Source organism: Tachyglossus aculeatus, chromosome 19, assembly GCF_015852505.1.
Source record: "Tachyglossus aculeatus isolate mTacAcu1 chromosome 19, mTacAcu1.pri, whole genome shotgun sequence".
Classification (NCBI taxonomy): Eukaryota; Metazoa; Chordata; class Mammalia; order Monotremata; family Tachyglossidae; genus Tachyglossus; species Tachyglossus aculeatus.
In genome coordinates, this window is record NC_052084.1 from 13,382,121 (window position 1) to 13,526,299 (window position 144,179).

Sequence of the window (144,179 nt, forward strand, 5' to 3'; positions counted from 1 at the left end):
CTGTAGAGGTAGAGGGACTGGTTAGCAATAGACATGACATTGATAGAAATTGTAGTGGTATTAGGGGGTAATAGCAGAGTGGGGTCAGCAGCTGAAGTAGTAGTTAAGGTAGTAGGGGTGGCAGAGTAATGGCAGTTAGAAGGAGTCCTGTACTCTCTGGATTATATAAAATGACACCGGAGGGGAAAACAGCGAATTGGTGGCAACATGGTTTTAATCTGCTAGACTGCTCCCAAATGTTCTTGCTGGCTAAAGGCAGCAGAGCCAAAGTTACTTCAGAGGCCTGGAAGGAATGATTGACTTATAGATCCACCCTTAATTCTTAATTAATTCTTAATTCTTAATTAATTAATTAATTCTTAATTCTGCCATCAGGCAGAAACTCCTCACCCTGGGCTTCAAGGCTCTCCATCACCTCGCCCCCTCCTACCTCACCTCCCTTCTCTCCTTCTACAGCCCAGCCCGCACCCTCCGCTCCTCCACCGCGAATCTCCTCACTGTACCTCGCTCTCGCCTGTCCCACCATCGACCCCTGGCCCACGTCATCCCCCGGGCCTGGAATGCCCTCCCTCTGCCCATCCGCCAAGCTAGCTCTCTTCCTCCCTTCAAGGCCCTGCTGAGAGCTCACCTCCTCCAGGAGGCCTTCCCAGACTGAGCCCCTTCCTTCCTCTCCCCCTCGTCCCCTTCTCCATCCCCCCATCTTACCTCCTTCCCTTCCCCACAGCACCTGTATATATGTATATATGGTTGTACATATTTATTACTCTATTTATTTATTTATTTATTTATTTATTTATTTATTTATTTATTTATTTATTTTGCTTGTACATTTCTATCCTATTTATTTTATTTTGTTGGCATGTTTGGTTCTGTTCTCTGTCTCCCCCTTTTAGACTGTGAGCCCACTGTTGGGTAGGGACTGTCTCTATGTGTTGCCAATTTGTACTTCCCAAGCGCTTAGTACAGTGCTCTGCACATAGTAAGTGCTCAATAAATACGATTGATTGATTGATTGATTGATTGATTAATGTGGGAAGATTAAGAGATGGGATTTGTAGGTGGTGTTAATCTTTGGAAGAAATTAGCATTAATGCAACAAAGTGCTTGATTGCATTTGCTAGTCAAGTATTACACAAAATCATGGGATTAGGTCCTGCCCTAGGATTCTCTGCCTTGATGTTTGTGGAATTGCCCTATCTCTGATTAGGTCAGCATTCCACTCTTCCTTCAGAGAGATTGCCAAATCCAGGGACATTTCTGGATAGATCTGGTTAGGGTAAGAAGCAGATACCCCAGATTTAGTTTTATGTTCTCTCCACTTCAATCCATACTTCATGCTGCTGCCCGGATTATCTTTGTCCAGAAACGCTCTGGACATATCACTCCCCTCCTCAAAAACCTCCAATGGCTACCGATCAATCTGCGCATCAGGCAGAAACTCCTCACCCTGGGCTTCAAGGCTCTCCATCACCTCGCCCCCTCCTACCTCACCTCCCTTCTCTCCTTCTACTGCCCAGCCCGCACCCTCCGCTCCTCCACCACTAATCTCCTCACTGTACCTCGCTCTCGCCTGTCCCGCCATCGACCCCCGGCCCACGTCATCCCCCGGGCCTGGAATGCCCTCCCTCTGCCCATCCGCCAAGCTAGCTCTCTTCCTCCCTTCAAGGCCCTGCTGAGAGCTCACCTCCTCCAGGAGGCCTTCCCAGACTGAGCCCCTTCTTTCCTCTCCCCCTCGTCCCCTTCTCCATCCCCCGTCTTACCTCCTTCCCTTCCCCACAGCACCTGTATATATGTATATATGGTTGTACATATTTATTACTCTATTGATTTATTTATTTATTTATTTATTTTACTTGTACATTTCTATCCTACTTATTTTATTTTGTTGGTATGTTTGGTTCTGTTCTCTGTCTCCCCCTTTTAGACTGTGAGCCCACTGTTGGGTAGGGACTGTCTCTATGTGATGCCAATTTGTACTTCCCAAGCGCTTAGTACAGTGCTCTGCACATAGTAAGCGCTCAATAAATACGATTGATTGATTGATTGATTGATTTTATGTTGAAATCAGATTTAAAGGTCTGATTTTTGAGGAGAAAAATGAGAACATTATTTCTCCCTGTCACCAGGCTCTCCCTCTCTATCAATGCAAATTACATCTATGGAATGGGAATAATGATTTCTAAACTGTGCTTTTTAATATTCAAGCCTAAGAAAAATTACATTTTGAACATCATTTCATTATTGTAACTGAACACTTCTTGAAAGACAGCATGACAAAAATCTATCAAAGCCCTTGGGAGAGAATTTGTGATGTAAATAAACAGATCTAGGGGATGCTGTACAACAGAAGATTGAGACTGCATTTAAGGGAGAGTTACTGAACAGACAGAAAACGTTACAGTAGGTTTTTGTTGTCGGTTGTTTTGTGGGAGAACTATGATGTTTCTGGGAAGGTTTCAAAGAATGAGTAAACTTTAAGGAAGCTATCTCTTCTGAATATTAAGGTTTACATACTCTTTGCTTATCCATTTTTCCTTTCTAATAATAATTCATTCAGTCAGTCATATTTATTGAGTGCTTACTGTGTGCAGAGCACTGTACTAAGCGCTTGGGAAGTACAAATTGCATTTTACTTGTTTCTCTGTATTGGATGCCCATTATTTCCACCACTTAAAATCAGTTCTACTACAGGGATACTCTGGGATCCAGCCACCCCACAATATGGGCAGCCTGAGGATACATCCTGTCAATTTACCCTGGTAGACGTATGGCATGTCCTAAAGCTCCTTCCAATCATCAGTTTCTTCTGTGCCTTCTTCAATCAACCATGCTCCCTTCTCTTTCTCCTGTCTCACCCACCTCCTGCACCACTCCCCCCCCCCCCCCCCCCCCCCCCGACCCCCAGCTCCAGCTGTGTAATTGTGGTATTTAAGTGTTTACTTAATGACAGGTACTGTGTGATGCACCGGAATAGCTGTATTACAATCAGATCAGACACAGCCCCTGGTTCACAAGGGCTCACAGTCTAAGGGGAAGGGGGATCAGATATTTAATCCTCCATTTTACAGATGGGGAAATGTGAGGCACAAATAAATTGTGACTTGCCTAAAGTCACACAGCAGGTACCTGGCAGAGCCTGGATTAGAACCCAGGATTAGAACTCCTGATTCCCACATTTCTTCTTCTCAGTTTTCTCAATTGTCAGGGGTTAGAACATATCACCTTGGAACTAAAGAGGAATAATTCACACTCTCCTCATTGAGCTCTCGAGACTCAATCTGAGAGATGGAAGAATTGAGAAATACATACCATGCATCCTAGCAAAACTGAATTGGGCGGAATAATATGTGATCAAACTCTCCTGAGCTAATAATCAGTTCTCCCCTACTTACCCATAACTATCTGTAAAAAGGAGTGTGTGGGAAGCAATCACCTCTACCCAAGTCTGGCTCCAGCTCTGCTTGGTTAGCAAGGTGCATCTGAGGGCCCACTGAGCAGACATTCAGCAATGGAAAATTGGGCAAACTCCTTAAAGGAAAAGACAGTTTGAAAAAAAGAATCATAAAAATCCTAGGTGTAGAAAAAATTGCCAACTCAGGAGTCTGGCAAAGTCAAAAGCCTTCATTCTATTCTAAGGAAATTACGGATGAATCAAATAATGTTATATTAGTGACTACAGGAGCCCCAAATTGGCAAAATTATACCCAGTTTCTGAATGAAATAACTTTAATGGGAAACTTCCTGGACAAACATCCATCATTTTCCCCCTGATCATTTTTTCTTTTGACCAATCCTTGCTTTATGTACTTAGTTCCCTGAATTATTTGATCTTTAAACAGAAACTTAACCAACCCTCTCAACCCACAAAATGATGGATAAATAAACACCCAAGCAGAGTCTGTGTTGGAGGTGGCAGAAATTGGCCAAAAACTCAAATGACTAGTATAGGCAAGTGAGAGCAGGCTTGGGGGGCGGGGGCGGGGGTGGGGGGGGACGACAAGGTGGCACACTTCAACCCAGGTAAGTACGAAGTAATACATCCTGGAAAGAACAGTTTAAACCCTTGTTCCCACTTGTCGGTACAGAATGACTTGTAATGGCTGAGTGGAGAGTAAGGTTGATAGGAGGACAGGCAAAGGGAGAAATGAGGCATGAAGAAGTAGAGAAAGTAAATAGGTGAAGAGTTCTCTTGAAATAGTGTTCTAAGTGCTGAGCCCCTCATTTTAAAAAGAAAATCAAAGAGAAAACAGAACGGAAAAGAAATGATTGGAGAGGTGGTAATCTTTCCATTTAAAGAAAAATCAAATATTTGATAGACGTATAATGCCTTCCCAAGGAAGAATTTTTTTTAAAAAAATGAGAAGATAATTTTAAGTATGGAAAACTCTAACATTATAAAACTCAAAACAAGGGACAAGTTCAAGAAGGCAAAACAAGAGTGGTAGTACAGGGTTAGGAGGTGGTAGGAAGAGTCTAGACCAGCCCATTCAAACTCCAAACCCTTGAGATTTCCTAAGAATCTCAGGGGTATACTGACATGTGTTGAGGGGGTCAATGGGCCAGGGCTACATGATAGGTACTAGACAGGAATACAGTTTAGCTTGGCTAAATAATCTGCAAGGAAAATTAAGGGCCAGGAATTTTTAATATTCCTTCTTGTCTGCATGACTGGCTTTGCGAATGTGGGCAAGTAACTTAATCCCATGCCTCAGTTTCCCATCTAAAATATAGGGGTAACAATAACGGACTAAAGCAATTTGTCACTGGCACGTTCAGTAGAACAGCAAGTACCAGCTATAGGCAAAACCTACAAAAGCATGTATCACATGAGTCATTTCAGTGTAAGCATAATATAGGGCTTTGCCAAGTTGCCCTGTGAGCTTAGAACAGTGCTTGGCACATAGTAAGCGCTTAACAAATACCATTATTATTATTATTATTATTATGAGCTGCTTGGTGGCTGAGATAGCATGCAGTGAAACAAAAGACAACCCCACATCGTTCTTCCTGGCAATCCAAATTCCAGCATTTCACATACACCTGGTTCGCATTTCTTTGTGAAAGCAATCTGAGAGCTCTCAAGCGTCATCCATTGGGCTGCCTGGGCCCGTGTGTTTGTGAGTTTCTGCCTTCAGATATTCCCGGGGCCTGAGGAGCCCTTAGGTGCTTCAAACTCCCGTCTACCAAAGTCTGTGCTTATATGCACCACATGGACTTGATTTGAGACTTGTTCAGGAGGAAAGGTGAAGGTCAAAAGAAAACATAGCAGGAATTAGGGCCCAACAAACCATTAAGATAGTACTGTGATATATTTCAAAGTAGATTATTTTGCATAGAAAATGATTTCCCTGGAAGAACTCTTAGCCTTGGGGCCTTATGCATACTAGAAAGATTGAAATAAAGGGTTGGGGGGCAAGGGGAGAAGGGAGATAAAGGAAGTAAGGCCTGTTGGGATTCGCAGTCTAAATGAACTGCTCACTGAGACTGATAGTGAAGAAGAGAAATAGGACAATGGAGAAAGGAAGGACAGTGTTCAGAAGTCCCTGGTTTGCAATCTTGGCTCCACTACTTGTCTGCTCTGTGACCTTGGGCAAGTCACTTAACTTCTCTGTAGACTGTAGGCTCATTGTGGGCATGGAATGTGTCTGTCAACTCTATTACTTTGTACTCTTCCAAGCACTTAGTACAGTACTCTGCAGACAGTAAGCACTCAATACATATGACTGAATGATTGATTGATTCATTGATTGGCCTGTGATATCTGTTCTTCTTACTCAAAGAAAGCATTGCTAATGGTGAAAGGCCAGTGAGGGAACCACAGTCTCTGCCTCACTATGCAGGCACAAAAACTGTCCTTGGTTGTGCTGTTGTGTTCGTTTGCACCACCTGGAGCTGTTTTCAGGTTTGCCTCCTTATCTCATGATCCTTTCAAAGCTTCCGCTCACAAAAAGCTGTTCCTTTCTTGATGCTACAATTGTCTTTCAGTTCTTCCCTGAGGTGCAGAGTTGTCTGAGGCTTTGTTTTACTGAATCCTTAAAATGTTTCTTCTGTCCTCCTTTCAGTTTCAGCTCACTATACAGCAGCTGTTTGGATAGCCTATTGTCATTCATTTTCCTCAGATAACCCATCCCTTGAAGCTGATTTGTGATGAGCATAGAGTCAGTGCTAGGAGACTGACTTGGCTTCAGGACTTCATTGTCTGTGATCCTTGCAATTTGATATCGAGTAGAGCCTGTAAATGACGCCAGTACAGCTTGGGGAGGCAGATTCATTCGTTCAGTCACATTTATTGAGAGTTTACTGTGTGCAGAGCACCGTATTAAGTGCTTGGGAGAGTACAATACAACAATAAACAGACACATTCCCTGCCCACAGCAAGCTTACAGTTTAGAAAGGGCGAGACATAGATCAATACAGATTAATTATGAAGTCCAAGTCTCAGAAATTTAATAATAATAATAATAATGTTGGTATTTGTTAAGCCATGTGCCAAGCACTGTTCTAAGCTCTGGCGGGGGGCGGGGGGGGGGGGGGGGGGGAGATACAAGGTAATCAAGGTTGTCGCACATGGGGCTCACAGTCTTAATCCCCATTTTACAGATGAGGGGAACTGAGGCACAGAGAAGTTAAGTGATTTGCCCAAAGTCACACAGCTGACAAGTGGCAGAGCTGGGATTAAAACCCACCACTTCTGACTCCCAAGCCTGGGCTCTTGCATTCATTCATTCATTCAATCGTATTTATTGAGCGCTTACTATGTACAGAGCACTGTACTAAGCGCTTGGGATGTACAAGTTGGCAACATATAGAGACGGTCCCTACCCAACAGCAGGCTCACAGTCTAGAAGGGCTCTTTCCAATGAGCCTCGCTGCTTCTCACTGAGCCACGCTGCTTCTCAAAGTACTTCCGCTGCTGCTTCTTAAAGTACCCCTAGTTCTCCTAAATGCAGGGCTGTGTTCTTTTATGCAACACCTTACCTTAAGGAAAATTGCACATTTAATATTCATTCACCTGTTTCAACCTCATGTCCAGATGTCCAACTGTTTCTTCTGACACCATGTTACCATCTGCCCAAATGACTTCATATTGTTGGGCAGATGTTCCCTAACAACAATCTAGTCGAAACGTATAGTGAGAACAAAGTTTAGAGCAAAACTGAGTGTATGTCACACTAAGAACATAATCATGTTGAAGGAGTGTGGCCTAATTCATTCATTCATTCAATCAATCGTATTTATTGAGCATTTACTGTGTGCAGAGCACTGTACTAAGCACTTGGGATGTACAGGTCGGCAACATATAGAGACGGGTCCCTACCCAACAACGGGAAGGTACACGGGCCTGGGAACCAAAGGATCTGTGCTCTAATCTTGGCACCACTTGTCTGCTGCGTGACCTTGGGCAAGTCACTTACCTTCTCTGTGCCTCAGCTACCTCATCTGTAAAATGGGGATTAAATCTTCCTCCCTCCAATTTAGACTTAAGCCACATATGAGACAGGGACTGTGTCCAACCTGATTATCTTGTATCTATCCCATTGCTTAGTACGGTACTTGGCACACAGTGAGTGCTTAACAAGTACCATTAGAAAAAAAAAGACCTTACATTCTTCAAAAAACAAAAATCCAAACAAGTATAGCCTAAACCGGGGCTTTTCCTGCCTTCCCTGTACCACCATTAGAAGGAACAAAATTAGGGCCATTAGGAATAGCCATCATCTCTACTAACCTTCAACTAGCCCTGTCTGCCCTTTGTTTCCCCACCCAAATAACTCCACAGCACCACAGGCTGCAGGGCATCAACCCCTCCTCGTGCTCTGTGTTCCCAGCCTGCCTACAAAATTTCCACACATGCATTAAGCTGAATTTCTAAGGCGTTATTTTGAAATCATGCCAGAAGACAAGATAGTGTTGGAAGCATTGGAAAGGCATGCTGAGCCCACAAAAGCACGGCATGAGATTAGGCAGCACCCTTCCATTACCTCCGGCCAAAGAAAGTAAGCAAAATGAACCCACATAACATCAAAATCCATTGACGTTTTATTGTATGATGGTATGCACATGTATATGTTACTCCCCAAAGCAGAAAAAACAAACTAGATTATCCTGCTTCTTGCAGTCTTTTGCGGGTGCTTTGATAATGTGATTCTTGCTTCTGATCCCAAACTACAGCCTCAGTTCTGGCTCTCATCTCTGGTTCTGGGTGAGAAAGATGAGAAGGGAGCTGGGAAAAACAGCATGTGGCTGCCGGAGATGAGGCAGCCACTTACCCACAGAGGTAAATGCATTTCGGGTAATGAAGAAGGTTTAGGGTGTTTCTAAATACATAAGGATGGTGTTTCTAAATACATAAGGATGCTGTTTCTCCAGGGTGAAATTCAATAGGCATCTACTGTGTCCACCTTCCAGATGGAAATAATAAAGCTAAAGGATGGGGCACACTAAAGATTAGGTAGGGGTCAAATAAAACCTTCTAACTCAAAAGCACAATGAAAATACAGTGGGACGTTGCCACATTTATTAAACAATACCTTTCATTCTCAAGACGAGCATTATTAGTATTACATTCTTGTTTGCAAAATGATATGCAATCATTTTTACTAGCTGTTTCTTATCTCAACGATGTGAGGTAAGCCAACAATGTTCTGCTCATCTTATAGATAAGAAAACAGAGGTACGGAACATAATGCATGAGTGGGCAGGTGCTTATGATTACTCAGTTTTTGGTTGGTTTTTTTTTTCAGTTTGTGGGTTATCCAGATCCCTTGCTTCTCTTCTTTCTTTTTTCTGCACGCTACTTTTCAGTATAACTTTTAGCAGTAGGTGGACTGGAGAAAGAAGAGGAGGAGGTGGAACTCAAATCCACCAAATTTGCCACTTGTAAGTAACTGTGGTATAAGGGTGGGGTGAGGGACTGGTGGGACTGATAATGCAGCAAATATACTTGAAAAGAGTGGTGATTTTTGTGGTGGAAGGGAGAACAGTAAAAGTCTATAATAATTCCCCTTCGAGATTAAATGTGGTCTGACAGTTTTATACTATGTACTGATTGTGATTCAATCGTTAACAATTTATAACGATGTAATTCTGCAGAATTCTTATGGTGACAGAAGAACAGGGAAAAGGAAATGAGGTGGGTCAACACAGACATTGTGAACCCAGTTAACAAAACATGTAAGGTCAGTCTTGTTTTGTGGGGGACAAAGAGAGATGGGGAGAAGTTTGAAGTGGACTTTGGGAATTTTCTGTGGGCCTAATTTATATATGCTCGTCCCTTTCCCCATAAGCACAGCTAATCAAGAGATGGTTGTTTTCTCAGTTTGGGTAAAATTGGTTTACACTAGATTTTAAGAATATTAGTATAAAAATCAACAGATATGAATAATTATGAGGGCTGATCGTTTTTACACTTATGAACATAAATTTATAATGAGTTGTGGTCAAGAAGAGATTTTCCACTTTTCTCTTGAAGCTGTATCTCCCACCTTACGTTAAAAGGAACTTGGAATCCCTACAACTTGGAATCCCTACAAACATTTGTTTATGAAATTCTAATAGGGATATTGGTTTTGCTCTGTTGTAAAATAATGATGGCATTTGTTAAGTGCTTACTCTATGCAAAGCACTGTTAAAATGCCAGAGTTAGGGTGAGCACAGCATGTAAAGTAAGATGCCCTCTCTTCCATGCACTCTGGAGAGGCCCTGTCTCCCTTCAGATCTCTTCTCTTCCTGAATGCCTTCTCTCCTACTCTGGGCAAAGCAGGGGTAATTCCATTAGTTACAAGCCGATTCCAATTACGATCCTGCATTGTTTTGGGGAATCAATTTCTAGTGAGTTACTGTTTGTTAATCATATGTGACTTACTGAAGCTCACCTCCTGAACCGCTGATCAGATCACCAGCCAGAGAGACAGTAAAACTGTGGAGTTACTTTACTGCTGCAGGCAGAAAGGATATAGATGCCAAACTAGTGTGTGAAAACTGGTTTTTAATTGCCATTAGGAAAAAAGAGAGTCCTGAAGGACTTCTCTGCGCTGGGGAACTAATCCCTCGTTGTAACCTAATTGGTAGTACGTATGCGTACCAGATGGGTAAAATTAAAACTTCTCAGGGGCTCTGCTATTGCTGCCTTCAAGTAACTGGATGCCTAGAGGAAGAGATTCAAGGTTTCACCCTGCTCCATTTAAGGAAAATTATCTCGCAGCTTAAGGGAGAAAGGTCTTGGATTTGGGAGTTGAAGTTTCCGAGGCCTCATGGAGGGAGGAAGGGAGAGGGGCTTCATGCAGGTGTATCCAAATCTAACAGATAATATTCCTAATGATAAAACAGGAGAGAATATTTACAATAACCACTTTAATAGCAAAAGTCCTGTAGTATAACAATGAACAAGATTCTCCTAATACAGTAATAATATTGGTAAAATATCCCAGATCTAAACCCAACTGTAAAATATTTTATCACACATTTTCTAAAAGTAAAACAAAACAAAAAACACCTCACCATAGTGGTGCTAGAACCCCTGTCGGGAATAACAGTTGATCCTTGGTCCTGATATTCAGGACCAAGAATCTGTTTAGGGTGATTGATTACAGTGATCATGGCTTGTGCAGCTGTCAATCAATCAATCAATCTGTCGTATTTATTGAGAACTTACTGTGTGCAAAGCACTGCACTAAGTGCTCAGGGGAGTACAACACGGAGTTGGTGGACATGTTCCCTGCCCACGATGACTAGCCCTTTCACTCTCTTGCCTCTGTCAGTTAGGTTCCTGCGGGGCCACAGAGTGTCATGAGTAAGTGGGTGGGCAGGGGTGCAGATGCCATGTTTGCCTACCACTGTTCACTTCCAGCAGAACCGGGACTAGATCCCAAGTCTCCTGATTCCCTGAGCAGTGTTCTTTTCTCTGGATCAATGGCAAGGCTTCACCTAATGGGAAGCCACTGGAAGACTGACCAGATCTCCCTGCTTTGGAACAGGCAGAGGGCACAAGGTTGTCTTTGTTAGATGACTTCTCTCTTCCCCCTCAGTACCTTGGGATTTTCCTTCAAAGAAAAAGGAGGTATGATTCTTCATATACCTTAAAAGATGCAAACTTAATTAATTTGGCCATCGTTTTTTAACATCAGTAGGTCAGGTAGGGTTTGTGCTTCCACCCTAACAGGAAAGCTCCACATTCCCTTCTCCTGTTTCTAAACGAGGTATTATCCCATAAGAAACAGCCTAACTTTTCAAAATAAAACATGTCATCAATCAAATTTTCAAAATGCCAAGTGTATGCAGAGCACTATACTAAGTGCTTGAGCGAATATACTAATAATATAATTATAATTGTGGTATTAAGTGCTAGCTATGTGCCAGGCACTGTACTAAGCGCCGGAGTGGGTACAAGCAAATCGGGCTGGACACGGTTCCTGTTCCATGTGGGGCTCACAGTCTCAATCCCCATTTTACAGATGAGGTAACTGAGTTATAGAGAAGTTGAAGTGACTTGCCCAAGGCCACCCAGCAGACATGTGGTGGAGCCGGGATTAGAACCCATGACCGTCTGACTCCCAGGCCTGTTTTCTATCCATTTCGCCATATAGACATGATCTCTGCCCTCAGGACTAGTAGGGTAGATTCTCATTAAAATAATGTACAGACAGAAGAAGGAAGGAAAAGGGGAATGTGTATAAGAGTAAGTGATATGGTACTCCATAAGTGCAATGGAAGCCCTGAGTCCGCCAGAAGGCAGGTAGCAGAGAAGTGCTGAAGTGTCTGTTGCCAGGGTTATAATCTGGGGAGAATGGAGTAATGTGAAGAATCCCTTTCTCTTGCAGAAGAGGGGAAGGTGGGAAGATGAGAACATATATTATGGCTCCAAACCTTTGGAGAGCCAAGGTTGGAATAAGTATTCTAAATATCTATGAAGGTGGAGGAAAGCCAGATGAAAACTACCTAGTAGGCTTTTGATTTAATTCTTTAATTAGGGAGGTGGCAAGGTTCCTGAAAATGGTTCTGGAGAGTGGCTCTCCTTGGCATAATTTGTTGACTGGAGGTGGCAGGTAAGTGGCAATGCTTAATGAAAGAGTAGCAGGCCAGGTAGTTGTCCTGCAAATCTCTTCTTGAGAGATATTCCTAAGAGAAGTTGTTACGATTGCTCTTCCTCCAGTAGTATGAGACAAAATGGGACCCTGAGGAATAATTCCCATTCACTCAAAGCAGAAGTGTAAAGACACTAGTCTTGGCTATCGAGTAAACAACACTTTCTAGGAGAGAGTCAAGAGAGACAAATGGTTGCTTGGCTGTTCCAACTTCCTTGAAGTTGAGTGAGTTTGAGATAGGGACTGTGTCCGATCTGATTACCCTGAATATGCCCCAGCCCTTAGCAGAATGCCTGGAATGGAGCAAGCAAGGGCTTAATGAATACAAAGTCCATCATTAGTATTCAGCCCTACTGAAATTCACATATGGAAACCAACTACAGAAAGTGAGGGTTATGGGAAAATGGAGGAATTAGTGTCCTGATATAGATGAAGTTGGTGGGATGAATAATTCTGTCCTTAGAAAACATTGTGAACAGGGGATCAGATACCTCACCTTGTAACTCTGCACTGTGCAGAGGTCACTGGTACATCAAGTGAGGAATTTCAAATTACACGTAAACACAAGGTTCAACTGGTAGTGCACTAAACTGAGAACACATTATCATCCCATAGTGGGAGGGGATTCCTCACTGAAGGATTAAGTATAATTCTCTGAGGAAATTAGTTATTGAACATATCAGTAAAGAGGGGCTTGGATAAGTTCATGGAAGACATTTAAAATATGGAAGCAAGTTAGCGGTGGGGAGGGAAGTTAGAGTAGAGTAGAGCAGCGTGGCTCAGTGGAAAGAGCACAGGCTTTGGAGTCAGAGGTCAGGGGTTCAAATCCTGGCTCCACCAATTGTCAGCTGTGTGACTTCGGGCAAGTCACTTCTCTGGGCCTCAGTTACCTCATCTGTAAAATGGGGATTAAGACTGTGAGCCCCCCATGGAACAACCTGATCACCTTGTAACCTCCCCAGCTCTTAGAACAGTGCCTTGCACATAGTAAGTGCTTAATAAATGCCATTATTATTATTATAATTATTACATGGATGGATGTCAAGAAGAGCTATCACCACAGCTCCTTCAAATATCCTCTAAATATCTTCCAGATGTCTCCTAAAATGTAGTGCTCATCTGTATGAACCTTTGTTCTGATCCAGTTTTGTATGTTGAGGCCTACCCACTGACTTATCTAGATAGGAAGGATGGAAGAAGGCTTGAAAGAGATAGGAAAACGGACAACAGAAGGGGTAGTGTGATGATATAGCAAAACAGAATTTCCCAGTTAAATGTCAACACATTCAATACCACTGCTTTTCATTCTCCCAGCTACGTTCTAGAACAGAGCCATCCAGTTCTCTGACTGTGAGCTCGTTGTTGGGTAGGGACTGTCTCTATATGTTGCTGACTTGTACTTCCCGAGCGCTCAGTACAGTGTTCTGCACACAGTAAGTGCTCAATAAATATGATTGAATGAATGAATGAGTGGTCAAATAGTTCTCCCTATAATTTTCCTCATTTGTTGAATATCTTCTTGATCATCTGCTGCTTTGTTGTCTATTCACAGGAATCTATATTCTTGTGATAGACTGTCAGTTTAGGCTTTCTTTTTCTGAGAGATACATAGATCCAAGATCTGTTCTGTACTAGTTCCAGAACAATAAATCATCTTTGCATAGATCTGGGGAATGAATCCTATGTATTAGAGAAGAATCAACTTAGGTTTCAGGATGACATGTATGTGAAAAGATTCTCCTGGGGACAAGGCCCCTTGGGCTCTCCAATTTTGTAGGTGCATGTCCTCACCTTAGGACAAACCTGCCATCATCACCATCTAGTCAAGAGGTCATGAATGAACAGCTCCTCCTCAAGTTGTCTTTTATGGATCACCACTGGAAGACACCTCAGGTTTTTTAATTTACTCATTTTCACAGGCACAAGGCCTGTTGCCACCCATCCTGGAATACTGTCTGTAATAGGCATTTTCAGAGACTGACTAGTGAAACCCATCTAGGATGGCATTTGAGAATACCGGACATTAAGACACGTGACTTCACACGCTTAACACTGGGGACCCAGCACACTGTGATAGCATCGTATGAACCATTTTGCCAAAGTACCTAGTTTGCCCAAACCTAGAGTTTTTCTCCAGGGGAATCCCTGGCACCCCCTTCCCCCTCATGCCCCCCGCCCCAACTTGTTCCAAGATCTTTTCAGTCTGCCTCAGAATTTAAAAAAGTGCCAGACATAAAGGCATCTGGTGCCATAGTCACACTGGATAGGAGATTGACGAGCCGAAACCTGGACTATCCAGTATGAGATTGGACAGCTGGCCAGCCTAAAGCATACCAACTGTCTTCACTATTAATCACGGGACATATGATCCTGTGAGGAAACACCTGAAATGGAGGGCACAGCGGGGTGGGGGAAGGGGCCCTAGCTTGGGGAGGACTAGTGGCTCAGTGGAAAGAGCCTGGGCTTTGGAGTCAGAGGTCATGGGTTCAAATCCCAGCTCCGCCAATTGTCAGCTGTGTGACTTTGGGTAAGTCACTTCACTTCTCTGGGCCTCAGTTCCCTCATCTGTAAAATGGGGATTAAGACTGTGAGCCCCATGTGGGACAACCTGATCACTTTGTATCCCCCCAGCCCTTGGAACAGTGCTCTGCACATAGTAAGTGCTTAACAAATACCATCATCATCATCATCATCATCATCATTTCCAAACTAGACGTAGCATGGCCTCATGGAAAGAGTGAGGCCTGGGAGCCAGAGGACCTGAGTTCTAACCCCTGTCTGCCGGGTGACCTTGGGCAAGTCACTTAACTTCTCTGTGCCTCTGTTACCTCATCTGTAAGATGGGGATTAAGGCTATGAGCCCCCCCGTGGGATAGCCTAATTACCTCGTATCTACCCCAGCGTTTAGGACAGTGCTTGGCACATAGTGAGTGCTTAAATACCATTATTCCCTCCTACTTAGACTGTGAGCCCCACTGGGGGCACGGACCCTGTCCAGCGTGATTAATGTGTATCTGTCCCAGCGTTTGAAACGGTGTTTGGCGCATAGTAAGCGCGGAATCAATCAATCAATCATTCGTATGTTTTGAGCAATTACTGTGTGCAGAGCACTGTACTAAGCGCTTGGGAAGTACAAGTTGGCAACACATAGAGACAGTCCCTACCCAACAGTGGGTTCACAGTCTAAAAGGGGAACAAGTACCATCATTATCCTGTGCTGAAAAGAGCCCTGGATTGAGAAAGATTGGGGGTTGGGGGTGGGGGGGCGGGGGCGAGGAGGGGGTCCCAGCCTGGGAGAAGCGTGCCTCTTGGCGGGGAGGCTCCCCTTCTGGTGAGGGTTTAGGGAGGGGGCTGGCAGGTGCCAAGCTGGCTCTCTTCCTCCCTTCAAGGCCCTACTGAGAGCTCACCTCCTCCCGGAGGCCTTCCCAGACTGAGCCCCCTCCTTCCTCTCCCCCTCGTCCCCCTCTCCACCCCCCATCTTACCTCCTTCCCTTCCCCTCAATCAATCAATCATATTTATTGAGCGCTTACCGTGTGCAGAGCACTGTACTAAGCGCTTGGGAACTACAAGTTGGCAACATAGAGAGCCGGTCCCTACCCAACAAACACGTGGACACGCGTCAAGTCGTCGGAACAAATAGAATTAAAGCTAAATGCACATCATTAACACAATAAATAAATAAATAGCACCTGTAGCACCCACAGCACCTGTATATATGTTTGTACGTGATTATTACTCTATTTTACTTGTACATATCTATTCTATTTATTTTATTTGGTTAATACGTTCGGTTTTGTTCTCTGTCTCCCCCTTCTAGACTGTGAGCCCGCTGTTATGTTTGTACGTATTTATTACTCTATTTATTTAATTTACCTGTACCTATCTATTCTATTTATTTTATTTGGTTAATACGTTCGGTTTTGTTCTCTGTCTCCCCCTTCTAGACTGTGAGCCCGCTGTTATGTTTGTACGTATTTATTACTCTATTTATTTAATTTACCTGTACCTATCTATTCTATTTATTTTATTTGGTTAATACGTTTGGTTTTGTTCTCTGTCGCCCCCTTCTAGACTGTGAGCCCGCTGTTATGTTTGTACGTATCTATTACTCTATTTAATTTACCTGTACCTATCTATTCTATTTATTTTATTTGGTTAATACGTTCGGTTTTGTTCTCTGTCTCCCCCTTCCAGACTGTGAGCCCGCTGTTATGTTTGTACGTATTTATTACTCTATTTAATTTACCTGTACCTATCTATTCTATTTTATTTGGTTAACACGTTTGGTTTTGTTCTCCGTCTCCCCCTTCTAGACTGTGAGCCCGCTGTGGGGCGGGGCCCGTCTCTCGATGTTGCCGACTTGGACTTCCCAAGCAAGCTTAGTCCGGTGCTCCGCACACAGTCAGCGCTCAATAAAGACGATCGATTGATTGATTGGGCTTCAAGGCTGTCCATCCCCTCGCCCCCTCCTACCTCACCTCCCTTCTCTCCTTCTACTGCCCAGCCCGCAACCTCCGCTCGTCCACCGCGAATCTCCTCACCGTACCTCGTTCTCGCCTGTCCCGCCGTCGACCCCCGGGCCTGGCATGCCCCCAATCCCTCTGCCCCTCCGCCAAGCTGGCTCTCTTCCTCCCTTCAAGGCCCTGCTGAGAGCTCACCTCCTCCAGGAGGCCTTCCCAGACTGAGCCCCTTCCTCCCTCTCCCCCTCGTCCCCCTCTCCATCCCCCCATCTTACCTCCTTCCCTTCCCCACAGCACCTGCATATATGTATATATGGTTGTACATATTTATTACTCTATTTATTCATTTATTTATTTTACTTGTACATTTCTATCCTATTTATTTCATCTTGTTGGTACGTTTGGTTCTGTTCTCTGTCTCCCCCTTTTAGACTGTGAGCCCAATCAATCAATCAATCAATCGTATTTCTTGAGCGCTTACTATGTGCAGAGCACTGTACTAAGCGCTTGGGAAGTACAAATTGGCATCACATAGAGACAGTCCCTACCCAACAGCGGGCTCACAGTCTAAAAGGGGGAGACAGAGAACAGAACCAAACACACCAACAAAATAAAATAAATAGGATAGAAATGTACAAGTAAAATAAATAAATAAATAAATAGAGCCCCCTGTTGAGCCCACTGTTGGGTAGGGACCGTCTCGGTGTGTTGCCAGTTTGTACTTCCCAAGCGCTTAGTACAGTGCTCGGCACATAGTAAGCGCTCAATAAATACGATTGATTGATTGATTGAGGGGAGGAGGAAAAGAAGGAGCGAGGTTGAGGCCGAGGAGGCGTCGTCGTCCCCGCTGCCCATTAGAGGGCGCTGTGGGGGCGTCGGTCGCCGCAGTCGGGCCGGCGCGCGCGCGCGCGCCCCCGCGCCCCCCCCACTCCGCCGCCGCCGCCGCCGCCGGCTGCAGCGTGTCTCGGGCGCGAGCGGCCGGGCCCCCGGACCGCGCCCGCCGCCCTCTCTCCGCTCTCCGCCGGGGACCAGCCGCCGGCCATGAATTCTTCCGGCTCTTCCCGCGGCCCGGCGAGGGGCCCGGCCGGCCGGAGGTACAGCTCCTCGGGCCCTCCTCCTCCTCCCCCACCCCGGGCCCCCCCCCCCCCCACTCCGCCACGGGGGGAGGAGGAGGAGGAGGAGGCCCGGGCCCAGCCTGAGGCCAACCGTTTTCTCCGTTCCCCGGCGGGCCCCCGAAACCCCGCGTGCGCCGGGAAGGGGGGGGGGGGGCGGGAGGAGGTGTCCCCGAGGGCGTCTGCCCGCCCACCTCGTGCGAGTGCGGGCACCCCACCCCGCTGACAGGTCTCTGCGCTCCGCTCCCCGTCCGTCCGTCCGTCCGTCCGTCTGCAGGCAGCTGCTGGGGGACTAGAGCCAGAGGGAGCCCGACCGACAGACCGCCCGCCTCCACGTCCATGACCCCGCGCCCGCCCGCCCGCCTGCCTGCCTCCCCGACCCCGACCTCGTGCCCGCCCGCCCGCCTGCCTCCCCGACCTCGACCTCGTGCCCGCCCGCCCGCCTGCCTCCCCGACCTCGACCCCGCCGCCAGGGCCCCCCGCCTCGGCCTGAGCCGCCTCCTCCTCCGCCGCCGGCTCCAGTCCTCTGCGCCGGAGAAGGTGAGCGGGGACGCCCCACGGCCTCTTTCATCATCATCAATCGTATTTATTGAGCGCTTACTATGTGCAGAGCACTGGACTAAGCGCTTGGGAAGGACAGATTGGCAACATAGAGAGACAGTCCCTACCCAACAGTGGGTTCATTTTCCTCTCACATTTCTCTCCGCTTCCTTTCTTGCTCCCCCCCCCCCCCCCCCCTTTCTGTGAACCTCACCCCCCCAGGCCTCGCCTTTCTCTTACTTCTCCCTTTGGGGTTCCTTTCTCCTCACCCTCTCTCTCTCTCTCTCTCTCTCTCTCTCTCTCTCTTTGCATTTTCCATTTTTGTCTTTAATTTCACCCCTCCCTCCGCACTTTCTCTTTTTCTCATAATCATCATCATCATCATCAATCGTATTTATTGAGCACTTACTATGTGCAGAGCACTGGACTAAGCACTTGGGAAGGACAGATTGGCAACATAGAGAGACAGTCCCTACCCAACAGTGGGTTCACTTTCCTCTCACATTTCTCTCCGCTTCCTTTCTTGCTTTCTCCCCCCCCTTCCTCTCCCTCTTCTGTGAACCTCACCCCCCCAGGCCTCGCCTTTCTCTTACTTCTCCCTTTGGGGTTCCTTTCTCCTCACCCTCTCTCTCTCTCTCTCTCTCTCTCTGCATTTTCCATTTTTGTCTTTCATTTCAGCCCTCCCTCCGCACTTTCTCTTTTTCTCATAATCATCATCATCATCATCAATCGTATTTGTTGAGCGCTTACTGTGTGCGGAGCACTGGACTAAGCGCTTGGGAAGGACAGATTGGCAACATAGAGAGACAGTCCCTACCCAACAGTGGGTTCATTTTCCTCTCACATTTCTCTCCGCTTCCTTTCTTGCTTTCTCCCCCCCCTTCCTCTCCCTCTTCTGTGAACCTCACCCCCCCCAGGCCTCGCCTTTCTCTTACTTCTCCCTTTGGGGTTCCTTTCTCCTCACCCTCTCTCTCTCTCTCTCTCTCTCTCTCTCTCTCTTTGCATTTTCCATTTTTGTCTTTAATTTCACCCCTCCCTCCGCACTTTCTCTTTTTCTCATAATCATCATCATCATCATCAATCGTATTTATTGAGCGCTTACTGTGTGCGGAGCACTGGACTAAGCGCTTGGGAAGGACAGATTGGCAACATATAGACACAGTCCCTACCCAACAGTGGGTTCATTTTCCTCTCACATTTCTCTCCGCTTCCTTTCTTGCTTCCCCCCCGACCCTTCCTCTCCCTCTTCTGTGAACCTCACCCCCCCAGGCCTCGCCTTTCTCCTACTTCTCCCTTTGGGGTTCCTTCCTCCTCACCCTCTCTCTCTCTCTCTCTCTCTCTCTCTCTCTCTCTCTCTCTCTCTCTTTGCATTTTCCATTTTTGTCTTTCATTTCACCCCTCCCTCCGCACTTTCTCTTTTTCTCATAATCATCATCATCATCAATCGTATTTATTGAGCACTTACTGTGTGCAGAGCACTGTACTAAGCGCTTGGGAAGTACAAGCTGGCAACATATAGAGACAGTCCCTACCCAACAGTGGGTTCACTTTCCTCTCACATTTCTCTCCGCTTCCTTTCTTGCTTTCTCCCCCCTTCTTCTCCCTCATCTGTGAACCTAACCCTCCCAGGCCTCGCCTTTCTCTTACTTCTCCCTTTGGGGTTCCTTCCTCCTCACCCTCTCTCTCTCTCTCTCTCTTTTTGCGTTTTCCATTTTTGTCTTTCATTTCACTCCTCCCTCCGCACTTTCTCTCTTTCTCATAATCATCATCATCAATCGTATTTACTGAGCGCTTACTGTGTGCAGAGCACTGGACTAAGTGCTTGGGAAGTACAGGATGGCAACATCTAGAGACAGTCCCTACCCAACAGTGGGCTCACAGTCTAAAAGGGGGAAACAGAGAATAATCACCTTAAGCACAGCTCTCTTTCTTCTCTGGGAACCGATGTGAGGCTAAATTCACAAGCGGAAATGCTGGTTATAATTCGACCCTCAATAGCTGGAAAAATCGGAATATATATATCATATATAAGATGTGTGTGGATACATATCTTATGATCATATATCATAAGATGTGTGTATACACACATATATATATCTCCCCCCCCATCCCCCTCTCCATCCCCCATCTTACCTCCTTCCCTTCCCCACAACACCTGTATATATGTATTTATGTTTGTACACATTTATTACTCTATTTATTTTACTTGTTCATATCTATTCTATTTTATTTTGTTAGTATGTTTGGTTTTGTTTTCTGTCTCCCCCTTTTAGACTGTGAGCCCACTGCTGGGTAGGGACTGTATATGTTGCCAACTTGTACTTCCCAAGCGCTTAGTACAGTGCTCTGCACACAGCGCTCAATAAATACGATTGATGATGATATATATATATATCTATATATATACATACACGCATATATATGTGTGTATACACACATACACATATCTTATTCTCCATCAGTCTGGGTGGAAATACCTGGGAAGGAGGAAGGTGCAAATCCAGAACATCGAGGTTACAGTAAGAAGCATTCCAGGGAAAGTCATGTATTTGTAATATGTGTGCCGGGGGGAGAGGTTGTATTATCGTTTGCTAAATATATGATGACACACTACCTCAGTTGGCAGCTCCGTGACCTTGTCCGACTCTTCTTTCCAGTCCCTGCCCTCCTCAGGAATTTCCCGAGTAAATCACTAAGAATTTTACTTCTCGTAATCTTAAACCCGTGGGGGTTGATTTTTTTTCCCATTTGTACGCTTAGAGTTATGGCTAGAGTAGATGTTCTTAAAATTCATTTAGATCTGTAAACGGGTTTTTCCTTTTCTCTAGGAAGAGCCTAAGGACTCCAGTAGAGAAGAATGGCAGTGACTTTAGAAGACGCTCCATGGATGGGCTTTATGTTTCTGAAAGCTATCCTGAGATTTGCCTTCATGGTCCTCAATAACCTGGCTGCTATTCCATCGTATGTCTTCTATATGATACTACTGCAGCCTCTCCGGGCAGTAGACAGGAAACGTTTCTGGTATATCGAAGGAGTCATGTATAAATGGCTTTTGGCAATGGTGGCTTCCTGGGGATGGTGTGCTGGATATACAGGTAAGTGTCAGAGCCCCTGCTCTTTTATTACTCACGGTTATAAACAATTGTAAAATAAATTGGGAACCGGCATCTTATATATGATATGCATTTTAAATTTCAGCTATTTTTTGCATTTTTGGAATATGTTTCCAGTGAACAGAATAGGTTGAAACCCCTGTTGCAAATCCAATTTATTGGAAAATAACGATTGTTAAAAAACATTTGACTTGGGGATGCGGTGCTGCTTCATTCATTCATTTATTGAAGGTACAAATCGTAGTCATTTGAAAGAAGCATTTTCCACCTGTGGCCAAGCATAGCTCCCGAGAGAGCAGCAGGGCGAGGGTTTGTAGTGGCCCAACAGAATGAAGAGTTCGGAACCCGGTGCATGATAACACAAGCGCTAATGAAGCTTAGAAGAAATATTGGTAATACAGTTGAAAAATGTACGATTTATATGACACCGTGGTAGGGAGACAGCATATGAACCTGTTCTACTTAGCCATCTTTTAAACTGCTTTATTAACCCTGTTATGCATATGTAGAGGTACTATTAGTTTATAAATTGCTGTGAAGATTATCGCAAAGGGATAAATTTGTTTTCTATACCAGCTTGAAAAAAGCAGGGGGAAGGTTTCTGAATTAGACATTTAGTGGAATAAATGAAAATTAGGAATACACTTCTCTGTTGGTAAATCCTAATATACCTTTAGGTTATGCCTTGACGCGAGAATTCTGTATTGTGTGTCATGTAATTAAACTCTTTATCTTGGTAAAGTTTGGAGTTTTTAGAATTGGGAAGATAATCTTTCCATTTTTATTTTTTTTTTGCATGTAGTCTTTGTAGATGCTCAGGCAGGGTGTCAGTGAAGATGCTGCTGTCTTAAAAAGTCAAGATTGGGGAAAATATAATCCTATGTGCTGTCAGCAAATCCAGCAGGGGGAAGCAGAGAAGTATTAAGATTAAGATGTCAAACTAAAACAAACAAAACAGTTAAGCAAAAGATGCAAATCACAGGTAAAAGCTGAGAGCCTTAGGACAACCAGTGCTTTTGTTTGCTGGGCTAAATCAACATTTGTTAAGTGCTTCATTTATCTTGAAGTGATCAAATGGGTAGGGCAGACCCTGCAGAAACCTTTTTAGGTTTTCTGTTTTATTTTTTCCTGCTCAGGCTGCATCTGCAGATTTTACCCATATAGACAAGAAGTAGGATTGACAGTGCACAACCTTTTAATGGAGTCTGACTGGACTCCTGCTCTCTCTCAGCTCTGTGTTGCCCCAGGTGGAAGTTTTTCCAGCAAAGGCAGTGATTATACTGCAAGAGATGAAGGCCCTTGGCTAGTATGTCTGTTGGCTCCTTGTATATGCCTTACCAAGATGCCCATGATCTTTGGACACATTAGGTGAGCTTCTAGTTGCTTTCAAAGCAGGTGATGGTGGTGATTAAAAAAAAAAAAAACTTTAAAAAAAATGAAGCTGCAATCCGTGGGGCTGAATGCCCATACAAACTGCACTGCTTCCGAATTGCTTTGCCTAGTGTAGTTTGAGCTATTCTGGGTGTGCTGCTAGTAGTTTTAATGTTTGTTCAGAATGCCTAAGAAAGTGGTTCACATAATTCTACAGTTTTAAGATTTTAAAGGCACCAGTGTCATTAAAAATGAAGTTGCAGTACTCTTTTGTGTATTTTAGATGAAAGATGTAGCATGATGGTAATGCCAAAAAAATGAATTTGGGATTGACTTGACTATGGCAGTTTATGGTGCCCTCTAGACTGTAGGCTCATTGTGGGCAGAGAACATGCCTGCCAATTCTGTTGTGCTCTCCTAAGTGCTTAGTACAGTGCTCTGCACATGGTAAGTGCTCAATAAATATGATTGATCTAAAGTTCAAGTCAAAACTGGCATAGCTACTAGTATATTTTTAACATACTTTCTTTTAGTCTTTTTTCTCCTTAAGGAAGACCTGTGTGGTTTCTTTTGACACCTACTTAGAAAGTATTTACATATTTTTGTCTACCATAACCATCTGCTGAGTACTGTGCTACTGCATTTTAACCGCTTGATCACTTTAAATACAGAGGTACCCCATGATATGACCAAGTTATGTTCCTTGAAAATATGATTGTATCATGGGCATGCTTTCCTGTATAATTTACACGTTACAAATTAGGATCCATCTCCAGAACCTCTAGAAAAGTCATATGAAATTATAATAATAATAATTTTGGTATTTGTTAAGCGCTTATTATGTGCCAAGCACTGTTCTAAGCGCTAGGGGAGATACAAGGTAATCAGGTTGTCCCACGTGGGGCTCACAGTCATAATCCCCATTTTCCAGGTGAGGTAACTGAGGTACAGAGAAGTTAAGTGACTTGCCCAAAGTCACACAGCTGACAATTGGCAGAGCCGGGATTTGAACCCATGACCTCTGACTCCAAAGCCTGGGCTCTTTCCACTGAGCCACGCTCTGTGCTGAATATTTTAATGGTAAATATCACTAAACAATTATTTTTGAGGTTATTCAAGCATAGCCTCACAGGAACTGAAGAGTCGTAATATGATTAAAACTCTTTGCAGGAGGGGACAGAGGCAGAAGAAACTTGTTTTGCTAACTCTGATAGTGGTTTGCCAATTTTGTGAAAAATTTGGCCAATTCAGCTGGAATAAAAACTGTGTGCTCTGCTTGAAACACATTGTAGTAGACTGCACACATTTGAATGCGTCTCCTCATCATTTATAAATTTATCCTCTTTCTTGAGAACTGGTGCCTAATTTTTAAAAAATTATCTAGTTTAGCTGGTGGTAGAGAAACCATAACTCCTTCATCTGTCTTGGCATTTGGCAACAAGGCAGCTGAAGCTCAGAGGTCCTTGTTGGACTATTCCTGTGAATGAGGTTAACTAAGCAACACCTGCATCGTCCATTTCTAATTAAGTTCTTGCCCCAGTTTAACAACTTCTTTGATAATCTGTTCAGGGGTCTCACCCATGCCTTGAAAATCTGACAGACAGTGGACAGAGCCTCCTCCAAGATTTCTCCATTTCAGCCCAGGTAGGAAGGAGGCATTAGTTATAGTGCTTTTGCCTGTTGTAAGGCCTCAAACAGTATAGGCTGCATTCCCGGAGAAGTTATGGAATGGTTGAAACTCAGGATATGCCTCCATTTAAATGTAGAACTCTTTATTATATGTGAACTGTTTGATTTTTTGGGGGAGGTGGAGAGGATTGGCTTCCCTAATGATAATTTATACATTTGGTTGTTTGGACCCTGTTCCTGGGTTTAATCAAATCAGAAACAAGTATAGAAACTGTGCCTTAGTTGCCTCATCTGTAAAATGGGGATTAAGACTGTGAGCCCCTCGTGGGACAACCTGATCATCTTGTAACCTCCCCAGCACTTAGAACAGTGCTTTGCACATAGTAAGCGCTGAATAAATGCCATTATTATTATCATTATTATTATTAAAAGTTCCAATACCTGCTTTACCGAAAAAAGAAATGAGAAATGTACTTAAACAGAAGTTAATGTGCAGATGAGAGAAGCAGCATGGTGTAGTGGCTAGAGCCCAGGACTGGGAGTCAGAAGGTCATGGCTTCTAATCCCGGCTCCACCACTTGTCTGCTGTGTGACCTTGGGCCAGTCACTTCATTTCTTTGAGCTTCAGTTCCCTCTTCTGTAAAATGGGGGATTATTATTATTTACTCCCAAAAGAGGAAATGCATGTAAAAAGAGGTTGATTGACATAATCCTTTGGATTATGTCCTCAACTTCCCCTTTGTTTTTAATGGCATTTGTTAAGCACTTACTATGTGCCCGGCACTGTAATAAGCGCTGTGGGAGATAAAAGTTAGTCAGGTTGGACACAGTCGATGTCCCACATGGGTCTCACATTCTTAATCCCCATTTTACAGCTGAAGTAACAGAGGCACAGATACCAAGGTCACATTGCAAACAAGTGGTGGATATGGGATTAGAACCCAGGTCCTTCTGACTTCCAGTCCTGTGCTCTAACCATGAGGCCGCACTACTTCTACCTTATTGCCAAGAAGATGGGATTTTGCTGGGAGCAGAGCTGAATTTTTCCCTGATATGTGTTAAGACATGTAGATCCCATAAAAGCAAAATTTTACCATGCATATTGGAGTTCTTTTCATCAGCTATAATATATGCTTACTTTTTAAAGCAAAATAAATTGCTTTTATTGTGGACCCATGTCTAAAGAGACTGATTAGAATTAATTAGTAAGATGAGAATGAGGTATTGCTATAGAATACTTCTATTTTTTTAACAAATATCTAACATAACCAGTGTTTGGTAGTTTAAATTTGCCACTTTTTGATATGATAAACTATTTTACTGCTGTATGTTTGGCTATATGTTAGATATGTAAACATTAGGAGTGTGGCTTTTTTTCCTTGTGAAAATTCACAATTTTGGCAGAGTTTCTGAATGTTTTTGTTGTAAAAAAAAAAACTTTTCTTCCCTGCTCCTTCCAACTCATTTTTCTTCAAGGGTGTCTCAATTTGAAGCATATAAAGAGATACTGCTTGCTGTCTAATTTCATTATGCTCTTCTTATACTCAAGTTTGTCCATGTAGCTCTTGTATTTTTTTTATTGCAGTAGGGGAAGGTGGAATATCCTGAGGTGGCTCCACTGGGATTTTTGGTGGACAGTCAATTTGCAATTATCTGAAAGTTCATAGTTCATTCTGTGAGTTACCTGCCGCAAGTTTTTCAGACTTTCACCAGCTGTAAGCCCATCCTTCTTCTGACCTTTGGTCAGACTGCCACATATGAGTCCACAACAGTTAATCAGCCCAAATTCCACTGAGACAAGACTGCCTCTCTTACCGTGAGACAAGCCTAGGGGCTCCTTCTTCTCACTATGCTGGAAGGTCCAGGGTCCACTTTCCCTAGCCACCTCAGCTAGCCTGAGCCATTGCTCTCATTTTATTGTTTGTGTGGTTTATTGCCTAATCTACATTACTTGTCTCTGTTTTGATTTTCTTGTTGATAATCAAGAAATAGCTGCATACCTGATACTGTGTCATGGCCAGTTTTCTAAGCAGGAGTAATCCAGATAGACCAAAAATCCAGTCTTACACAGTGCCCTTCCTTTTCACCCAAACGGTCACTGTATTGTACTCTCCCAAGTGCTTAGTACAGTTCTCTGCATAGAGTAAGGGCTCAGTAAATACCATTGATTAGTTCTTGCTCTTGCCATCTCCCATCTATATTACTGAATGAGCTTTCTCACTGGTCTTGTCTTCAGCCTCTCTCCTCTAGTCCGTACTGTACTGTTCTGCTTGGATCATTATTTTAAAATGTCTTTAGGCACACATCTTTCCACTCCTCAAAAACCGTCACTAGATACCCCCTTCCCTCACATCAATCAATGAATGGTATTTATTGAGGGCTTACTGTATGCAGATGACTGTTGTGCAAGGTGATTTTTTTTTCCCCACATTTACATTTTTTTGTCCATTATATATTGTATTTGGGAATGTAAGTTCCAAGAATGAGATGAGAAAATAGAATATAGGGGCCAAATTTTGGGAATTAAAAAAAAGGAATTATTTGGAAGGTTTCCAAGACTGAAAATATGGGGAGGGTGGGCTGATAGCATGGTTTTAAAATCTAGTAAAAAGAGCACTGGATTGGGAATCAGGAGAGCTAGATTCAAGTTGAAGTCATGCCATGAGATTCACTGTTTGATTTAGGGCAGGCCATATAACTTCAGTGCTATGGTTTTTCCACCTGTCAATTTGTAATAAATCCTTCGTTTTCCTACCCCAAAGGAATAGTATGAAAACGTTTCAAGTACTTAGGAAGAAAGGTGTTTTGAAATCCAAAGTAGTGGTAACAGTACTTTTTCTCATGTTGCAAAGAAAAATATATTTAGAGTTGAATAGACTGAATATTGCTAAAGGGGAAGGAATTTATGAATAGCTGTATAAATAGTCCTCACTTTCATGAGTTGACTGTACAACACATTGCGCTCAGATGTTTTTTTTTTTTTTTTACACCACAGCATGTAGTTGCGGTATATGCATTTGAAGTGGAGTAGTTTGTAAGGGAATAAATGGAAGGAGAGATTTTTTTGTGTGTATGTGTGGTTGCCCGATTCTTCGCTTTTCTTTATGAACAACACTTTTGGAGCAAACTCAAAAATTATTAGGCAGTGTTTCTGTAAGTAATAAAGTAAGAAATGAGTGCCAAAAATTTGCAAAGAGAGGCAGATTTTCAGGAACATAGTTTGGAAAAAGCTTGGGAGGGAAAGAAGAAAGCTTTATTAGACTACTTTTTCTGTTTTTATGGCAACCCTGGTGAAAATCAATGAGTAGTTTATATGTAAATATAAATTAAAATAATGTCTCCAAGCAGTTAGGAAGACGGGGAATTTAAAAGCTAGAAGAAACTGGCCAAGTTGGAAATCTGTGACTTGGCTTGGTCCAGCCCAAGCCATGCCCAGCCTAGCCTACCACAGCTGCCTTTTGGTGGCATCTAACTGAACCAGAATTGAGTCAAACTGGCCGTGGATCTGATCTCACTACTGTGGTCACTCACACATGGGTGTTGTCTTGAGGCTACTAAGACCTGTAATTAGTTTCAGAAGCCTTTGCTTCTGTGTGCTGGACCCAATCTGTTCAGACCTCTAGCAGTCATTGGCTCAGGGGTGCGCAGTGCTCTGCTCACAGTAAACATTCAATAAATGCCATTGATGATGCTGTAGTGATTAAGGAGGATAATGACCCAGAGCTATACTCCTGGAATTTTATTTCTGCAGTAGCAGTAAAAGTAATGGTGTTTATTAAGCGCCTAATGTGTGCAAAGCACTGAATTAGTGCTGGGGAACAAATACATGGGAGAGAATTTCATATGGCCCCAAGGGGTTGGGATAAGGGAGGAGGAGGGGTTTGGTGACAGACACATAAGAAAAGATGAAAAAGTCAAAGTTAAGGCCCAGAGTCCAGCAGATACGGAGGGAAGTGGGGATGGATGAGGCCTCACTATGCTGTTGCCCTAGTTGTGCAAAGTCCAAAGTCTTCCTAACAATTTACATTTTATGGAAGCCTCACACTGCCACTGCTTAAAACCCTTTCTGTCCCCACAGGCACAGGGCAGGTTGGGAGCAAAGGCACACTGCAATTAAATGGCTCGATGGGGGTGGCAGGGAGTCTGGAGGCATTTCACTTGGCAGTCTGGTGGGGTGGGAAGTCAAAGGGTGCGCTGCTGCAGCTTGATGCCTTTGGAAATTGGCAAAGCAGGAGATTGGAAGTCCAGGGGAGCGGTGAAGAGGGTTGATTCCAAATCCATGCCCTGGTGCCCAGACTGTGGGTCCCACCTCCCCTTAGACTTTCTCTGACATCTAGGAAATAGCAACTCAGAATTGGTAAACATCGCTATTATGGGTCATATAATTCCTCATTATAGAGGAATATTCTTTTTCTCTAACATACCCATTTGCAATTTGGATGTCCAGGTTTTTCTTTTATAGCTTTATTTTCTTTTTGGTATTTTTTATTTTTAGTAGATGCCAGCTTAAAATATTGACTGCATGGTAGACAAAATGAGTGCGTTTCTGGATTGTTATCCCCCTTTCCCCTAATCACTGCACCCCTCTCACCACGTTTCAAATACCTCTTAGTTTGCACTAATTTAAAATCATTCTTAAAAATCTACTTAAAAAAAAAAAACAGGATGGAACTTTAATATTACGACTCATACCTCACTGTTTTTAATTTTGGTTATGCAAAATCATTGTGTGTATGAGATTGGCTGGAAGTTGGAACCTTGACAAGGCTGTAGGTCTTGGCATTCCCATTCATGGCCTTAAGCAGAGAACAGACACCTCAACCAACTCCAACAGCTTTACTTCTGTGTCACCACCTTCCCATATGTGTGAGGGGCGTGGGGAGGAGGGGGAGGTATGTATGTGTTCATCTCCCTAGCCCCGGGGGTGTTGTCCAGTTTCTACAAAAAAAGATGGAAAAGCCCAGAATTAGTGTAAAGTATAATTATGTGTCTTTTTAAAGAAAAATGCTTAGATCATTGTTCTGAGCTGTCACTTCAGAGCCACTGCTCATCTAGGGACAGGTTCAGAATTTCATTTTCTGATTGCTTAGCAGGCTGTTGTCCTTTTGTGTATGGTGGATGGGGTTGGAAGGGGGAAAACTTGAACATTGTGAAGCGTTTTCTAAAGTGTAAGCAACATTAAACCTGACTCAGAGCTATTACTGTCATCTGTGTATGTCTAGTGTAGGAATCTCAACCAGACAGGAGAGAGATCAAAAGCGGTAAATTGTCTGTTTGAGTGATGTCTGGAGTTTGTGATGCCTTGAGTCTACAGTAATCCCTGATTTGATTCCAAAGAAACTATATGCATTCATTTAAAACATTTTGGAAGATGTCATCAGTGTGTTGCATCTGTTGAAAAACTAAAAACAAGCATGAAAATATAGAGAAAGCTTATGCCAGGTCCCAAATTCTTTGGGCTGTGATTGAATGCAAAAGATTTAGGTAAGATTACATAATACCAGCAGAAATACCTGGTCTTTACCTGGGTTAGACACTCTGTTTCTCCTTCCCACTTCCTTTCCTTTCCTTCCCTCCTATAGTTTTCTTTATCTTTACCCTACCTCTCCCAATTTTTTATGGTGTTTAAGTGCTTACTATGTGCCAGGCACTGTTCTAAGCACTGGGGTAGATTCATGCATTCATTCAATCGTATTTATTGAGCACTTCCAGTGTGCAGAGCACTGTACTAAGCGCTTGGGAAGTACAAGTCGGCAACATATAGAAACGGTCCCTACCCAACAACGGGGTAGATAGAAGGTAATTAGGTTGGACACAGTCCCTGTCCCACATAGGACTCTCAGTCTTAATCTCCATTTTCCAGGTGAGGTAACTGAGTCACAGGGAAGTGAAGTGACCTGCCCAAGGTCACATAGCGGACACATGATGAAGCCAGGACTAGAGCCCAGGTCCTTCTGACGCCCGGGCACAGGCTCTATCCACCAGGCAACGCTGCTTCTTCTTTCCCAGTGTTCTTTACTCTGCTGTTGTCCATTTCTCTCTTCTTCCTTCATCCTTATGTGAGAATTGGTGAATAACAATTTAGTTCTCTCCCTATTTAGACCATTTCTGATTTTGGAAACTTCAGTCGGGTGTCCCTTCTCAGTTTTTTTTTTCCTGTTTATCCTCTCTGTCTAGCCGCATAAGGAAGCTGCTTGTTCCCCATGAGTATTTTAGTTGTCTGTCTCTATCTTTTCCAGTTCTTGCTAAAACACAGCAAGTGATGTCACTTTCATCGGATGTGGCACATAATTGCAAACCCCTTTTTGTTTTGTTTTTTAATGAAATCCACCATTTTGTTGGCCTTCTGCTGCCACTGCATATTGTAACAATGATTTAAGGGAATGGTGGGCCATGACTCCAAGATCTCTTTTCTTGTTACTTCCTTTTTGAATTATTTCAGACTTTTTTTTTATGGGGTTTATTAAGCCCTTACCAGCAATTAGCATGGGATGTAATCTCCAGATTTTACACACTGTGGTCATTTAGAAATGGGGCTATGCCTGTATTTTAAAAAGTCTATTTGAGTGAAGGATTGGGGACGTAAAAGCACTGATAAAGGCTGCATCCAATCTTTGAAGACTCTAAGTCTGGGCAATGCTGAAATATGGCAAATATTTTAGGTCCATTATTAGTTAAGGAAATACATTATATTAGCAGAAACAATGTATAATGTATTAAATGGGTATAATACCATCATAGTTGAATCGGTTTTTTGCCATCATTTTCTTTCCAGACTTAAAATTGAAGTTGGTGTAAACTGTGAAGCCAAAAATAAGCTTCTAAAATACATCGCAACAAACCTAGTTTGTGTCTTCACCAATAGATCAATCACTGCAAGTTTAATAAAACAAGAAAACACTGAACACTATGTGAACCTCTTACCTGTTTGATGCAATTGTTGATATTCCAGTACGGATGTTTAATGAAGGAATTTGTAAACCATTGCATATTTCTTAAATTCAGGGCCACTAAATAATGACAATTGATTTAAGTGCTCACTGTGTGACAAGTACTGTACTAATTACTGGGACAGGTACAATGTAATTAAGTACAAGATGCACAATTTCTGTCCCATGTAGGGCACACAGTCTGACAAATAAGCTTAATTCCAATCATTACACTTAAAATTTTAGGGCTATTTAGTATTATGGCTTATGGAAAGGTTGAATAGTAATTAATAATTGACCCATTTTTCCCATCCTAGAATTCTACTTTTGCCAAGGTCACAATCATTGCTAATTTATTATGGTAATTTATTATTATTGGCATTTATTTAATAAATTAAATTTATGTGAATTTTTTTGACATGAAATAAGACTTCTGATTTTCTCTATATGACTATTTGCAGCCAGTGCCTAACATATCTTGCTCTTCTGCTGTATTTCTCCATATACTCAGGTTACTTTCAGGAATTCATGGTAACTTGTCTAATCTCCACATAGAAGGTACTACTACCCAAATATCTGTGAAAAATACCCCTTCTCATTTTCCTATTTTACGATAAAGTCTCCAGTAGAGAACAAAATCATCTTTGGTACATCCCAACTGAGTATAATTTATCGTTTTATTCACTGTTATCTTGATTTATGCCTTGAAAAATATTTCACATTTTGTGTCTTCACTATATATTTACATGTATCCAGTTCAGATTCTAAATTTGCGTATTATTTATCAGGTGCGCTAAATAGTGTGTTTGTAATTAGTGTGCTCCCTGGAGCATTTCACGATTTCATGTCATATGACTAGATGAAAAAATACCCTTTTTGCTTTGCTGAAATCTCAATTTTTTAATTAAAATAGAAATACCTTAGTGCTAGACACTTCAGACTATAAACTCCTGGTGGGCAGGGAATCAATGTTTTGTTTCTGCTGTGCTTTTCCTATCCCCGATATAGTACTTTGTATTCACAAGGCTCTCAGTACTAATATTGTCAGTCAGTCAATCATATATCAAGCGCTTACTGTGTGCTGAGCACTGTACCAAGCACTTGGGAGGGTACAATATAACAGACACATTTCCTGCCCACAGGGAGCTTACAATATAGAAGGGGAGACATAAATATAAATAACTAAAATTACGGATATTCCCGTAAGTGCTGTGGGGCTGGGAGGGGGGATGAATATAGGGAGCAAGTCAGGGCGATGCAGAGGAAGGAAAAGGAAAAGAGGGCTTAGTCAAGGAAGGCCTCTTGGAAGAGATGTGCCTTCAATTAGATTTTGAAGTGGGAAAGTGAAGTGTCGGATATGAAGAGGGAGGGAGTTGCAGGCCAGAGGCAGGACTTGGGTAAGAGGTTGGCAGCACAATCAGAAGATTAGCATTAGAGGAGTGAAGTGTGTGGGCCGGGTTGTAGTAGGAGAGTAGCGAAGTGAGATAGGTTTTTGAGTGCTTTAAAGCCAATGGTAAGAAGTTTCTGTTTGATACAGAGGTGGATGGGCACCCACTGGAGGTTCTTGAAGAATGGGGAGACATGGTCTGAACATTTTTGTCAAAAAATGATCCGGGCAGCAGAGTGAAGTATGGACCGGGATGGGGAGAGATAGGAGGCAGGGAGTTCAGCTAGGAGGCTGATTTGAGTAATCAAGGCAGGATAGGATAAGAGATTGGATTAACACGGTAACAGTTTGGATGGAGAGGAAAGGGCAGATTTTGGCTATGTTGTGAAGGTCAAACCGACGGGATGTAGTGATGGTTTGAATATTTGGGTTGAATTAGAGAGGGGAGTGAAGGATAATGCCAAAGTTATGGGCTTGTGAGACAGGAAAGATGGTGGTACCGTGTAAAGTGATGGGAAAGTCAGGGGAAGGACACGATTTGGGTTGGAAGATAAGGAGTTCTGTTTAAGACATGTTAAATTTGAGGTGACAGCGGGATATAGATCATCATCAATCGTATTTATTGAGCGCTTACTGTGTGCAGAGCACTGTACTAAGCGCTTGGGAAGTACAAGTTGGTAACATATAGAGACAGTCCCTACCCAGCAGTGGGCTCACAGTCTAAAAGCGGGAGACAGAGAACAAAACCAAATATACTAACAAAATAAAATAGATGTGTTGAAGGCAGGAGGAAATGCAAGACTGCAGAGAGGGAGAGAGATCATGGTTGGTCATGTAGATTTGGGAATCGTTCGCAAAGACGTGGTAGTTGATGGTTCTCTTATTGAGTAGTTTCTAGTTGATATGCTGTCTTATAATCAATGACACTGAGTTCTTTTCTTCAGTTTACATAATAATAATTATGGTATTTGTTAAGCACTTTACAATGTGCCAGGCACTGTTCTGAGCGCTGGGGTAGACACAAGGTAATTGGGTTGGACACAGTCACTGTCCTACATAGGGCTCACAGTCTAAATCCCCATTTTACAGATGAGGGAACTGAGGCCCAGAGAAGTGAAGTGATTTGCCCAAGGTCTCACAGCAGACAAGTGGCAGAGCTGGGATTAAAACCTTCTGACCTTCTGACTCTTAGGCCCGTGCTCTTTCCACTAGGCCACGCTGATCTTAAACATTTTGTTGGGCTATATTTGGAATTCACTTTCCAGCGAAGTAAAACACGCCCAGTGTCTTTTGGTGACCACCTCTGTTTTGGAAGTGATGTTTATTATTGTTTGAATTCCGTTTGTTTAAGTTTCTACACATTGACCAGCAAATTCCTCTATGAGTATGAAATCCCTTCAGTTCAACTTCACCTCTACTTGTGTTCAGTTTCAAGTATCCCTAGAAATTAGTTTCTTCAAGTCTCTTCATGTCTTTCCAGTGATGGATCCCAAATCAATGTCATCAATGTACACTTTTGTACTTTCCAACTTCTAGTATTTGTGGTACTCTTTTTCTTTTAATGGAAAATTTTAAGATCCTGACACCATCCATGTATATAGCATTATCTTCTAAATGACGTATTGACTGTACACATCACTTTACTATATTCTTCCAATAATATCTGCCAAGATATTGAAGATATATTTTACCAGAAATATATTCTTTCCTAGGAAGAGTATTCTCAATATATTCAGTTGTCTTGGACCCAAACTCGACCTAATTGATCTATTCTTTTCCTTTTTTCACTGAGGAATTAACCTAATCCTTAGAGCAGTCTACTTTATTATTCTTTGCATTTCTACTATATTAACAAAGTCTTTTTACTTTTCCTTTGAACTTAGTGGTACATTTCTGTGAGCATTTTTTGATGGTTGTATTCTTTTTTGAGTTCAGTTTTATAATTGGAGCTATAAATATCCGCAGCTTTTAAATACCTTTTGATATCTAGCTTCATTATTTTCACTACTATCCTGAGAAGTTATTTACTCTTTTAATTAACTCAAGCATGGAACATATTTGTGCCCCCAGATTACCATTCCCTTTATTTACAAGTGGCACAGTGTCCTTATTACCTTTGAATTGTATTTATATATTACAAGCATTCAAGATTGAAATATTTTTCCAGTATAGAAAGTTACTTATATTAATTCTATTGACATTTTTGGTTTAATTTTAAATCTGCAGAGGTATATTTATTGGACACCTCACCCAGACATCCTGTCTTGAGCAGAATACATGTGATATTCCCAGCTAAACAAAAATGAATGGGACACAGGAAACTAAAATGCCTAAAAGTTGCCCTCCTTTTTCTTAAAACAGATTCCTGTGATTCCTTTCCCTGGAACCAGTTGGACTTGAGTATGGAGGGGAAAAAATACAGTTCCCAATCTTTTATTTAAGGAAATGCGGTAAATATAGGGATTACTGCTAGAAAGAAGAGGATAAGAAAAACCCAGAAATTTAGGTGGTGTTTTGGAACAGAAAAAAAAAGGTTTGGGGTTGAAGATGAAAGCCAGTTTATTTTTCTTAAACTTGATCTTTTTGAGACATCGTATCGGGGTATGTTCAATAAGGGTAATAGTTGCTTTCATTATGCTGGCCTCCAGTGTATCCGAGCTTTGGCAACTACTATAGAAGTTTGACTATCGTGAGAAATTTATCAAATTCCTACAAATACTCCATAATGATATGGCAGACCATGCCAGAATTGTAGGAACCTTGTCTTAATCTTTTCCCATCACTAATGAAGTAAAACAGGACTGTGTACTAGGCCCAATACTGTTCAACCTATTCCACAGAGTCACGCTTGAGGTTGCAACAAGGAATCTGGAAGCTGGTGCCAGAACATGCTCTCTAAGCCTCAGGAAGGCTCTTCTAACTGAACGGGTAGAGTGCATCATCAAAAATTTTTGAAGCATTCAAACAGTAGCTCTTATACTTGCCTAAGACGACATATAGATGGTTATGGCTCACTTCTTTCCAAAGCAGCAAAATGCTATGGATTGACAGGAAGTTTGTAGAAGACTAAGCTTCTGTGCAAGTTCAGGCCTAACAAACTCCTATTTATAGCCAAGCGTCTCCATCGCTGAATCCTGTTATTTCACACTGTTCATGAGATGCAAGGACAGAATTCACTGAATTCTGTAATTTCACATTGTTCATGAGATGCAAGGATATAATTATTTTTTGGGTTTTTTTTTTTTTTTACTCAGCACTGTCTCTTGACCTCTTGCTGCTCCTGTATTCTAATCCAGAGAGGATCTCACTCCTACCCAAAATCCAGGAGTGTAGGAGGGTCCTAAAGGAATGCTTAGGCTCATTTTCTGATCAAGAGGACTAGAAAGTCTATTTAGAAACTGACAGGGTTTGGTGACAGATTGAATATGTGGGTTGAATAATAGAGATGAATGAAGATGATGCCAAGGTTATGGGCTTGTGAGACCGAGGATGGGGTGCTGTTTACAGTGATGAGAAAGTCATTATCAATCACCATGAATGATATTTATTGAGTGCTTACTATGTGCCAAGCACTGTACTAAATGCTTGATAGCTGAGTTCTATTTAGGGCTTTTGTTGACAAAGCACCTTACATTAGTCATTTCAGTTTGCTCAGGAAATCAGGGAGAGGGCAGGGTTTGGGTGGGAAGATAAGCAGTTCTGATTTGGACATGTTAAGTTTGAGGTGTCAATCCTATTTATTGAGCGCTTACTGTGTGCAAAATTTATCTTAATATCTGTCTTCCCCTCTAGACTCTAAGCTCCTTGTGGGCAAGGTTCATATCCACCAATTCCACTGAATTGTACTCTCCCTTCCCAAGTGCTTAGTACAGTGCTCTGCAGACAGTAAGTGCTCAGTAAATACCACTGATTGGTAGTAGGTTACCAGCTATTACCCTAAGAGGGACATGGACTCCCAAAGGCCTGAAGATAAATGTCCCCTGTAGACTGTGAGCCCACTGTTGGGTAGGGACTGTCTCTATATGTTGCCAATCTGTACTTCCCAAGCGCTTAGTACAGTGCTCTGCACATAGTAAGCACTCAATAAATACGATTGATGATGATGATTCCCTAGTCTTTAGGCAGCCACCTAAACTTAGAGTCCAGAGCTGCTAAGGGAGACACAGAATGAGTGATCACTATAGTTCTAATTGTAGGTGGAAAATCACTAAAATATTTAAGTCTATGAAGTGATAGACCTCTCCACAGTTCATTTTTTAAATAATTTTGTTTTATTACAATTAGACAAAACTATACTTAAGGGAGTTTCATCCACAGAATCAAAACATTCTCCCCCATTGTATTTTTTCTTAATTATATGTTCTTCTCAGTCAATAATTAGGGACAGGAGAGATACCCTAATAGTGTTTAATTACCAAAAGATTTACAATAGGAGTAATGAAATTGGTTTATGGCCTACTTAAACAAGATACTAATGAACTTCATATAGCTAACCCCACAAAATTTACTTACATCTGCTTTCTTTTTAATATACAGTCCGCAAACTACAAATAGCTCCAGCAATGTCAAAAGTTATTGTTGTCTGCAAAAATAGCTTTATAGAGTATATCTTCCTTGGTCCAATCCATATTTTTTCAGTCAGTTTGATCAAAAAAAGCTTTTAAAACAAATAACAATCTCTCAGGTATCACGCAACAGGCAGAGAAAGTAACCAGCTAGGGTACCAGTTCCACATGGTCAGCATTTACACCAATAATATTAGCAGTTACAACAAAAGTCAGGCCAAATTTTGGCATGGACAGACAATTCACTCAAAAATAATTTGTTTTTTCACCCTGGACTGCAGCATCTGAACATCTCCACACCTATTGCATATACAACTTTAAGTAGGCCTGGTGTGTTTAGGCAATCCCATTCTTACCCGTCTTGACTGTATATACATGAAAATTTTGATAATTTTCCATTGCATAAAAGCAGCTGAATTCATCAAGCTACTTCTCTGAGACCTTTAAATTATGTTTAAATTTCACTCCTCATTGAGGTTAAAACCCTGAAAATAAGAAAATCGAAGTGGGGAAAACATTTTATTTTCCTTTCCTTATATGGTTTGTGCAGTGAGCACTTCCAAAAACTAAAATCTCTAATTTTACATTATTTCCATGTTCTCTCCAACGCAACCAAAAATTCTTAGCCGTTTAAGATACTTTCCCTTCGTTACCTGTTTAAAGCAATAAGCATTCCAAGTTGAATATAAATTACATTGTTCTTTAATATAAATGCCTACTAGTCAGAACTATACACACAATTCTCCAGTCGTTTAGTTTTAAAACAAGTTAGTCAACTACCAAACATTTTGATTGTCACACTGCTAAAAGCCTAGACAAATAAACTTAACCAACAGAAACAAGCTAAATCATTTATCCCTTCTTTTGATAAACCTGATTGGAAGATTCCTGATATTAAAAAAAAAAATCTAGCCTATGTTAATTCAGCCCTGTGGCAACTTAAAACTAGACTAGGTGCAACTCTGGTTTGTTTCTAATTCAACAGAATATGGAACACATTTTATACAGTTCACATCTCTCAACTTTCCCATCTCCAGCCCACTGTTCATCCTTTACCTTGAGTAAGGGCTCCTTCACTTTCCCTTTCAAATTGTGTAGATCAGATTCCTTCCTATCTTCAAGCCCTTCTGAATACATACCACCTCCAAGAGACATGTCCCTATTAATGACCACCTCCCATGGTCATGCCACACCCACAGCCACTTAAACACTAATTGTATTAACTATTCTGTTTTGTCATTTGTTTTCATATTAATGTCTCCAGCTTTTGCTGTGGATCGATTTCCTGTGAATATATGCTATGTGACCAACTGCTGAGGGTAAACAGTGAGGGCTTGTTTATTGTCCAGGCAATAGAGCCAACTGGGGATGCAACCTTTATTGCTTAACTCCGTGACACTTTAATGCAGTATGGCACAGTGCCAAAAGAGAGAAGCAGTTATGTCCACCACCAGTTAACGGTTCACCACCAGTTAAAATTTTGGGATTAAGAAGCCTCACAAGAGTTCTAAAGAAAGCATATAATTCATTAAAATGTTGATGACTTATGTAAAAAAGTTCAAAAATGAAATGTTCGGAAGACGTTGGCTTGCTATCATAGGGTATTTTGTGAAGCAAGAAGGCAGCTGATGCTGAATATGCTGAATATGCTTCTGCTGTTTTTTCTTTCCAGTCTGACTAGTTCTGATGAAGGATGACTACCTATTTTTTATTGCTGTAGATTCAGGGTCTTCTTTTTCATTACTTGTTTCTGCTTTTCTCCTCAGTTTTGCAAATGGAAAAGCCCCTTACTAAGCCAGTCTGAGTGCGAACTCAAAGATGACTTACAAAGTTGGGGAGGGTGCCTTGGTGGCTGCTTCATGTATTTTCTTCTGTGACCATAGATACCTCTATATTTGTGTACTAAATTGTCTCCTTTGGTTATCGTGCCTGTTTATGGGTGCAATTTAACTATCACTTATGCCCCCTGCAGCTTTATAAATGGCATCTTGGGTGGAATTGCTAGAACCAAACTTTTTTTTTCATCCATTTAAATGACTGGGATTGATCCTGATTTATGAGTACTTAGCGAAATAGCCTTGAATTCAGCCCAGGGAGGACCTAAATCCTGCCGTGGATTTTATCACCTCTGCCTGGAACTCCCTCCTTCCCGCTACATATCTATCGGACCACAGTGCTCCTCATCTAAACAGCAGTTGCAAAATCAAACCTCCTCCAGGAGGTCTTCCCCAACTCATTTCTAATCTGACTGAAGCAACGTGGCGTAATGAAAAGAATATGATTCCGGGAGTAAGGGTACCTGGGTTCTAAATCCAGCTCTGCCACTTGCCTGCTGTGTCACCTTGGCCAGATCACTTAATTTATCTGCCACAGTTTCCTCACCTGTAAAAAGGGGATGAAATGACTATTATCCCTCCCTTTTAGCCTGTGAGCCCCACACAGTAAGAGTTTAACAAGTACCACTGTTATTATTATCATCATTGCTATTATTTCTCCAACATCTCTTCTACTGCCACTTCAGAACTTCTGCACACTAAGAACCTGAGTATTTACCTCAGCTATTGCCTGTATCACTTATGTATATATCTTTACACTCCCATTATTTCTTCCTAGCTGTAATTTGGGTTAGAGTCTGTCTCCCCCAACAATCTTCTCTTCTTATCTTCCCCCCTCCCCGCCACACACAGATCATAAGCTCCTTGAGGTCAAGGATCATGTGTACAAACTTTTGTACTCTCCCAAAGGGGTAGAACAATGTTCTACACACAATAGGTGTGCAATAAATACTTTGGATTGAATGGAGTGTAATTATGGCAGGTATTCCATTAGAGCTTATCATCAGCTCACAATTATTGAGCATACACTGAGGGCTTGACACTTTATTACATGCTGTTGCTTCTGCTGTTTAATGATTGAAAGGGGGGAAACATCAACATCTGTGAGGTTCTGAATTTTAAAGCCCCAATTCATTGGAAGCCAGTGTCCATTGTGAATTTCTAGCATCAGCTGGAGGAAAAACCTAGCTTTTAGCTACTGAGAGCATCTCCTAATGCCATAGTAGGGATTTTACTTGAATGCCTGGGATTTGTGATGGCTGTCTTTAGCTTTGCATTAGCTTTGAGTCTCCTAAACCAGACATGTGTCATTTCCATCACCAGGATAACAGTTATCCCTAACCTAGGATGCTGTCTGACTAATGCATGATTCCCCATCCCTGGTATTGTATTTTAAATTGGTAGTTAAAACATTTATTGCTTTGATGTTAAAACTAATTTTTTTAAATTGCAGGATTTGACTCATGATCATTGTTCTTAAATTGCTGGACATTAAAGCTTATCACAAACTAAGGAGTTATTTATAATAGTCTAGGAGACAGAGCAATGGGTTGGAATGTCCCTAAAGGCTGTGGAGCTCATGGAGGAGCATGGATATCAAATGTTTAAGGCATTCAGATCCCATTGTATAGGCACGCAGAGGAGAGGAAGGGGAGGGGAAATGAGGACTTTAGGGAAGGTCTTCTGGAGGAGATGTGGTTTTAGAAGGCAGTTCTAGGTTCCCTGTATTCACGACCCCTACCCTCAGTCCCACAGGATTTATGTACATATCTGTAATTTATTTATATTAATGTCTGTTTCCCCCTCTGGAATGTAAGTTTGCTGTGGGCAGGGGATTGTCTGTTGTATTGTGTTGTACTCCCCCAGGCACTTACTTAGTTACAGTGTCCTGTACACAGTAAACACCCAAACACTCAAATCAAATGATTGATTGATTGACCACGAGCTCTTTGTGGGCAGGGACCATGTCTACCAACTCTGCACACAGTAAGCACTCAAATACCATTGATTGATTGACCGGAGGATTTTGAAGGTAGGGAGAGTGTTGGACTATCTATCAGATATGAAGGGGAAGTACCATGCCTGAAGTAACGTGTGGGCAAGGGGTCGGTGGAAGGACAGATGAAATCGAGGTAAGGAGAGTAGGATGGCATAGGAGGAATGAAGTGTGTGGGTTGGATTGTTTTAGGAAATCAGCTAGGTAAAATAGGAGAGAGAGGGCTGATTAAGTGCATTAAAGCCATTGGTAGGGAGTTTCTGTTTGATGTGGAAGGGAATTGGGCACCATTGGAGGTTTTTGAGGAGCGGGGAGCTGTGCACTGTGATATTCTTTTTTTCTGGTGGGGCGGAGGGGTGAGGGGGCAGAATGATCCTGGTATTAGAGTGAAGTACAGATTGGCTTGGGGGAGAGGCAGGGACATCAGTGAGGAGGCTGATGCAGCAGTCAAGGTGGGATATAAGTAATAATAATAATAATAATGGCATTTGTTAAGCGCTTACTATGTGCGAAGCACTGTTCTAAGCGCTGGGGGGGGGATACAAGGTGATCAGGTTGTCCCAAAGGGGCTCACATTTTTAATCCCCATTTTACAGATGAGGTAACTGAGGCCCAGAGAAGTGAAGTGACTTTTGCCCAAAGTCACACAGCAGAAAAGTGGCAGAGCCGGGATTAGAACCCATGACCTCTGGTTCCCAAGCCCGGGCTCTTTCCACTGAGCCACGCTGCTTCTTGGAAGTAAGTTTGGACGGAGAGGAAGAGTGGATTCTAGAGTTGCTGTGACGGGATAATGAACTTGAATAGCCTTCCATCAGTGCTTTGGTTAAGTGGTAAAATTGGTTTTCAGATTTGTGGAGAATTTCATTCTGGTTTTAGATCCTAGAATTCTTTTCATCCATGCAAATTAACCCAAGGCAGAGTTTATATCAGGGTATGAATTTATGGACAATTGAATCCTGCAAGCTGTTGATCAAAGTTTTGCATGAGGGATAAAATCCAACTTCAGGAGAAAATTGGTAGCATATTATTTTACAAGAGAGGTTTTCTATTTCTTTTCTTGAGACAGAAAATAGCCCAGATCTCTTCATTTGTAAATATTACCTCCCAATATTGGCATAGTGATCATGAGTTCTGATCCTGACTCCACCACTTGTCTGCTGTGTGGCCTTGGGCAAGTACCTTCATTTTTCTGGGCCCCATTTACCCCACCTGTAAAATGGGGATTAAGATTGTGAGCCTCAAGAGGGACAGGGACTGTGTCCAACCCGATTTGTTTGTATCCACTCCTGTGATTAGTACAGTACTTGGCACGCAGTTAAGCGCTTAACAAATACCACAATTATTACTGTTATTTATTTCAACAATAAAGAAGTTGATTAAGGCTCTGAAATTTTTTTTAAAAAAGATACTTTCAGAGACTAATATGATTATTTTAAATTAGTCATGCAAATCAGGCATGCTTTACCCTTTCCTGTGAAAGACTTCATGTTTTTATGTTCACAAGCACTTTTAAAGAGTTGAAAATTACTAGTAAATGCCTTATACAATTATTAGCACTGGATTAAGTTATTAGAGGGAACCAGATGGGTGAATGGAACTGTTTTCTTACAAATGCAGTGTTGAGTACAATTTCATTTTGAATGTGGGGTGAACTTGAAATAGGGTTTTGAGGGGGTGGGGCATTGTGGGAGAGGAATATTTTGGAAGTGGAGTTTTATGGAGGGACAGAGAAAGGAGGAGAAAAGGGAAGGAGGGAAAGAAAAGGGAGGAAGGGAAGAGGAAAAGAGTAAAGAGGAGAGAGAAAGAAGGGAAAAGGGCACTTACTCTCCTGCTGCTGATGGGGTTTTTCTTGCTAGGGCCAAGCAAGGGATTCTTCTCACATCGCCTCCCAGAGATCCTTGAGAAGAGACACACCCCCGCCTAGCTCCATGTTTGCCCAAGTTTGCAGCTGGAGGGATCATTAGCATCCACTTTGATGTTTTTGAGGATCAGTGTAGGTGGCAGGACTGAGGACAGAAGAGCAGAAAGGGGTCAAATTCATTCAGAAACGCTGGGGGGGGATACAAGGTGATCAGGTTGTCCCACATGGGGCTCACATTTTTAATCCCCATTTTACAGATGAGGTAACTGAGGCCCAGAGAAGTGAAGTGACTTGCCCAAAGTCACACAGCAGAAAAGTGTGGAGGAAGGGGATACTTGTGCACAGTTTCCTCATGTTCCCAGCAGCATTCCAGTTCTTGGAGCAACTGCTGTGTGCCATAGTATCAACCCCCCCACACCCCAAAAAAAACATGGAGCTAATTTCAGGCTACTCCCAATGTGGCCTTGCCCATTCTCTTTAAGCTGTACAAGTACAGCCAAGTTTGGCTTCGTGCCCATTTACCCTGGACCGGGGGCCTCAGGTCTCATGGAATTTGGAGGCCGTCCTAAGCCCACAGGAGTCAAAAAGTGATCCTTTCCCTTAAGTAGCTTACATCTAAGGAAAGAAGCCAGTACACAAAAACGAAGAATTAAATGGCAAAAATAAAAAGATTCGACCCAAACTTCCTGAGCAGCTCAGAAAAGATCTACCATGGCTCTAACAGAAGTTCCTCTCAGGTCTGTGGCTTCGAGTTCAGATTGACTTCAGTCAGTGAATATGGTTTAGTGTTTCTGCCCTTTGCCTGCAGTTTCAGGCTTTGGCACTGATTGGGCTTTGGGTCACTGGGTCCCCTCGGTCAAAACCGGAAAGTTCTTCACTTGCTAAATATTGTGCGGGCAGACATCTGCTCGGACTTTGCCCTGGCCAGAGTCGGTGGAGCTTACTGGACCTTTCCCCTTGTGTTCTGGTCCAGCAGAAGGGGGTTGGGCTAGAGAAGGGGTGAGAGGGAACCCTGAAGAAAAGGTCCCTTACTATGCTGCACAGTCCTGAATCCAAACAGAGGGAGGGAGGGACGGTTCTCTCAGGGCAGTGTCACCCTGTACTCCCTCAGGGGCATCAGGGTTTCCCATCACGGAAGGAAGAGGGAAAAGAGGAAGCCGTAGTGATAAGTATCAATCAGTCAATCAATCAATCGTATTTATTGAGCGCTTACTATGTGCAGAGCACTGTACTAAGCGCTTGGGAAGTACAAACTGGCAACCTATAGAGACAGTCCCTACCCAACAGTGGGCTCACAGTCTAAAAGGGGGAGACAGAGAACAAAACCAACCATACTAACAAAATAAAATAAATAGAATAGATATGTACAAGTAAAATAAATAAATAGAGTAATAAATATGTACAAACATATATACATATATACAGGTAATACAGGTATAAGTAATACCTGTGAAGCCCTGAAAATGCCAATCCCATGTAATAACATATTCTCCAGGTAGTTACAAATATCCTTTTTGTTAGTTGGCTCACAAAGGACTGTTTAAAAAACGTGGGTTCTGCAAAAATATTTTCCAATCTGATGTGGTATGCCCCATACAGACATTAAGTTATTGTTTTGGAGGTCAGGGAGTCTTGTCTGCCAACTTTATTGTACTCAGGGCTTGGTACAGTGCTCTGTACATAGCCCTCCATAAATACCATTATTGATTGAATCCTTCATTTCAGCGACATTACAAAAGGCTGTCTTTTAAATACAGTAGGATTAACATTCTAAACAATTGGGTTTTCATAGTTATTTATTATTAGCTTACTTTATTTTTTACAGACACCATTTTCAGGCTTTTAAACCACTTCACATTTTTAACATTTGAAAAACAAATGGTAGAGGAGGAACTTCCTTGTGTTTTTGCAGCAAGCTATTTATACACATTTTTATTGGGTGAAAGGTTAGTGCCACCCCAGGCCTTGTAAACTTCATTTGTCCAACTGGTATCATTTTCACTCCAGATGTAAGCCCTCCGTTGGACAGAGATTATGTTGGAACTGATTGTCTTGCTTCTACCCCAGCACTTAGCACAGTGTTTGACCCATAGAATACACTTCACAAATTCCAATATTATTAGTAGTAGTAGTAAAATTTAGGTCACTAGATTAATGTTTTGGGAAATAAAACCCAGTAAATAAGTTCTTGTAATTAGATATTGGCTGCTATATATATAAATACATATTTACTCTAGCTTAATCTAGGATGAAAATCCTTCCATTAATAACAGTTGATTATTTTTTCTTCCAGTAATGGAGTGGGGCGAAGATGTAAAGGCAATTTTAGATGATGAAGCTGTGATGCTGGTGAACCATCAATCAACGGGAGACGTGTGCACGTTAATGATGTGCCTACAAGACAAAGGCATGGTAAGTAATTGGAAGGGAAACAAGTGCAAAAGAAATGTCATATTACTTCTATATTGTAAAGATGACTCCTTTTCCTTGTATTTCCTTGAGGAAAATAAAATTGAATGAGAATTACTGAGTGAAAGAAATAGGAATTTGGGGTAGATATAGTGAATTAAAACAAAGTGAAGTGAAAGAAAAATCTATGATGGTTTAACCAAGATAGTTGTTGGCATGGGTATTTAGGAGAAGTGTTTGGAAAGCTCTTCTGAAATGTATCTGTCTGTCTGTCCGTCCGTCTGTCCATCCATCCCCCTTATTCCCAAAGATCTATGATTGGCTCCCTGACTGTCTAGATAGTGATTAGCTTGGAGGGTTGAGAAGGTTGAGTGGGGAGAGCAAATACAAAATTATTTCAAATTAGCCTCTGTGTCACTTGTTCCTCTTCTTCCCTTCCCCTTCGATAACCCCTTACTGTAGAGAACAAAGGCTTGTGGCTGTCTGGTGGCAAATAATTAGAATAAATAATTGACCGTGTAGGTTTGTTGATTATACTCAATCAGTCATATTTACTGAGTTCTTATTATGTGCACAGCACTGTACTAAGCACTTGGGAGAGTACGACTCTGCACTCGTTCACCCCTCACATCCAGTCCGTCACCAAAACCTGCTGGTCTCACCTCCGCAACATCGCCAAGATCCGCCCTTTCCTCTCCATCCAAACCGCTACCCTGCTGGTTCAAACTCTCATCCTATCCCGACTGGATTACTGCATCAGCCTCCTCTCTGATCTCCCGTCCTCCTGTCTCTCCCCACTTCACTCTATACTTCAGGCTGCTGCCCGGAACATCTTTGTGCAGAAACGCTCTGGGCATGTTACTCCCCTCCTCAAAAATCTCCAGTGGCTACCAGTCAACCTACGCATCAGGCAAAAACTCCTCACCCTGGGCTTCCAGGATGTCCATCCCGTCGCCCCCTCCTACCTCACCTCCCTTCTGTCCTTCTCCAGCCCAGTCCGCACCCTCCGCTCCTCCGCCGCTCATCTCCTCACCGTACCTCGTTCTCGCCTGTCCCGCCATCGACCCCCAGCCCACGTCCTCCCCCTGGCCTGGAATGCCCTCCCTCTGTACATCCGCCAAGCTAGCTCTCTTCCTCCCTTCAAAGCCCTACTGAGAGCTCACCTCCTCCAGGAGGCCTTCCCACACTGAGCCCCTTCTTTCCTCTCCCCCACCCCATCCCCCCTGCCCTACCTCCTTCCCCTCCCCACAGCACCTGTATATATGTTTGTACAGATTTATTACTCTATTTTACTTGTACATATTTACTATTCTATTTATTTTGTTAATGATGTGCATCAAGCTTTACTTCTATTTATTCTGATGACTTGACACCTGTCCACGTGTTCTGTTTTGTTGTCTGTCTCCCCCCTCTAGACTGTGAGCCCATTGTTGGGTAGGGACCGTCTCTATATGTTACCAACTTGGACTTCCCAAGTGCTTAGTACAGTGCTCTGCACACAGTAAGCGCTCAATAAATATGACTGAATGAATGAATACAACACAACAGAATTGGCGGGCACGTTCCGTGCCCATAACGAGTTTACAGTCTAGGGGGGATAACATATTAATATGAGCCCACTGTTGGGTAGGGACTGTCTCTATATGTTGCCAATTTGTACTTCCCAAGTGCTTAGTACAGTGCTCTGCACATAGTAAGCGCTCAATAAATACGATTGATGATGATGATGATAAATAAGTAATTTATAATTTAAAGCTATGTACTGGAGCAGAGTTTCTTCTTACAGTGGTGGGTTCAGGCATATTTACCTTGAAGTGGTGACCTGTGGAGATTATTTTAGCTCAGTGGTTCAAATGGCTCTTACCAGGGAAGGCAAGTGTTTAAAAACAAATCCACATTTGCTGAGGCTTGATTAATAGAAATAGATGTTCTCTTCATTCAGAATGGATAGCATAAAAGGTCTAAATTACTTCAATGGTCATGTTTACACACTAGACTTAATTTTTGGTTAAATATCACAATGAAGATTTCATTACCGTTTCCTGGGTTAGCTAATGTGGAATGCTTAAAGACATTATTTGCATTTACATTTGATTGTAGGGATCAGGTACACTAATTTTTGTTGTACTTTCCCAAGTACTTAGTACCAATGTTCTGCACACAGTAGGAGCTCCATAAATGCTATTGATTGAAGATTGAGGTAGGAAGTGTCATAATTGTTATTTTATATCTTGTTACCTATTTGGAATTCAAGGTGCATTGTAGTTTTATTTAAAAACCCGCATTGTTTTCACTTTGTGGCGTATGGCAAGGCAGGAAAAAGTGAATGGAAATCTGGTACAGTGGATAGATAGAGCATCGGCCTGCAAGTCAGAAGGTCATGGGTTCTAATGTCGGCTCCGCCACTTGTCTGCTGTGTGACCTTGGGCTGGTCACTTCTCTTTTCTCATACATAGACCTGTCAGAAAAACAAGGTTAAGTTCATGCCAGTGCCTACCTTTCAAGTTTTAGTTTATTGCTTCCTTTTTAGTTTATCCATTCCCTACTGTGTGGTGAAGAAACCAGGGTCTAGCTTATTTCCAAAACTCTGTTGCCTACATATTTTTATCAGTTGTATTGATGCCCTTCTTCCTATTTTATGTTTAAAATCTACTTCTTCCTAACGCCTCCATTACACTGTAAATTCTAGGAGTGTGCACATCCTGTCTTCTGTTGTACATTGCCAAGGGCCTATCACTGTACAGTGACACTTAAATATTGGTGGTGATCCCCATTTTCCATTAACTACAATTTGTTTCCTGTTTTGTAAATGTTTCAGGTTGTTGCTCAAATGATGTGGGTGATGGATCATATCTTTAAGTACACAAATTTTGGTGTTGTTTCTCTAATTCACGGAGACTTCTTTATAAGACAGGTAAGCAGTAGGCATCGATAAAACGGCGGCTCCTTTCTCAGTCTGGGAATTGATCAAAAATAACAAATATGTTGTTTTCTGATACTTCAGAGGTGAAAACATTAATGGGTTGTTAGAGGATTCATTTATAGTATATACATTATTAGAAATGCAGTGTCAAATAGACTGTAAAGTCCTTGTGAGCAAGGATCACATCTACCAACTCTTGTATTGTACTTTCCCAAGTACTTAGAACAGTGTGCTACACACAGTAACTGCTCAATAAATACCATTGATTGAACGATTAAAGACTTAAAAGCAGAGGGGTAATGTTAAAATAATTGTCTTGGCATCTTAAATACTGTAAATGTCGTCAATATTAATAAGTGAATAGCAGTTAAATTTTTAAAATTTACAGCTTTTCCAACTAGAGTTACATAATACACAATAGGCAAATATATTCTCTGTGTACATATTTTCTCACATATGTACACTGACTACATCACTTTGGAAGTGTTTATGCCATTTGAAAAAAATATAGAGAAGTTTCTCTCCATTAGTGGATTAGAACAGTAATCGCCAATCATGTGGATGAAGCTCACCTCTTGCTGTTTAGCTCTTGCTTATGTGCACACACCCCTGCCTGTTTGTCTCCTTACCCCTCGGTCATGGGCACTGTTTTGCAATTTGGGGGAAAATCTTTAATCTGATGAGTACTGAAATCATAAAAATTAATTTGAAAGTTTATGTAAATGTAATTACTTCAATGGTCATGTTTACACACTGGAATCAATTTCTGGTTAAGCGGTATATTTCAAGAAGTCTGATCAAGTATTTGTTTATAATTGAAATGATCTGAAATATATATTTGATTTTTATTTTGTGAATCCTTCAATTTAATAAACTGGATCTCCTTCGCAGGTTTTCCTGGGGGAAGGATATATAGAAGTGATATTGCTTGAAAGGATTTGAGAGACCAACGTGCATTAAGTAATCTGCTTGCATATATGTGTTTTTTGTACAACCCACTCCAGGGTAAGTCTCACCGTGATCAACAGCTGCTTCTTCTCAAGAATCACCTAGAAAAATTTTACAGGAGCAGAGATCGAAAGTGGATCGTACTGTTTCCGGAAGGTGGCTTTCTCAGAAAGAGGAGGGAAACAAGTCAGGCGTTTGCCAAGAAAAATAATTTGCCATTCCTTACACATGTCACTCTGCCAAGGCTTGGAGCAACACAAATGATTCTGAAAACGCTCACTGCTCAACAGGAAAATGGAACCCCTGCAGCTGGAGATGCTAGGGTGCCAGGTATGGTAGTTTATTTATATATATAAATGTGTATGTGTGTGTATATATATATGTATATGTATATATACATATATATACACACATATATATGTGTGTGTGTGTGTGTGTGCGCACACACGTGTATATTTTTTTCTATTCTTGATGGGCTCGAACTAAAGAGGTTTTTATAAAAGAAATCACTGCTCAGGAGATGGAAATGTTCATTTTAAATCATCAGCATCCAATCTGTGCAAAGCCCTGTTCTGAGGGGAATTATAAAAGATGACATGATCTACCTGTCCTTGAGGGAGGGTAGAAAACACAAAAAATACAAATGAACGATTAGATAAGTGCTCGGTGTAAAATACCCAGCATTTTCCATCACATCTCCAGAACCTGCTCCTTACTGTCCATCCAAACTTCAGCCATGGTTGAACCAAGCACCTGGCCTCTCCTGATTCAACTACCGCATCAACCTCCTTATGTGCCTCCAGCCTCTCCCTTCTCCAAACCCTTCTCGGTCCCTCCCCACTCCAGCCCCTGCTCCACGCTGCTGCCCAGTCCATTTTTCTAAAAGTGCTTTGCGCACACCTCTCCACTCCTCAGAATCCTCCAATGGTTGCCCGCTCCTCTCCACATCAAGCTACTGTGGCTCAGTGGAAAGAGCAGAGGTCATGGGTTCAAATCCCAGCTCTGCCAACTGTCAGCTGTGTGACTTTGGGCAAGTCACTTTTAACTTCTCTGTGCCTCAGTTACCTCATCTGTCAAATGGGGATTAAAATTGTGAGCCCCCCATGGGACAACCTGATCACCTTGTAGCCTCCCCAGCGCTTAGAACAGTGCTTTGCACATAGTAAGCGCTTAACAAATACTGACATTATTATTATTATTATCAAGCAGACACTCCTGAACACTGGCTTTAGGACACTCACTCATCTCTCTCGCCCTATTTATCTTTGCTCCTCTCTTCACTACTTTCCCCCCACCATCTCGCACACTTGGCTCTTTTCAGGCCAACCTGTTCACTGTACCTTGTTCTCAACTTCCTCTACACTGAGCTCTTGCTTATGCTATCCCACCCTCTTTGCAACCGGCAGACCATTACGCTCCCTACTGCCAAGGCCCTTCTGAAAATTACGTCTTCTCCAGGAGGCCTTCCCTGATTAACCTCTCATCTCCCCAACTTGTTTCCCTCCTGCCGACACTTCACTCGAGCATTTGGGCAAGTCTCCCTCCTTGCCCCTCCACAACACACTTGTGTACATCTCATTATACTTTATTGTGCCCCCTCCCTACAATTTATTTTAGTGTATCTCTCTCCCCCACTAAATTTTAAGCTCCTTGAAGGCAGGAATCAAGTTTATTAGCTCTATTTGTTCATTCAAGTGCTCATTACAATGCTCTGCACAGAGTAGGCGTTCAGTAAGTAGTATTGATGGTAGTAATGGTCCTGGTCCTAAAGTTAAGCCTCAGTGGAACTGTTTTGTGAAAACATAAGTCTTTTGATTCTCGTTCCAATACTTTAGCCACTAAGCACTGTCTTATCTCCTGGTAACACTCAACTGGCCTTTCTCACAAGGCAAAGATGTAGCAGTTGGAGGTCCTGTATTATCCATCACTTTCCAAGCTTTTGATAATGGAGCCAAATAGAAAGTTAGATAACACTCCACCTACATAAAAACATGGGAAGGGAATATAGAAGATATTTTGCTGAAATGGGAGAAAGAGGAGAAAGGGAAAATTATAAATCAATCGATTAATTGAAGAAGTATGACTATTCTTACTTGGCATAACTGTTTTAGAAATCTGGTGTGTATAAATGGTGAGGAGTAACCAATGAATTTTTCCAAATGAATTGCTCCAATCTTAGTCGTTTATTAAGTAGGGCACCATTATTGATTTGTAGGCAGCAGTAATAATGCTAATAATAATAATGGTGGTATTTAAGCACATACTATGTGCCAAGCACTGTTCTAAACCATCTTGCCAAAACATGTTGGCCACCATTAATCAGTTTGTTAGTGTTTTCAGTGTATCATTGGGCACCATGCTGCCTACGTACCAAATTTTACCAACAATTTTTATGAATGAGAGTCTCTGGTTGTGTGTAATAATAATAATAATAATAATAATAATAATAATAATAATAATGGCATTTGTTAAGCGCTTACTATGTGCAAAGCACTGTTCTAAGCGCTGGGTTTCCCAAAATCTCATCCTTGGCCTTCTTCACAATGTTTCACGATAATTTACATGGTACCTTATGTGCTTGCCTTTGGAGCAGAATCAATTGCATATAGCCACTCTTAGATGACTGCTACAAGGTACTGTAATGATTTCCTCTAGAGTTGGAAAGAAGTCTCTCAAGGACTGGAAAGTGATCCCATCATCAAACTTCAAAATCCCTCGATGAGCTCTGGCTTGATTGCATTTTTGCTGTTTGCTTTGTCCTTCTTGGTGAAGTGGCATAGGAGTGGAGTGACAGTCTATCGCCAGAAGTCAGAGTCCTTAGAAATCATAGCTTCAGCTTTCGGACCTCAAAATAGATCTGGGGTCACGCTATTCTTAGTGAAAATTTCCGCCATTCATTCAAATTCCCCAAATCAGAGAAAATGTTAAAGCTAGAGAATTATAATGGCATCATTTAGAGACAGATTAAATTTTTAATTTTTTTTTAATGGTATATGTTAAGCACTTACCATGTGTCAAACACTGTTCTGAGCACTGGGGTAGGTACAAGTTAATTAGGATGGACACAGTTCCTGTCCCTCATGTGGCTCACATTCTAAGAGGGAAAACAGGTATTGACTCTCCATTTTACAGTTGAAGATACTAAGGCATAGAGAAGTTAAGTGACTTGCTCAAGGTTGCAGGGGCAGATAAGAACCCACATCCACTGACTTCCAGACTCATGCTTTTTCCCCTACAGCAGGCTTCTTTAATTTGAAAATTGTTTAAGAAACTGAAAATTAGGTAAGCAATTTCAGTTGTTGGCAGAACAAAAATGAAATTCACTTAAATGTTACCGCTTTGTATTTATGCATAAATACTGCTCAGATTTCCAAAATAATTTTTGTGGATGACAGCAGTCACCTTTACTGTGGTTAGCATATGTATTTTAAAGTACTGTGATTGGATTTTATTGATGGAGTTATCTGGCATGTACGCTCATAAACCTACTCAATAGGCAGCAATAATGGAATGCTCATTCGTACTCTCAGGAGGCTGCATATAGTTAGGAGTAAATGAAGAGGGATATAACCTGCCTGATTGTGTATAAGAATTAAATAGCAAAAATAAGTAGGATTTTATCATAAAACTGGAAGGGGTTGTGAGAAGCCATCACGTCCACCCCCTTCTAGGTTGGACTGGGTTCATAAACCAACATTTTCATCCTCATCAACAAACATTTATTAGGCGTCTTCTTTAATCACTCACTATACGACTAATACTACAGAAGGTTTAGAGAGTACAATATAATCAGTTCCCCTACCATGTGGCAAACATTTACCTTCGGCTGAAAACTTAGTAGGATTAGGTGTTCACTGATTTGGAACTGTACTTTGAAACCTGGCATCACTTTATGTTACAGATATATCTTTAAAAATTCAATTAGTATGCCTACCTTTGACCCAATTTGTTTGCCTTTAAGAAAGAAAACAGCCTAAGACAATTTTTGGTTCTAGAAACTCTTTGCTTATTGATGGGCATTTAGTGTTTTCTTCTGGACATTTGGAAAAAATGATTCCTGCTGGTAACTTGGCATTTAGTTCGACAATTTTTGGTTCTAGAAATTCTTTGCTTATTGATGGGCATTTAGTGTTTTCTTCTGGGCATCTGGAAAAAAATGATTCCTGCTGGTAACCTGGTGTTTAGTTTTAGTTTAGTTTGTTAGATCAGTTTTGTTAATCAGTTGTCAGCATTCCATTGACTGGAGACACATTTCTAGGAAGAGTGGGAAAACTCAACAGCACAAACTGGAAAAGCGGCATTTCCTCTGAGGACTACTGTAGAAAATGAAAACTCAGAGTGCTTTGGCCGCCAGAAAGTGTGTTGTAAGGAGCAGCCAGGACTAAACCTCAGAAGGGAAGAAAATAGCCCCTTGAGACTGCATTTAAGAGTTTGTGTTTGCTGTTTCCTACAATCTACTTGGCACTAGGCTCCCTCGATCTTTCATCTTCATCATCTTCTATTAAAAAGACAAATTGGAAGAGTCTTTTAAATAGAAAATGAAAGTTCAGAATAGCTTGACTGCCAGAGATAGGCTGGGGCAATGTCAGCCAAGTCAAAACTGCAGAGGAAGGTCTTCCAAGTGGGATCTGCAATACTATAGGGGATTGCTGATATTTTTCTAACCTTCCTTTGCCAAGTTGTGATGTATTATCAGATATAGGAGATAGGATAGGATGGGAAGTGGGATAGGAGGTGGGAATATCTAAAGATCCTCCTGACCTACTTGAGTTGAAGAATTTAGTTCTCGTTCTTCAGGTGAACCACAAGAAAAATTAAATGCCAAATATTTGTCTTAGCTTAAATATGTTTTTCATACATTCCATTCTTTGCTTTAGTTTATACCTTCAACTTCATACTCTGGGAGTTTTTCAGTATTTTAAATTTAGCAAGCTTATTGTGAGGAGGGAATGGTCTACCAACTGTTTTATATTGTACACTCAGACCAAGGGCTTAGTAAAGTGCTCTGCACACAGTAAGCACTCAAATACGATTTATTTGTTTTATGGTCTGTGGTGATATTAGTTTTAAAGCCCTTAAAGGGCAAGAATTCTATCTTCTACTTCTGCTGTTTGCTTCTAAGTGCTCAGTTCAGTGCTTTGCACCTAGTAATGGCTCAGTAAATACTGTTGATAATGATGACAAAAGGGAAGGTGTTGTATAATTAAAATTTTAGTTTTGTGATTTGGGTTTCTTTTCAGTGGGAAGCAGTGTGGCCTAGCAGAAAGAGCATGGGCCTGCGAGTCAAAGGACCTGGGTCCTAATCCTGCTCCACCACTTGTCTGCTGTGTGACCTTGAGCAAGTCACTTAACTTCACTGTGCCTCAATTCTCTCATCTGTAAAATGGGGATTATTATTACTATTAGTTATTATTGTTAATAATAATAATAATGGTACTTGTTAAGCACTTACTATGTGCCAAGCACTGTTCTAAGCACTGGGGCAGATAGAAGTTAATCAGGTTGGGGACAGTCCCTGTCCCACATGGGCTCACGCTCTTAATCCCCATTTTGTAGATGAGGTAACTGGGATGTTAGATGTAAAGTGACTTGTCCAAGGTCACACAGTGGACAAGTGGCAGGGCTGGGATTAGAACCCAGGTCCTCTTGATTCCCAGGCCCATGCTCTATCCACTAAGCCGTGCAGTTTTTCACAGATTGACTGTGAGCCCCATGTGGGATGGGGACTCTGTCCAACTTGATTATCTTGTATTATAATAATAATAATAATGGTATTTGTTAAGCGCTTACTATGTGCCAGGCACGGTTCTAAGTGCTGAGAACTTTTTTTTTAAATGGAATTCATTAAGCGCTTACTATGTGCAAAGCACTGTTCTAAGTGCTGGGGAGGTTACACAGTGATCTGGTTGTCCCACGGGGGGCTCACAGTCATAATCCCCATTTTAAAGATGAGGGAACTGAGGCACAGAGAAGTTAAGTGACTTGCCCTAAGTCACACAGATGACAAGTGGCAGAGCCAAGATCTACCCCAGCATTTAGTACAGTGCCTGGCACATAGTAAGCATGTAATAAATACCATTTTTTTTTAACAAAATAGGGATTTTTTTTGAGAATCAAATTGTCCTACGGTATCAGTATTTCATTCAAGTGTGAGAATTTTTTTCCTGATCTCTCACAAAATGCCTAGTAAAAATCTCTTTCCCTCAAATTTCCTGGCTTTTTTTTTGTTTCATGTACATATAGCATACTGTGTGAGTTTATTGGCCAGTCTTCAGTGTTCACTGGGGCCAAAGGTAGTAGAATCGAGGCCAAAAAAACCCCCCAAAACACCCTGAGTTTGACTAGAGATAGGTATGAACTCTATTTTGTTTGGTTATCCAGCATTTAAGAGATAACTGAATGTCAAATAACTAGACATTTAGATAAGGTTTAAATGACTTACTAGTAACTCCTCAGAGCACCTAGTACAGAGTGCTGCATATACCTAAGTACTCAATAAATTATGGTAACTGAAGAAAATGTTCTCAACTAAATTGTGGCCATGCCCTCACAGATTGAATGAGCAGACGCGTACTTATTTCAGCTTAATAGGGAAACATCAGTTAAATCTGTTGGGCTTTCATAAATGAAGTATATTTGTTAATATTAAATATTGTCCAAGCAGTTCCAATCTTTGGGTTTAGTTTATGATGTATGTAGTGAGGTCACTTAATAGTCTTTTTTGTTTTTTGTATTTTAGAGGGCAAAACAAAAGGCCTCCAGTGGGTGATAGATACAACCATAGCTTATCCCAAAGCTGAGCCAGTAGACATTCAAACCTGGATTCTCGGCTACAGAAGACCAACAGTCACACATGTACATTACAGGTAAGACTTAAATATTAATCTAATAGAAATCCCATTTAAAGTTCTTTTTCAGGAGAATATAAAACTGTAAAAACATGCTTTATTTTAAATAACCAACAGAAAATACTTTGCTTAAAAAACTACAAAAACCAGCGTGAGGTGGGGTGTTTGATCATCAGGACAGATGCTCCACCTAAGGTTAACATCATCTTCACTGTCAAATATAGAATTTATTGAGAACTTACTATGTGCTGAGAAATATATTAAGCTCTTAGGGAATTTCCAGAAAAAGTAAAAGGCATGAATCCCAGCCTTCAAGAAACTTGTAATCAAGAAGACAGAAAAATTAGGAAAATGTAAAAATGTCAGAGCCTGGGCCTGGGACTCAGAAGGACCTGGGTTCTAATCCCAGCTCCACCATGTGTCTACTGTGTGACCTTGGGCAAGTCACTTCACTTCTCTGGGCCTGTTACCTCATCTATAAAATGGGGATTAAAAGCGTGAGCCCCATGTGGGGCAGGGACTGTCCAACCTGATTACCTTGTATCTACCCCAGTGCTTAGAACAGTTCTTAGCACATAGTAAGCACTTAGCAAGTACCATTATACTTATTATTATTATTGAAATAGTAAGCACAAGTGAAAAAATAGCACATATATTAATAACCTCACTTAAGTGGTCGTAGAAATGGTGCTAATGTGGAAACTGAAAGTTAGGAAAGGTGTTTTGGAGGGAGCTTCTTCAGAAGGGCTTTTAAGGGAGGAACAACTTAATTTGGCAAAACAAAAGTGGGAAGACATTCCAGATGGATGGTCTGAGCAAGGGTCAGAAGCAGGAGAGATTCTTGTGAAGAATGGTTAGAATGATAGTTTGTGAAAAAGGAAGAATGTGAATTAGGACAGGTGTCAGCAACCATTTTGTGCAGGAGGCCCCCCCACCCAAAGAATTATTGGTGTGCAAAGAGTACATTGTACAATTTTAGCATGTGGAAATGCTACTTGCTTAAGAGTTTTTTGATGGGGAAAGAAAAAAAAAAAGAGGGGGACAGTTACTTGACTGGATCCCTCCAATGAGTTTATAATTTAGTGTGAAGTGACAGGCACTAAAATAAATGACAGGGAGGGGAGAAGCAACAGAGTTTAAAGATATGCACATAAGTGCTAGGGGTGGGGTGGGAGGGCAGAGTACCTACATGTTTAGATAACGGGAAGTGGTGGTAAGGAGGGAAATTGGGTGGGGAAATAGATTAATAGAGCAATGGCCTGGGAGTCAGTGGACCTGGGTTCCAATTCCAGCTCTGCCAAATGCACTCTGTGTGACCATAGGCAAGTCACTTAACTTCTCTGTGCCTCAGTTCTCTTGTTCTCCCTCCTACTTAGACTGTGAGCCCCATGTGGGACAGAGACTGTGTCTGAGCAAGAGACTGGCAGCAAAAGTAACAAGATTGAGGTACAATTTGTACGTTGGCTTGAGAAGAGCAAAGCATGTGAGCTGTGGTATAGTGAAAGAGGAGTGAGGATGTGTATGGAGAAAAGAGCTGATTTGAGTGCCTTAAAGCCAGTAGTCAAGAGATTCTGCTTGGTGCAGAGAGGAATGGACACCTTTTGAAGTTCTTTGAGGAATGGGGAGACTTGCAAACCAATGTTATGGGGGTTGAGAGACAGAAGGTAAGGATTATGCCAAGTGGTTACCAATAATTTTCTTGTATTTTGGTTAATCCTCACAATATTTCAACTTTTGTACTCATTTCTTCCCCATATGCCGCAATTTATAGGTGTAAAAAAACAAGGCTAGAAGAGTGGACAGGTTAGGTAGTAAGTGGGAAGTTGGGGATCCAGGGGAGAGAGGAGCTAAAGAGCATCAAACAAGGGGCCACAAGACTGAGGTTAAGGAAAGACAGCAAGAAGGGAGGCTCCTTATTGTTCTGTCTTGTCACTTCTTTGCCTTCCTGCCACTCTCTGCTTCCCCAGCCACCCAATTTGCCTTGAAAATTCTTTATTAAACCTTTATTGTCTGTACAAACATGTTCAGCAAATTAAACGCTAACTTTCTCCTAGCCCAACATTCTGCCTGCTCCTGTCCCCTACCAGTCTCCTACTTCAGTACCTCCAGCTTCTTGCTCAGTGTATAGTCCCAACTCTTTTATTCCCTATTTGCAACTCTGCCTGCTCTTCCCTGCCCTGGGTCTCCTACCTAACTTCTTCTCCTTTCTCACCTGACTTGGTCCTTTGTCCCCACATTTTTCTATTTTGGGTCCCTTGGTCTCATCCTAATGGAGTATTAGGTGAAAAATTAGGGGTATAAAAGGAAAAAAGGTAGGAATCTTAAATTCGTCGACCATGTGGTGGGACATCAAAAGAGGTCAAGACCACACTGTTCCTCCAAGGACTCCACTGGCAATAGAGTCCCACTGTTGGAGACTAAATTCTAGATTGGCTAGAACGTGATCTGACATCGTAGAGGCATTTCTTTTGTTCCTGTGCTCACTTCAGAGGGCACCTGACTGTGAATGTTCCCAGTCTGGTTCCCTAGTCCTTGGCATCTAACTTATTCTCCTGCCTGTGCAGCTCTGCTTGAACTTTTGGATTTGCACTGTTTTCCCCAGTCCACTTTACACTGGCCTCAACTCGCCTTTGACCTGGGTCCTCCAGTCCCCAGTCACTTTAATTCTTAATATGTCATTAATTATTAAATAATTCTTAATAGCTACGCCCTTTGAATAAAATAGAGAGGATAACCAGATACCAGTACAGACGTTGGTTTTAGATCTGAGGAAGCCATGACAGACCGTACTACATACAGAAATTTAAAATACTCAGAAATGTCAGCATTCCTTCTTCGTGTAACAAGGCTTTCTTGGTCATCTTTATATGTATACGAATACCTAAGACCCTGCTGCATTAATCTTACCTGTGAACCCCATGTGGGACAGAGACTGTGTCCAACCTGATTTATCTTGTATGTCTCCCAGTGCTTAGAAAGGTGCCTGGCACATAGTAAGTGCTTAACCAGTTGTTTTTTTTATGGCATTTATTAAGCACTTACTATGTGCCAAGCACTGTTCTAAGCACTAGGGAGGTTACAAGGTGATCAGGTTGTTCCCCAGGGGGCTCACAGTCTTCATCCCCATTTTACAGATGAGGGAACTGAGGCACAGAGAAGTGAAGTGACTTGCCCAAAGTCCCACAGCTGACAAGTGGCGGAGCCGGGATTTGAACCCATGACCTCCGACTCCAAAGCCATGACTCTTTCCACTGAGCCATGCTGCTTCTCTAAAGAAAAGAAAAAGACTTTAAACTTGAAAATCAGTGTGATTAAATAGAAAATAAGGTGTAACAGATCACTTAGTGACATTTTAAAGAGTAAAAATAATTCATTTGAATGATTTCCTGTGGAATGCTGCCTCCTTTGTGCCTTGTGCATCTCCTGTGGAATTCCCCTTCCTCTTCCTTTATGATTTGTCAGTTGGTATCAGTCGTCACCTTTGGTGTGCATTATTTTGCCCCAAAATGGAGTGGAAAGGATATTAAACTGTGTATAATCCAGGATATCACTTCTGCTCCTGCTTGGGTAGAATCTAATCCTTTCCTATCAAATGGGGAAATTGAAAATTGACACCAAGTGGCCAGTAATCACTTAAGTGGAAAGGGCATACCCTCCTGCTTATTAAAAGTAAAGGTAGATTTTATGTCTCACAGTTTTGTTTGAATTCCAGGTTACATTTTTAGTTCTGGGAGCATACTGGATATTGAATTTTGGATACTCCTAATTGAAGGGAGGGCAGAATTCAAAAAGTTATCCAATTCACTTCAACTCCAGTCTGTGTTCTCCAGCATTTGGAGGGCAACTTGTCTGTTTACTTTTCTTAAGCAATTGCTCTTCAGGATTTTTTTGTTTGTTTCAGTACTTCATTTCTCTGAAAGTTGTAAATATGTTGTATTGATTTCCTTTCTAGCTATGGTCAATACCATTAACAATCTGGGGATAAGGAATCCTTAAAGAAGGGAAAAGCCCAGATTTGTGGTCTACATATAAAAATGCCAAAAGATGATGTAAATAGAAAACTTGTTTTAGCTCTTTAACCTTTGTCAGATAGCTTCAAGTACACTTCAGGGTCAGTGAATTCAGATAAATCGGTGTCAATTGTTTTGTTTTTCATTCCTAGTTTACCACTTGCTGTCAGATACGCTTTGTAATCTTTTGCATGAGTGGAGCGGAGGTGTACTAATAAGAAAATAAATGTAAAAGTGTCTGTTTTACACACTGTCAGATGCTGTCCAAAACCCTCCCTGCCTTTAAGGACGTGCCAGTTTAGCATAGTCAATCTTACAGAGAAGATCTGCTCTACCATTGTGAGCAGGTTCTTACATTTGGGTTCACTTATCCTCAGCTCCTGATTATTTATCGTTTTTTGGGGGGTCAGGGAGCACTGAGCAAGACCCTGAAATATGATCAATCACCCCACCAATCAATCGTATTTATTGAGCACTTACTGTGAGCAGAACCCTGTTCTAAGTGCTTGGGAGAGTACAGTATAACAGATTTGCGAGCCATGTTCCCTGCCCACAAAAGAGCTTCGTCTAGAGAGGAGATAGACATTAAAACAAATTATAGATATGTACTTAAGTGCTGTGGGGCTGAGGGTGAGGTCCTCGAAGAGGAAGAGGCCTGTGTCGTATGTGTGTTTTACATTCTACAGAGTGGGCGTTCAAGAAAAAATAGCAACTGTTAGCAACACTGTATTAGACTTAGTAGTCAATATTGGCTTTATTTTGGTTCTTTATAGTTGATAAAGTTTAGTGAAGAGCATTTGATCTCTTTGGTATTGAAATTAAGACAAGGGCTGATTGTCAGTCTCAAACTTTGCAGTCTCTTTGTGTGGGATTTAATGTTGTTGAAGGCTTGTAGAAGATGGTGAAGATTTTGTTCTCGTTTTCAAGAACTTTACATTTTCACCAGCCTCAGTATTGAATCAGCCTTAGTGAGCAGTTTGTTTATGGTCTTTTATCTCATACTTAGGATCCTAGTCTTTGCTTATTTTGGCAAATAATGTCCACCACGCAAAATTCTAATTTTGTTTTGTTTCCAGAGAAAGCTTTCCTACCAAGTGATAATGGAAGTCGGAGTGTTTCATGACTCCATGTAACGACTAATTTCCCTTTTGGCATATCCTCACTGGGCCTCATCTTCCTTGTAATTTACTTTCAGAACTTGCCCCCCTTGGAAAGCCCAGATTTTGCCTCAATTTTCCGGACATAAGTAAATTGCTATATTTGGTTAGATGGACAGGAAACTTAACTTCCAATACACAAAGATTGTCTGCTACATAAAATAATTCCCTCTTGCCATTTCTCTTTCTCCTCAAACTTTTGGAGGGCTCTGATTTTAAGGTTGCTTAAAACAAAACAAAAATCAGGCTGTCTAGCTTTAGACTGAAAAGTGGAACAAGTTGGGCTGTTTACTCTGTGATGAAATGAAGTTAAGCAGTCTAATAGATGAGATCATAGTAAACAGCAGCAGCTGGTGCAGTTTGTTATGGAATTGTGTAGACTGTGGCTCAAAACCAAGAATAGGTCTAATGAGCTTGAATTTACCCAGTGTGAAATTTCCTTGGAATCAAGGAAAATTAATCTAGAAAGTGGATTACTTCTAGATGTGATTCCAGATGCCTCAATTGGTATGATGCATCATTTAAAAAAAAAATCAACTCCTCAAGGTCAGTGTTCATGCCTGCCAACTCTATTGTACCCTCCCAAGTACTTAGTACAATAGGCACTCAGATACTGAATATCTGCTTATACCATATGCTACTTTTGTTGACTGCTATAGAAGGTCAGGTGTGAGTTCTGCAATTCATTCGTTTTCTTTAAAATGTCACCTGTGTGGTATCAGACAATGGGGGTCAGATTCTAAAGTATGAGTTTTCCTTAACTTGGGGCTCACAGGAATGTAACCCCGACATAATAACTACCTATTTAAGTTGTGACTACTTACTTAAAGGTAGGTTTGCTGGGTTCTTCTTAAAGAGTCTGTGCCCCCTTGAGGAGTGAGAGTTTTTCTAAAAAATGTATTTTGATGATTGAATATGTTTTTTCCTTTTCCTCTGTTAGGGTTTTTCCTGTTAAAGATATCCCTTTGGAGAGTGAAGCCCTTGCTAATTGGCTGTATCAACGGTTCATTGAAAAGGAGAAACTCTTATCACATTTCTATGAAACAGGTAATGTTTTTTCTCAGACCTATGCTTTTTTCATCTCTTGGAAAGATTACAAAACTTGCGGGTTCTTCCATAACCCCGTAATGGAGCCAGCCTACCTTATGTTACATGTCCAAGCGTAAAACTGGGGGAAGTCGGTCCGTCAGTGTAGACAGCAGCTCACCAAATCTACCAAAATGGACAGGGAGATACAAATAATGCTGGGACTTGTGAAACAGGGTTCTACCACGTATCTAGTTGTATATGGTACAGTTTCAAAATGTGAACCAGAGGGAAGCCAAAAGCAACTTGGCATGGGTCTGTAAATTATTCCTGGTTAATTAACAGACCATTTCCATAATCTGCAGAGGTTAGTTTGCATTTTTGTTCTTGCCCTCTAAAATGTCAGTAATCTCATCAAATTTAGTAATCCAGAGATTTGAGCATATTCTTAATTTTGCCAAGTCATTAACAAAATTAGGAAATACTACTGGTTTTATGACTGTTGCTACCCTTCAAGTCACTTCTGATTCCCATCAGCTGTCTAGACTGTCTCTCCCTAGTTTTATTAATGAGAATATCATTAGGCAGAACTTGCATTTCCCAAGCACTTAGTACAGTGCTCTGCACACAGTAAGCGCTCAATAAATACGATTGATTGATTGATTGAAGCCAAAATCCAGCTTTAGCGAAACCTCCCATAATGCTGTAATTGTATTCTTAGAAAACACTACATTAAGCCATTGATTATCAGATTGCTTTTTCTGAACGATCGGCTCAACTGGAACTGGGGGGGTTAGGTTCTCATGACCTCAATTTTTCATAGTTAAAAATACACTAGTATGTATTTAATATAACACACAAGGGGACTTGTGCAAGGCTGACCTTCACTAGAAGTAATTCTGGCTCCATGGCATCTTCACTCCCTCACCCAGATCCTTATTAAGTGCTTACTGGCTACAGAGCACTGTACTAAGCCCTGGAGAAGAATTCAAGTAACAATTAAGGTCTGCACCTCCTAGATGTCGTCACAGTTCTTAGGTAAAGGGACGGTGGAGCCTCCGGGTAGCAGTTGGGAGTCTCTAGCAATCTGGACTTCAAGGCTGGACAGTCCCCGCAGGCCCCCAAATCTCTGGTGAAGACCACCGTCTGCCCCGCTCTACTCCAAATTCATTTGACTTGCAGGAGTCTAGGTGGGGGCCACCCTGACTTTTAATATGTGGAAGGGATGAGAAAATGGAGATTCCACCCTAAGCTATATGGTCATTTGTGAAAGACAAAACTTCCAGATTCCATGTCCCTTTTTGCTACTGACTCAGTAACAGCGGCACATATTGAGTGTCCACTATGTGCACAGCAATGTAGTAGGGGCTTGGGAAACACACAATACAAGTTAGACACTGTCCCTGCCCTTGCTAACCTATGACATGATCATTTGCAGCAGTTGGCATGCAGGTGGGGGTATGGTCAATAAGGATATCCCAGGAATTCAATCCAGAAGTTGAAATTGCCATATTCCTATGCCAAGTCCTCATGAAAAAGATCATGGAAACTCATGTCTCCAAAGCCCTTTGGTGGGCCTCAAAGCAATCAGTCGTATTTAGTGAGTGCTTATTACGTGCAGAGCACTGTACTGAGCGCTTGGGAGAGTACAACAGAGTTGGTAGACACGTTTTCTTCCCACAATGCGGAACTGGAGGGAAAGTTTGGGGGATGTTTCAGGACAGCCTCTGGATTTCAGCATTCACAGAGCCATGTAAGCTATTTCTTGGGTGTTGGAAATAGCCACCAAGCCATAATGCCCTCTTCCCCAGCCCTTCCCAAGCCCACAGCCCTATTTCTAACAAAAGGGTAGTTTTTCTTTAGAGGAAGTTGCAGGCATAGTAATTTGGTGTTAGGTGGAAAATGTTCAGTTAATTCCTAGAGCATTTTAATGGTTTAGAAAGTAGTAATATTATGGACTATATTTTCATTGTCTTGGAATTATTTGTCCTAAGCAGGGTTTCTTTTGAGCCGTGGGTTGATGAGCTACTGCTACATTGCATGGTTGATTAGACAAATGATGCATGTATCGTGAGGTTTTTCTATTGTCTCTGAACAGAATGCCAGATTCTGTTCATGTGCACAGGTCTGAAGTAAAAGCATTTTCATTTGGGGGTTACAGTTAAAATGGATAGATGAGCCTACACAAATTGACAATATATTTTTTAAAAAAAGGATTTGATGAAATGGCCTGAAAATAGCAGGACTCTTTCCCAAGGAAAAAAGACAGTATTCATTAGTCCATAATTTCACAACCCTTCTTTTGCCATTGCTGCCACTGGCCTAAATTCCAGGGAAACCTAACTGGCACTGCAGAGAGGTTATTAACACATGCATTTCTATGTTTTTCTTCTAGGCGCTTTTCCTCCCCTGGAGGGCCAGAAGCAAGCTATTTCTAGGGAGATGTCCCTCAACAGTGTGTGGTTAATTTTCATACAGTCCTTCGCATTTTTGTCAGGCTATATGTGGTACAACATCCTTCAGTATTTTTATCATTACCTATTTTAGAAGTTGAATGGGACCTGAGGACACATGAGGATCCAGGCTTTTGGCAAGTGTGCATTATATTACATGTGCAAGTGAGACTATACAAAAGGTAAAGGAAATTGATGGACAGATTGATTTTTATCTCTCTCTGAGATTTTAAAACTACTAAAAGTGAGGATCAGTAATATAATGACCTGCTAATGTATTTTAAGGACTTTTCATGTTTTAAAAGGGTATATTCCACCATATACACCTAAGCAAATTCAGCATTTGTGGAAGAGGACATCATAAACATCACTCTGGGTGACTCTCTGAGATCATCTCTGTTGCCAGTGGTTATTCTTGACAATGTCGTTAGACCTCAGAAAGTTCTCCGAAATTCCTCTCACCCATCAGTAGCCAGTACAACAGCAGTGTTCTAGAAATCCCTCATTTCCTCCAACTCAAGTAGTGGTGCCACTGACAGTGCTGGGAACAGCTGACCCATATTTCTTCAGCAACGCTTCCCCATCACCAGATGCTAGAACAAAACACCATTCCTAAAGACTCAAGTGAGCTTCAGTGTCAGACATTCTCTGGGAGTAGGGAGAGGGCGAGGGGAAGGCAGGACAAAAGACTGCTCATTAAGGGACTACAGTATTAGAATGTGTTCGATCCTACACCGAGTAGCTCAGTCTGAACCTTTGTGGTTTTAATCATCCAACATCATGTTTACATGTGCTAGTGCTTTCCCTTATCTGAGGGGGTAGAAAAATGTCTAGTCACTTGATTGCTCGTTGTTTAGAATGCTTTTCATAGTTGGATAATTGTCTTTTGCAAATTGCACTTTTCGGGATGCAAGGACAGTGATGGAAAAGTTCAGAGCTTGAAATTAATTTAAGCTTAATCTGCAGTAATTGGGATTCTTGAGAGGCTGTAGCTGGCAGAAGGTTTATTAGAGTGCTGAGGCTGTTCCGTACCATGATACCCCAACTACTACACCCCTCCCTGCTCGGAGGCTTTTTTTTTTTTCCATTTTGATGAGCTTGTTTTAAATAAGTTTGGGAATGGCTGAAACTAATTAATGCCAAACCTCTGTGGAGGGGGAAAATAGTTGCTTATCAGAAGGTAGAGTGAGGGACTGGCCTAAAATGTTAGGAAGTTGTTCTGTTTTCTGAGGCAAGGTGCAAGCACAGAGGCCTGGCTGGCTACCTGTGTACGCCACATCATTTATTCTATCACTAAGCCCCCAAATAGCTGCCAGTCCTAGAGGAAAGTTAACCAAGAGGAAGGCTGGCACCAAAAAAGCTTTCCAACATCTTTCTGTCTAAACACTTTTGAAGAAGAGATGCCTGGTTCTTATTCCCAGAAGGCCTTTTTTTTTTTAAAGTGCTTTTTTTGGAAAGCAGAGGCATTGTGCTTTGTGTGACTTACTTTGAGATAAAAGCAACACTGCATCAGTACAGAACATGCACTCTGGCTGAGTATCACTTTTTTGTTCGTTTGGGATTGTAAAATTACCATCAAGAAATTTGTGCTAATAACCTTTTAGACTTTCATATTCTGTCACACAAATAACAATTCGTTGAACAGCCTCTAAAATAAAGTGTTTGTGTTTTCCATCAAAGATAAACCAAAAACTGGAAAGATGTGTATCTTCTCCTGATTTTGTGGGGAAAAGCTAAATAAGGAACACCAAAAATTGCCCCCACATGGTCATCCTTTAAGGTAACACAGTATGAATTTTAGCAGAATGTTGCATTACCTGAAATACCTCATTGACTGTTATAATACCACTACTGGTGAAATGCAGAAGACAGTGTTGCTGTGTTTAGTTCAATGCAAGATGTATTTTTAATTCAGTTTTATGTCTCGGACTCATACCCAACAACAGTATAAGAAAGACATTTCTTGGCTTTAGGATGGGGAGTGAGCAGAGGACAAAGTGTGGTGATCCTGTTCGTGACAGCCAGCCAACCATATTAAAGTACCACAGAAATTGCCAGTTTGTCTCAGGGTCAGCTATTCCAAATGTGGTCCTACAAAAACGGACTTAATCCTTTCACGTGGAGCAACGTGCAATGTGAGGGGCTCTGTCTGGGTCCTCCTTAGTGGGGTAACTGGGACGATTTTGATCAATTCCTAGGTCCTAACAGGTGACTTCCGCATGAAATGGAAAGGATGGCCACAAAGGGAAATGTGTACTGTTAATTAACGGGACTGCACATCTAACAAACTCCATCCTGGAATCCACTGCTTCTCAAGTACAGTGTGTTGTTTCCAGGGAGTAATACGTGCAAACAGCTCTGCTGGTTAATTAGGTGGTGGCATGAGCAATATAAAGACAGCTATCCAATGTCCCCTTTTTGATGATTTCCCCTACCTGGACTCCTGTTTTTGCAGAGTCGTCTTGTTTGGAAGCGCCATTGTTGTTCAGTGGAGAGCGCTCTCCTGCCTACACTAGGAGATGGAGAGAATTAACGTATTTTTATGTAGGCACCTGGGTGAGTGACAGACTTCTACTTTGAGGACTCAGAATAGATACTCATATGCCAGCCGAAGTGAGGAAATCCAAAGGGGTAGAAACACTGCCCTGGGAAAGCCTAGGCAATGTATATGCTGCTAGTTTGGTAAGATTGGAGTTTCTCATTTACCTTGTTTAACACAGCTTCCTCCAAGTACCCACTCTGCCAAGCAGAGATTTCTTGTGCTTAGTGCCAGAATTACAGTCCACAATGTCAAAAGGCTACTGCTGCTCTGGGGAAAGTCAAACCAGTCAAAAATCAATTCAGTAAATACAAAAGTGAGCTAGCCTCCTGAGGATAGTGCAATCTTCAATTGGAAGGTGCTCTGGATGCACAAGAGTTGTGAAAGAAGCTAGGAGCCAGTGGAGGCTGGGAACACTTGCAGAAAAGTAATGACATAGTGGGAGGAGTAAACATAATTTCTGTTAGCATTCGACATCTAGATAGTGTAAGTTATGTTTTAATTAAAAAAAAGTAAATGTGTTCATGTCTGTCCTGTGATTGGATAAAAGTTCCATAAGCCTGTCTTTACTACATAGTCAGCTCTCCATTATCCACTGATATAGTAGGTGGGGATTTAGAGAGCATGGATCATTGAAATCCACAAGGAAACCTGAAAATCTTATTTGAACCAGTAAGTTCAATCTTTTTTTCCACCAAATACTTTGCCAGAGCTGCTATCAAGGAACGATATGGATTGCTTAAGTTTCATCCCTGTTGGTTTAATAACCCCTGCCCACCGCAATCAAACAGTGAATGGCCAAAAAGTAGGGAGCTGTGGAGAAAAAGCCACAAGCTGGAGAATCAGCTTTGGATCATCTAGAGTTAACTGTATTAAAATCATTCACAAACCGTTTTACTCAACTGAAACCTTATACCAACCAAATAGTAAATGTACATGGTACATCATTCTAGTAATTGCTCACCTTTACAAATGCCATTATTACTTAATTCTGCTTGTCATGAGTATTAATTCTACCTACTCATTGTGGATTTTCCTTACTGACTTTCTGGGACAGTCTCTCCACTGAAAACTTATGTAAAATTTAGGCAGAGTCGAGGTAAGTGCTTTTCAGTAGTAGGAAAGTTTTTTTGCTGAGTTCACGATATTTTTATTTGCACTCTAAATAGGAAAATCAGTTGTCTTTTTCGTTTCATTGTTAATTATTTTGACTGTGGAATTACCATTATGGGAATATTCAAAAATTGGGGTTCACACAGCAGTTCCTTTTATTACCATTCACGGCTGTCACCTGGACTATCATAAAATAAGGAAAAGCCCAATATTTTGGTTGGGTTTGCATAGGAAAAATGAAATATTTGGGACCAAAACCACCTAAATTGGGGACTTCCAGATCACAAAAAGGCTGGAGTGGGGAGCTGTGGTTTTTGGGGGAGGTGGGTTTGTTTTATTTGGGTTGGTGGTTTTTTTGTTTGTTTTTTGACTAGTTATGGATTCTGCTTTGGCTGTTACACACTCACCCCCAACAATTAGGAGCTGGGCCCTGAGACTAAACTAAGGGTGCTGTACTGTTGGGGCTAGGTGACACAGCCATATGGAAGATACAATGTGGAATTTTTGCAAAACTGCATATTTGTGAGTTTTTACATTTAATATTTTTTTAAAAGTTTAAAGAGCAAAATTTAAAAACTTGTATTCTAGTTGCAAAGTATGCATACATATATTTTGAATGGCTTTATTTTTATTGTGTAAAACTGTTGAACACATGACTGATGCACAAATTCTTTACATGTAAGGAGTCTGCATTTTACAGTAACTTCTATTTTATGATTGGGTAATGAAGCAGTTATACACTGAACCGCTGTTGTATTAAAGTGCATTCACTTTCTTTCAAGTTATTACAAAGCTGTGTTTATTTTGTACAATAGATTTCAGTTTTTCTGATGCCATTTTGTTTACTTAGTCTATCTGAATTTTCCCTCTCTCTGTTGTGTATCTGCATGTTGTTATGTATGATAAGAATGAATGTAAAGGCTGCTGTGACTCTAACTGATTTTTGTAAAGGGCTGGTCACTTGTGGATCTGTTTTATTAAATGTGCATTCTGTTTTCCTCCAAGGATGCTTTAAAATTGTTGTAGTGACCTGGACAACTTTTCAGATTTGCAGCACATAACACCAAAAGACGCCTTTTCACAAATGAAACTTAAAACTACGTTATGTGGAAGGATGAAAAGTTGATAAGATTTAAAAAAAACCACCTCACTTCTCAGGAGTGGGAAAGTATCAGGTCCTTTGGGGCTATTTTGTTGCAGGTTTGGAAGAGAACAACAGCTACAGCTACTGCAAGCAAACTAGAAACTGTGAAATTAAGTTTCCTTCAGTGTTTAAAATTCTCATGGCCGCTCCACTCACCACCCTCAAGAAAGTTAATTCTCTGTACTAAGACTTACTTCCCTTCCTAAGCCAGACTTTACCAAGTCAGGGAGGAAGAGGTGCAGACAGACAGGAGGCAGGGAGTTACCCCAGTAGATCCTGCTTCTAATTTAAAAATTGGAAAGGCCATGCCTTTCCTGAAGAAAAGCATTTTCATTTTAATTTACTTTTTACTGTCTAATTAGCCCCTCTCAAATGTAGTCTTGGTGGGGGAGGGTGGAGTGTGTGTGTTTGTGTAATATACACATACACAGCCCCACATACTTTTTGTAACCACAAGCTAGATCTCATTTCAGGAGCTGTTTTATTGTTTTTCTTTATTAAAATGCAAGTGCAAACTAATCCAAAACTAAGTGTACTGAAATCTGACTCGTTCTACCAAACAAGTACGATAGTCATAATTCAGTCTACCTCTTTGTTTTCTGCCCGGATTTAGGTTATATGAGGCAGGATTATGATTTTCTCTAGTTTCTGTCAAGAACAAAATGGGGGGGGGGGGGGGGGGGGGGGGAGAAGGCAGCCTGAAAATGAATTCTAGAGCATTTAAAGATCCATTGCTAACCAGCCCTGTGCTCAAGAATTGAAAAAAGCCATTCTTTTTAAATTCCCCCTTAATAAGAAAATGTTTGTTTTTAAAATGTTTCTTCCTGCTGGAAAAATAATGTATTTTTAACAAAGAAAAAACCCCCCTCTTTTGGCTATGTCAGCTGTATGAGTAGGCGTGACCATATCATAACATGCTGATCTGATATAAATCAATAAATTTTTACCTCTCAGGACTTGGATAATTTTCTTGTTTTCACTTTTCAAGTACTTTTTTCTTCTCTCATTCGGATTCCAAGGCTCCACACATACCTTCAGCTTCATATAGTCACTGTAAAAGTCCAAACAGGGAGAAATAGTCACCACTAATGCCACTGAAGCAGCAAGTAATACAGAAAATCTGCCCTAGAGTCCTGCTGCATCTACTTTCTAGCACAAACAGTATGTGTCAGTGTATGGCGGGGATCTTAACCAGAACCTGTCGCCTATGAAACCACCTCTCTAGTTTAAATCCAGAAAAGAAATACACAAAGTTCCTGTGCTCATTCTCTTCCTCTTGGGAGATACTTAAGGCAAGGAATTCCCCTCTAGCTCACCGCAAGCTCTGACTAGGCTGGTGACTGTCGTTGGGACTGGCAGTTCTCCCTCATTCCAAATGCCTGAGGCATCCTACAATCTCTAAACCAATCAATCAATTTATTGAGCAGCTATGATAGAGCACTTTACTAAACACTTGGGAGTGTACAGTAGGTGCAGTAGACATGATTCTGCCCTTAGGCGGCTACTGTACAGCAGGGGAGGCAACCACTGAAATAAATTGAGGTAGGAGGAAAAACGGCATACAAAAACATCTACACAAATATTATTGGGCAGAGGTGTCTTCAGGATTTTAATACGCCAAATCTGTTAGAACTCATTACCTAAGTAAGTCATTTCAGTACCAGGAAAGGGGAAGGTTGAGCAGTTATCTGGTTGGCTTGCTTCCTGCACATGGCCCAAATGGGTCATCCATCTGTAAGAAACATTCACTCTAGGGCCTGAATTACCCATTAGGGCTGTTAATGAACAAATCAATCAATGGTAATCAGTAATATAATGATGGCATTTATTAAGCGCTTACTAGGTGCAAAGCACTATTCTAGGCACTGGGGAGGTTACAAGGTGATCAGGTTGTCCCACGTGGGGCTCACATTCTTAATCCCCATTTTACAGATGAGGTCACTGAGGCACAGAGAAGTTAAGTGACTTGCCCAAAGTCACACAGCTGACAAGTGGCAGAGCCGGGATTTGAACCCACGACCTCTGACTCCAAAGCCCGGGCTCTTTCCACTGAGCCACGCTGCTTCTTAGTGAGCACTTACTGTGTGCAGAGCACTGTACTAAATGCAGGGGAAAGCAAAATACAAAAAAGTAGGTACAAATTCCCTGCCAACCAGGGTCTTACAGTCTAGAAGTAAAACCAGATTACCTCAAGCCTCACCATCCTGTGAGCTGAACAGGCTAAAGAAAAAGAGCACAGCTGCTGGACTGTACATGTGATTCATCATTCAACAGAAATGGGCTTTGAGTCAAATTTCCATTTCAAAATAATTACAAAATTCCATTTCTACTTGGCAGCTGATCACATTAAACTAATAATGGCTCAAGCTCACTCTGTCCAGTGAAGACCACAACTGGACAGAGTTCCATAGGGTCTTGGATCTGTCATTTTTAAGGGGGTAGAAGAAAAGGGGGGAAAGCACATGGGAGTGACAGTTTTCATAATCTTAAAGCTGGCAGAGAAGCGATAACCTGGTCCCCCTCATGAATAACCTGCTGTGCTGTTTTATCTGAAAAATCAAGACATTCTCCATGAAAAGATGCAGCGTGAGAGACCACTGATGACCATGGGGCTTTAATCTCCAGACCTCTGCAGATGGCAAATGTGCTAAAGTAGAGCCAAGCCCATATCCTCCACCTGACAAAAAATTAGTCAGTTACAGCAGTGAACTTGATCTACTCTTGGTTCAGGCCAGAGCCAGTACACCAGTAATGGTTTCCAAAACAGCAGCTAGAGTGGAGATTCAAAACTCTGAGAGTGCATTAGGAAGGAGGAGATGACGGAGAGAGCTAGGGGAGTAAATGAATCTTGCACTACATAGCCTAACATAGTTCTATTTTTGCTTCTTAGCCAATAGGTAATACGTGGTGAAGTTCACAAACTACTTATCAAAAGATGGAAAAATTATTTTAGTATTCTGAAACTCTAATAGCCCGAGGGCGTCTATGTATAATTCAGATGACCCTGAATACAGGAGCAGTCTGCCTCTCATTCCTTCTAGAGCAGGAGAAGTTGATAGTAGGAAAATAAATTCCTTCCATGTAGGCTGATAAGGGTCCAAAATACCTAGCACTGGCCTGAAAAATCCTGTCTCCAACTCTCCAGGAGCTCAAGTTAAAAGAAACTTAAAAGACGCCCGACTCCCCCTCTCGCCACCCCTTCCGGCCTCCTCCCCGTCCGTCTGTGCCACCCCCTTGGAATAGCCAGTGTGCAGTTAGTTGGCTGATTAAAGTCTGAACTGAAAGAGGCCTTGACAGACCCATTCAATTAAAACCCCCATACTGCTCTACTGAGGACCACATCCAGAGGGATGAAATACTTAGGAAGTCTTATGCATTTGCATAGGACTTGCCTAGACTACAGTCTTCTTACTTACTATGGCATGTTTAAGTGCTTACTGGGTTCCATGTGCTGGATGCAAGACAATCAGATCCAGACAGTCCCTGTCTCACATGTTGCTTATCAGACAATTTTCCCAGTAAAATTTGGGACTGTGGTCCTTGAGTTCATTCTTTACCTTGTCTGCTCTCATCTATCCTCATTGACTCAATTCTCCTATCTCAGTGAGGTACACAGAGGAGACTTACAAAGGCAAGGATAAAAGGAGTGGGAATGGTGAGGCCCCAAAAGACACCTGGGCCCCTAGCTTGGAGAACACTGACTGGGTTGGGGAAATTGTGCTTTCCCTGGGGACACTGCATACGAAGTATATGTTGTACGCCCTACCCTAGAAGAAGTTAAAGATCTAATGAGAAAGATTAGGAAACGCAAAATGGCAAAAATGTGATAGAAGGTGTGAGAACAAAAAGAAACAGTGAACATAAGTGGATAAATAAATAGTAGAGGTCCTTGTGAGCTGAGATTGTAGCCAACGACTGTATTGTTCTTCCCCAAGTGATTAAGTACAGTGCTCTTCACACAGTAAGCACTCAATAAATACCACTGATTGATTAAAAAATAAAGTACCAAAGAGCCCTGAATTGAGGATATGACCTGGGAGGTTGCAGGTTGGGGGTTTTCTAGAAGGCTCTTAAGGTACAGATACAGTTTGCCAAAATTGTTAGGGGAAGAGAGTGAGTAATGGGTTGGAAGAAGGAGAACTTAGAACCCAGGTTGGGTAAGATGTTTTCTTGGAGTGAAGGGAAGAAAAAGGGAAGCTCTGAAGTCACTGATCAAAAATTTCAGTTTTACGAGGGATGGGGGACTGTTGGAGATCCAAGAGGGAAGTGATATGTTCCAGTTGGTGTACCGAAAAGCAGGTAAGTGCAGCTTTACGTAAGACTCTGAAGAGGGGAGTGGGTGGAGGGAAGGAGGTCCCTAGCCAGGGATGGACCGTATGTGAAGGTGATAAGGTGGGGGGACAGAAAGAAAAGGGTCTAGGAAATATCAGAGAAAGGCAACCAAAATGGTTATAACTGAGCTGCAGAAGGAATAGAGAAGAGCAGTCAAAATGACCAAGGTAATGGAAAAGCTTTTATGTTAAGATAAAAGAGCAGGATTACTTATTCCGGAAAGGTGAACACTGAGAGGGAATATGATTGAAGTTCATAAAGGCAGGAAGTCTCGGATTAGTAATAAGGAATAGTTACTACCAACTCTGTTGTACTATACTCTCGCAAGTGCTTCAAACAGTGCTCTGCACATAGCCATCAATAAATACCATTGACTGATTATTTTTATATCTCTCTTCCCTATTAGAGCATAAGCTTCTAGTGGGAAGGGCATAATTCACTTTGCTTGGAACATCCCAAGCACTTTAGTACAGTGCATTGCACACAGTGGATGCTAGATAAATGCTGCTGCTACTGCTGCTGTTATTACTACTACAATTAATCAATCAATCGTATTTATTGAGCACTTACTGTGTGCAGAGCACTGTACTAAGCGCTTGGGAAGTACAAGTTGGCAACTACAAGAAAATGTAAGAGAAAGTTGGACAAGTGATAAATGGCAATGTATTCCACTGGGGCACTGAAGGGGTGTTAGACCTGCTCTGGTCTGAATGAGGAAGGAAATAACACAGCAATGAAGTGTGGGTGTCCCTAACTGGCAGCTGTCAACACATTAGCAGGTTTGAGGATCAAAATCAAACAGACCAAAGGAAACTAGAGGCAATAGTGTGGATGAAAAAAGAAGATTAAGAGGAAAAAATGCAGGCAAATCCACCCCCCTATTTGGGGAAAACCAATCTAAAATGCACTGAACGGAAGAGAGGAACCAGGGAACAGTAAATGCCTGAAGACAGCAGAGATGTGAGCAAAAAGACAATGTGGAGGCTACAGGAGACTGTGTGGATGAGGCAACAGAAACTGCTTGAACTGAAGGGGACTTCCTGAGGTCATCGAGTCCTTCCCCTTGCTTCCATTCAGGATAGCACCAACGATTGAATGAATGAAACCCACCCTATAATTGTCTTGCTATCTGTCCCTAGTTGATCTCCAGGAAAGGAAATTCCACAATTCCCCCAGAGTCCCTTCCCAGACTCCTAACAGTTGCCAGAAGTTGAGATCATTTTCCTCACCTCTAAATGCACTTACTCTTTTGCCTTTTGCAGGGCTTTCTCCGGTGGACGGCTCAAAGTCATCAACTAACTGGCTAATTCCAACGAGAAATGTTTCACTTAAATGATGTACTTGTTCATTGTCTGAATTACCCTGGTCATCCTCCAAGTTTACTGAACACTCATTCGGGGCCAAGCACTATGCTAGCATCAAAGGAAGAAAGTGACAAAACAGATATTCATCACCTCAAATGACTTGGTCATTCTCAACCTGGGAGTTAAGGATGAGGCCACAGGACCTCTAAGGTCCCTTCCAGATCCAGGTTTCTAGGGTTCCTGCCACTCCCAATCCATGCTGCCACAACCTGAGCCAGGAGCCCTTCCCAATGAAATGGAGGCTGCTCACGGCTGCCCGCTCTCTCAGCTTGACTTTCCAGCCAGCTCTGCCTTTCAGCAACTCCCAATTTTATCCCTTGCCTTGGACCGCCACTTATCCGTAAGACTATCTCCAGCGCTGTTCATACATTTTTACATCCTTTACACACTCATCAATCTCCCTGGCCAAATGACCATATCAGATTGGTGGGTAAGGGTCCTCTACAGAGGTGGACATTATTTTATTCCTTAATACAAAGACCAATGTGAGAAACAGTAACAGTTTTAAATAATGAAACAACGTATCTTTAGCAGCAGACTGCCAATTAATGTAAAATAAAATAGCCTCATAATAAGGTAGTGAAGACAATATTAAAAAATGACAGAAAAGGTTATAAGTTTGTTATAAATATGGAGCGATGGTGGGGGGGAGGTGGATCTTCCGGGAAATCCTCCAGCTTTGCCCAAAGCTGCCAGCAGCCCCACTAGAAGCAGTTGTATTTCTGGGAGAGGTTGTCCCACCTGGGCCTTTCTATTAGGGTGAAATTTGTTTGGTGAACTGGTATCTGGAACTCTCCCGAGTTGGGGCAGCACGTGTGACCGTTCAGGACCCCTTGAACTAAAGTGTCCCCTTGACTTCCTTCCTGAGGGTGGAAGTCACAGATGGGTGATTGTCTGGGCTACACGGGCAACTGGAGGGCTCCCCAACTGCTTTCCTGGGCCTACCCCTCACTCTGGACTGACCTGCAGGCACCCAGATTATGGACAGGTCATACTAACAAGTTTGGTCGAGCTTGCAGCAGAAAAAGACCTCAGGAGAAATCTAAACCAAAGCCCTTTCTCTCTTTCAAGAGGACCTTAAACCTGGAGAAAGTCCCTCAAAAAAGAACCCAAGCATACGTCTTATGGTCGTTTGGGGCAAAAATAGTCTTTTTGAAGCCTCAAGGCCCCAAACACCGACTGCTCATTGGTCTCCATCTGAGATCTCCAGCCCAAACCCTCCAAAAAACTGTGTCCAGAATGGGTCCTGACTTGCCCTTTCATTATCGCTACAAAGTTAGTACCCTGTTCCCCTGTGGAATGGAAATCTACCAGAACAAAAACATCCTCCCAACAGGCATGATGCCCTGGGACCAGAAAGGCCTAGGCTCAGGGCCTGCAGGGGAAGTGAGGAAGGCCAAAAGCAAACCTGAATGGGAGGCCCTGAGGAGTGTGACAGTCCTTATGGGAGACATGTCAATCAATCAATCGTATTTATTGAGCGCTTGCAGTCATGGACCAGAGAACACTGGCTCAGGTAGCAGTGGACAGGGCAGGATTCATTCCTTGGGCATCAGTAGATTTTGCCGTTACCACTACTGCATGAGTCAGCATTTGGCCAGTGAATAATATATTTGGCCCTTCCCAGTGAGCTGGCAGCAGGTCTATGAGGGCCAAGGAGATTGTGACTTGAAAGTGAGGGATAGGTCAGAGAGATTAAATCTAGTGCTAACTAGGGTTACAGTGACTGGGAGAGGGAGGTGGCAACAGGGGGAAGAGATGCCAAGTTGAGACAACTGTGGGAAGGACAGAGCTCTTTGAAAAGTGCTCAAAGGGGGAGACAAAGAAAGGAAAATGAAAGGGAGAGATAGAGAAAGGTGAAAGATGGCTTTGGAAGGGTTTGCAAAAAGAAACGATGTGAAAAACGAGAAGAGAGTGGCATGGGGGAAGAAGGCTCAACAACACTTGAAGTGGCTATTTAAAGCATGGGCAGTGTCTTCAGTCTTCATAAGCTCAATGACTGGGCATGCCTGGAAGCTTGTTGCCGGCAGGGAGCGGGTCTGTTAACTCTGTTGTACTATAATCTCCCTAGCATTTAGTACAGTGCTTTGCACATAGTAAGCGCTCCATAAATACCATTGATTGAATTCCCAGACTGAGTCCCTTCCTTCCTCTCCCCCTCCTCCCCCTCTCCATCCCCCCCGCCTTACCTCCTTCCCTTCCCCACAGCACCTGTATATATGTATATATGTTTGTACGTATTTATTACTCTATTTATTTTACTTGTACATATCTATTCTATTTATTTTATTTTGTTAATATGTTTTGTTTTGTTCTCTGTCTCCCCCTTCTAGACTGTGAGCCCACTGTTGGGTAGGGACCATCTCTATGTGTTGCCAACTTGTACTTCCCAAGCGCTTAGTACAGTGCTCTGCACACAGTAAGCACTCAATAAATACGATTGATTGATTGATTGAAGAGGTGTAGTCCTCTCTTTAATCCATTGGACATAATAATAAAAACTATGGTATTTGTTAAGTGCTTACTATGTGCCAGGCACTATACTAAACACTGGGGTGGATACAAGCCAACTGGGTTGGGCACAGTCCCACATGGGGCTCACAGTCTCAATCCCCATTTTACAGATGAGGTAACTGAGGCACAGAGAAGTGAAATACCTTGTCCAAGGTCACACAGCAGACAAGTGGTGGAGCCAGGATTAGATCCCAGGTCCTTCTGACTCCCAGGCCTGTGCTCTAAGCACTGTGGCTTAATGGAAAGAGCACGGGCTTGGTAGTCAGGAGTCGTGGGTTCTAATCCTGGCTCCGCCACATCAGCTATGTGACTTTGGGTAAGTCACTCAACTTCTCTGTGCCTCAGTTACTTCATCTGGAAAATGGGGACTAAGACAGTGAGCCCCACCTGGGACAACCTGATTACCTTGTATCTACCCCAGCATTTAGAACGGTGCTTGGCACATAGTAAGTGCTTAACAAATACCATTATTATTATTATTACTATTATCATTATTATTATCTAGGCCATGCATATGGCTCAGAGAAAGGAGCAGCGAGCTGGGCATCTGGAGGCCTGGGCTATAGTCTCAGCTCTGCCACCAGCTCACTATTTGATCTTAGGCAAATCACTCACTGCTGCTGCTTAGTTTTTCTAGCTGTAAAATCTGTCCTTTCCTACTTCCCAGGGGTGTTGGAGGGGGCCAAATGAGAGACCGAATTTGAAAATGCTTTGGCACACTGAAAGGGAGGACAAGAGAGGCACCGGGGAGCACTGTGCCTTGGACAACACCTAGGCTAGGGTCTAAAGTGCGGTCATGGATTTTTGCCAAGACAAAATGGTTTTCCTCAGAAGTGACTCTCAGACTGTAGGTGAGCTTTAGGACATTTCTGCAGCCAAAGTGAAGTGACAACTTGATTAGGCAGAAAGAAGGCCTTTCTAAACTACTGACGGTTTGGGGTGACTTAGGCAGTTACCTGTCTGAAAATAGGGGACTGGACCAGATAATTCTTGAGTTCCAGCTCTTTTTTTCTTGAATAGAGGAAGGAGGGCCAGGACCTGTGTCAGACAGTATGTGGGTGAGGCAGCCGTCTCAGCAAAGCCTCCCCTTCCTGTGCCACTCCATCAGAGCACTGTTTTCTTCACTCAGGAGTAGGGCAAGAAATCACCCTTTTCAACCTGGCCTCCTTCACAAGGCAGGGCCAACTCTAGCCTATCAAATGACGGCTCAAGTGCACTGCCTCAGCCCCACTGAAGGGTAAAGCTGGCTCCACTTCCATTTCAGATAAGCAGGGGATCTTACAGGTGGCCAGGAGTGCCTACTTAGGGGAGGAAAAAGAGGGGGAAAACAGAGAGGGGAAGAAAGGGAGAGAGTGAAGAAGGGAGGAAGGCAAGAGTTGTCACCCTCACTGTCACGCAGACACTCCGACGGCAGTCTCTCTTGGCTTCCACAGAGCTCGGGGCCAGACAAGAAAGAGGCTTCTCACAGCAGCAGGCCCAGAGAACTGTGAGAAGGAGCCATCTGCCCACCTACCCCCCAGTCTGCCCAGGCAGTCCGAGGACTCCTCCAGGGACTAGGAGGGGGGCCTCAAGGGGTCCCTGGCTCCAGGCCACTTCCTGGCCCAGAGCCACAAGCTATGCCACAAACAATGGAGCCAGAGCCACTGATACTCACCCTCCTGTCCATTTCCAGTTCCAAGTATGCGGGTGGGGCTAGCCAGGCCACTTGCCTTGCCTCAAAAGCTGTGCAGATGAAGCTGATGGCCCTCAGTGTCATGTCAACCTCTAGGGGAAAGAGCCTCTCACCCCCATGGTGTGGGCACAAACAGCCACAATGTCGCAATGAGGACGAGGACTTAAAAAACAGTAGTTAACACGCCAACATGTAAAGATGCAACTTCTGCTCCAACATTTAAGGAAGTTCCCACTGCACCTAATACCATGGACAAAGTCCCTTCAGGCCCAAGAGCTCTGCTCAACATGCCAAGAGAGAATGTTTCGCTTGGTTACCCACATAGGCTTTTCCTCCACGTGCAGAATACTGAGGAAATATCACATTCATTTTCAAAGACGCCACCATTATCACCACTTTCAAAAAGAAAACAAGGAGCTGACTGTGGAAATACCCCCGTTACTGGAAAAATCCTAACCAGAGTCCTTCTGGACTGGTTCCTGAAGGCTGTTATTAATCATATGCTCCCAGAATCACTGTGGGGATTCAAAGCACAGTGGGAAACAGCAGACATGATCTTTGTGCCACATCCATTTCAGGAGAATTACGGGGAAAAAATTAAAGCCAATTCATAGTGTTCCAAGACCTCACAAAAACAAACATGGGCTCTGGCAACTATTACATAAGCCTGAAAAGGTACCCTGAAAAGTAAAAGATTATTCCAGGATGGCATGGCTAGCAGCATCAGAACTGGAGGGGCCCTGTCTTCATCACCACCTGGGTACTAGATCCAGTCTTGTTCAACCTATTCTTCACTGGATACCACCAGGAATCAGGATGCTTGGATCAGAATACAGGTCCAATAATCGGGGATAATGTTCTAACTCAACAGGCTGAGTGCATCACCTAAAGTCCCAACGACGGCCAATGATGACTCTGACTCTGCCCTACAAGCACACACACGAGAAAACAGGTACCTAATACAGTACGCTGCACCCCGAAGGCACTCAAGTAGAGTTGGTAGAGCCAGTATTGAAAAGACACGCAGATGAGCCACTTTTCATAATCAGCACAAAGTTATGGGCTGACAATTGGTCAGTAGCTGAGATCTTGTAGCAGCCTGTACCTGGCAACCCCTACAAAGAGTTAAGGATCTGCAGAGACAAAACATCTGGATATGGTCACTGAATTCTGCTACATAGGCAACACTTTCTCCAATGACAGAAGAATAGGCAAAGTGGAAGAAAACCAAATTCAGAAAATAAGTAGGTACTTTGGAAGGCTGAGATAGAACATGGTACCAACATGGCATCAAGTTTCAGTTCAAACCCTTGTTGTACGTGGTGTGGGAAATCATGAGGATTTATAGAGGAGGTGAAATTTCAGGTGTGTTTCTAAGGTCAAACTGCGAATCACAGCAGCGAGGCTCAAGGTATGCAGAGATTCAGAGAGTGGGGCAGGGGGATTCTAGGATACAGGTTTAGTACTAAAGATGGAGAAGCACAGGCAGGGAATGGTGAGAGGTAAGTGAAGAGTAGATGTAGATAGGGTGCATCCTATCCAGTTTACTTGGATAGGATGAGGCCTTAAGACCCAGGGGCAAAGAAGTGATTGCAGAGAGCATCAAAGAAGAGGTGCATGCTTGAAGCACGGCTTGAGAAATATGATTCCAGTGGGCATAGTTGGAGACAGGAAAGCCAAAGAGGCTGCTCCTCTACAACTATCCAGGTGTGAGGTGACCAGTTCTTGAATCAAGGCTACTGAAATGGCCATGGAGAGGAAGGGGCCAGACTTGGACAAAATTTTGGAGGGGGGGTCAAAATACTGCCACCTTGTATATATGAAACTTCCTTTTTTTTCCTGAGAAAAATCAAAGACTTTCACACCTATTACCTCAAATATCCCCCTACCCCTCCATGAAGCAGTGATGATCCAATCAATCAATCAATCAATCGTATTTATTGAGCACTTACTGTGTGCAGAGCACTGCACTAAGCGCTTGGGAAGTCCAAGTTGGCAACATATAGAGACAGTCCCTACCCAACAGTGGGCTCACAGTCTAAAAGGGGGAGACAGAGAACAAAACCAAACATACTAACAACATAAAATAAATAGAATAGATAGGTACAAATAAAATAAAGAGTAATAAATATGTACAAACATATATACATATATACAGGTGCTGTGGGGAAGGGAAGGAGGTAAGATGGGCGGGGAGGGAGAGGGGGACGAGGGGGAGAGAAAAGAAGAGGCTCAGTGTGGGAAGGCCTCCTGGAGGAGGTGAGCTCTCAGTAGGGCCTTGAAGGGAGGAAGAGAGCTAGCTTGCCGGATGTGCAGAGGGAGGGCATTCCAGGCCCGGGGAATGACGTGGGCCGGGGGTCGATGGCGGTACAGGCGAGAACGAGGCACGGTGGGAGATTAGCGGCAGAGGAGCGGAGGGTGCGGGGTGTACAGACAATAGTGTGCACACTATGAAGGCGGAGAAGCTGAAGCCTGCAGAACCTCAGCAATTTTACTAAGGACACCCAGCAAGCCAGTGCAGGGCCAGGGCTGCCAAGCCTCCTGACTCACTGGCCAGTCCTCCAAAAGAATCAATGCTACTGTTGTTATCATAATTATTGTGTCCCAGGTGCTTATATAACTAGGGTGAAATTCAACTACTTTGTCAAGGGTCATATGATCCTGTCAGAAGAAAGGTACCAGTGTAAATTATTCAAGAAACCTCAGGTGTTCTCCACAAAGGCAGGCCAGGAAACTGTAGACAAGCAGGTTTTTCTTTCAATCAGTTTGCAGTCATGAATACATGTTGGAATTTATCTCTGGGATCACTGGGGAAGATCTTCTTGAAGTAGGGCTCCAAGTGGCAGCCACATGCGTGCCTCTTGTTACTGAATCTGTATGTTTTGATTCAACTTAGATTGCCTCCGTGAATCTGTGGGACAGAGACTGTGTCTGCTATGATTATGTTTCACCTATCCTGTGCTTAGCACTATAATTGGCAAATAGTAAGTCCTTAATAAATACTATAACTAAACAGTCTTTCCACTTCTATCAGATTATGAGTTTTGTCAGTGCAGAGACCCTGAGTGTCTATTTAGAACTGTTGTAGTAGTAGTAGTAGTACATGTTTTTCAGCTCCAAGTCCCTGCAATCTCACATTTCCTCCTGCCTTCAACATATATTTACTTAGATGTCCCAACAACACCTCAAATCCAACATGTCCATAACTGAACTTCTTATCTTCCCACCCAAACACTGTCCTCCCATGTCTTTCTCATCACTGTATACAACACCACTTGTCTCCCTATCTCACAAGCCCATAACCTTGGCATTATCCTCGACTCATCTCTCATTCCACCCACACATTCAATCTGTTACCAAATCCTGTCGGTTCTACCTTCACAACACTGCTAAAATCCGCCTTTTCCTCTCCATCTAAACAGCTAGCATGCTAATCCAAACACTTATCCTATCCTACCTTGACTATTGCATCTGCCTCCTCACTGACCTCCCTGCCTCCTGTCTCTCCCCACTCCAATCCATATTTCATTTTGCTGCATGGATCATTTATCAACAAAAGCATCCAGTCCATGTCTCCTCACTCCTCAAGAACCTCCAATGGCTGCCCATCCACCTTCACATCAAACAGAAACTCCTTACTATTAACTTTGAAGCACTCAATCAGCTTGCCCCATCCTACCTTACCTCACTAATCTGCTATTACAATTCCAAACTGCAAACTCCAGCTTACTCTCTGTGCCCCAATTTCATCTATCTCGCTGTTGACTCCTTTCCCACGTCCTTCCCTCTAGCCGGGAACTCCCTACCCCTTCATATATGCCAGACCACCACTCTCTCCACCTTCAAAGCATTACTAAGGTCATATATCCTCCAAGAGGCCTTCCCCGATTAAGCCCTCTTTTCCCTGGCTCACTCTCCCTTCTGTGCCTATCTATACACTTTAATCTGTGACCTTTGGGCACTTGATATTCTCCTTACCCCCAACACCACAGCATTTATGTACGTATCTTTAAAATGTACCTGATAAATTACTTATCTATGCATATTAATATCCGTCTCCCCCCTCTAGACTGTAAGCTCATTATGGGCAGGGAAAGTGTCCGCTAATTCTGTTGTATTATACTCTCCCAAGGGCTTAGTACAGTGCTCTGCACATAGTAAATGCTCAATAAATAAAACTGATTGATTGCTTGCTGCCAATGAGGTTGTACCCATGGGTATGACTAATATTGACAACCTCGTGTCCTCTGTGTTCATGAAAATACAGTAATAATAATGATGGCATTTTATTAAGCGCTTACTATGCGCAAAGCACTGTTCTAAGCGCTGGGGAGGTAACAAGGTGATCAGGTTGCCCCACTGGGGGCTCATAGTGTTAATCCCCATTTTACAGATGAGGTAACTGAGGCACAGAGAAGTTAAGTGACTTGCCCGAAGTCACACAGCTGACAATTGGCGGAGGCAGGATTCGAACCCATGAACTCTGATTCCAAAGCCCGGCCTCTTTCCACTGAGCCACGCTGCTTCCTTGAACAGTAGTGTTCAAGTGTACAAGTGTCCACAGGGAGTTAAAGAGAGAAATTAGCAGCACAGTCTAGCAGAAAGAGCATGGGCCTGGGAATCAGAGGACCTGGGTTCTAATCCCAGCTCTGCCACTGGTCTGCTGTGAGACCTTGGGCAAGTCACTTCATTTCTCTGGGCCTCAGATTCCTCATCTGTAAATTGGGGGTTCAATACTTGCTATTCCTCTTACTTAGACTGTCAGCTCCATGTGGTACAGGGCCTGTGCCTGACCTTATTATTTTGTATCTACCCCAGAGCTTACTACAGTGCTTGGCCTATAGTAAGCACTTAAAACTATATTATTATTATTATCTCACATGGATTTGGATCATTTCTATGAGCTGTCCCTCATCAGGCCAACTCTTGACCTGCTCCCACAGATATCCATATGCTTACTGCCCAGTGCCTCATCGAGGTAGTTCGGAGGCTTTGGGGAATCAGAACTGAGCTACATCAGAACTGGGTTCTGCTGATGAAAAGGAGTGTTAGTGCCCTAAACTGCTCCCACCTTTTGCCAGCCAGGGATGTGCTGCTCAGCCCGTCTCCCTGTATCCAGGTCAAGGAAAGACTCTTTGCATGGATTTGAGGAATTAAAATAGGACATGGCACAAAAGCTAACTGAGCTTTGAGGGGGTGGGAGGTGTGTGTGTGTCGTCTTCCTCAACCTTGTTCTGGCCTACGAACTCCCTCCTCCCTGCAAGTATTCCTCCAAGCCACATCCCTTGACACTGTAGTCTCTAGCAGAGGTTGACGCTGATTTCCATCAGTCCCTGGGCCTCTCTCTGAAAAAACGTTAACATCCTGAAAGGCCCCAGCACTTCTCTTTCCAAGTCCTTGAAATCAGAGAGCTGGAAGAGACTTTGGGAAGTGATTATTTTGTTCCCAGATAAAACCTCCCCACCTTCCCCAGTCCTGGCTGTTGAGAATCTCTCCCAGATTTAAAGTCCCCCAGAGAAGAGATTCCATAGTCTGAAGTTTACATAGGCCTCAGGGCCAGTTCCAATTGTAGGTCCACAGGATGGAGTGCTGCCTCCACTTACAAAATGTGCTCAAAGATCTTGTTGCAGCTTCCATGGTAGAAGAGCAACTGGGGAACTGGTCGGACCTTTGCAAATGAAGCTGATAAACTATCAGTATGGTTACAGCTACAGAGACATCTGGGTATCAGTGGGGACCACTGAACTGTGCCCTGGTCACTTCCCCAGTGATCTGGGCTTTGCTTAAGACTATTAGTGGCTCTATGGTAGCCACCAAGAAAAAAGGAAGCCACAGTGGTCAGAAACATTTTTCACTCCTCCCATCCTCTTTCCCAAATTTGTCAGCAATCTGTGAGCTTTACTACTTTCACTTCAGTTTCTCAGTTTAACCATTTTTGGAGAGTTAAATACATTAAAGGGTGCCAATCCAAACCTGCTACCCATCTCCAACTCTCAAAACTCCCACCTCCATTTCTGTTTATATCTTTCGTTTCCCTTGGATTGCTCCCTCCTCTTAGTCAAACCTCTCCTTCATTCAAAGCTCTAATAAAAAACAACTCTGGAACAAGTGGGGGGGAGGGGGGGAGGGTGCGGGGTCAGTGACCCCCCGCTCCAAGAGAAACACTCTAGATTTGGGCAAGCTAAGTACTACTGCAAAAAGGAGCTTATAATGCCATCACAGTATCCTGGATCCCCAGTGTAACGTGACATCATGTGTGTCCCAATGTTCAAGGATAATAATAATACTGGAGTTTGTTAAGCCAAGCATTACTACATGCCAAGCATTGTACTAAGCACTGGGGTAAATAATCATCAAGGCAGACACAGTCTAAGAGGCAGACAAAACAGGAACGAAACCCGCATTTTACAGCCGAAACTTAGGCCCAGAGAACTTAAGGCTAGTGGCGGAGTCAGGATTAGAATTCGGGTCCCTTGACTCCTGGCCCAGTTCTGCTTTCATGGAGCATGCAATCTAATTACAGGAGCAAGACCAAGATAGAGAAAAAGATGCATCAGCAGCATTTCACTGCCTAATGTGTACAAAGCCCTGAACTGGATAATGGCTACTTGGGAACATGCGGTGGAGCAAAAGATGGGATCCTTGCCCTGATGGACTTTAGTTAAACAGAAACACCTGCTGAGAATAATCCTCATTTAAATAAGTAACCTAGGCATACCCAGCCTATGTCTTGTAGGTAATACAACCAGCCCAAGTCCCAGTGGAGATTGGACCAGAGGGGGAAAACGTAGGGTAAGCATGGTTAAATGTACGGCAGTGGGAGTTCAGGCTCACACACAATTTCAACCTTTAGGGTGGGAGGAAGGGTGTCTGTGGGGTTAACCTCCTGATGACTCCGCACTTCATCCTTCCAGAATTTGGGTAACTCAGGGATGAGGGAGGGCAGTGCAGCAGAGAGACGGACAACAGGAATGCTTTTCAATACTATCATCCCCTACACTGTCAAATGTTAATACCCGAGTTTTTGCCCATCAAATCCAGGGTAGCTAGAGGAAAATGCTGCTTTGAGAGAAACTAGGCTATTAGATGGCTTCCAAGAGAGCAAACAAAATGTCAGAAAACGTTGTCCAAATGGCGGCTTAAGCTCCGTGGTGAGTAATCAGCCTTTGCTTGCATTGTTTATCTTAACCGAATATGAAATTACCAGATATTTCTTTGGTGCTCTCCTTTGTGAAGTGGGCTCCTATCACACAGTGAGGGAAATGGGTTACCCTGGAAACTGGACTGCTGCAAAATTGCTTCCATAGTGAAATCACTTCCATTCTACCCCGTCCCTTCCACTATATTTCCTTCACTACCATCAGACAACTGACTGCACATTAGTTCCAGTTATTCCGTGACTAGACTGTCCATTCATTCATTCATATTTATTGAACACTTACTGTGTACAAAGCACTGTACTAAGCATTTGGGAGAGTACAATATAACTATAGCTATATTTTTATAGTTTATGTAGTTTATATAACTATAACCTATAGCTACAAGAGAAACTGCGTGGCTCAGTGGAAAGAGCACGGGCTTGGGAGTCAGTGGTCATGGGTTCCAATCCTGACTCTGGCGCTTGTCAGCTGTGTGACCTTGGGAAAGTCACTTCACTTCTCTGGGCCTCAGTTACCTCATCTGTAAAATGGGGATTGACACTATGAGCCCCACATGGGACCTGATGACCTTATATCCTCCCCAGCGCTTAGAACAGTGCTTCGCATATAGTAAGCGCTTAACAAATGCCATTATTATTATAAACAAACACATTCCCTGCCCATAGGGAGTTTACAATCTAGAGACCAGTTTACAGTCTAGACAGCTTACTTCCTGAATAAAACAACACACTTGGTGAGCCCTGCCCCCCTACTGCTAAGCAAAAGTTAAGACTGCTTGGGGCATGAGGGGGGTGGAGGGAGCTGGAATTTTGCCCCTCCAGACAATGGCTCACACTCATTGCAAGATGGGCAGGAATGCTATGATGCCCCCAGAATGATTGAGCAAGCAATTACACTGATATGACTGGAGGCTAAAGCTACTGATATGTAAAATCTAGGGGCTGAATCTGACTATCCAAAACAATCACTTGGGATCTTTCCATCATCTGCTAAAGAGCTGAAGGAGCCCCTTGAATTTTACCGGAGAATGAATATAGCACTGGGATTAGTAGTTTAAACCTACTTATATGACAGAGTCACTGCTTTTATATAAGGTGGGGATTAGGCTTCCTGAAAAACCTCATATTCAAGGACTCTCATGTTATAACACACACACCTTGCCCGATACCACACACTGAGGAAGGACATTCCCTCAGCCAACAGAATTCTATCCCAAACATGGAATGAAAAAAACACACAGCACTCAGGCATTCAACATCAAAAGAAAAGACTGTACCTTTTTTTTGAAATAGTATTACGTGCTAGACACTATACTAAGTGTTGGGGTAGATATAAGCTAATCAAGTGGAACATAGTCCATGTCCCACATGGGGTTAACAGTATTAATTCCCAATTTCCAGATGAGGTAACTGAGGCACCGAGAAGTTAAGGGACTTGCCCAAGGTCACACAGCAGACAAGTGGCATGATCAGGATTAGAACCCAGGTCCTTCCAACTGGGTTCTGATGAAAAAATAACAAATCCCACTGCTCTGTTAGATGGATTATATGATTAAATTGTTGTCCATGTTCACATTGGCTTGGACAGGAGGTAATGGCTTCTATTGTGGCAGGATTAAACCGTGGCAGGTCATCTACAGTGCTCTGAAACTGCCTATGCTTGGAATTCCTTGAAAATCTCAAGTGGCCCAGGTGTTCTGACTAGAGAAGAGGGGGCTAGGCCAGGAGGGAACTCCCCAGTCAATGTCGGGGCCTGGATCCCAGTGATTAAGGCTCAGGGAGGGCTTAGCAGGAAAAGTTTGGCGTTTTCAGCTGAAAATGATAAAGACTAGTATGAACTGAAGTCACCTGAGAAGTAGATGGTGCAACCCAACCTAGAAATTACCGAGAATTAGAAGAGAGGGGCAAACCTGACTCATAGGCCCCCTGTTTGCTTCTCTTAGCTGGGTTGAGTGAGTTCTGTGCCTCAGAAAATTCCTACCTCCTTCCCCTTTGTAGTGTGGTCCCTTCTATGGGACTCAGGAGTGTTGAGTTTTCATCCTTTATTCAATCAAGAGTATTAATTAAAAGTTCTTGTGCCATGCACTCTACTAGTGCTTGGGAAAATGCAGCAACATTAATAGACAACCTCTACCCTCAAGTAATTTTCCCTCTGGCTGGGGAGATAAAAGGAGGGATATGACAATTAATATTTAAGTAATGGGGTAAGGTATGTAGATAAGTGGTATGGGAAGTTGAGTGGGCTTAGATTGAGTGGACCTGTCAGTGTTATGTTGCCAACTTGTACTTCCCAAGCGCTTAGTACAGTGCTCTGCACACAGTAAGCGCTCAATAAATACGATTGAAAGAATGAATGAAAGTGGTAGTTAAGAAGGGTATAAATTAAGGAAATAGGAAATTTATCAGGGAAGGCCTTCTGGAGATGTGTTTTCAGAAGGGCTTTTTTCGTTGTAGTTGAATTAAACCACCACTGGCTACATACAATCACATGATGCCTGTGCTGTAAATTGGGGCCATTGGAACCGCTGCTTCCTCCCCCAACCCTCTGGCCCTCTCGGGTCTGTCAGGTTCCACTGCCTTCTCCCTACTAGGATCCTTCCAATTCTGACTCTTGCCTCCCTCTTGCTTTTTAATGAGCTCGACTGACAGAAGCTTTCAACTTAAAGGCCAGTGGGGCAAGGAGCTGAAACCACCTGGCTATGATAATGGTGTGAGAGCAGCCTGTTCCTTCATCTGGAGGGCTCAGAACTGCTCGCAAGGAAGTGAGCCTGTTTCACTGATTGGGGGAATTGTCACTCACAGAGATTCTTTGGCTTTCGCCGGGGTCAAATGGCAAATATGTGACAAAGATGGAAAAGGAACCAAAATCATCAGATAGCCCCCAGATTTAGTTGCTTACTACTTTTCTGGGAAGTAGACTGCCTCTCACATAAATACATTTTTGTAGAGGACCTGTCCCTAGCAGTCTGTCCCCTAGAGTAACCAGATCTCATGGGACCTCATTACCTTGTTTCAAGTACAAGTGAGATACCATGGATTTTATTAAGTGTTTTTTTGGAGGAAAAAAAAATATGCCAGCCTTACTAGCACATATGTTCTCATGTGCCTCTAGAAAGTCTTGGTTTTTTTCCCTTCAATCAAAATTAAAAATACAGTATACTGAACGCAGTACACTGGGAAGCAGTGGGGCTAGTGAACAGAAACCCAGATTCTAATCCTAGTCCTATCCTCTAACTGAAGTGAGACCTGGGGCAAATCACTTAAACTCTCTGTACCTCAGTTTCCTCATCTGTAAAATGAGGATTAAAACAGCTGTTCTCCTTCCTCTCAGACTGTGAGACTCTTGTGGAATAGGGATCGGATTATTTTGTATCTACCTCAGTGCTTACTTCTAAAAATGTGATGGCAAAAAGACTTGTAAGTCTTTGTAAATAATTTGTAAATACTCAAACATGCTTCATCTCCAGGTTGTGTTTTAGGGAACCTTTGCCAATGTCACTCCTCTGTTTCAGAGGTTAAGTCACCAGAGTTCAGTTGGCTCCTCTCAACATTTCCTTTCACCCCCACTTGCTGTGGTTGTTTCCATTCATTCCTCCCCAGTGTCAACACAACACATAGGTTTGCACAGGAAATCCACTCTCTGTAGGGCACACTCTATCTTCGCAGTAAGGGAAGCTTGCCACTCAGAAAATGTACACCCTTATTCTGGCACTTCAAGATGCCTGGCTCTCTTTGCATGAATTATGCTCACTGAAAATTGTTTTGGCACCTCACTCCCCTCTCAAAAATGCTTCCAGGTGACAGCAGCTGATGCCAAAACTCCATCATCACTCCCCTCCCCTCTATCAGGCTCTCAAACACTACTAATGTACATGTGCACACAGACCTTACTTACTCCAATGAGGAAAGGAGTCAGTTTTAAGGCTTTGGAGCTCACCCTTGACTGCAGATCTCCCGGACTTGGGGTTGTTTCTATCTCTGGAGTGAGCTTTATAACTGATTAATCACGATTTCCAGTTTATCTGCAAAATGGCTCCTCTCCATTATTCTGGATTATTAAGAACATGCTGAAATGAAAATTGTTGCTTTATACCATGGAGTTACTGAAAAGTGGTATTGCTTCATTGCTGAATCAGCTTTCCGGAGCTGGAGTGACAGTTCAGAGGAGGCTGGGTGAGAAAACGGTGACTTGTTCAACCTCCTGCCTTCCAACAAAATTATATCCAGAGAGATGGTATTTTAGCCCATTCTTGCAAATCTTTAGGGAAAGAGATTCTGCAATTCCCCTCTGTGTCAGTCCTGAGAGGAGCTATTTCCTTGTGTCCAACAAACTTCTCAGGCTGCAGTGCCTCAGAGGTAAGGTAGGGAGCTATTAACCATTTGCTTTTTTAATTAGTACAATTATAGACTTGAAGGCCATTAGAGAGTTCACAAACAGAATCCTAGAGCTAAAACTTTAAGAGATCATTTGGTTCAAAGCTCCTGCCTCCAAACAGATAGTTTGCCTCTTCCTTCCTTACTGAGTTCTCCAAAAGTAGAACTCCCCCAAGCCTCTGCTGGTGTTTTATCACCTTGGTCATTGCTAAGCACTTAGTACAGTGCTCTGTACACAGTAAGTGCTCAATAAATACAACCAAATGAATGAATGGATATACTCCCTTTCAATAGCTGTAGTCAAGGCTGTGGAGAGAATATTCAGTGAGCTGCTTTACCTCCCTTGGACTACAACTCTAGCCCATACCCTCAAACAACCAGAGACACCTGCTCTCTCACTGCACATTTGCAGAGAGCTGAACCTTTTCAGGAATCAAGGCAGCTTTCTATCTCTTGCCCAGCTGGGAGGCCCTAAATAGTCACCCAATCACTCAGGCTCAGTTGCTTGGTTAGCCTCAATTAATCAATTCAGGAGAGACAAAAAAGCAAATTCTTAGCTCCCTTCCAGGATTTCTCCTCCAAGTTTTTGCTCTATTCCAATTTGGGAATCTGACAGATTGGGGTTTGGTTTTCTTGCCCCAAGCAAAGAGCTATCACAAGACTAATTCATTACTTATACATATCTATTGCTTCATTGTAGCTATAATGTCACAGGCACTGTGAATCAGTCCCTTATCTCTCTAGCCACGCAATTCCCTCCTCATGTTCCACCTATCCACCCAAATGTTATGGGCTCCAGAACACAAAAGTGCACCTAATAGCACATATATCAATCCAGTGACACAGGGTGCAAGTGGAAGCATAAAATGCCCAGTGGAGAAAGTGCCAAGGAAATAACACGACTCACAGTGAGGCTAGGTTAGCCTACCATCACACCTTACTGGTCTTTGCAGTCTTCCCTCTGCCTTCCATTTTGACATCCATCCAGAGAGAGGACATAATGGGCCCCACCTAGGAAAATCCTAAATATCTCTCTCTTTTTAAGGGCATTTTTAACACTTTTCCCTTCTCCTGCTTCAAGGATGTTGCTGTCTCTGCCTCTGAGTGACCCTATAACTGATTTTTTTTTTTTTTTTAATCTCTGAGGGCTTTACCTCCAAGGGAATGTTTCATCTTGTTTCTTGTCCAGGTTCTAAGTGGAGGGACATGGATATTCCTGAGGAAATCAACTCATGGAACTTCCCTTCTCCAGCCACCAGTGGTGAGGGATGGATTTTTGGTGGTGGGGGGGAGAGGAGAGGCTAAATGTCTCCAAGTTGCTAAAATGCAGGCTCTGCCATCTTTTTCAAAGAGAAATACCGATCCCTGGAATCTCTTCACTCTTGAATGATCTAGCTTCAAAAGTGGTTCTGCAAGTCCTCTAGACTATAACCTCATTGTGGGCATGGAACGTATCCGCCATCTCCGTTGCACTGTACTCTCCCAAGTGCTTAGTACAGTGCTCTCCACATAGCAAGTGCTCAATAAATACCACCGATGATGCTGAATACCTGGACCATAGTAGGATGGTTCTTATACACAACCTTATGCACCATCTGCTTGCTCCTGTAATGTGTACCAAACACAGATTCATTTCATGACTTTCTGAGAAATTTATCCTCTCTCACTCCACCAATGCAGAAAGCAGCACTGCCACAAAAAATGGGCATGTGAACCTCCTGCATTTCAGTGGCACTTTCACTGCTGTCACGAAGTCCAACCCTCCTGCATCCTGTGGCTTCTCAATGACTATGGATTGAACTGGATCTACAGGATTGAGTGGTGCTGGCAAGGAACTATGGAGAGAGATGGAGATTACATGGAGTGTGTGTGATAGGCATAGGAGCCACCAAGGCAGCCATTTAGAAAGTTGACTCTTGTGGCTTTGCAGACTAAAAGCAGAATTAATTTGATATCACTGAGAACCCTAGCAGGCTGAATAGTGGGTGGGACAGTCATGTTTGGTTGGGAAAATACAAGGAGGGGAGGTATTGTCTCTGTTCTCCTTAGTGTAAGATGCAAGAAATTGGAGACGTTTATGCATGTTTGTTTCTTTTTCTGTGAGAATCTAGGAGGGACTGAAATGCTGCTGGCTATGGGAAACTAAGTCATTCCCAAATCTATCAATCAATCGCATATATTGAGTGCTTACTGTGTGCACAGCACCGTATTATGCACTTGGAAGAGTACAACAACATTGCAAGACATTTCCCTACCTACAATGAGCTCACACTAGAGGATTTATATATAATTTCCATGGCATCAGACCAATACTGTTGTTCATCTTTAATCAGGTTCCTCTAGTCTGTAAGCTAGAAATAAGGGGGGATATTGTCTATCAATTCTGTTGTCCTGTACTCTCCCAAGCACTTAGTACAGTGTTCTGCACATAGTAAGTGCTCAACAGATATCACTGATGATGAAGATGAACCTTTTAGAGACTAATAATGAAAGAACTTAATGCAGCTGACCTAGCCAACGGAGGAAGGGTGAAATTTTCACACCACCTTGCCCTTCTTATCAATAGTCTAAAGAAGACCCTCACTTTATCAAGCATAGAATTGAAAGATAGACATTCAAAGTCAAAGTCAACCTGAGTTAAAACCTTGAAATGTGTCCTGGAATATTCCTTCACCTGGACCCTGAGTGTAGCTGGCCCAGAAACAAAATGGAGCTGTCTTTGTTAGAAATGATTTCTTCTACAACGTACACAGTTCTCCTCTCCCCACGTCCTCCAAAGCAGAGTCCACTACTCTCTTGGTTTCACATGAGTTAATTTAGAATGCAGAATTATGGGCCATTAGAGTGGCCAAGAGACTATCAGAAACTGCAAGGAGACATCTACTAAAAGGTGGATCTGAAAATGTATTTATGGGTCTTTTAATTCCCTTCCTTGGCTGTACTGTTTATGGAGCCAAAGAGTGTTTCATTAGCAAGTGTGAAAATTTTCCAAGGACTGGCTTGTTATTAATGCCAAGCTGTTCATTAAAATTGGGAGAGTTGCCCAAGTAAAACACCAAGGCAATGAAGACTGTTGGGAAGAGATCAATCAATCAACTCACTTCCAAAGAGCATGGATTAATGCTGGCATTTTTTTTTTTATTTAGCTCCAGCTCTAGAGTTAAGGAGTTAAGTTCCCAAATCAAGTAACATTTGGCTAAGGTGGCCATGGACAGCAAATACTGTACACTCTTGCCAGATGTACACTATACGTAAATTATGCAGGTTTCACACGTAGCAGTGATTTGAAACAGAACATTTGGCGAAATCTGTAGACAGCAGAGTAGCTCCTCAGAGGGATTCCTAACCCAATCCCTTTGCTCCAGAGCCAACTATTTGCCTCCAAGGGACATAAACAGGGGTGCCATTCCCCAGGATTTGTCTTCAGCCTCAGGCCAACACCTCAAACCGACTCCAGGCCTTGGACCGCCAGCCTGTGAAGTTAGGAGAAGGAATGCTTTGAGGACTCATGAGCTCCTTAGTCCTCTGAATTTTTTAGTTGAATAATGCCACACAAATACAAAGTATTACCACTTGGAAATAGGACATGTAATGTTAGGATTTGGTGCGGTTCCAATAACTACATTCCCAAATGGCTCTAATAAACCTGAAGAAGGCTAGACTGCCCTGAGGGTGTGGAATTCTTTTGAACAGAGTTCAACCTTATTTCAGTGTCCAAGGCCTCCCAGGCCAAGTAGGTGAGAGATGAAATAGACACTAGACAGGAGGAGGGTTCTGTCTGGGTTTACTTTCCGCAGGGCCCCTTCAGAATGAGGAAGGAAAGAGACACCTCTGCTGGACAAGATACACTACAGTGAAAGAAAATCGCTGAGGCAAAGCGGACAAAATGAATTCCTGGAGAAAAAACAGGCCTGAGAGTTAAAGGGAGTGGTACCTGTAGAGGGAGAAGAAAACTTTTCTACATTATTACCTGTACCCACTAATTAGAGTGGTACTGATCTTAATACATAAGATTAATTTAACTGACTTGGCAAACACCAAACAAGAAGTAGCATGGCCTAGGGGATAGAGCACGGGCTCGGGAGTCAGAAGGACCTGGATTCCAATTCTGGTTCCGCCACTTGTCTGCTGTGTGACCCTGGGTAAGTCACTTAACTTTTCTGTGCTGCAGTGACCTCATCTGGGAAATGGGAATTAAGACTCTGAGCCTCATGTGAGGCATGGACTGTGTCCGATCTGATTAGCTTGTATCCACCCGAGTACTTAGAACGGTGATTGGCACACAGTAAGCACTTCAAAAATACACTTAAACAATTATTGTTATGCCTTATTTGTGCAACTAATGCTGGGGAAAAGTAGAAGGATATTACTACTATAGCCACAGTCCCTGATCCACAAATGGCTCACATCTAAAATGGCAGGAGCGGGTTGACAACAGATTCAAAGAGAAGGAAATAATTGAATAAAAACAGCAAAACTGTAAAGCTACAACATATTCCGGCAGATAAGAATAGTTTTCAGACTCTCATGGGTCCCAGCAAGGCCATCCCAAGCCCAACTGTTCCAGCTTTCCTCATACTGGATCAATTTCCTCTGCTTCTACGGATGGGTTTGCCCAGTGGTGAGGGTGGGTAGGGAGGGAGATGCTGCCCCCCAGTTCTAGGCACTGAGAAAATTTCAAAGGTGAGAATTCAACCTAATTCCTGTTCTCCAAGAGATTCCCAATCGGAGTGTGGGAGAGGGGACTGGTTACAGACATATGAGGAAAAATAAAACAATAAAAACACAAGAACATAAAAAAGACAAGGACAAAGACAAATACAGCAAATAGCCAATAGAGATAATGGAGTACTTGCATTGAAGGAGCAGAGTTTCAGGCTTCTCGTGGAGCCTGAAATGGGGCCCTTGGGTAGCAGCGTGGTGTAGTGGATAGAGCATGGGCTTCATCATCATCATCAATCGTATTTATTGAGCGCTTCCTGTGTGCAGAGCACTGTACTAAGCACTTGGGAAGTACAAATTGGCAACATATAGAGACAGTCCCTACCCAACAGTGGGCTCACAGTCTAAAAGGGGGAGACAGAGAACAAAACCAAACATACTAACAAAATAAAATAAATAGGATAGATATGTACAAGTAAAATAAATAAATAAATAGAGTAATAAATATGTACAACGATATATACATATATACAGGTGCTGTGGGGAAGGGAAGGAGGTAAGATGGGGGGATGGAGAGGGGGACGAGGGGGAGAGGAAGGAAGGGGCATGGGTGTCAGAAGGTCATGGGTTTTAATCCTGTCTCCGCCACTTGTCTGTTGTGTGGGCTTAGGCAAGTCACTTCACTTCTCTGTGCCTCAGTTACCTCATCTATAATGAGCCACACTTGGGACAGGCACTGCGTCCAGCCCGATTTGCTTGTATCCACCCCAGCGCTAAGTACCTGGCACATAGTAAGTGCTTAACAAATATCATAATTACTATTATTATGATCCAGGCGTTCTCCATTTTGCAGAGAACTGTTTTCTTTTCTTTGTTTGATATTTGGTTTGTCATTCCTACTCCCCCCAAAAGAGAAAGAAACGGATAAAGAACCACATTTCTAAAACGTCCTCAAAAATGGGTACGGTCAGCCATCTAGTGGATTGTTCAAGTCCCACAAACACAGTAACAAAAAACCAAAGGAAATGGAAATCATAAACCGACATTCAGGCCTGAAGACTTTCCATTCATTAATCACTAGGGCAACTCATGCTTTAGAACCCCGTGAATGCCTGCTACCATTCTAAGGGGAAATGTTTTTTTTTAAATCAAATTGGGATTTTTAAGCTTCCAAACTGTTGGGCTGATAAAACAGAACCGGACCATTTTGTAGAAGCAATTCAGGAGCAGAATGCAAAAAAGCCCCCAAATCACACAGCAAGTTGGAGAAGGAAACAGGATTTGGTTTTTCAAATTTCTGGCTGAGAATTTAATCACTAGGTTTAGCGTAACCACACCTTAGAGATTTTCCCTTCCCTGATTAATTTCACCATTTTCCTTGCTTTATCTTCCCAACTACTACCCCATCCACTTTGTGCCAACTCCAGATTCAGAGCCTCAAGTACCTCTTTATTTGTGAACAAGAGCCTCATGTAGAACAAGGATGGAGTCTTATCTGATTACATTGTAACTACCTCAGAATTTCGCACAATACTTGGCACACAGTACATACTCAAATACCATTATGTAATTATAATACTAATAATCCTTCTCAGATTGTTCCCCGTACTCAACATTGGTAGTTAAAAGATGCCGCTGGTTGCCTTGTTGACACAATCATTAAAATTCATTAAAACCAAGCCCCCTTGTCAAGACAGTTGAAACAACCCCTCTCCTTTCACACCCCACATTTTGTTGTTCAAATTCTACCACAGAGCAGGGTTTTAAGCTTCTTGAAGGCAGGGATCGTATCTAATAACTCTAGTACCGTACTCGCCCAAGTGTTTAGTACAGTATTCTGCACATAGTAAGTGCTCAAGAAATACCACCAATTGAGTGATAATGTACTTTTCCAAGTAATATAGTGCTCAGCACTGAGTAAGCATTCAGTAAATACCAGTGAATGATCGTGATGGCCTTGGAAACCCAGGGTCATTTTGTACGTCATTATTTCCACATGAAAACTTAATTGTCACTATTGAAGCCTCCAAAAACTTAACTGCACGGGTTTCTGGACTAGCACACAAGTGGGTGTGAACAGGGAAGTGGTGTCGCCTAATGGAAAGAGCACAAACCTGGGAGTCTGAGGACCTGGGTTCTAAACCTGCCTCGGCCACCTGTCTGCTGCGTGACCTTGGGCAAGTCAGTTAACTGCTCTGCGCCCCAGTTTCCTCATCTGCAAAATGACCGTGAGCTCACTGTGGGCAGGGTATCAATCAATCAATCAATCGTATTTACTGAGCGCTTAAGTGCCTGGGAAGTACAAGTTGGCAACATAGAGATGGTCCCTACCCAACAAGGGGGCTTGGTTTTAATGAATTTTAATGATTGTGTCAACAAAGCAACCAGCGGCATCTTTTAACTGCCAAGGTTAAGTACGGGGAACAATCTGAGAAGGATTATTATTATTATAATTACATAATGGTATTTGAGTATGTACTGTGTGCCAAGTACTGTGCTAAATTCTGAGGTAGTTCCAATGTAATCAGATAAGACTCCATCCTTGTTCTACATGAGGCTCTTGTTCACAAATAAAGAGGTACTTGAGGCTCTGAATCTGGAGTTGGCGCAAAGTGGATGGGGTAGTAGTTGGGGAGATAAAGTTGGGGAGATATTCTGATACCACATGTATCAGAATGTGTCTGATATTATATTGTACTCTCCCAAGCGCTTAGTACAACGTAATCGGATAAGACTCCATCCTTGTTCTACATGAGGCTCTTGTTCACACATAAAGAGGTACTTGAGGCTCTGAATCTGGAGTTGGCACAAAGTGGATGGGGTAGTAGTTGGGGAGATAAAGTTGGGGAGATATTCTGACACCACATGTATCAGAATGTGTCTGATATTATAGTGTACTCTCCCAAGCGCTTAGTACAGTGCTTTGCACACAGTAAACGCTCGATACGATAATAATAATACCAGGTCTTCCTCCTCCGTGAGACCATGAGTGAGTGCTAGGTGGATTAGGGACCGTGTCCGATCTGATTATCTTGCAAGGCAAAAGGGGGAAAAGAAAATGGTTTATTTATTTTCTTGTACATATCTATTCATTTTATTTTGTTAGTATGTTTGGTTTTGTTCTCTGTCTCCCCCTTCTAGACTGTGTGTAACCTCCCCAGCGCTTAGAACAGTGATTTGCACATAGTAACATGGCACATAGTTTGCACATATTTATTACTGTATTTATTTATTTTACTTGTACATATCTATTCTATTTATTTTATTTTGTTAGTATGTTTGGTTTTGTTCTCCGTCTCCCCCTTTTAGACTGTGAGCCCACTGTTGGGTAGGGACTGTCTCTATATGCTGCCAACTTGGACTTCCCAAGCGTTTAGTCCAGTGGTCTGCACATAGTAAGCGCTCAATAAATACGACTGATTGATTCTCTGGGCCTCAGTTACCTCATCTGGAAAATGAGGATTAAGACTGTGAGCCCCCCGTGGGACAACCTCATCACCCTGTAACCTCCCCAGCGCTTAGAACAGTGCTTTGCACATAGTAAGCGCTTAACAAATGCCATCATTATTATTATTATTGAGTAGGGACTGTCTCTATCTGCTGCCAACTTGTACTTCCCAGGCGCTTGGTACAGTGCTCTGCACACAGAAAGCGCTCAATAAATACGATTGATTGATTCATCATCATCAATCGTATTTATTGATGATGAGCACAATGTGCAGAGCACATTGTAAGCGCTCAATAAATACGATTGACGATGATGATGGTGATGCAGAGCACTGTACTAAGCGCTTGGGAAGTCCAAGTTGGCAACACATAGAGACAGTCCCTACCCAACAGTGGGCTCACAGTCTAAAAGGGGGAGACGGAGAACAAAACCAAACACACTAACAAAATAAAATAAATAGAATAGATATGTACAAGTAAAATAGAGTAATAAATATGTTCAAACATATATACAGGTGCTGTGGGGAAGGGAAGGAGGGAAGATGGGGGGGATGGAGAGGGGGACGAGGGGGAGAGGAAGGAAGGGGCTCAGTCTGGGAAGGCCTCCTGGAGGAGGTGAGCTCTCAGCAGGGCCCTGAAGGGAGGAAGAGAGCCAGCTTGGCGGATGGGCAGAGGGACTGATTGATTGATTAGACTGTGAGCCCAATGTTGGGTAGGGACTGCCTCTATATGTTGCCAATTTGTACTTCCCAAGCGCTTAGTCCAGTGCTCTGCACATAGTAAGCGCTCAATAAATATGATTGACTGATTGATTGATTGATCTACCCCTGTGCTTAGGACCCAGTAAGCGTCTCTGCCACTTCTGTCTCCTGCAGACCGGCCGAAATAGGTACTTACTTAGTCGGGCATCCGAATAAAGGGTGCGTCCCGGGTTCCGCAGCCTGCCCCCAAAGGAAGGCTGGAGTTCAAGAGCGAGGGAGGCAAATCCGGGCCATAAATGTGGGCGAAAAATGGAGATATTTTTGCAAACACGATGTGGATCATCGTGGTCCTCACAGAGCAGCCTGAGGCGGCCCTCGTGCCCCGCCCAGAGGCCGGCCCGCGCCGAGAGGGCGGTGTGCAAAGCCCGTGGGGGCGGTGTGCAGAGGGCCGAGGGCGGGAACCGCGCGCGCGCATGCGCGCTTCCCGTTCCAGCCTCAGCCCCGCCCTCCCCTTGGGGGCCCCCCTCCGCGTTGCCGGGCAACCCGCCGGGTTGCCGGGCAACCCGGCGGGGTTGCCGGGCAACGAGGCGGGGACGCCGGCGTTGTTGTTCCGCTCTCGACCAATCGCGAGGAAGGAGACGGCTGGGAACCGACCAATTGGCAGGCCGGGCTGCCCCGCGACGGTTAAAAGAGGCTGGCGGATGGCGGGCTCGGCGGCCATGCCTTCGCGGGTGGACGACTATGAGGTGCTGCTGACCATCGGCGTCGGCTCCTACGGCCGCTGCCAGAAGATCCGCCGGAGGAGCGACGCCAAGGTGAGCCCGGCGCTCAGTAATGGCGTTTATTTTTAGACTTTTACACTAAAAGTCTTTTAGACTGTGAGCCCACTGTGGGGGAGGGACTGTCTCTAGATGTTGCCAATTTGGACCTCCCAAGCGCTTAGTACAGTGCTCTGCACACAGTAAGCGCTCAATAAATACGATTGATCATGATGATGATGATTTATGGCATCCCAGACTGAGCCCCTTCCTTCCTCTCCTTCCCCTCCCCACAGCACCTGTATATATGTTCGTACATATTTATTACCCTATTTTACTTGTACGTGTCTATTCTATGTATTTTATTTGGTTAATATGTTTGGTTTTGTTGTCTGTCTCCCCCCTTCTAGACTGTGAGCCCGCTGTTGGGTAGGGACTGTCTCTAGATGTTGCCAACTTGGACTTCCCCAGCGCTTAGTGCAGTGCTCTGCACACAGTAAGCGCTCAATAAATACGATTGATTGACTGACTGTATATGTTGCCAGTTTGGACTTCCCAAGCGCTTAGTACAGTGCTCTGCACACAGGAAGCGCTCAATAAATACGATTGAATGAATGAATTATGGTTATTATTGGGGCCGAGCAGGATCCCTCCACTCCCTCCACTCCCCCTCCTCCCCCTCTCCATCTCCCCTGCCTTACCTCCTTCCCTTCCCCACAGCACCTGTATATATGTTTGTACATATTTATTACTCTATTTATTTATTTTACTTGTACCTATCTATTCTATTTATTTTATTTTGTTAGTATGTTTGGTTTTGTTCTCTGTCTCCCCCTTCTAGACTGTGGGCCCACTGTTGGGTAGGGACTGTCTCTCTATGTTGCCAGCTTGTACTTCCCAAGCGCTTAGTACAGTGCTCTGCACAAAGTAAGCGCTCAATAAATACGATTGATTGATTGATTTATTAAGCTCTTACTATGTGCTAAGCACTGGGGAGGTTACAGGGTGATCAGGTTGTCCCACGGGGGGCTCACAGTCTTCATCCCCATTTTACAGGTGAGGTAACTGAGGCACAGAGAGGTTAAGGGAGTTGCCCAAAGTCACACAGCTGGCAATTGGTGGAGCCGGGATTTGAACCCATGACCTCTGACTCCAAAGCCCGGGTTCTTTTCACTGAGCCAATAATAATAATAATGATAATGACATTTATTAAGCGCTTACTATGTGCAAAGCACTGTTCTAAGCGCTGGGGAGGTTACAAGGTGATCAGGTTGCCCCACGGGGGGCTCACAGTCTTCATGCCCATTTTACAGATGGCGACGGTTGGGTCGGGGCCCCGGGGGGCCACTAGGTGGGAAGGCGGATGCCCGCCCGTTCCGGGGCTGGGGCCGTCATCACACTTGGTCATCATCATCATCAATCGTATTTATTGAGCGCTTACTGTGTGCAGAGCACTGTACTAAGCGCTTTGTCCACCCACTGACTCCCGTAAGCGCTTAGTCCAGTGCTCAGCGCACAGTAAGCACGACTGAATGACTGTGCACGGGGAGGTGAGGCCTAGCTCGAACGAACGCACCTCCTTCCCAACCGCCGCCACCTTCACATTCTTGTGGCCCTGTACCATCTTAAAGAGTACGTCGGCCGGATGAGCAACGGGAGCACGTTATCAGTTTTTTCCTCAGTCGTGCTAACTGAGCACCAACTATGTGCCAAGCATTATACAGCCCAGCCCAAACCCTCTGTCGCTAATGTCCTCCCCGTGCCTCGTTCTCACCTGTCCCGTCGTCGACCCCCGGGCCTGGAATGCCCTCCCTCCGCACATCATCATCATCATCATCAATCGTATTTATTGAGCGCTTACTGTGTGCAGAGCACTGTACTAAGCGCTTGGGAAGTACAAGTTGGCAACATATAGAGACAGTCCCTACCCAACAGAGGACTCAGTCTAAAAGGGCCAAGCTAGCTCTCTTCCTCCCCTCAAGGCCCTACTGAGAGCTCACCTCCTCCAGGAGGCCTTCCTAGACTGAGACCCCTCCTTCCTCTCCCCCTCCTCCCCACAGCACATGTATATATATTTGTATGTATTTATTACTCTATTTGTACATGTTTATTCTCTTGATTTTATTTTGTTCTCTGTCTCCCCCTTCTAGACTGTGAGCCTGCTGTTGGGTAGGGACCGTCTCTATGTGTTGCCAACTTGTACTTCCCAAGCGCTTAGTACAGTGCTCTGCACACAGTAAGCGCTTAATAAATACGATTGAATGAATTACACTAAATCCTTGGGTGAGGTCCGCAGAGGTTACCTACAACAAAACACACGGTCCCTACCCTCAAAGAAGACCCAGGAACAAAAATTAGTGAGAAGGATAAAGTCGCATCTGGGACGGGAAGAGTAAGAATAAGCACTGAATTGGAATGTGGGAGAAGAGAGATGAAGTGATAGGGTGAGTGTGGGAGAAGCAATGACTGAATAGGGGCAGAGTGAGTGAAGAGAACAGAAATATAAGAGGGTTGGTGTAAGGCCTTGAAGTTGATGGTCAGGACAGCACAGACTTGATATAACCCTCATCCCGAAAACTGTTTTGGGGCTTTTTTTTTTTTTTTTCAGGTATTTGTTTGGAAAGAACTCGACTATGGGTCTATGACCGAAGCTGAGAAGCAAATGCTTGTTTCTGAAGTGAATTTGCTCCGTGAACTAAAACATCCAAACATCGTCCGGTATCATGATCGAATCATTGACAGAACTAACACGACACTGTATATCGTGATGGAGTACTGTGAAGGAGGTGATTTAGCTAGCTTAATCACACGATGTACCAAAGAAAGGTATGCAGAATGGTCTATTGAATGGACCATAAAAATAGACATAGTTACATTTCTGCCATTGACTTTTTTGTGTGTGTGTGGCCTTAGTCAAGAATTTAGTAAAGGGAATACTTTGCTTTTATACCTTTATAAAGTAATACATTATATTATATTATATTATATTTATATTACATTACCTTTATAAAGTAATACATAATTCCCTTTAGTAAAGGGAATATTTTTAACCTCACACAGAATGAGTTTAAAGTACAGATCAGTATTAAATAGCTTTTTGGCTACTTGTTGTAAACTAGTGAACTTATATTAATCATCCAACACATTCATTGCTCCTCTACCTATCAAAGGAAAATGTTATATTAATAGCCTCATAATGTTTGTACATAGTACAAAGAAAGATGTCATCATCAATTCAAATAACTTCCAGGGTTTTTTTTTTTTTCTTTTTATCCTTTTTTGAAAAGGGGAGAAAGGTGGGTCTAGTGTAGACTTCCTTAGGGACTGGACGTTATAGAGTAGCCAAAATGCCAAAACCTATGTTGGGTGGTTTTTAAAAAATAAATTATGAAAAGAGCTTCCATTGATATTCTTGTAAACTCTTGCCTTAGCAACACTTGAGTGAACACTACCAAATTTATTATTTGTAACTTGATTCAAAAGCCTAATGTTAGACCTCTGACTTCAGTCATTTATCTGCCACAGATACTACTTAGAAGAAAATTTTGTTCTTCGAGTGATGACTCAGCTGACGCTGGCCCTAAAGGAATGTCATCGGCGGAGTGATAGTGGTCACACCGTGTTGCACCGGGACCTCAAACCAGCAAATGTTTTCCTAGATGGCAAGCAGAATGTCAAACTTGGTGATTTTGGGCTCGCTAGGATATTAAATCATGACACGAGTTTTGCCAAAACATTTGTTGGTACTCCATATTACATGTCGCCGGTAAGTATTTCAGCAAATGGGTGTCACTGGAATTATCTGCATTCCAGACACTCAAACTCAGGGAAGATGTTAGACTGACGGACTCGTTTCGATTGAACTAGTTTTAATAAATGAGAATCTGCGCAGTACCTTGTGAGCAGGGAAAGTGCCTGCCAACTCTATCGCACTGTACTTTCCCAAGTGCTTAGTACTGTGTTCTGCATACAGTAAGCATTCAAATACCATTGATTTGATTCTGGTCACAGAACTACTAGGTGCTGTACAGATTACAGAGTAAGAATGAGATAATTACTAGGGGAAGCAAATCCTATCTATAGTTATAGAAATGTGTGCTTAATTGCAAAGGATGTGCCCAGAGCCAAGTAGGATTAATGTAGGATGATTTCATGGAGAGATGGGTTTATTACTAAATTAGAACAGTCCAGTGCTTAGAACAGTGCTTTGCACATAGTAAGTGCTTAACAAATACCATCACTAAATTTTGAAAAGGCATAAGGTCATAATTTGGCATCAACATCATTGTCAATGGTATTTATTAAGCACTTACTATTTGCAGAGCATGGTACTAAACAGCGTGAAGTGCAAATTTTGAGTAGAAAGATGGGCAGGGAAGAAACCTGTGGTTCTGTGAGCATTGTTAACCAGATTTTGTTAAGTTGAATGGAAATCCCCCAGACACAGGTGAAATAAAAAAAATACTGAGCTTCGAGCTGAGTTGTCTAGCAAGGGTGCATTGGTTAATGAGCAACCATACCTATCTAGCATTTCTCTATAGCAGAAAATGTTTTGGCCACTTCTGCCTTACTTTTTTAAGCGTCAAAATTTGTCCATATTTTTTTTTTTTAACTGATAGTTCAGAAATTTGGCCTCTGGTATGGATTTAATTACAAACTACAAATTAAACAATACTCCCAAGGTGTCAGTTCTCCCCAGAGGATCAGATTTAAGCAGAGGATTTTTGAAATGCGTATAGGAATTTGGTTCTCTCAAAATGTAAAACTTGCTCAATTTCCCCTTGCTTATTTCCCTCCTGACCTTTTAACTGAATCTCTTTTGCTTCTCCTGGTAACTAAAAATAGGGTGCTGGGTGACTCTTAGGAATTGTGTGTTAGAAGAATTTAAACTTAGAATTTTTTTATAGTGAATGTTGCTTCTTATCAAACTCAATACCTGTTCTCCCTCCTACTTAGACTGTGAGCTTCATATGGGACAGGGACTGTGTCCTGCCTGATTAACTTGTATCTACCTCACTAAGCACTTAACAAATACTATAATAAGAGTATTTGGGGTTTTTTTTGTGTTCTTGTAATTTTTACTCTGTTAGAATGCCCTCATTTTGTTTAGAACCTTTCATACTGATGTGTTCTTTAAAAAAAAAAAACATTGTGCTGCCCCAAACATGTTGGAGCAGGTGTAGAAAGCTATATTTTAGGAGCAGGGGGGAGATTATTTATTTATTTTTTAAATGACATTCGCCTGTATTGAGACACCAGTTCTTTTCTGAACTGATTCTGTTCTTAGCTGAAAGCCCATGTATTTGAAAACTTATCTTTGTTGCCCATGTTTATCATTTAAGCCCTGAGGGGTCATTTGTACTGCCCTTCATTCAGAGGTTAATTTTTTTTTTTCTTTAACATCTTTAGGAACAAATGAATCGCATGTCCTACAATGAGAAATCTGACATCTGGTCACTAGGCTGCCTATTGTATGAATTGTGTGCATTAATGTAAGTATGGAGAACTGCAGACAAAATAGTTATCTGGGGTGGTTACTATTTGGAGCTTAAGAACGCCTTCTCTAGCAAGGTGGTGAGAATAGTAACTTGGCAGAGAAGGTATAGCTATCTTAAATGGCCCCAATATCTGAAAGATTGTGCTGGCTACGAAAATCTGATGGGCAAGCTTAAAAGAAAATATGATCTGGAGCACTGGACAGTGATAATTTTCTCAGATGTGTCATTGTTGCCTTGGGAAATGGTGGAAGGTTGTTGGATTTAAAAAAAAAAAAAATACAAAAGGGGAGTAGCCATTGAAGATCCAGAAGTGGCTTGGGGAGCTAAAGGAGATCTTTATTTTTTGCCTTAGCTTTTGACCTCCCCAAGGAACTTCTTCCCTCCTTATTAGGAAAAACAATTCTTAATTGGATGTGGCCATTCACTTTCAGGTAGGTTTGGGTAAAAGGTTTATATAATAGTCTTTTTTCCGCAGGCCTCCATTTACCGCTTTTAACCAAAAGGAACTTGCTGAAAAGATCAGGGAAGGCAAATTCAGGCGAATTCCACATCGCTACTCAGATCAATTGAGTGATGTTCTTACCAAGATGCTAAACTTAAAGGTAAAGATTGTGTGTGGGTATGTTTTGGGTTTTGCTTTTCCCTTAGTGCTGACCCTGTAATATACTTCTCTGTACAGGGCCTCAGGACCAAGTCTTATCCATCTTTCTTGGTGGTTGGGAAGAGGGAAGCCAAAAGGGATGGAGCAAGGATTCAGATTGTATATTTTCTTCCCTTATGTCTTGCCTGGCCTGGAGGCATAATTCAGAACTGTGGTAGAAGGAAGATGAAATAGAAGAAATGTCTTTTCTCTTGCCCACCTCTCCCTGTGCCATCTCTGGTGACATTATGAGGCAGATATAATCCTGGGGTAAGAGTAGAGAGGGCATATCCTTTTACCCTGTTGCTTCCTCCGACCTGTAATTTATTTTAGTGTCTCCCCTGCTAGATTGTAACATTCTTGATACAGGGATCTTGTCTACTAACTCTATCATAGTCTCCCAAGTGCTTAGTACAGTGCTCTGGACACAGTAAACACACAAATACCACTGACTGATCCTAAAGATAATGCATAGTCAATTCCCTTTTCTACTTTATCTTGAAGGACAACACTAAACAATAATAATAATTATGGTACCTGTAAAGTGCTTACTATGTACCAAGCACACAAGTTAATCAGTTTGGACACATTCTCTGTCCCATAATGGGATCACACTCTTAATCCCCATTTTTTACAGGTAAGGGAACTGAGGAACCGAAACATTAAATAACTTGCCCAAAGTCACACAGCAGCTACGTGGCTGAGTGGGGATTAGAACCCAGGTCCTTCTTACTCCCAAGCCCGCGCTCTTTCCACTAAGCCATGCTGCTTCACTAGGACATTAGGATTCTCTACTACTTCCCACCATGCTTGATGTAGCCTAAAATTTGGTAACTCCAATTTAAAAAACCAGATGACATGAAATACTGCAAATATGTCCAGTTGCATTGCAATGTAAATAAAACATAAAGACATATTTCTAGTCAATCCCACTCCAATTCCTGAAAGGTATAGTGAACACTATGGAGATTGACCCCTGGTAGGAAGGAGGTGTTTTGGATTGGGAAGTGTGGGGATAGGTTTTCATGAGGAAGAGGAGACAATTTGAATTTGGTGAAGCATATTTAGTATCATATACGTTGTTTCTACCTTTTTTTAAAAAAAATTCTAGCTCTGCCTAAAAAGTCATTGTTTATCTTTCCTAATAAATCTTGCTTTCACTCGATAAAACTGGTCTTATAGTGCAGGTGACCACTGTTTATTTCAGTACTTGAGGTTTTTTTCTAACCTTCCTCGTATACTTTTCAAGGATTACTTTCGACCATCTGTTGAGGAAATTCTAGAAAGCCCGTTGATAGCCGATTTTGTGGGAGAAGAACAAAGAAAAAATCCTGAGAAAAAAGGGCGTCGATCGGGAGAGCCAGAAAGACTGCAGAATTCAGGCTCCCTACTAGCTGAACAAAAACTGAAGGAAATGCGATTGCAAGAGAAAGAAAAAGCCATAAAAGCAAGGGAAGAACGTCTAGAACGTAAGAAATCATTTGGATTTTTAGGAAGCGCTACAAATATTTTGGTTTCCACTTAAGTGATTAAAGATGCAGCTCTTCGAAGAACATACTCCTAAACCAAATGCAAAGTAGAAAGATCCAAACACATCAGCTACTCTGTCTTAAATCAGATTAAGTGCTGGTACTGCTAATGTTGGCCATGTGGTTGAGAAATGGGAAATTGGAATAGAAAGTACAGTTTCTGAATGGGGCTCTCTTGAAGTTCCACTTCAAATATTTTGCTGGGATGCCCCAGAAATTCAGATAAAGAAGCCTGGAGTTGTGTACTCATATCTTAGATACTATATTGTCACTGCATTCAATAGGGTTGTTCATAAGAGGTTGCTAATGCCTCAGAGGGCCCTGACAATGAATCAAGTAATTTTGATTCCAGACGCATCTGAAAACTCTCTTGTCTCAAACTGACAACTTTTGACTTCCAAGAATTATGAGTCAAACTAGAAATTGCATTATGACTAAATTTTAACAATTTATTTTTCTTGTTTTGGGTTAAATAAGCTCTTAAATACAATCACTTGTTCTGAAATGGGGGTGTCTTAGAGTTCTCTTTTTATATATACCAACATTTTATACAAGAGTTTCCTAAAGGAAACTCATCGGTAGAGTACATGTGTTCTTGTCTAGTAGATCACAGTACCTATTGTTTTGCAACAATAACTACTTAATGAAGAAAGAGGTCTTACTACTTATGCCAAATTGCCCCTAACAATAATAATAATAGGTATTTATTTATGCACTTACTATGCATCAAGCACTGTTCTAAGCACTGGGAAAGATACAAGATAATCAGGTCAGGCAGTCCCTGTCCCATACAAGGTTCACAATCTAAGTAGGAGGGAAAACAAGTATTGAATCCCCATTTTACAGATGAGGAAACAGGCACAGTGAAATGAAATACCCAAGATCACACAGCAGGCATATGGCGGAGTTAGGATTAGAACCCAGGTCCTCGGGCCTCTGGCCCATGCTCTCTCTGCTTGGCCACACTGCCCCAAACCATGAAGGATTTCTCAATGCCACTGTCTGTTATGACTACTGAATGGCTGAAGTCACTTTTCCCCCTTACTAAACTGTCTTAAGCCACTATATATTCATGGGGAGGTTTCCACAAGTGTATATTGTGGATGTTAAACCCAATCTTGAAAACTGTCAATAATGGAAACTTTTCTATATGCTAATGTCAGACTGTCCCCTCAGTGTAGCTCAGTGTGACATGCTAATTCTGGCAGTAATTGAAGCACTTCCCACATTATTTCTTAACAAGACGGCATTGCATTTCTCTTCTTCCCTTAGATCCAGTCATTTGATAACTTAAAGGTTTGTGTTTTTTGTTTTTTTTTTCAGAGCGGGAACGGGAGCTTTGTGTTCGTGAGAGACTCGTGGAAGATAAACTCAGTAGGGCTGAAAACTTGATGAAGAACTACAACTTATTAAAGGAACAGAGGATCCTGGAATTGGCAAATAGCCCAGGTATGACCTCCAAAATGAAACCACTCAAGCCAATGAACACCAAATGGCACCATCATGGAAGTGCTTTTGATAACCCAGTCATTGTACAAAGTCCCAACTTGAACAATTTCTCTAAACTCTATTAACTTCTTCCCCCCCAAACACTTACTTAAATCGTGGATTCTATGAGTGCAAAACTTGCTGCTGTTGTTGGGGCTCAGCAGACTTTAAATTTATTTTGAAAATGTAAGGCAAGTAGAAAGTAAAGTTTTATATATATATATATATTTTTTTTTTTTAACCAATCCTCTACAGCCATGGTCTTAAGGCTAAACTAGTTCTTTTTTGCTCCGTGGTCGCTCGAGTTTGGTTTGAAATCTGGCCCAAGAGTCTGATCACTTATTGCTCAAGATCTGATGTGGCCTCTGTTCTAAGAGTGTGGGTAACCTTCAGGGGAAGTGAATCAGCATGCCCAACCTATATTAAGATGCACTAGGACCTCTGCCCAGGTCCAGTTTGGGCACTTACCAAAATTATGACTTAGTGGAGGACCCCTGCAACCCTCCTGATGTTAGAAGCGACTGGTGACTTGAAGCTACCCAAACCTGGAAACTTGGGGAATAATAGCACTTTTCATACTTAAAGGTGCTTCTGACACCCATGAATATCACTGTTCATGTTCTAATCTTCCTTTACCTTATTTCCTCACTGTGTGCTCAGGTTGGCATTTTCACCCCTTTTGACTCTTTATTGCCTGGCTATATTATGCTAACTTTCAGCCTCTTATCTCCACTACTTTATGATGGCCCAAATCTATTCTACTCCTAGTTCATGGAATTATTAGGCACACCTTGCTGCTAATCAGCAGTGAGATAAATGTAGCAAGCCCTACATTCTTTCAGTCAGTGGGGTCCAGAGATGCAGATGGATGGTTTTGAACAGGATTAATGGGGCCTGAATTCTATCACAGAATCCCTTTATACCAATATTGCTCAGGGGCCCAGATCTTCCCAAGCAGAAACACCTTCTTCCTTTCCACAGCCCCCTAAGACTGGCAAGAGTTCAGGTCACTGTTGGAGACTATGAATAACCAGTCCTGGGCCAAAGAATCCCAGGCTGAACCATTCCTAACCAAACTCCTGGCAGGCCTGGGCAGAACAGGATTGGCCTTGTGCCTAACAGAATAGCTTTTGACCTGTTATTCCAGCTCAAACAACATGAGGGGCTGGGCATACTTTTTCACATGCTTTAACACAATTTCTGCTCCTGAGATTCAAGATCTCCACTTCAAAAATGAACTGTACTAAGGAAGAGGTTGTGAAGCAATTGTTTATCTGTCCATATTTATTTATTCACATAGGTATTACCAATAAAATGTGATTTTTTTTAAATTTTCATTTCTTACCATTGCCTTTCCTACCCTATAAGCTGCTTCCATTTGACTTAGTAATCAATTTGTATAAAATGGAGCAGGCTAGCTTCATACACTGAATAGACATGCATTATTACATTTTTCTAATCTGATTTCTGGTTACAGTTCAGAGATTAGGTATCAGGTACATGGAGCAAAACTTAAACCTTGCGAAGAGTGCAGTCAGCTTTATATTTTTTTCCAGTCCACTTAGAGTTCTTTCTCTGTATCCTGCTCATTGCTCTTAATTTGTCAAGTACAACAAGGTTATACTTCTTCCATACCTCTCTAGCTACTAGAGCCTTCCCAGAATCTGTTAGGTGCAACAAAGATATAAACAGGACCAAATTACCCTAGTTTGTAGCAACCATGAGTTATCAAAGAGTAACATATACTTCAATATTCTAAACAAAGTCCATACAATTGGACAAATCCCCCTCCCGCCCCCACCCCACTGCCCTTTTCCTGGGTCAAAGTGTTTGTACCTTGACCTTGTTCTTGGGTTTTAGTTTGAAACTAAAGCCAAAATTGCAGACAGAAATCAAGAACTATAGGCAGATGGTATCTATTCCACTCTGCTATATAGGGTAGAAGCACTCAAGGGCCCCTATGATGCTTTTTAAGTGGGCAATGGGTAGCTAAGGCTTTGCTCACTTTGTACTTTGCTCTATCACTACTCCTGAAGTGCTCTGCAGTCCAAGAACAGGGATATGAAATGAACAACAGAAGCAGAGACTGAGAGAAAACTGCATAGAAGAAGCAGCTTTCAACCAGCTCACACAATAATGAACGCCTTGTTTGTCTGTATTCTGTTGGCTCTTTCAGCAAAAAGTGAAATACATGATTTTTCTGAACACCTTTACAGGTCAAAGGCTTGATCTGGCAAAGCCAGATTTTGTTATTTCATAAATCTACTATGTCTATCAACAGGTTTGATGCAACAGAACCAATTACTCTTTAGGGATGAAAAGAGTTGGATGTTGTTTTAAAAGTGTGTGTGTGTGTGTGTGTGTGTGTGTGTGTGTGTGTGTGTGTATGTGTGAAAGGAGCTTGTTCATGGTACCTGAGATTAATCTTATGGAGAATTATTTTTTTAAATAAAGGCTTACAACTGTTTCCTTAACAAAGGGACTGGAATTTGGAAAAAGTGACTCATTTCACTAACCAGAATTTTTGTCTCCATTGAGCTTGCTTGGGTGGACGAGACAACAGGTCCATGGAACTACTTCCACGTGGGTACCTTCTGCTCAGGCCCGGCCCCAGCTATTAATGCCCACTGGCTTTTTCAGGAACACTAGTTTCCCAGTTCTCCCTGTAGCTTGTCACCAGTCTGCTTCGGGCTTGGGTTTTGCCTTGAGATCACCTGCTGCAGCCATGTGACTGAACAACAGGATTAGGGAGAGAGGAAAAGCTCAAAATGCCCCATGCCTGTTCTGTCTTAGTTCATATGGCCAAATCAAAGTTTGTGTGGCATGATTGGAGGAGAAACTTGTGCAAGGGTGAGGAAAATACAATCAAAGCCAGCTGTGGGTGCATATAGCAAGGCCCAACCCAACTGAGATCCTAAGAACAGGGGGGAGGGGAGATAGTTACTGACTAAATCCACAGCTCACTGGGTGTCAGCAAGGAGATGCCACTGAAATAAATGGCTGCAGTTTTATACCTTAGACCCCTCTCTTCCTCCCCACACACATCAGCAGATGTATATAGTTCTGGCCCATCCCTGCCGATGTGGTAGAGGCCCTTAAACTGGAATAATTGTCTTCTCTGGACTAGAGATAGATGTCTTGAATGTTCAACTTCTCAGGCATTAATACTTAGTTTGGGACATTACCTATGCAGCATCAGGGGGAGAGAGAGAGTGTGTGTGTTTGTGTGTAACTGAGAAATTATCTCCAAAAATCATCATGGCTTCATGACCAAAAGGAGTCTGCTTCTATTTTTAAGAATGTTGCCCCCTGACTTATCTTCAGGTTGTCTCTTCAATGGTACTATCCTTCCACATGGCTAAAATGATGGTTATTCAGTTTTACATTAATTAAATTTGTGGAGCAAGGGGAGACTTTCTTTGAAATGGCTTAAAATAGTCCCTTTTCTGTAGTACCATAGTTGTATCCTCAGCCTTCGGTTATGGAAGAGTCATGTTCTTGTACTCGTGTCTTGACCACCAAATGCATGCACAAAATTTTTTTTTGTACTACTCATACTGACATGTGGATGGTGGTCTATCCAAACAGATACACATTGTGGAAAGAAGCTTCTCCAGTTTTTCAATACAGTAACTTTCTATCCAAATCATATAAGGAAAAACCCACCTTCTAGAAAGCTGACTGTATTATGTTGAAAATCTGTACTGCTATTGCAAGGCTGCTGCTAGTACTATTTCTTATCTGGATTAGATTTTGAGAAGATTCATGAAAATACCTGCTGTGGCTAAAACTGCTGCTGCTACAGAGATGCAGTGGAAATAGGGGCTGCTGAAGTATAATGTAGTCGATTAAATTATCTAATTGCCCAGGTATCTGTGCATTTTTACTCTTACAGTAAAATCTTGAAATATATGAAATTTGACAATTCTCAATCTATTTTGTGCCTCAGAAGACAAAGTCTGTGAAAATGGCAGCTTTTGCACCGTGTTCTAAGTACATCGGTGTGCTTGTCAAGCCTCTTGAGAAATGGTTACATATAGATTGGCCTACTCACCAAACCTTCCCACCAAAGCCAGAAGCTAAATACATTTAGTATTGTCTTCCAGGACTTGTATAATTCTTGAGGTCAACATGTATAATTCTTAAGAAAAAAAAATTTGGTGCCTACAGATTTCATCTCATTGCTGAAAACAGTAGACCATGTAGGTGCATGTGGTTCCATTCTGTGTAGGTTTTGTAATATGGCAGTGTTGCTTCCCAGTTTTAAGGGTTGGGAACACAAACTGATTTTTGCTTTGAGTAAGTTAAAAGAATAAACAGTTGTGATATGTTGACCTTTGTCCTGCTCAATTATCTCAAAAGCTATTTTCTTTCGTTCTTAAGATGAACCTCTCGACCTTCCTTCTACTGTAACAAAGAAGAAAGTTCACTTTGGAGGGGAAAGTAAAGAGAATACGAGGAGTGATAACGTCGAAAATCATCCTGGTTCCAAAGCAAAGTGCAAGGACCTAAAGAAACGACTCTATGCTGCCAATCTACGTGCACAAGCTCTGTCAGAACTGGAAAAAAATTACCAACTGAAAAGCCTGCAAATTCTTGGCATGCGTTAGTTAACAAGGTTTAGTTTAGTGTTTGTATATAGTATTTAATAATACTTTTGTCTGAAGATTTATATCTAGTTTCTGTTCTATTTGTAGCTTTAAATATACTTGGTTCTATGAGCCATGCTTTTGTTTTAAAATAAGAGTTAGTTTTTCCTGGACTTCCTTTTTATTCTTCAGTAATAATTATGACAGTTACTGAATTTTCTTCTTTCTGACAGCTATGCATACTTATGTCTAGTTCCGTGTATAATAAAAATGGAAAAATATTTACAGTCAAAATAAGAGTTTTAGATGCAGCTTGATTCTGTAAAGTTTCATAGATTTGTGTGAGGGGGTGGATAATTTTTCAAATTAACATGAAGAAACTGTGAGATGTTATTGTGAGCTGGTGAGAACTTTAAAACATTTTACTATGTCAAGTAGAGGTCATTTGTATTCTCAAAGTTGATTCAGGTGTGACCTTAGCTGCTATAGCGTGATCTGGATTTCTTAAATCTAAAAGCCTCAAGAGCAAGCAATTTAGAGTGTGATCTTTTCATATTTGGTTTTAAAGCTCAATGTGTCCACTGGCCTATGTATAGTAACTTCCCATATATTTTAAAAAGTTGAAATACTTTGTGCCCAGCTCAGCTACAGGTTGTTTTATATACTCAATGTCTTTAAAATGGTAATACTCCTACCTCTTTCATTGCTTTGTATGATCTTTAATAGCAAAGAGCAGAACTTCAGTCATCTTCATCGTCCCTAAATAAAGTGTTTGTTTTTCTGTGTTTCAAGGTAGTCTCTCTCATTAACTGTTACTTTAGCAGGATTGTTCTTGTCAGAAAGCTGCACAACACTACACTACATAGTGACTGAGCAAATGAGAGTAGGATCATGTTCATTTTCTTTATGGTATTTAGGTGTTTACTATGTGTCAAACACTGTTCTAAGCACGGGGTAAGAACAAGTTAATTAGGTTGGATACAAGTCCCTGTCCCTGATGGGGCTCACAGTCTAAGTAGGAGGGAGAACAGGTATTTATTCCCCATCTTACATTTGAGGGAACTGAAGCACAGAGAAGTAAAGTGACTTGCCCAAGGTCACACAGCAAGCAACTGGCAGAAGCACGATAAGAACCCAGGTCCTGTGACTTTCAAGCCCATGCTCTTTCCACTAGACCATACTGCACTAGCTTGGACCTGTATCTTGGACAGAATCTTATTTACTGCAAACAGTCCCCTTGTTATATGAGAACCCAGACTCAAAGGAAATATTGCAAATTGGAGAATAAAATAATTTTCTTATGTTCCAAGATAACTCATCAAACCAGGAGGAGACAGACTCTTTCAAACATTCCTTTCCTGGCGGTGGGTATGTACTGCTCATAAGGAATGATGAGCTTTTAAGGGTTAAATGCATGAGAGGGTAAGGAAGAAAGCAATGTCTTTAGACCATTTTATTGTGTAATTGGTAATACAGTTCCATGAAAGACAATTGATAATTCTGTCCAAGTTAGCTCGGAACATTTATCACTGTGACATGAAATCATTATGGTGTGTCCAGTGCCTAAATAATAGATTAAATGGTGCAAAGTTTAATGGATCCATTAATCTGACACCAGTGTTCAGGGACCTGCAAATCCCACAACAGATCGGAGAAATCCTCTGCTTCCTTTTACAGAAAATACCAATGACTTAGACTAGAGGTTTGCTAGAAAATCAAGTTCTTACATCATCAGTGGGTCAGGGGCAGAGAGGCTGTGGCCTAACTGAGCTCAATGTGGGCAGGGAATGTCACTCTTTATTGTTGTATTGTACTTTCCCAAGTGCTTAGTACAGTGTTCTGCACACAATAAGCGCTAAATAAATGATTGAATAAATAAGTTCAACACCTAAGATGGAGTGAAAGTCAAGAAGAAGCCAAGACTAGGACCCAAACTCCTAATTCCTCCTATAAGTTTTATCCTTCTTCAGGGATGAGATGAGTGAGGTTGTCAGATGAAGAGATGGTACCTGCTCAATCAGGGTAATTCTTCACCTCATTGAAAAGTATTGAGTATACACCTGTAAGTGGTTCTATATTGGTGCTAGACAAAGTAAACTAGAAACAAGGTAAAGTCCTCTCTGGTGGGAACTATCTCAAAATTGATGCAGACAACCCCACAATAGGGACCATCTCTATATGTTGCTGACTTGTACTTCCCAAGTGCTTAGTACCCACCGCTTAGAACAGTGCTTGGCACATAGTAAGTGCTTAATAAATGCCATTATTATTATTATTACAGTGCTCTGCGCACTGTAAGCACTCAATAAATATGGCTGACTGAATGAATTATACAGAACCCACAGACTTAACTGTATAAACCTCAAGCAGCCACATTAAAGTACGTACAAATCCTGGGACAAATTTAATTTCATATATTAGTAAATCAACTGTCATATGAGTTGCTTGTTCAAATCAAGACTAGCCAGAAAAACTTTGAGGCCAAAAAGTAGATGCAAAGAATATTTATCACCTAAAGTTCTCAAAAAGATTTACAAATACTAGTGCATTCAGCTAGAAGGTAGATAGGTAGGCACCTTGGATATTGCACATCCTTTTGCAAACACGGATTTTGCAGGGATCGTGTCTATCAACTATGTTATAGTATACTTTCCCAAGTGCCCAGTACAGTGCTGTGCACTTAGAAAGCAGTCGGTAAATGCCATTGATTATCGATTGAAAAAACAGAAGGGCCAGATGGCTCTGTTGAATTATCTCTGCCTCAAAAACATCTGGACCCCATGTAAATGAGCAGGCATTTTTCAGTCTCCACTCATGGAAGAGTCTTCGTACTGAGTTTCTGGAAGGCATCATAAAGCGCTATAAATAAGAGGAAGAAGGGCCAGCAGCCGCTGCCCACCAAGTACAGTCCTATGGGAAGGGCAAGGTGATCTTTTGGGGTCCCGGCTCTAAGATGCTATGATACTTTGAGGGGGAAATGTTCTAAAACCCCTGATAATAATAATAATAATAATAATGGCATTTATTAAGCACTTACTATGTGCAGAGCACTGTTCTAAGTGCTGGGGAAGTTACAAGTGAGCAGGTTGTCCCACAGAGGGCTCACAATCTTAATCCCCATTTTACAGATGAGGCAACTGAGGCCCAGAGAAGTTAAGTGACTTGCCCAAAGTCACACAGCTGACAATTGGCGGAGCCGGGATTTGAACCCATGGCCTCTGACATCAAAGCCCGTGTTCTTTCCACTGAGCCATGCTGGTTTGATTCTCCCCTAACCACCAGCTCCCCTTAACTCCATGTTTCCTTCATGTCACCAAGGAAACTTGATGGGCCCCTCAGATTTACTTAATCCAGAAATTGATGGATTAAAATCAGTCTGTGATAATTCTGAACTTTGTCTTAATAGACTGCCTCCTGGGCAGTGGGACAGTTGTTGGGGTTTTTTTTAAATGGTATTTGTTAGGCACTAACTATGTGCCAGGCACTGTACTAAGCACTATATAGCTACAAGCTAATCAAGTTGGAGATGGTCCATGACCCACATGGAGCTTGCAGTATTAATCCCCATTCTACAGATAAAGTAACTGAGGCACAGAGAATGACTCTGATGTCCGGAAGGGATGATCAGTTGTGGCTCTGGGTTTCTGGTGGTGGAAGTTGTGGAGGGTCTGGGAGGTTCAGGGTAGATAAGTTGTGGACATTGTTGTAATAACTTCACAGCCAGGTAGATATTCTAACTGAATTAATTTTCCTACAGAAGAATAGACCCCACATGTAATTTGGACCAGCAACTAAATTGGCATTCTAAGAAGAGAGAAGAAAAGTGCCTCCCAAAATGGGATGGGAGACCGAAGGATAGAGCTTTTGTCTCGAATATTTGGCATCGGCAAAGTCAGGCAAAACCAATGGAACAGAATCAGAATTAAGACATTTTAAGTAAAAAGACTGAATACAGTATACTGCATTCGGTGGGTGCTCAATTAAAACTATTACTACTACTAAGTCCACGCGGCAGGGCTTCATTATTGCCTTTGTGTGTTACAACAAAAGCTAGAGCTGCTGACTTGGGGAGCAGTCATCATCATCATCATCATCAATCGTATTTATTGAGTGCTTACTGTGTGCAGAGCACTGTACTAAGCGCTTGGGAATCAATCAATCAATCAATCAATCGTATTTATTGAGCGCTTACTATGTGCAGAGCACTGTACTAAGCGCTTGGGAAGTACAAATTGGCAACATATAGAGACAGTCCCTACCCAACAGTGGGCTCACAGTCTAAAAGGGAGAGACAGAGAACAAAACCAAACATACTAACAAAATAAAATAAATAGAATAGATATGTACAAATAAAATAAATAAATAGAGTAATAAATATGTACAACCATAGTACAAGTACAAGTACAAGGGAAGTACAAGTTGGCAACATATAGAGACAGTCCCTACCCAAAAGTGAGCTCACAGTCTAAAAGTCATTTTGTAGTGCCAACTGGTGAGGCCTGGCTCAGTGGAAAGAGTGCGGGCTTGGGAGTCAGAGGTCATGGGTTCGAATCCCGCCTCCCCCACATGTCTGCTGCGTGACCTTGGGCGAGTCACTTCACTTCTCTGGGCCTCAGTTCCCTCATCTGTAAAATGGGGATTAAGACTGTGAGCCCCACGTGGGACAACCTCATCTCCTTGTATTCCCCCCAGTGCTTAGAACAGTGCTTTGCACAGAGTAAGCGCTTAACAAATACCAACATTATTATACACCCAGTTTGTCCTCACGGTAACGATTTATAACTGCTTCTGGTCGTATTAACCTGGAGATGGTGCTATTGTTCTGCCCGAGCAGAGAGTCCCAGCAATCTGCAGCATTCAAGCCTTCTTTAACCTATCAATGGTGTTTAGTGAGCATTTTCTGTGTGCAGAACAGTGCACTAAGCACTTACCAGGCATTAGTGAAACAAGAGGGTTTTAGGGCTAGAAGGAACCTCCAGGGGTGGACTAGTTCATTCCCTTGTCTAGCTTCCTATGGGCAGGGAATGAAACAAGAGGGTTTTAGGGCTAGAAGGAACCTCCAGGGGTGGACTAGTTCATTCCCTTGTCTCTAGCTTCTTGTGGGCAGGGAACTCTGCTTATTGTTCTATTGCATGCTTCCTGAACAAGGAGGAAAACCTATAGTGAGCAGATAGGTGTCTGCCCTGTCCCTCACAGCATCAGGAATGAAGAGTTTACAACCTCCTTTAATGGGGACCTCACTATTGGGAAACTAGTCTTTATAAATTACCTAAATCTCTAGTTGTCCTAAACTTATTTTCTCTTGTTCTAGGCTCCCTATAATAAAACCATACTCCCTATAATAATACTTCGGGGGTCATTAAGGCAGGGTGAATGCCTGGGGAGACCAGCAATGCTTTCTCCAACAGATCACTACGGTCGTGAGAGGGGCTTCCTAGAAGTCCGTACAGCCCTGAGGCCAGGGAACGTCAGCAATCAAAACTAAGTAGTCAGGGGCAAACCATGACATTAGAAGCAGCATGCCCTAGTGGAAAGACCGCAGGACCGGGATTCAGGAGACCTGAGTTCTAAACCCAGTTCTGTCGTTTGCCTGCTGTGGGATCTTTGGCAACTTCTTTGGGCTTAATTCCGGCTCCGTCATTTGCCTCCTGTGTGATCTTGGATAAATCACTTAATTTCTTTGTACTTAAATCCCTTACCTGTAAAATAGGGATTCAACACCTGTTCTCTCTCTCCCACTTAGACTGTGAGCCCCAAATGGGACAGGGATTATGTCCAATCTCTTTATCTTGTATCTACCCCAGTGCTTGCACATAGTAAATACTTAAATACCACAATTGTTAATTTCTTCTGTTCCGAGGTACCACTGCTGCCACTCCAAACCAGGAAGTGGCACTGCTCTGGGATGGAAGCTCCATGCCAGTGCTGCACTACAGGTCTCAATGGATTTAGACCAGTGTTTCCATCTTAGCTACCACCTCTCCCTTCCCCAAAACCGAGCTGCCTCCTAGAAGGAACCCCCAACCTTGGCTGGAGTGTCTTTCGGGGTGGTAGCAGCAGTGCAGATTGGGGAGCTGGGCTCCCCTGCCTCTGGCAACCTAAATGTCGCCAGTCGGCTCACTTACACAATGAACCACTGTACCATGACACTGCCTTTGCAATATTGCCACCTCAGGTGCCACACCAAGCTCCAGCTGGCTCTGTATACAACATGTGTCTTTTACATCAATTTGGAAATATTCTCTGCTGGGCATAGGCAAGAGAACATTCCTCCCTTTCCCAAGTTTTCTTTCACAAGTATGGTGAACCTGACTGTCGTGGGGTGGAGTTGGAGTGGACTGGAGTGTGGAAAGAATGGGCCAATGAAAAGTGAAGACAGAGGTTACGGACGGTACAGGAGGCCTTACTCTGTTCCCAACTGCCGCTAGTTTGTTGAGAATGCTTGAGTTGGTCACTTACAGATGTTGTTTACTTATTAGTAAAATCAACACAACAAAATGCCCCTATCCAGAGGTGTTTTGGATTGGAATTAAAATGAATGAAAATTTTTGAGGTCCCTAGAAAGAAAGCAGAATGGAGAGACTCAGGGACGTGAACAGTGCAAAAACAGAGAAGTAGCATGGCTCAATGGAAAGAGCACTGGATTGAGGGTCAATCAATCAATCAATCAATCAATCGTATTTATTGAGCGCTTACTGTGTGCAGAGCACTGTACTAAGCGCTTGGGAAGTACAAGTTGGCAACATATAGAGACAATCAATCAATCAATCAATCGCATTTATTGAGCGCTTACTGTGTGCAGAGAACTGTACTAAGCGCTTGGGAAGTCCAAGTTGGCAACATCTAGAGACAGTCCCTACCCAACAGTGGGCTCACAGTCTAAAAGGGGGAGACAGAGAACAAAACCAAACATATTAACAAAATAAAATAAATAGAATAGGTAGGTACAAGTAAAATAAATAGAGACAGAGGATGTGGGTTCAAATCCCGGCTCTGCCAATTGTCAACTGTGTGACTTTGGGCACTTAAGTGACTGTGTCACTTATCTGTGCCTCCGTTACCTCAACTTTAAAATGGGGATGAAGACTGTGAGTCCCACGTAGGACAATCTGATCACCTTGTATCCTCCCCAGCGCTAAGAACAGTTTTTTGCACTCAGTAAGTGCTTAACAAAATGCCATCATCAACAGCTTCCAAGACAATACTCAATATGCTGACTAGGAGCACTCTTACATCTCCAAAGTCCTTTTTAATAGAAATAATGGCATTTGTTAAGCGCTTACTATGTGCCAAGCACTGTACTAAGCACTGAAAAACTCAACTGCTCCTCAAAGTTGTCCCAAGGAAACTACATGCAAGTCCAACCCCTCTGCTCACTCCAATAACCAGAACCCTTTATGCCTATCTCTATACAAAATATTACTGTTTCAGTTTTCTCTGTTATTTGTATAAAGTGACCAGCTAGTCCCCATTACAATGAATTTGGGGGTCCCATCCCACCACCTGAATAATAGCAGTCTCACTTTCCTCTGGGGACACAACGACTGTGGTGGCAGTGCTATAAGGACAGGAGGAGAGTAGATAAGTGGAGTGGAGTCTACCCAACTTCCTTCTGGGCAGGGATTTTCTACACCCATCCTTTTATATTGTACCCTCCCAAGCGCCTAGTACAGTGTCTACACACAGTAAGTGCTCAATAAATAAAATCGACTGATTGATCCTCCTCGCTTTTCACTTCCATAGCTCTGTCAACCATTTCCACATCTTTTCCTGGATGTTTCCTGTGCAGCAGAAATTGTGTCAATGGGACCGCATAGGAAACACCCAGTGGCACAGACCTGGACATGACAGAAACAGCTACAGCCACGATATAGTGACTGTGACCATCGACTTGACAACAGAACAGAGTGGGCCTTCCCAGACTGAGCCCCTTCCTTCCTCTCCCCCTCATCCCCCTCTCCATCCCCCCATCTTACCTCCTTCCCTTCCCCACAGCACCTGTATATATGTATATATGTTTGTACATATTTATTACTCTATTTATTTATTTATTTTACTTGTACATATCTATCCTATTTATTTTATTTTGTTAGTATGTTTGGTTTTGTTCTCTGTCTCCCCCTTTTAGACTGTGAGCCCACTGTTGGGTAGGGACTGTCTCTATGTGTTGCCAATTTGTACTTCCCAAGCGCTTAGTCCAGTGCTCTGCACATAGTAAGCGCTCAATAAATACGATTGATGATGATGATGATGATGAGTGTGTGTGTTGAATTCGGGGTTTTTTTTGGGGGGGTGGGGGGGTGGGGTGTGTGTGTGTGTGTGTGTGTGTGTGTGTGTGTGTGGTCGCTATTCTCCAACCAATTCTTTCACTCCCTCTCTGTCCTTTTTTCCCTTTTTCTCTCTCTATTCTTTCCTTTCCTATTTTTCACTCATCTTCCTCACCTGTCTTTCTGGCCCTGCTCACCTAGACTTGCTTCCTTGTTGGCCTCACCTATGGAGGTCCTATCTTTTGCCCCACTCTGAGTTCCCCCAAATATGGCCTCTTTCATTTTATGCATACACTCTATGCTTCTGTTGGGTCTTTATAACTATCCTCATAGCAACCTACTGGCTGGGACTTTGTCGGGCCTTCCACCATTTTCGGCTTTTTGATGGCAGATACGGTCTCTTCTCTCCGAAATCCCCTTATCACCTAGGAGGGTGCTCACTGAATTCTGACGGTAGATACTGATGGCCTACAGACAATTCAGTGGCAAAACCCTATTTCAGTGTGAGCTCCCCCTTGAACTGAGATGGTCACATCTTTGACTGCAGCAGTCCTGCTCTACAGCAGGAACCTCCTTCACATTCCCCAAAGCCACTTTTGGAGTCTGGCTTGAGGCCATCATCACGACAGACCCCTGGTCCTCCCCAACTGCAGCGGGCTTGGTCCTGAGACTGCGGCTCGAAAAATGTGGGGCAGGGAGAGAGTGCTCTGGGTAAAATGAGGACTCATAAAGCTGCCTCTCTATGTGGGTGGGTGGATTAGTGGGTGGGTGAGGAAGCATGAACTGGTTGTCAAGTACTTATGCGCTACCTGTGGAGGCCGAAAAAAAAACATGTTTTAAAAATGATATGCTGATGCCAAAACTTAGATTCCAGCATTTTCTTTTGCTTCCAGCCCTCCTAATCTCCTTTACCTCCCTATCCCCACCACCTCCGCACAGTTGGGGCCCAAAGCAGAGCCAAATATCACTGGCAGCACCCAACCCTGCTGACCTCGCAGGCTCAGCTGCTGGCTGCCAGGCTCAGACGCTTAGGAGTCTTATTTCTGAGCTCTGGACAGAGGAGAGGTTGAAGTGTGAGTTCCATTTCCAGGCAGGCAGTAACTGGGTGCCTTCACCACCTATCTCACCTACGGAAAAAACCCATTAAGACAGCAGCAGTTTATGTCTTCCGGTTTCTTCCCTCTGGAATCATGGAATCAATTACATTTGGAACTGGAAAACGAAACCTCACCCCAGGGTTTTCTGACTGTCAACATAATTGCCGGAACAGACCGGCCTGGTTCCCCTTGCCTTGAAGAGGAGACAACATCGGGTTTACAATGAAGCCAGAAATAATTCCTGGAGGCCGACTTGTGTGCAGTTATAACACAGACACTGAACTCAGATCATGGCTGATAAGGCAGGGAGGAAACCTTTTTGAACATTTTCTTTGTCTATTTTTTTTTTTTTTTACTCTCGGCCCCTGGTGTGGGATGTGTGTATTTATTATGATTTGTAAAACAGAATCATAGTTCACCTTTGAAGGGCAGCGGAGGATTAATTATTAATCTTTATAATGGCTTAAAAACTGATTATCTCCATACCATAAGCCTCTACACTTCTTTTCCATTACATACCATTTGATCTTTGTTTTAGCCAGGTCAGCAATAAGAAACTGGAGTCGCATTAGAGGAAAGTAATTCTGTCTTTATCAGACGATATGTTGGGCTGAAGGCAAAGTTCACAGGGAGCAGTTTGAGTGAGCGGGGAAGATAACTCTCTCTAAGAAATTCGGATACACTCAATTCTCCTATGACATGGATGTTCTTTAAGGAAAACTCACATACAGCGCACATGCTTTGACCAACACCATGTCTACGTGTGCTATCGGTTTTTCCAACCCTGCACCGTATTCTATCAAGATGGATGTATGTTATAGGAAGAAGGTTTCCTAATTCATTCATTCGTTCATTCAATCGTATTTATTGAGCGCTTACTGTGTGCAGAGCACTGTACTAAGCTCTTGGGAAGTACAAGTTGGCAACATATAGAGATGGTCCCTACCCAACAGCGGGCTCACAGTCTAGACATGATAATAATAATAATAATAATAACGGCATTTATTAAGCGCTTACTATGTGCAAAGCACTGTTCCGAGCGCTGAGGAAGTTACAAGGTGATCAGGTTGTCCCACGGGGGGCTCACAGTGATCCCTGGCCTCACTGAGGTAACTGATTTCCACTTCCCCCAGTCATAGCGTGTCTAAAGCCCCCTTCAGCACCGTGATTCTATGGGCAGAACTCCCTCACAGAAATTTAGACGCGACTTGGAAATCTGATCATTTCAGGGTCTACTTTAGCAGTTCCATTATTAGCATTGCTTTTTCAGAAATGAATTTCTAACCAAATCACCTGGGGGAGGAGGCAGGTTCAAGTAAAGAGAGGTTAACATATCCAGGGGCACTCAATAAGCACCCAAGCCACCCCCAAATACTGCTCCTCACTCAGCTCTTTTTTGTTTTGTTTTGTTTTTTAATGGTATTTGTTAAGCATTTAGCATGTACCAGACACTGCTAAATACTAGGGTAGATATGAGATAACCAGGTTGGACACAGTCCATGTCCCACATGGGACTCACAATCTCAATCCCCATTTTACAGAAGAGGCAACTGAGGCCCAAAGAAGTGAAGTGACCAGCCCAAGGTCTCACAGCAGACAATGGGCAGAACCAGGACGAGTACCCACATCCTCTGACTCCCAAACAACTTTCTATCCAAAATATCCAGTAAAAATGTGTAATGGAAGGACTGAGTCTTCCTTAATGTTGTCTCAGGGCTCACTATGCTCATTATCCTGGATTTATAACTCAATATCATCACAAATATCAGACTGTGAGCCCCATGTGGGATAGGGACTGCGTCTGATTTAGTTAACTTCTATCTACCCGAGTGCTTAAAACAGTGTTTGACACAAAGTAAGGGCTTAACAAATACCATAAAAAAACCCCAAAACTTGGGGCCACTGGGATCACATCTTCCTAGAGCAGTAGTGAGTAATTAGGAGGGAGCACAGTTCCACCTAGGCCAATCCTAGGCATGTGGGGGACACGTCAGTCCCAGGGAGAATCTCTGGAGTTAGCCCAGAGGGTCAAAGACAGAGTCTCTGACAAAATCATGGAGGAGATATGTCCATGGGAGGGAATGGGTTCAATTCTAAGGGTGGAAAGAGTGGATTTGTAGTCACTGGGAAATAGCCTAGCACACCCTGCAGTCTGGCATTATTCATTCATTCATTCAATCATTTATTGAGCGCTTACTATGTGCAGAGCACTGTACTAAGCGCTTGGCACTGTGTTATTGGATTTTCACTTTTGGGGATGGATGTGGTTCTACCAAACAGTCAGGAGGTGACACCGAGAAACAGTCACCAGGACTTTTCCATGGGACCCCCAAGCCAGAGCTTGGCATTCATTCTCAATCACTCAGTGATTATTATTGAGCACTTACGGTGTGCAGAGCACTGTCCTAAGTGCTTGGGAAAGTACAATAGATACTTTAGAGTTGGTGGACACAATCCCTGCCCACATGCAGTCTACAGTCTGGAGCATCCCCAAGCATTAAATCCCCTCAATTGCTCCACTTAGCTCCGCCATCCGGCATTTAGCCCTCCAAGCCCCAGCTCTTAGCTCCTAATTAGACCTCTGTATTATCTGAACTTGATTCGTGAGTTCTGCAGTTCCCAAACCTCTAGATCCAGGCTAGGCTAGCACCAACTGAACCCAGTGGAGTGGGACCAGATTTTGGTGACCTTGACTTCTCAGGCCGTTACAGCCCACCCCCAAGCCCTGTTTCAAAAAGTTTCAGGACCAGAAGGGCTATTGTGCACCATGCATAAAAAAGAGTGATTGTTTCTTGATCAGTTCTGCTATAACACCCAACAGCTCTGGGAGAATCTGCACAAATAATAATGATGGTATTTGTTAAGCACTTACTATGAGCCAAGCACTGTTAGTACCTCACCTCTGAAGTGGGCCCAGGCCCACTCCGGTTTAGCCTAGTTAAATATTCAAATGACAAGGGCTACAGCCAGAACTGAGCCAAGGCTAGAACGAGGGTGGATTTCCAGGTTTTCCACTCATGCAAGTTTACCCAATTTCCTTTCCGCTTTAACCCACAACTCTCAGACTAAGCCCTCCATCTCTAGCACTGCTGACACTTTAAAAATGCTTTCAATTGAGACCCCACAATTAATCTCAGTCCACATTTTCAAAGCTCTCAACCAGCACTTGGCTGATGTGTGCGGCCGTGTATCACGGGCTGTCAAGCAACAGCACTGATTAAGCAACCACAACGGGCAAAGAAACATACTGGTCATGAGGAGTTTCAGAGGAAAAAGAAGTCATGAACCCAGTTCTCCAGGAGCTTGCAATTTACTGAGAGAGGAAGAACAGGATCAAATACTCGGGGTGGGGGGAAAAGAAACTGACAAACACAAATATTAGGAACATAAAAATTTTAGCTACATAGGGCCCCAAACGACTGAAATATGCAGGCATAAGTGCTCTGAAATGTATTGGAGGGAGTGGACACAGTTGGGGGTTAATCTGGGGAGGCTTCCCTTTGGCCATTTTATGTTTTTAGTTGGTGATTCCAACTGGTTTTTAAAAATCACAGTTTTCTCCCCTGCCACTGTGATCAGCTGGCAGCATTGATGATTGAGTCCACAGCTTTGCCCTCTACAGAAGTAGGGGACTCTGGACAAATCGTTTTCCCTCCATAAGCCGACCAGCAAACCGACCTTGGGGATCCAACCTGTAAAACGGGCACGATCATAGATCTCTCCGGATGGCCACGACATCTTGAGACCTGGCATTGTCAAGTTCCAGGGGAACCCAGGTGACGTAGCATCACAGACTGTCCTTAGGGTAGTGTCTTGACTCCTCTGGCCCTTAAAAAACAACCAGTTGGCCCACAATAGATGGAATAACGAGGCCACTGGCATACAGCCATTCCTGAGACAAAATCCCAGAGTCTGGGTCCAAGTTTAGAAGGTTAGTGTTGACAAGGACCCATGGGTGCTAAATAAATATGTGTTGATAAGGATGATAAGATGGTGCGAATTGCTCTTGTACTGTAGCAGAGGGTTGGACCAGGTGACCTTGAGATCCTTCCTAGGTTCATTTTGCTCAGTGCCTAGCCAGGAGCTAGCAATAAACAGCCATAAAGGGAGCCAAGGACAGCAGAACTCAGGATTCTGGATTGCTTGACTCAGGGACTTCTGGAGAGATCTGCATGGACCTGGGCAGCCCAGATTCAGATGTCCTGGAAGGTCCCAGAATGATCCAGTGGCTAGAAGGATCGCGACACAAATCACCTAATAAGTGCATGTGGAAGGGAGTCAGGGGAGAGAGGCAACAACTACCAAATGATTCCCACCTGGATCTGCGATTTCCAGGACCTGGTCCATAGTCCATGGCCTTGTTGCTCATGGGAGCAGGCCACTAGAGGATTGTTGAGCTAGACCGGCTCTGACTCAAATCAAAGGAGTTCAGGAAGAACCACACTGGGTGGGGGTCTAAATCACTGCGAGGAAAACAGCAAGTAGTGGGTTCGTTGGCTCCCCAAGGATTGTTCTCTTCTCCTGCAGCCCACTTTCCTAGGGTTCGTGAACACTGTATCACCTAGAGTGGCCAGTGGCAGAACTCAGAAAAAAAACAGACCTCAAAAAAACACAGCTTAATGGGATGGCTTCAGCTGGAATCCAGATGTTAGTGCAAATCTGTCCCAAATGCCCTAAACCTGGAGAATTTAATTGGAATACCTGGACCCTCCCCAGTATCTCCAGAGCCATTGTGTTCCCCTCCCAATGTGTTCCTCTAAACGTGGCTGCCACTTCTGAACTGTGGAATTTGGTGTCAGTAGCCACAGTGGAAGGAACCTTGGCTCTGAAAATATAAATACTGGACATAAAGACACTGGGTGCCAAATCCATACTGGATGGGGACAGGCCAGCTGAAAACCAAAAGTCTGATATCAAACCAGATGATTTGCCACTCTAGTAACACCTGAGCTCCACTACTATGGCAGATGAGGGTAGGGAGTGAGAACAGTCTCTTTCCAGGTAAAACACAAGGGGAAGTTGAGGCAAGGAAGAAAAATGAGAGGTCAGAACATTCTAAAGACTTAAATGGGTCAGGACAGTGGGGCTCACCTGCTTTAATTCATATTGTAACACGTCCTAAGACATGTTCATTCTGGCCTATCAGAAACCATGGTTTCCAGATAAACACTGCATGATTCCAGTCACAATTCCCTCTTTACATTTCTATAAGTTTGATGTAAAATATTTAAATGTTTCTGCGATTTGATGTTAAACCATTTTTATTTTGTGTGTATTATGTTTGTGTCTGCCTTTGCCTTATTAGACTTTAACTCTTTGAGGGCAGGGATTGTAATGTCTCCTTCCCTTCCCAAGCTCCTAATTCAGGACTCCATACCTAGAGGACTCTCATATGACTGTCGTCTGACTGCTGCATGTAGTGCACTATGAGGCATTAATTTTTGTTCCTGTCTCAAAAATAAACAGAGTGATGGATTCAGATTGAAGATTGCAACTGCCTGGGTAAGTGTTGGTGAGGGCTTAAAGTTGAGGTCTAACAGGGGCAGAGGAAGCAGATATGTTGAGTGTGGCCTGAAATCTGGAGGGGTGGGAGACTCTGGAGAAAACACCTGTACGGTAGGAAACTCCTGTCAAGAAAAATATTAACTGAGTTTCTGAGCAAAAGCTCAGCACCCAGAGGTCATTCTCAGGACAACCCAGTTATTCCTCTGACAAATAGAAATAAATCGCCCTTTAGACTATTGCAGACCAAGGTGGTGTTCCTGTGGCAGTTGCTAAATAGGGGTTAAGCCCCAGCAGCCAATTACTTCCAATTACATTGCACTTCTACTTTCAGGGCCTAAGGAGGATAGCCTTGGTTGGGTTGGTTGCTTTCTGTCTTCCTTCCCTCAAAGAGAGGGCTCCTTGAAGTAAGATGAAAGCAGCTGTGACCGCCTCTCCTCCATCCTGTCAGCTGCTTGATTCCTGCCTCTAGAAAGCATTGCTGGTTTGGTGGAGAAGGGAAGTCTATGGAGAGGACTACAGTGAAACAATGTCCTCCCTCTCCGGTGCCTTAAGAACATACGGTCAGAAACTCTACAGGCAGGGACAGGCATGTGTGGGACTGGGGCCAAGTGTTGCCTAGTAACAGGGATTGGCAAGCAGAAGCAGGAAGAGGCAGTTCTACTGGGAATCAGGGTGACCGGGGAGGGAGCTCTGCAGAGAGAACAGGGTGGGTCAAGGAGGGGATGCAGTCCTGCTGAGGAAAATAAGAAGGACTAGAGGCTGGGCCGAACTCCTGCGGCTTGCGGATTCCGTTTCCTTATTCCTGTTTAGCTCTGGTCCCTTACTGAGGTGAACCTTCAGACCCAATGTCATAATGAGTGACTGGCTGGGGAGATTTCTCCTAGGGAGAGTGGAAATGTTTAGCCCATGATTGGCCTTTTTCTCCAAAGTAACCAGCTCCTGTTTTATCTCGATGGGTCGGAATTAAAGGTGCTTTGGGCTCAGGAGCCTGGAAACCTGGTGACATCAGGAGGGCTTGGGGACACGGCCAGAGATGGAAGAGAGGGTAAGAGGAGGACAGGGAAGAGAAGAGAAGCAGCATTGCCTGGTGGATAGAGCACAGACCAGAAAGTAAGAAGATCTGGGTTCTAATCCTAGCTTCACTACTCATCTGCTGTGTGATATTGGGCAGGTCACTTAACTTCTCCATGCCTCTCTCTTCCGTAAAATGGGGGGTGATGATCATGATAATAATCAGAATAATAATAAAAGCAATTGTGCTATTAAGTGCTTACTAGATGCCAAGCACTAAGGTAGGTACAATGCAACCAGAGCAGACACAGTCCCTTGTGCCATACGGGGCTCACAGTCTAAGGAAGAGGTATATTTGCTCTCCCAGGTCTGTGAGCCCTGTGTCAGACTGTGTGTTTGATTATGAGCTGGACCCCATAGTAAACACTCAATAAATGTTGTAGTTATTACACTTTTCCCTTCTGCAAAACTGAATTTAAACAAACACACACACATACACATAACCCTTCCTTTGTGACAGCGTGAGCCCTTTATATTCAGCATTCTGGCCCAGCATGGAAAACAGGCCCCGCTAACCAGGACACAGTGAGCAGAGACGGGAAAGTCTCTTGAGACAATGGGAGAGAAATTCCACTGAGTGGGGAAGGAGAAACTGCTTCTGGATAAAGGTAGAGGGAGATAGGGGAGGGAGACCTCCAAACCTCCAAGGCTCTCATTATAGCCAGCAAGACGGCGTTCACTGTAAACATGATTTCCCTCCATAAATACCAGTGAGCAATTGGCTTGGTCTTAAGAAGGAATTAGAGATAGATACAGGGGAGTATGAACGAACACTGGGGGAAAGAAGCAGACATGGGGACCGAGGCATACACTGCAAGTCAAAAAGATCGGTGCTCGCACAAGTTCATGTCCTTGGTATGGAATGCAGTATTATTAATGACAATAGTAGTCATAATTATTAAAGTATCAAAAACAAAAACCATTGTTCGTCTATCTTGTAGGAACACCTAGTGCTTGTACTTCATTCCTGGAGAAATTCATACTTTTTTGTTAGGAAACTAATAAGGCAGACATTTTCATGTTAACTGCAATGCAAACAGGCAAAACATAACTTGTATTTCATTTCATACATTAAGGAGTCATAAGGACACACCCAAAGAAAAGTTTATTTGTGGGAATTCAGGGCATGATGCAGTGGCTGAGTGTTTAAAAATAAAAATACCACACATAAATAACCCTATCCCTAATCTATTTTAATGCCTGCCTCCCCCCGTAGACTGTAAGCTTCTCTTCAGTCTACCAACTCTGTTCTACTTTCCCAAGCGCTTAGTACTGTGTTCTGCACACAGTAAGTGCTCAATACATACCATAGATAGATTGATTGATTAATTGATAAAGAGCAGAAGGTTCTGACCAGCCTGTCAGAGTGCTGAGAAACCTGAAAACTGCTCCTTTCACTGAAATATACCACAATGCCTACTGCTTTTAGTGCTGTCCTGGTTTTCTTATTTTGTTTTACGCCCTTCAGCACTTCAATCTTTTCTTGTGTGCCTTTTGCCATTCCTCCTTGACACCACATTTTAAAACTGTGAATAACTTATGGGCCAGGGACCAGGTCTTAGTTTTCATCCTTATACGCTTCCCCAGTGTTGGGGATCAGCGCTCTGCGCACAGTAGATGCTCAATAAATATTACTGAATAAATAATAATGATAGCATTTATTAAGCACTTACTGTGTGCAAAGCACTGTTCTAAGTGCTGGGGAGGTTACAAGGTGATCAGGTTGTCCCACGGGGGGCTCACAGTCTTCATCCCCATTTTACAGATGAGGGAACTGAGGCCCAGAGAAGTGAAGTGACTTGCCCAAAGTCACACAGCAGGCAATTGGCAGAGCCAGGATTTGAACCCATGACCTCTGACTCCAAAGCCCATGCTCTTTCCACTGAGCCACACTGCTTCAAGGATGTCTTAAGCATCATCCTTAAGAAGTACATGTCAATGTATGAACTTTGTGCACCAAAATGGACCCAGGGAAAAAAACAACCTTTTTTCATTTTCAGAGATGTCACTTTTCATGTCAATCCTGGGGTCACACTTAGAATATAGTATTGAGGGAGCAGAGCACTGGGGGTAGGGTCTTTGAGGGGTTGATAGGGAAAAAGACAGGGAAAAAGAAGGAAAAAGTGGGAGGAGGTGGGGGAGAAAAAGGAAAGGGGTGGAGGGCGGAGAAAAGAAAAAGAGAGGGGAAAGAAGAGAGAGGTGGGAGGGCATTTGAAAACAGGGATCATATCTCTTTCATTACTCTTGAACTCTCTCAAGAGCCTAGTCCAATACTCCGCACACAAGCGCTCCGTGAAAGACCTTACCCTGGTGCCATCTCCTTCTCCGTTGCTTCTTAGCTCATTCACTCAGGCTCTGGGCCTAGGGTAAGCCCTTTGCCCAGCCCTGCTACCCAAAGGGAACCCCTTAGAGGCAGGTCGAGGGCTATGTTCTAATCTCAGCTTTGCCTGCTGTGTGACCTTAGGCAAGTTACCTAGCTTCTCTGTGCCTCAGGTTCTTCATTTGTTAAATGGGGATTCAATACCTGTTCTCCCTCCTACTTAGTCTGTGAGCCCCATGAGGGACAGGGACTGTGTCTGACCTGATTATCTTGTACCTACCCCAACACTTAGAACTGCGCTTGGCACATAACAAGCACTTAAAAATAACACACCATTATTATTACATTCTGTCTTATCCCAGTGGAGTTAGCATCTATAAATAGAAATCTGTGGTTTGTGTGGGTGCGAAAGACACAGACTCAGAGGGGAAGGGAAAACCGAAGGATGGAGGGGAGCGGGAGATAAGCCTCTTCATCTTCCCTCCTAAATCTTTTCTTGTTTCCCAAATTTTCCAACACTATTGACGCTGCCACCAGAATGAGCCTTCTCCCTGTCCTACAAGCTCACAATCTTAGTGTCAACTCTGACTCTTCTTTCATTTACCTTTTATATTTGGTCTACCTCTAAATCCTGTCAATTCTTCCTCTTCAATATTTCATAGAGCTGCCCTTTCAGCTCCACCCATTACCTTTTGGAAGTATTATTGTTACAGTTTCCTCATTATTCGCCTTACCTCCAGCCTCCCCACTTTTCAACCTGTCTTACAGCTCCACGTATCATTTTAAACATCATTGTTTTTAGGAAAGGTTCAGCAACTCTCCAATAAATGAAAACTGACGACTGGCTTCAAGGTTCTTCATCGGCTAGTCCCTTTCTGCCTCTTTCTCTCATGTTCTTCACTCTTCCTAAGAAAGTCTCCTAACTTCCTTCCACTCAACTCATCGCTCATTCATTCTTCCTTGAATATGCTCATCTCTTTTGCTAAATGATGATCCAGCTTTGTACCCTTTATTCACCCCACCCTCCACCCCATGTACATATCTGTAATCTATTTTAATGTCTGTCTCCCCCTCTAGACTATGAGCTCTTTGTGGACCAGGAACATATCTACCAACTCTCATATTGTACTTTCCCAAACGCTTAGTACAGTGCTCTCCAGGAAGTAAGCACTCAATAAATACGATTGATTGACCAACCTCTCCTTCAAAATTCTCTGTCACCTTCTCCATGCAGTGCTTCATTCATTCATTCACTCATTCACTCAATTGTATTTATTGAGTGTTTACTATGTGCAGAGCACTGTACTAGGTGCTTGGGAAGTACAAGTTGGCAACATAATTGCTTCCCAATTAATTACCCAATCTTCCAGTCCTGCCATTCCATTAGCATTTATGTATTAGACATATTCTATTCTATTTATTTTATTTTCTTGGTATGTTTGGTTTTGCTCTCTGTCTCCCCCTTTTAGACTGTGAGCCCACTATTGGGTAGGGACTGTCTCTATATGTTGCCAACTTGTACTTCCCAAGCGCTTAGTACAGTGCTCTGCACACAGTAAGCGCTCAATAAATATGATTGATGATGATGATATCAGATTATATCAGGGGTTGTACTGGACTTGTGTATTACAGTCCCATTAGACTATATGCTCTTGGATTTTAGGTACCATGTCTACCAACTGCATTGCATTTTCCCAGGCCCACTGATTGATTGATTAACTGTCTCCCCTGTGAGACTGCAAGCACCTTGAGGGCAGGGATCAGATCTACCAACTGGATTTTACTCTACCAAGTGCTTAGTACAGTGTTTTGCACAAAATAAATGCTCAAGAAATACCACTAATTGATTGATGTAGCGATCTCTTTACTGATTTATTATTGATTTGGTTTCTTATGAATTGCATTTATATGCACTCATCCACTCCTTTAACTATTATGTATTTTTACATTTATATCTACTGTCTCTCCTACTAGATTATAAATTCCTTGAGAGCAGGGAGTGTCTTTAACTTGTTTGGTACATTCCCCAAAAACCTACTACAGTGTTCTATACCCAGTAGGCTCTCAAAAAACACTGTAATACTGACACTGTCACTGAAAGGGGAGGGAAAGGTATGAACACCAATAACACCAATGAGCCTAGATATGTCCAGAATAAGGCAAGTGTGGTTCTAAATGCACCAACGGTATTTCCAACCCTTAGGGGCGAAAGGGCACATGTTACCCTCTTTCTTGTCTGTTCCTGGGGCTGCTCAGTTATGACTTTTGACTTTGCCAAGAAGGGAAAGTATGTGCACTGGGGACAGAAACTCATGACACAGGACATGCCAATACCACCTCTTCTGTTGCTTTTACAGTTGCAACCATAACTACAGTTGTCAGGGCCAGCTGTAGACATTCTGCCATCCTTAGGAAGGGACAAATAAGGGTTCTCTTTCCTCTTTTCTTCTCTCCCCATCCCATGTGATGCCATCATATCATGCTGCATATGTCCACAGCATTCCACACAACAATTTGTGGGCTAGAATTTATCTGGTGCTATGTCGTGGCCACCCCTGTCACCATCACTGCAGCAGCTCCTTGACTGAAACCGTCATCTTTGGAAGGTCCTACCAAATCTCCCCACCTTCCTCTGGCTCCCTGAGACAATGACTTACCTTGCACATCCTCTGAAGCCAATTCTGATGACAGCAACTAGAGATGGTAGGATACCGGATGAAAGCCATGCTAAAGACAGTCATGTCTGCATACAGCCCTCAGTGAGCCCCTATGAAGAAAGATTATAGATATTAGTGTTGTTTAGCCTGGAAAAGAGAAGGCTATGAGGTGACTTTTAATTATAGTGTTCAAGTCTAGGAAGGAGTTTTGAGAGGGGGATGCTGACTGGTTATTCTCTGGGACTAGAGAGCAGAAATAACAGGCTGAAGGCTTATGCTAGAGCAATAAAGCAATCAGACAGATGCAGAAAAGAACTCCTTCCCTGCCAGGGGTTTAAATACTGAAACATGCTACTTAAAATAGCACTTTCATCCCTGGAAAGCTGTAAAAATAGAATAAATTGATGGTCTCAATTTATGCCTGCTTGGAGACAGGGGGTATGGACAGATAATAATAAAAATTGTGGTATTTATTAAGCACTTACTATATGCTAGGCACTCTACTAAGCACTGGGGTAGATACAAGCGAATAGGATTGGACATGATCCCTGTCCTATACGGGGCTCACAGTCTTAATCCCCATTTTACAAATGAGGTAATTGAGGCACAGAAAAGGTAACTGACTTGCCCAAGATCACACAGCAGACAAGTGGCACACCAGGTCCTTCTGACTCCCAATCCTATGATCCATCTATTAGACCATGCAACTTCAGCGACAGATCACTCTCCCCATCTTCAAAGCCTAATTAAAAGCACATCTCCTCCAAGAAGCTTTCCCCAAATAAACCTTCATTTCCTCTTCTCCCACTCCCTTCTGCATCACCCTTGCACCTGGATTTGTACCCCTTTCTCATCCCCACAGCACTCATGTACACATCTGTAATTTATGTATTTAAATTAATGTTTCTGTCTCTAGATTGTAAACTCATTGTGGGCAAGGGACATATCTACCAACTCTGTCATACTGTGTTCTCCCAAGTGTTTAGTACAGTGCTCTTCCATAGTAAATATGCAATAATTATTGATTGATTGACCTCCCGAATTCCTTCCAGCTCTAGGAGTCTCAAAGGTAGGCAGTGGCATTGCAAGGGAATCCTTACACTACAATACCAGCCTATTTTGCAGTGGAAGTAGGAATTTTTTTAAACAGTACTTGCTAAGCGCTTACTATATGCCAGACACTGTACTAAGCACTTATAATCAGGTTGGACAAAGTCCCTGTCACACACGGGGCTTGCAGTCCAGGTTAGGAGGGAAAGCAAATGGGAAAGTTTTATTCATTCTACAACAGAATGAATAGACACAATCCCTGCCCTCAAGTAGTTTACAATCTAGAGGGAGACACAAGCACTAAAGTAAATTACAGCTAGGAGGAGGGAAAAGAAGATCAGTACATGAGTTAGTGCTTTAGTAATAGGATGTCAGTCATGTACAAAAGTACTACAGGAGATGATGAGTATTTATGTGCTTAAATAGGGCAGAATTGGTGAACAGGAAGTAGAGGGATACAAACAAGGGAGATTAAAAATTAATTGGAGAAGCCATTCTGGAGGAGATGTGATTACAGAAGGGCTTTAAAAATGAGGAGAACTGCAGTCTGTGGAATTGGAAGGAGTTGGGAATACCAAGCAAGAAGAAGGGTGTAAGAACAAGGGTTTGGCAGCAGGAGAGACAAAAACGAGGTACAGGTTAGCTTGAGAGGAACAAATAGTTTGGTGTAGTAGGAGAAGACATGGAAAATAAAGACATGAGTGTATTGGGAGAAGAGCGGAAAATTGGGAGGGAAAGGACTGATTGAGTGCTCTAAAGTCAATAGTTAAGAATTCCTACTTGTTGCACAGAAGAATGGGCAACTACTGAAGTTCTTTGAGGAGTGGGAAAAGTGAACAGTAGATGATTAAGAAAAAAGATCTGGGCACCAAGTGAAGGAAGGACTGGAGAGGGGAGAGACTGAAGGCAGGGAGACCAGTGAGGAGGCAGTTTCAGTTGTCAAGCAGGGATAAGAAAGGTGCCTGGACTTTCAGTGTTTATTTCGATGGAGGATAGAGGAGAACCAGGGAAGAACTGTGTCAGTAAGCGCAAGGTTAGATAGTATTTCTAGAGAAAGGGGGTAGTCCACAATGTTAAAAGCAGCCATTAGGTTGAGGAGAATTAGGAGAGAGTAGAGTCCGTTCGATCTGGTAGGCAGGAGGTCATTGGTGACCTTGGGGAAAAAACAGTCTCCGTGGAATGAAGGCGGCAGAAATCAGATTGTAGAGGGCCAAGAAGGGAACTGGAAGAGAGGAAACGGAGGCAATGGGTGTACAGGACCCATGCGAGAAGTTTGGAAAGGAATGAGAAGATGGGGATGAGGCTATAGCTGGAAGGTGCAGTGACTGTGTGCATGCAACCCCATATGTGTATTTTTTTTAATCTGGGGTTCCCTGTACGTTTTGTATGTCTATGGGTATATGGGTGTCTCTGTGTGCCAGTAGGTGCATATTTTTCTGAGGGCAGGTTTGTGTGTTTTCTGAGCTTAGTCTCACCTGCCTCTGCTGACCTTTTCAATTTGACCAGATGGGAAATAGGAAATGTTCTGAGTCCTACAGTTTCCACATATTCTCCTGCTGCCAGAGGACTTGGGGCTTTAGTGTTGATTTATTAATCACAGGTGGTCAAAACCTTCCTACTTTACCCTAAACCTGCCTGGGAAAGGCAAGGAAGCAGACCTAGGGGCTTATAGAAATCTCAGGTCTTCCAAGAAGCATTGGGGTAAATACCGAATCATTGGTACTTTGCTAAAATCTGCCTTTGAGGAGGCTACGGATTGTCCTGAATTAGTAAATGGGGAAAAATTAGGGGGAGAGTAAACGCAGATGCTTCAACAGTAACGAGAACATTTAGATCCTCTCAAGGCTAAAATAGGTTTGTGTAGGAAATGCCCACCCAAACAGCCCTTGGGAGGGAAGGATGAGTAAGGGAAACATACTGAGAGGATACACAGAAAACCACCTTCTTCCAGAGGGAATAAATGTAGAGAACTGGAGATGAACTGATAGTAGGTGATGGAGAAGCCGGTAATAGTATGGTCACTGACAGCACTCAAGAATACAGGATGTCCCTTTGCCGACTGGACGCGACACATATACACTGTTACATATTTTATACATCGTAGGTCACATAACAAAAGGTTCTTGGCTGAAATTTGCCAAACCAGTAGTTGCTGAGCATGTCACCAATCAATCAATCAATCAATCAATCATATTTATTGAGCGCTTACTGTGTGCAGAGCACTGTACTAAGCACTTGGGAAGTACAAGTTGGCAACATACAGAGACGGTCCCTACCCAACAGTGGGCTCACAGTCTAGAAGGTAAAACCCCGATCCCCTTCATTATTCCAGAGCCACTGTGTTCCCCCATCTTGGGTCTGTGTGAACACCAGCGCAGCTCCCAAAGCATGGGATCTGGTAGTAGGAACCAAGACACAAGGAGACTTGAAAATAAAAATACCAGACATAAAGGTATCCAGGGTTGCATCAGTACTGGAAAGGGGCAGATGAGCTGACAACTGGACTGTCTGGTCTAAAATGGAATGAATGGCCCTCCAAACTAGAAGATGAAAGGAAGACCACCAGACTAGGACCAATGGAAAGAGAAAGAGTAAGAACTTGGGAGTGTTATACCCCAGGAAACTAATATTTGGGGCTAAGACTCAGCCTCTTTCATCTTTACACCACCAGCTTGCAGTCCCCAAAATAAGAAACCAGTGGGGGCTGCAAATGCTTGACCCAGTTCACCACAGCCCATCCTTTTCCCCACCCCTGGGCCAGCCTTATCCCAGCTCTTTCTAGATCAGTTCAGCTGGTAACGATTGGGACACGGAGGCAGCTCTGTTAACAGATCAGGATGGTTCTTCCACATGTTTTAGACGTATGCAGTTGTCCTAGTGTCCCTGCAGCCCACTAAAACAACAATGCAAATTCACAGTAGCACCCTTGCTGCCCTAGCCACAGCAATAAAAATGTAGGACTATGTGGCCTGTCGGGGGCATCGAGCCCGGGCCCAAACCAGACTGTTGGACAAAGCGCTAACTTGTATACAGTCCCAAATTATGGGTCTAAGCTCTCTAACTTCTGAAAAGTACTAGTAGAATTTATGATATCCATTGAGCACTCACAATGTACAGGACACTGTTCTGGAGAAAGATAAAAGTCAGTGGTCCAGATTGAGTTCCTGGACTATCAGGAACTAACCAGGAGGCTATGGGGAGAGGCAGTCTCATAAGATAAATTTGGGAGAAAAAACAAAACAATTCAACAACAGCTACAAAATGAGCAGCAATACATCTCGCCTGGGATGAAACAATCCCCAGTGGGAGGAAATCACTCTAAACTGCCACACTTTCTCAACTTTTCAAATGTTATCCAGGGTTTTTGCTCACCCTGGGCTTCTGGTGGAGCAGGTATAGCGATAGCAACAGGGGAGGAAGGAGGCTAACCTGGTTGTCCGACAGCTCCCCTCACCCCACCATGGAATGCCTGTAGCTTTCATCCAATCATAGCTCTTCTTACTGGGTGATTCCCTACCCTATGGATCCCATAGCATTCGCTATCTGAATGCTATGGCTCTGAAAAAAGGGAAGGATTTAGGGTTTCCTCAGCAATGCTGTCTAGATTTTGTCGGAGTCTACAAATAACTTTTTTCTAGGTCCTTATGACACTCTACATTGCATAATATGCGAAGTGTGCAATGTAATATTTAACTCTTGTTCCAGATTAGCCTTAGGGTGTCCACTATTTTTTGAGTGCCATTAGTGGCCACACTAGGTTTAACACCAGCCCTTTCTCCTTCCCACTGCTGGATTCAGAGAATACAAGTGCCTGTTCTTTGCCAAAGTTTCAACTATGAGCGGAAAAACTTGTGAAAATGTAACAGGTTATTGAAAAGAGAGGCTGGAAAAGATTTCCAACCCACTGCCTGATGTTTCTTCCACCCTGGATTGGGGCTTTTGGCCTGGCTGGTTGCCTACATGGGCAAACTCAAGCACCGGATGGTGACATGCCTGGCTTGAAGTCAAATGGTGAGTCAGGTGCTAATCTGGGAACACCCACACACAAAGGTGGAACAGTCTCCCACTTGCCCTTTTAATGAGGCAGCCGCAATTGTCCTAAGAATGGAGCCATCTTTAGCTATGACTCATTCTATTCTCCTCTCCCTCACTATGAAGAGGATACCAACTTTGTATCCTACTGAAAGGAGAAGAACTGCCCCTTCGTAATCTCCCTTCTCCCCTCCATGACCTCCTCTAGCAGTCTCCCACCCCATCTGGCTAGCTGGGAGAATTTTAGACTGACAAAATCTCTGTGTACTTCGAGGAAATGCTTTCCCTTTTGGCAAAGCCACCCAGTAGCAGGGCTGCTTGATAATAATAGTGATAATGACACCTTGAATTTGTATCGTGCTTTCATTTTTTCTAAAGCGTATTCAATTCAATTATCTCACTTTGGGCTCATCAGAGACCCTGTGAGATGGGGAGAATAGCCGTACTAGGGACTCCACCTTCCTCTGATCCTAGCCATAGCTTCAGTCCTGCCCGCTTTGGGGCTCACGAAACACTGTGTGCACAGCAAAGTGGTGTGGGCCATAAAAAAGAGTTCTTTCTACCAAGTCCTGTCCTGTCTCCAACGCTTCCACAAATGCAGAGAGAAGAGGCCTGCACGCGAGTTTGCTCATGGCTCCAGAGCCGATGAGGAGCTCATGAGGATTGAGGTGAGAAGGGGCACAGAATTTCCTGAAATGGTATGGGGAGAAAGCCTCCACTTTGTCAAGATTTGAGGACTGATGTGCACTTCCTTGAGCTCCACAGCCTGAAATCAAAACAAACCAAGTAATTCCCTACCTTGAAGTATGAGCTGTTGCTTCACCCTCATTATTTTTGCTGTGAATGAGCACATTGGTATTACCTCCCCACCTCTCCTCTATCACACTAATGCTTTCCCACTCGTTTCTTGGCAGCCTCAGGGCAGAATCCATATCTCGTCCATCCTCTCTCACTCCTCAAGGGGTCCAATACAGTTCTCTGCCCACAGTTGGATATGCAATCCAAACTGTCAGCCGCCTGACGGGTATTCAGACTTCAAATATCAGAATCCACCCCCTGCTTCCAGGAAGAACATCACATAAGGCTTCCAGCCCAAGAGAGGGGTCTCTGCTGTTCTTTAAGATTTCCAGTCCAATTTATCACAAGAGAGACCCAATCTGGAACCTGCATTCCTGGAGCCTTCGTTGCCTCTTCTACCTTTCACTTCACCTGATGCTGGTATGATTTTCTTAGCTTCTTGGGCAATCCAGGGCCACAAAGCTTCCTGAGAGAACAGTTTGGGACAACCTCTCTCCCTTTCTAAAGAAGCCTGAGGGAGAAGCACTCAAGAGAGGCTGGACTCCCTGAGGGTCAGATGCTTCCTCTCCCACCTCAGCTATGCTGACTCTAACACCAATCCTGCTTGGGTATTGAGCAGAACATCCATCTCAGCCCCTGACCACCCAGTGCCCAAGAGTGGCCTTTAAAGTCAAACAGAGTGTTTCCAGACAGGGGCAATAAAAGTAGCTGGAGAGCAGGGGGCTGGCCCTAATGAGCTTTCTTCTCCCAAACTACACTCATCTTACTTCACAGGCTCTTGCTCATGACTCCCCAGTGGCATGTGTGTGCATGTGTGTGTTGCCCCTAAAGAATGATAAGCTTTGACCTAAGTTATAAAAACAATAGTGACGACTGAAAGAGCCATTTGATTTTCTTAGTGGTCCCGGTCTTGCATCTCAGTGGAAAGAACACAGGCTTTGGAGTCAGAGGTCATGGGTTCAAATCCCAACTCCGCCAATAGCTGTGTGACTTTGGGCAAGTCACAACTTCTCTGTGCCTCAGTTACCACATCTGTAAAATGAGGATTAAGACTGTGAGCCCCCCGTGGGACAACCTGATCACCTTGTAACCTCCCCAGTGCTTAGAACAGTGCTTTGCACGTAGTAAGCACTTAATAAATGCCATCATTATTATTATTATTATTATGACTCAAAGAACTTTCTCTTCTCATCTTCTTGAGAGGGATATGAACCTAGGGTAGTGTCATCCCCTATGGTCAAGGGTCCCTACAATTGAGGGGTGATCAGGGAGCAGGACCCCTGCAGCAGTACCCAGCATCCAGGTATCAATCTAGGTCAGGCTAACACAGAAGCCTGGGTTCCTGAGACCAGAGGAGTGATTCTGAGCCCAACCCCAGGGTTCTCTTTCTGGCTCAGGTGAGTCCTGAGATGGATCTCTGAAGTGGAACTAGAATCAACTGATTTAAATTAAAACTGAAGAGATTTCAGTTGGTAATAAGGAAGAACTTCTTGACTGTCAATGTGATAAAAACTCTGGAACAGATTTCTGAGGGAAGTTGTGGAATGTCTATTCCTAGAGAGCCTTAAAATAGAATGGACCCATCTACTCGGAATGGTTTAGCAAAGCCACCTGCCTAGAGGCTTTTTCCAGCTCTAGGGTTCTGAGATTGTTTTCTTTGAGGCTGCAAGGTTTTAAACTAATCTCTGCCCTGCTTATGGAACAATTTTGCTTTGAGAAGTCAAAGACAAAAATCTGCTCCTTTTTTGAGATCTATCTGGGTGGCAAATAAAGACAATAGGGAGACAGAGGAGCCAATGAGGTTCTGGCCAACCTGTACTTCAGACGCCCAAGACCTCTGCTGCTTACCTCTCCAGCATTGACTGCTTTTCTCCCTCACCTTTGAGTTCAGAAGGAATTAAGTTGCCCAGAAGAACTTCAACAGAACCTTCTGTTTCTGACTCTTAATTTTCATGACTTGAAGACCTTGAATATATCAACATGTTCTCCACCTGATCTTCAGCTATCGGCAGATCCTTCCATGATGACCCAGGACACATATGAAGTCCCACAGTGAAGCTGACTTTCTTCAGGCCTCCCTTAGAACAGGAATAGAAGTACTTTGGTACTCACCCACACCCACGACCGTAGTTATATCCATATCCTTATACTCTTTCGCGTCCCCTATTTATAAATCATTTTAAATTGTCCCCCACACTAGAATATATATTCCTTGAGGGCAAGGATCAAGTCAACCATCTCTATTGAATTATAGTCCCCCAAGGGCTTAGTACAGGGCTTTGCACATGGTATGTGCTAAATAAATATGACTGATAGAAGCAGGTAAAAAGATTAGGGCGAAAAAGCACCTTGAAGAAAGTAAGTGTCCCACAAGCTCCGAGAGTGAATGCTTGGGACCCAGTAGGCTGATCTGAAACAAAAGGAAGTTCTGTCTTTCTTCTCACACCCTCCGAGCTCCCAGGCAGCTCTACTCCAGTGGTAACATGTAGAAGGGAATTGTTATATTTTTCAGCTAGGGTATAATTATAGCTCCCAACACTAAACCTCACATCCTTTGCACTGCTGAGGAAACCTGGCCATATAATCAAATCACATAGCACTTTCTTCCCTATAGCCTTTTTACAGTGCTTACTGCCCTCTGTGTACTGGAGTCACTCAGTCTCTTCCCTGCTGGAATGTGGAGGCCCCTCTGGGGCAGGACCTCCCAGCCACAGCAATCTACTGGGAGGAGGGGGGGAGCAAAACAACAACTCACATAAGTGCAATGGTTTGGGAGATCATGGATATGAATCAGAGATTAGCAGGCGAAACGCAGAACCGTGTTTATTTATCCTGCCTGGCTGCCCAAGAATAGTGCTAAGAGCTTTCTCCAGCAAGTGTTTTTCTAGGAATTGCACTTGGAAAACAGGTTTATAAATGAGCTTCTTGCCATCATGCTAGCACACAGACTTCAGAGATAATGGGAGATGGTCCCACCCAGAGGCCTGCTGCTAGAGAGATTGGCTGCCTGCAGAAGAAAGTCATTCCTCTGCAGAGGTGGAGAACAAGGAAGATAAAGCTGGGAGGCCAAGGGGGTCCAGAAGGCGGTCTCTGAAGCCTCACACATCAAAGAATCGCCTGACTCGAGGGTCGAATAATAGGGTATGGTGAAATGCCGTCGTTTGGCATGTGGCACTGAGATTTGAATTGGGAATGGGGTCCCA

General features: G+C 42.8%; 2 protein-coding genes and 1 long non-coding RNA gene across 3 annotated transcripts; 2 read left to right on the forward strand and 1 right to left on the reverse strand.

Annotated features, from left to right (window-relative positions):
- Positions 1–18,120: 18,120 nt before the first annotated feature.
- On the forward strand, positions 18,121–70,405 carry LPGAT1 (lysophosphatidylglycerol acyltransferase 1). Its single transcript, XM_038760751.1, has 8 exons — positions 18,121–18,196; positions 21,025–21,291; positions 45,176–45,294; positions 48,110–48,205; positions 49,219–49,492; positions 55,902–56,028; positions 62,118–62,224; positions 64,599–70,405. Exons 2-8 carry the CDS (start codon positions 21,054–21,056, stop codon positions 64,748–64,750), a joined length of 1,113 nt encoding a protein of 370 aa, XP_038616679.1. The 5' UTR covers positions 18,121–18,196; positions 21,025–21,053; the 3' UTR covers positions 64,751–70,405.
- On the reverse strand, positions 45,055–100,056 carry LOC119940583. The gene is made up of 5 exons (XR_005455023.1): positions 99,874–100,056; positions 70,400–70,503; positions 67,092–67,168; positions 62,320–62,389; positions 45,055–45,276 (listed from the first exon to the last, which is right to left on the reverse strand). It is a non-coding gene; the product is annotated as an uncharacterized LOC119940583 (long non-coding RNA).
- Positions 100,057–100,384: 328 nt separating this feature from the next.
- Positions 100,385–114,943, forward strand: NEK2 (NIMA related kinase 2). Its single transcript, XM_038761237.1, has 8 exons — positions 100,385–100,492; positions 103,044–103,261; positions 103,961–104,201; positions 105,845–105,927; positions 106,409–106,535; positions 107,823–108,042; positions 109,426–109,551; positions 113,974–114,943. The coding sequence occupies exons 1-8, from the start codon at positions 100,397–100,399 to the stop codon at positions 114,198–114,200; spliced, it is 1,338 nt and encodes a 445-aa protein (XP_038617165.1). The 5' UTR covers positions 100,385–100,396; the 3' UTR covers positions 114,201–114,943.
- Positions 114,944–144,179: the final 29,236 nt, after the last annotated feature.

Bases quoted from the DNA above. Each gene is read 5' to 3' on its own strand.
- LPGAT1 (XM_038760751.1), top strand. From the start codon at position 21,054: ATGGCAGTGACTTTAGAAGACGCTCCATGGATGGGCTTTATGTTTCTG. The intron at 45,295-48,109 runs GTAAGTAATTGG...TAAATGTTTCAG, and splicing joins GCCTACAAGACAAAGGCATG to GTTGTTGCTCAAATGATGTG. The intron at 48,206-49,218 runs GTAAGCAGTAGG...AACCCACTCCAG, and splicing joins GAGACTTCTTTATAAGACAG to GGTAAGTCTCACCGTGATCA.
- NEK2 (XM_038761237.1), top strand. From the start codon at position 100,397: ATGCCTTCGCGGGTGGACGACTATGAGGTGCTGCTGACCATCGGCGTC. The intron at 100,493-103,043 runs GTGAGCCCGGCG...TTTTTTTTTCAG, and splicing joins GCCGGAGGAGCGACGCCAAG to GTATTTGTTTGGAAAGAACT. The intron at 108,043-109,425 runs GTAAGAAATCAT...TTTTTTTTTCAG, and splicing joins AAGGGAAGAACGTCTAGAAC to AGCGGGAACGGGAGCTTTGT.